The 143176-nt window shown below is 41.8% G+C and overlaps 11 protein-coding genes across 13 annotated transcripts in view; 6 read left to right on the top strand and 5 right to left on the bottom strand.

Annotated features, from left to right (window-relative positions):
• Positions 1-4066, bottom strand: part of yif1a (Yip1 interacting factor homolog A (S. cerevisiae)) — a 4933-nt gene extending 867 nt beyond the window's left edge. The window contains exons 1-8 of the mRNA XM_034092668.2: positions 3964-4066; positions 3508-3559; positions 2741-2985; positions 1857-1961; positions 966-1044; positions 825-882; positions 583-738; positions 348-441 (exon numbers count right to left, since the gene is read on the bottom strand). Of these exons, the coding sequence (XP_033948559.1) occupies positions 348-441; positions 583-738; positions 825-882; positions 966-1044; positions 1857-1961; positions 2741-2985; positions 3508-3538 (768 nt within the window). The 5' untranslated portion in view covers positions 3539-3559; positions 3964-4066. The remainder of the gene's footprint in view (positions 1-347; positions 442-582; positions 739-824; positions 883-965; positions 1045-1856; positions 1962-2740; positions 2986-3507; positions 3560-3963) is intronic.
• A 3456-nt stretch (positions 4067-7522) lies between these two features.
• On the top strand, positions 7523-11792 carry fosl1a (FOS like 1, AP-1 transcription factor subunit a). 2 transcript variants are annotated; one of them, XM_034092853.2, is made up of 4 exons: positions 7523-7919; positions 8709-8954; positions 10315-10422; positions 10542-11792. In XM_034092853.2, the coding sequence occupies exons 1-4, from the start codon at positions 7815-7817 to the stop codon at positions 11097-11099; spliced, it is 1017 nt and encodes a 338-aa protein (XP_033948744.1). In that variant the 5' UTR covers positions 7523-7814; the 3' UTR covers positions 11100-11792. The 2 variants fall into 2 exon arrangements, with proteins under 2 accessions (XP_033948744.1, XP_033948743.1); XM_034092852.2 differs by having other exon boundaries at positions 8706-8954.
• Positions 11793-12198: 406 nt separating this feature from the next.
• ccdc85b (coiled-coil domain containing 85B) lies at positions 12199-15342 on the bottom strand. The gene has a single exon (XM_034092854.2). The coding sequence runs from the start codon at positions 14550-14552 to the stop codon at positions 13950-13952; it is 603 nt and encodes a 200-aa protein (XP_033948745.1). The 5' UTR covers positions 14553-15342; the 3' UTR covers positions 12199-13949.
• A 2866-nt stretch (positions 15343-18208) lies between these two features.
• On the top strand, positions 18209-24835 carry fibpa (fibroblast growth factor (acidic) intracellular binding protein a). 2 transcript variants are annotated; one of them, XM_034092806.1, is made up of 11 exons: positions 18209-18573; positions 18685-18769; positions 19384-19582; positions 19793-19919; positions 21327-21427; positions 22722-22855; positions 23371-23479; positions 23589-23652; positions 23742-23828; positions 23954-24051; positions 24581-24835. In XM_034092806.1, exons 2-11 carry the CDS (start codon positions 18685-18687, stop codon positions 24648-24650), a joined length of 1074 nt encoding a protein of 357 aa, XP_033948697.1. In that variant the 5' UTR covers positions 18209-18573; the 3' UTR covers positions 24651-24835. The 2 variants fall into 2 exon arrangements, with proteins under 2 accessions (XP_033948697.1, XP_033948694.1); XM_034092803.1 differs by having other exon boundaries at positions 23359-23479.
• A 1789-nt stretch (positions 24836-26624) lies between these two features.
• Positions 26625-38614, top strand: efemp2a (EGF containing fibulin extracellular matrix protein 2a). Its single transcript, XM_034092802.2, has 11 exons — positions 26625-26795; positions 31208-31448; positions 32031-32079; positions 32585-32770; positions 33545-33667; positions 33816-33932; positions 34786-34905; positions 35530-35649; positions 36284-36410; positions 36890-37085; positions 37745-38614. The coding sequence occupies exons 2-11, from the start codon at positions 31347-31349 to the stop codon at positions 37916-37918; spliced, it is 1314 nt and encodes a 437-aa protein (XP_033948693.1). The 5' UTR covers positions 26625-26795; positions 31208-31346; the 3' UTR covers positions 37919-38614.
• A 23284-nt stretch (positions 38615-61898) lies between these two features.
• Positions 61899-67663, top strand: npas4a (neuronal PAS domain protein 4a). Its single transcript, XM_034093381.1, has 8 exons — positions 61899-62145; positions 62494-62654; positions 62747-62849; positions 62943-63252; positions 63376-63485; positions 63647-63782; positions 64115-65898; positions 66009-67663. The coding sequence occupies exons 1-8, from the start codon at positions 61971-61973 to the stop codon at positions 66035-66037; spliced, it is 2808 nt and encodes a 935-aa protein (XP_033949272.1). The 5' UTR covers positions 61899-61970; the 3' UTR covers positions 66038-67663.
• A 3329-nt stretch (positions 67664-70992) lies between these two features.
• mrpl11 (mitochondrial ribosomal protein L11) lies at positions 70993-116081 on the bottom strand. Its single transcript, XM_034092132.1, has 6 exons — positions 115974-116081; positions 98546-98722; positions 77457-77552; positions 73452-73545; positions 72933-73092; positions 70993-71219 (listed from the first exon to the last, which is right to left on the bottom strand). The coding sequence occupies exons 2-6, from the start codon at positions 98666-98668 to the stop codon at positions 71114-71116; spliced, it is 579 nt and encodes a 192-aa protein (XP_033948023.1). The 5' UTR covers positions 98669-98722; positions 115974-116081; the 3' UTR covers positions 70993-71113.
• tmem265 (transmembrane protein 265) lies at positions 83612-89293 on the top strand. The gene is given in 3 exon segments (XM_034092131.1): positions 83612-84644; positions 87303-88166; positions 88169-89293. Coding segments are annotated over 2 exon segments (1059 nt in total). The 5' UTR covers positions 83612-84644; positions 87303-87304; the 3' UTR covers positions 88366-89293.
• Positions 116082-117844: 1763 nt separating the features above from the next.
• LOC117453497 (uncharacterized) lies at positions 117845-123163 on the top strand. The gene is made up of 4 exons (XM_034092313.2): positions 117845-118103; positions 120266-120699; positions 121527-121606; positions 121718-123163. The coding sequence occupies exons 1-4, from the start codon at positions 117926-117928 to the stop codon at positions 122670-122672; spliced, it is 1647 nt and encodes a 548-aa protein (XP_033948204.1). The 5' UTR covers positions 117845-117925; the 3' UTR covers positions 122673-123163.
• Positions 123164-123294: 131 nt separating this feature from the next.
• Positions 123295-125199, bottom strand: LOC117453498 (uncharacterized). The gene is made up of 3 exons (XM_034092316.1): positions 124521-125199; positions 124261-124393; positions 123295-124091 (listed from the first exon to the last, which is right to left on the bottom strand). The coding sequence occupies exons 1-3, from the start codon at positions 125108-125110 to the stop codon at positions 123330-123332; spliced, it is 1485 nt and encodes a 494-aa protein (XP_033948207.1). The 5' UTR covers positions 125111-125199; the 3' UTR covers positions 123295-123329.
• An 869-nt stretch (positions 125200-126068) lies between these two features.
• On the bottom strand, positions 126069-140542 carry LOC117453717 (uncharacterized). The gene is made up of 16 exons (XM_034092665.2): positions 140163-140542; positions 139622-139733; positions 137696-137909; positions 135845-135987; positions 134828-134996; positions 134622-134674; positions 133637-133827; positions 133418-133528; positions 133166-133291; positions 132137-132235; positions 131894-132052; positions 129079-129721; positions 128316-128379; positions 128047-128225; positions 127879-127967; positions 126069-126730 (listed from the first exon to the last, which is right to left on the bottom strand). Exons 1-16 carry the CDS (start codon positions 140349-140351, stop codon positions 126632-126634), a joined length of 2640 nt encoding a protein of 879 aa, XP_033948556.1. The 5' UTR covers positions 140352-140542; the 3' UTR covers positions 126069-126631.
• Between the last annotated feature and the right edge of the window lie 2634 nt (positions 140543-143176).

Here is a 143176-nt window from a genome sequence, read left to right as displayed (position 1 = left end):
ATATTGTATTTGTATTTTTGTCTTGTTTTATTTTTATTTTAAACTTTTTTTCCCTTTGTTTTTTTTATTCCTGAGCTGCTGTAACAAGCTAACTTACACTGTTAGGCATCAAAAAGATTATGATTTTATAAAAATGCTAAACAATGAGTTATCACAGTGTATCTTTAACACATTAGTATATTTAATATTTTGATCATCAAAACCAGATACACAGGATTTGGTAAACGCTTTATCATGCATGTTCAGTTTAAAGTAATAAGCTGAAAGTATTCAAATGTATTTTGTTTTCTGATTAGGAAAAAAACCTTCTTCATTTAAGATTTGTAAATATAGTTGTTAATACTTACAAGGAAGAACATAAGGGCACAAGAGCACCAGGCAAGGGCCACATAGTAACCATCGCTGCCAAACAGTAAGCCACACAACACTGTGAAGATCATCCTAGAGGAGAAGCATTACAAAAAAGTGAGTTAATATGAATTATTACACAATAAGTTGGAGCTTTGGTAAAAAACTAACCCTTACACTTACTTGCTTTGTAAAATATAATCATAAGCATCTTAAATATAACACAATATTTACCCGACATATTTGTATCCACTGTAGGCGATGAGATCAAATGTTGACAGGTCGCTGTGCACCGTCAGCAGGTACAAACTCAACAGCATCACCAACACCTCGATGATGACCCACACGAGGGCGGTGCTGGCACACAGACCAAGAACCTCGGGACTGAACCTTCACACAGAGACAATCCTTATTACATTTTAAATACATATTTACTGTAAGTCATAAAGAAAATTAAATATGGAAAAATAACTTACCGTTTTTGAATGCCGAGGGCCATTCCAGCAAGTAAAATGTAGGTAATGAAAGCCATCGCTAAAAGACAAAAAGCACAGTTAATGCACAGGCATCAGAAAATCCTCTGTCACTGATATTTTTTGTATTTATAGAAAACGTACTTGGTATGTAGAGATCTGGTGCGTTCACATCCTGTCGTGGAGGCAGTGGCGTGTCCCGATGGTAACGCACTTCCCAATCCTAACAAGAACACAAATACAGAAGAGGCTGTCGTCAGTAAAGCTCTTTAATCTGAAGGGTCTACAAGATGGAAAAACTTAGTTTGTATTAAACAATAAAATGGAAACTAGAGAATAACTTTATGGAAGTTAATTCAAACAAGATTAAAGCTCAATGATACATTAGGGCTAACAGAAGTCCTAAAAGATCGATAAAAGCACACATTAAGTTAATACAGACTAAGAACACTTAACACTTAAAATATGCTCTTGAAAGAAAATATGGCATCTTAAAAATAATAGACATCTAAAACCAAATAATGAAGAAGAAGATAAGAAGGGAAACTGGAAATAGATATGTCCCATTTTTTATTTTATATTAACAGTTCACATGATACACAAGTATGTGTTATGGCCATCTTTAGGTATAATTTGACTTGAGCCATCTTTGTCTGGTAATTATTCTTGTCTGTACATATGTGTACGAATATGTATGGCCTTTTGTGACCCTTGCTTTACGAGGTCTGTGTAGTTCAGTCATTATCAGGGCACAGATTGTTTGGGACTTGATTAACAATCTCAATAAGTTCAAGTGTGTGGGAACTAACTGAGCTTAGTGCACTTTCCCACCCTGACAATCATGCCATCATGATGTATAAATGAAGCTGGAGTGGTGATTAAGTGGCTGATTATCTTGTTTGCATGGTTTCAATGAGATACAGTATGTGGGTGTAAATATGATACCAGGCAAAATTATCAAGCAGCTATGTACGATATTAAATGTTTTGTGTCGTCCTGAATGCTGTAGGACAAAGTCTGAATGGCTGTGATTACCTGATGTGTGTAGGGGAACATGAGGATCATAAGTTTCTTCAACACATATCTGGTGTCGACGGCAAAGAAGTATTTCAGCTTGTTCACAGACATGAACTTGCTGATCTGAAAGGCAAAGGAAGGGCAAACATTAACTTAGCAGATGAAGAGTGAAAGTCTGCCAAAGTTAATAAATACAGTTGCGTCATGGTATTCTTTAAAAAGGAGGCTTTCACCACACTTAGCACTGTGCAACACCCAGTCTATGTAGAGTTACTAATCCGGCAGATTAACATCAGTTTAATTAAACTGCTTTCCACATGCAATACATTTACTTTGTGAGGACCTACCCTTTTTCTTCGGTGAGTTAATTCACAGACAGTTTCTCTTTATTAAAAAGGCAAACCAGAAATGTGTCTGCTTTATTGAAAGACCTGTCCACTTACAATGACTCCCCTTAGTAATTATGTTTAAACCCAGTATTTCTGCACAGCTGCAAATAAAGACGAGGCTGCACTTATATTAATAGTGTTGTCATTTTTGGACAATTGATTCGAGCGGTTCAACCGTGTAAATGAAAGTACACATCAATGTGGTTCTATGTTGAATAACTTTAATTGACCAACTTGTTACCTTTTTGGACATAAATTAAATAAAATGGCACAAGAACACCTTCATGGAGGAAAACGTTGACTTTGCACCAGTTTAGACCTATTATTTGATCACATTATGTATTTGTGGTTCATCTACACCTGTATTAAAACTGTCAACTTGAGATTGAATCACCAAAGATATATTTTTGAGGTAGAAGTCTATTATTTATCAAATCTAGGACTTTACCTTATTTATAGGTTACTGGGTTAAAACCCCATACAAGTAGAAATCAATATCCTTGTTTTGCTCACCTCCTTGTTCACCATATCTTTTCCTGTGTTTGCTAAAGAGGAGCCGTACATCATTGCAGCGTTGGCCATCGGGTCAGCAAACATGTTGTTCGGCCCAGCGCCCCCTTGCATGTCATTTTGGGGTCCTGCCATATTGTACCCAGGAGTGTAGTATCCTTGACTGTTCATTGCTGGTGCTGCAGAGCTGGTGTCATCAAACAGCACAGAGTCTGCTGTGGGGGGGGGTGCACGAGCTCTCGGTTTAGCTGTGGAAAGGAAAAACACAACGGATTACAAAGAGGGTATTTAATAAGTATCAAACCGTGGTGATATTCATGTATTTACCAGCTTATTATCCACAATATCAACTATAACCTGAACTCAAATAGTTTAATTTGTTCATATAATCCATGAATATGAGTGATGAGCGAGATAATGAGAGAAGCTTCTGAAACAAATCCTATTCAAAAAGTTGTGATTTTCAGTTTCTGTACCTATTGTTTTATAATATTGTTGATTCAACTACATGTACAGTTTTAGAGGCTGTCATTGTGATGCTTGAATTGTAATGCATTGGACTGGTCTTTCTAATATATTTTCCAAACCACGTAGATCAATTAAGGTGAACTATAATAAACCTAAAGCAGGAAGAGATTAACTTAAGCTCAGTGTGTCTAGCTGTAGTTGGTAAGCAAATAGGAAGTAGACACCATGGACGGATATTTGTCAATTTTTTCACAAAAACGTTAACTCTTAGTAATACGGTGATTCATGAAGGTTCCACTTACTTGCTCGGTACCCCTGTTGTGGCAAGTCCATGTTGACGTTTGCTGACGTTAGCTTAAAATAAAAACATTCACACATTAGCTACATCTCAGCTAATTTAAGTCATTTTTGCCATCTTAGAGAAGCACTGTGATGTTATACCACAGCTTACATTAAAACACATTTAATTCAATACATGATACAAGTAAGATGTTAGCTTTGCTCACGTTAATACCAACAGCTAACCTAACAGTACGTGTACATTTATTCAATGGTAGCTAACAGTTAATGCTAACAGTTACTGCTAGCTACATAGCCAGGCAAGCTAAGTTAACAACATCATATTTTCAACCAACACTCGATGAAGCCACCCAGTTGGATTACACATATAACATCAGTATTTTAAAGGTACACACTGCGTGACTGATGGATACTGTTAACGATTATTAAGTAAATAGGAGCAGAAGAGCCCAGCTTACCTGCACAGCTAACGTTGTTAGCTAGCTACGTGGCTACAACCGGACTGATCCCACCCATCCACTGCGGTTGGCTGAATTCAGTGTGCCTGCGTGGCAGACAACCATGTAAGTATACAAGTACACAGCTGTCCAAATACACACAGCAGGTACTGCTAAGATTTCCTTGTGTAAATAATTTGTAATCTTACTATTTTCTTTCCCATTATCATCTGTTTGTTGGTTGCATTTAGAACTTTAGAGGGAAACTGATTTATTACATTCTCAGTAGTGGCAAATAACTTGTTCTTAATGAACTGTCAGTATTCCTGCAAATGTCTGTCGTTGGGCGGTGGTGGCCCAGTCCGTAGGGACTCGGCCAGGGAACCGGGAGGTTACCGGTTCGAGTCTCGGAATGACCAAGTGACTACCGAGGCGCCCCTGAGCAAGGTGCCTATACTGCTCCCCGAGCGCCGACCTAATGGCTGCTCACTGCTCCTAACACTAGGATGGGTCAAATGCTGAGATCTTTTGATTCTAATACTCTTACTTAGGTAACATTTTGAATTGTAACAAATTATTTCTAGCTGTGAGACTGTACAAGTATGTTTAATCCAGACCAGTCACCCTACTGTACACCCCTGAGCAAGACCATCACAACAGGCATGATGTAAAGGTCAGCATTCATAAGACATACTCATTTGGTTGCTATACAAACAGATGGTTGCAATCTACAACATTGTTATACTCATCGCAGGTTTATGCATCAAGTAAAGATAGATTACAAAAACGGTTGAAAGGTTTTAAAGTAAATGTACTAATTTTGAGATACTTGTAGTTTGATTATTTTCATTTTTAGCACCTTAATACAGTACCTCATTATTTGAACATTTAAAACAAGTTAATTAAACGTAAAAATACTAAACAGTAGTCAAATAATGCAGTTAAATTAACTCCATCTGGACCAGCCACAATTCCACTACTTTCATGTTGGCCACTTAAGAACAAGTTGTTGTATTTACTACTTAGTACATTTTACTGTGCATCTATACTTTTTTTCTATACAATACTATTTAAATGCCAAGCTGACAATATATAATATGTTATAAAATATTTCCCATACCCTTTTACAGTATTTTAATTACATTATTTAAATACAATTACCACTTTTATAGATTTGAATCAACATTTATTTTACTACCAGTAAACTTTACATACTTTGTTTAGGCATGTAACAATATGCACTGTATAGTCACAGCAAAACAATTAAGGTGTACATTTAACACCCACTAAACCAAATAAAAAAAGTGTGTGACATGAGGATGTTTAATGCGTTGATGCTTTGTGAGGCATGTTTGTGTGTGGGATGTGTGGGGGAGTTTTTTTAGGATGAGTGAATGGTATTGGAATCTAAACTTTATTTTTCCCCTCCAGAAAATGGTTAACTTTTGTAGGGAAAACATGGAGTGAACCAAAAAAAAACACTCATATGCTAACATGTAATATGCAAAATTCAAAATATTCTGATGCACAGACATTATCTAATAAAAAAAGAGATAAAGGAACAGCTGGTGGATGAATGACGCTGCAATCAGGAGAAAAAAGTTGACCGACATGTTGGGACTTGTCACAATTAGAGACACAGCCTGTTTGGCCTCATAGCATTCCTGAAGCTTTAGTCATCAGACTCTCCCCTTTACCCCATATCTCTTCCGATGATACCACCAACCACATTGACAATAAAACATCCTGTATATTTGTCCTCATTATCACAGGGTGAAATATTGTTGAAATGTGAAATTTAAAACTCGGCAATGAAATGGACCAATGAGCAACAGGCATGCTTTATTCAATGTAATGCTCGCGGCAGTTTCAGTTTAACTCCATTGTATCTATCCTCATTAATAAGTTATGAAGAGACAGAAGGCCACGATTCAACGTCTTAACTTCTCTGTAGATGAGGATTAGTAATATACAACATTTTTCTCCTTTTCCCACCTAAAAAAATGATCACAAACCGTCTTTGCAATTATCTTGAGTGACTCTTTTAAAAAAACTTTAATATTCCACACTTCTTATTCCTACAGTATATGAGTAGAATTAGGAGTAATGTGAGACACTGGTGTATCAGCAGTGAGGAGAACTCAGCCTTTGCCGGGAACTCTGTCCATGGGGACTGCAAGGTCAGCAGCTGCTGTGACAGCCTAAGCTTACTGAATCTACAGCATGCAGCTTTTGAATCTGGTCTATTTTGTGCTTGATAGTAAAACATCTGTTGAAACGGATGGTGAATGAATTGAGAAGCACTGTGGCGATGCACTGACTCATCTCCACAGGCATGCTTGTGTGTTGATGTGGTTTTTGTAGTGAAAGTGACTACCAAAGACCTAAGACCTCACCGCCATTAGGCTCATGCTTCTAGCGTTATCCCTACTTTATGATCCGTTTCATAACTGATCCTGGAGCAGATATGTAATCTTAAAGTTCATATTTAAGATAAAATGTTAGCATTTTTTTTCTTTCTGCTGTCTCATAATAAGAGTTTTAACTATTATGGAGGCGTGTGGCGCAGTGGACTAGTGCGTTGGTGTTCGGATCAGGGGGGCACAGGTTCAAACTCCCCTGCAGTCAGCATGTCGTTGTGTCCCTGGGCAAGACACTTCACCCCAAATTGCTCCTGTGGGGATTTCCCACAGTATTGAGTATGTAAGTCGCTTTGGATAAAAGTGTCTAACAAGTCACATGTAATTATCAGACCTGACAGTTATACAGTCGACAAATAGTGGAGTTAGCTCTTTGTTATGTAAAAGTATTTGTACTGGTATAACATATTAAAGTCCACAATTTCATGCTTACGTAAGTAATTGGTAAAGTCTGCTATTAACTAATTGGTTATTTAATTCATTTATTGTAGCATCATAATCAAGATATTTATAATTTCTGAAAACTATTTGAAAATGAAAACTTAGTCAGTCACTGCCTTTACACAGATACTAGTGATACGTTTGGGTTGACATGGCCGGAAAGCAATACAGTTTATTATATTTTAATGATTGATTGGTTGTAGTTTTTAGTGGTAATGTGATAGACGACAATATTTTCAGAATGACATGATGGAGGGAAGAATGTTATTTCAGTATAATTCAGAACACTTACTGCAACCTCAGTAACAATCATAAAGGTAATATACACCTCTCTCTGGAACATAATAATATTCCTAAATGTACAATTTCTGGCAGATCTGTACTTAAATGTATAGATGTAATAATAAAGTGACAGTGTTCAATTTTTTATATAACAATCCTTTTTATATCACCTTTTATTCAAATATTTAACGTTAGAGTAAATTAATTATTACGTAATCGACACTACTTCCACTGCTGTAGGAAATTGCAGTAGTATTTCAACCAATGCATCAGAAGTGGTTTCTGTAAGGAATCCCGCATGGAGGAAACTCTCACCATATATGGTAAATTACGTCACGGCACGTGGTTTGATTCGTGCGAGGTTCCAGACAGCACTATTTCCCGTAACTACGGAGGGGCGTGGTGAACATACAGTGCCGCTTTAAGAGTTTACAACCTCACAATCATTCCCAGACTTTTGGTTAAAAATATATGACTAACCCCGGGAGGACGTACTGAAAGTCGTTTTCAGAGGTTTTAAGGCGATTTGAAAAAAAGCAAGGTGATATTTTCTTCCTTGTTCCCCCTTGAAGACGTGCCTGTTTGGACTCTACCGATTTACCGCAATAAGGTGGGCTTGCCCAGAGTTTGAATTGACACACTAGAATCATCCCGAAAGTACTTTTCGTGAGAGGTAAAGGCTTTATATCCACAGCTGGGAGCTAGTTTTTTTTCATTTAAACAGAAAGGATGTATCAAAACTTTGGGAATCAAGGGAGAGGAAACCCGGCGTACACTGGCAGCTCCTCTGGGTCTCACTCCCAGGGAAGCACCAGCAACACACAGCAGGAGCAGGTTGGTGAACTTTCAATTAACTAGACCATAGGTTATCACAGAGTCAGGGGTCAAATCGGAAAAAAAGCAATATTAACTTTCTTGTAAAAGTAACAAAAAGTTGTTTAAATTGTAAATACCAAGCTACCATATATATATGTTTTGTGCAGTAGAATACAGGCATTATACCCAGTAGGAATAGGAATGTAACACTGCTGATTTTTCATTTTTATTTTGCTTGAGCATTTAAATTGTATTCTTTATTGTAGTTTACATCTATTCCACTATCTCAGAGGGGAAATGTTGTACTGGACATATGATAAAAAATGATATGATGCAGTACTACACTACTAACCCAGTATACAAACTAAGTTGGCTCGACGTTGACAATCTACAAGATACAAATAGATAGATAGATAGATATATAGATACTTTAAATATATACTCATTCAATGTGATTAAAACTGAATGATAGCCATTAGTACAATAACACTTTGGATTCTGCATAAGAATCCATTACATTTACTTTTTATTTTTATTTTTTGTTATACTTTTTAGAAGTTTTTTACTTATGTAATCATTTAAATTCAGAAATGTTATTTGTGAGATATTTCTACTTTAAAACTTCTTCCACCACTTATCATATTGGAATTAGTCAAACTCAATAGTAAGGATCTTAATTATTTACAACAATAATGGTTTACTTTAATTGTTTTGCGTTAAGACTTCAGAAACTCTGTGTTTTGTAATCGATCCCATCTTAAATTAACTTTATTAATGTTTGTCTTTTCAACCTATTTTACCCAGAAGTATACGATGGCCGGCAGCAGTCAGTTTGTACCAAGCCTCAATGCCATCACAACCAACCAGGACCTCCAGTGGTTGGTCCAGCCCTCAATCCTGCATCCGCCGGGCCCTTCAAGATCTCCAGTTCCTCCCTACCCATCCCTCTCCGGGGCACGGCCTCTGGCTCCACCACCCCATTTTCTCCGACCAGGTGTCATAAGAGCTGCTGCACACACTACTGCTTCGACAAGGCACAGGAATGACCAGCATGTAAGAAAGTACTTCTTAATGAATCTGAAACGTTATTAACATACAAACACCGATACAGACACTGGTTAGTGTGGATTGTGTGTGCTTCTACTGTTGAGAAATAGTGATAGGTATTAACTTAGATCTCTTGGGAGTCATATTTTCCCTATTGGGGGGGCAGACCATAAGGGGTGTGGAGGAGCAGAATCATTTGTGTAACTAGTGTGTAATACCCTCTATGTGTCATTTCCTTTTGACTTACACATCCGATAAATACATTTAGCAATAGAGTAAGGACAAGATTATGTAGAGAGGTTACTTAATATATATAAAAAAAAAAAGGATAATTTGTTCCCAGGAGGAAAACACACTGTTTATGTTCTTTGATGGTGTTTACTTTGACTCAATGTTGATTCAGTAAAATGATCACCTGTGACACACTGTTTGCAAAGATTAGTTTTTTGGCAGGAGAGCAATGTCAAGTATATAAAAAAACAAGATACCATAGATGTTAAAGTGACCCAGTTTTAACCTTTAGAGCCATCACCCTGTTCCGCAAAGTGTAGTTTCTGTAGTTTCCTCAGGCACATGTTGGCACACATCACAGTTTTTTTCTCCCTGGAGTTGTAATTCTATGGTACAGGAAGTAGACTTGTCATGTGACTCACAGGGGCAAGTCATGTTCAGTGACTCACACCTGAGTCACCGCTAGAGACTGAGCATGACTCATCACCAATGAAAGCCCGGGAAATATTGGATCAACAGCAATTATTCATGAGGGCGCTGGATGTAGTCAGAGTTTGGGTGTTACAAAAGGCACAAAAGCTCAGACATATCAAGAATCATTTAGCTGCCATGGCTGTGATGACTCAGAGCACGCACATGGTGGTAGTATTTCTCCTGTGTCATGTACTTTAACATGTCTGGCTTTACACTTCAAATGTTGTGTATGTTGCCCACAGCCAGAAGGTTTCACAATCAAATGTTAGACATTAAAGGGATTTAGAAAATATCGCTACTGCGTTAGGTTAACTTATGTTCTGTATTTTTAGGAAAGACACCCCTTTTGCAAATGGTGAAACATTTGAACTTCTGGATTTCACCATACACATTCCCAATTTCATAACCTACATCAACACAATTGATTTTTATTACAACGTTTCTGCAATGCAAATGAGACCTAATCTAATGTTTAGTTTTGGTATATTTAAAATACATCTACAGATGCGGATAGAGAACGTGTCCCAAGTAGTGTCTAACTAGTCTGAACATAGACTAGTTATGGAAGCAAAATAACTTTAGCCACTGAGTTGTGCATTAAAACAATGTTTTTGTCTGGGGTATCTTGTCTTAAACTTTATTGTTGTCTTTCTCATTAAAGCTATCCCAAGAAGAGATGGAGAGACGTAGAATAAGAAGGGAGCGGAATAAGATGGCAGCAGCAAAATGTCGCAATCGCCGTCGGGAGCTAACAGACACACTGCAAAATGTGAGTGCACATTGTAAAAATGTTATGACATTAATGCTTTAAATATAATGTATTGTCTCAAAGACACATGAGAGAAATTACTTATGTGTTTCTCTTGTTCTGCTTTCCCCCTGGTGTAGGAGACTGACATACTGGAAGATGAAAAGTCAAAGTTACAGAAGGAAATAGCACAATTAGAAAAGGAGAAGGACAAGCTTGAGCTGGTCCTGGAAGCTCACCGTCCCATTTGTAAAATAGAGGGATCGGATTCAGATTCGGAAACAAATCCATCCATTTCCGCTTTGGGAGGCATCAAACTGGAGCCACATGACTTCAGCAGACCCGGACCCTCAACCAGACAGCCAACAAAAGTAGAGAAGCCTAAACCGAGGATAACCATCCCAACCAAACGTGAAACAGCGGCTGCCTCGTCTGCTGCCTCTGAATCAGAGTCTCTCCACACTCCGGTTCTCGCATCCACTCCCTCCCTCACGCCCTTCACAGCTGGTATGATTTTCACCTACCCCTCTGCCTCTTTGGACACCAGCGCCTCCACCACGTCCCATGCTTCCTCCTATCACGGAAACATCCACCACTCTCAGGTCCCACAGCCCTGCGGGATAGCCCACCGCCGCAGCAGCAGCAGTGGAGACCAATCGGATCACTCCCTGCACTCCCCGACCATCCTCACGCTGTGATCAAAGCCCGCAGCACCCTGACAAAACACTAATGTGTGAGAGGAGGGATCTCTGGGGGTGTGAAATGAAAACGATGATTGTGTTCAGCATTTCAAAATGAGCTTCATGTCTTATTTCAGAAAGTAGATCTTTACTTGGATGATATGCCAATTAGAGGCCCGATTTTGATAAAAAATTTACAATTTTTTTGTATTGATACAAATATAGAGTCTTTTACCTTTCATTTTAAAAGCTATTATGTAGAGTGAACATGTTTGAAGTTTATTAGCAAAGCATTGCATGCAGAATTTATAATACAAGCTTTTCTAGAGAAATAACTATAACTCAAACTAGTAATATAATAATTGTGATATTACAGTAAATGTTGAATTTAATTCCCTTTTTACATTGTTACATCATGTTTTGTAACACTTTATAAACGTCCTCAGCTAGGGAAATAGACTACTTATAAACAAGGTTCCTTATTTTTGTACGAGTCCTCTAATAAATCCTAATATTGTCTATGCAAACCATTGACCACTAAGGCTGGGCCGTAGGAGTTAATATAGATTTTATAATCACATATTTATATTTCCAGAGTGTAATATATATATATTTGTAAATGTTTTTGTTGTCTCTGATCTGTTTGGTTTGGCAGTGCCTTACTTTTATTTTTCGCAACATACAGACAATAAAGAGCTAGCATGTGTACAATTTGTGATGGTGTTATTATTTACAACCAAACGAAGAATGTGAATATCCTGAGATTTTAAAAACAACCAATTCATCAAATTAAATTAAGAATGAAACATTTAAAGTGGAAAGAAGATTTGTACACTTTGTGAACACCAAGACACAGTTCAACCTAAACAGGAACAGCAACACTTTTGGACTTATGAGTATTTAATTCCTTTATAGTCAATTTAAAGAAGATCCTTCTGCATTTAACTTGAAATGAATTAGTAATGTTCGTTGGTTGAAGCTTTTCAAACGTGAGGGTTTGCAGCTGTCTTGGGGTAAGGAATGCTTGTCAGAATACAAATTATAATTGCAATTTTTCTTTCTCTTTTTTTGACTGTGTTTTGCATTTGACATGAAAATGCAAATGAGGGAAACAATATATGATGAAAACAATCACAACTCTTTTACTGACACTTGATAAAAGCATTAGCTGGCTGCAAATTACACTGAAAATGTGAACACTGTGTTCTGTTTCCCAAAATGAAGTGAATCTCATGCTAATACATACATGGCTCAGAGGGCATTGGATTGCTCTACTAAAATGGGGTGAGAGAGAAAAACGAGATGGAACGAGAGTCAGAGTAAGAGCACTATAAAGCATGAAGAAATCAGCATGTGCGCTGCCGTCAAAGGACTTTCGTGCATCACTAAGTGGCAGAAAGCATTACTGCCCTCTTCAGCCCTCCAGAATATGCAAATAGGGATCCAAAAATAAAACTGATGAACATCCATAAAGTCAGTATGTGTGACATGGCTGCTGGAACATCAATCACGCGCAGTCATTTAGACATGAAGGTCAAAACAAGTGCAGAAATCAATCCTTTGTTTCTGTGTCATGTGTACATGTGTAAATGCTTGTTTCTGCAAAGTCAAATGCACAAAGAAAGGTCAGAACAGCCGAAGTGTCATCATACCCACTGTATTTAAAGCTCTTCAATGCACTACGAGCATAGCCCACCAATAAAACAGCTAACGACAAAATTAATCTTTTCTAATCCATGTGCATTATCTATGATTTAACTGAAATCGGTTAGTTATGCAAGTTAATACAGATAAATCAAGATAAAGAAGGGTCAAAGTTAAGACTATCCATAATGTTACAGGGTAAATACAAATCATGAGATACAGAAGACAAAGCTGACTGTCGCCAACTTAAACAAACTCTGTGATATGCTAATTGAGCATCAAAAACAATGTAATAAAAAATGTAACACAAGTGGATTTAAACAGCTTGAATAGAATACAAATCCTTAAAAGTTGTAGACCTTCCAGTTTGATACAAAGAGTTTCCAGTTGGATTTTTAAAAAAGTGACAGAACTTGTTCGCTTCAGCTCTGAGTGAGGTCCAAGGACATCTATCATGTCTGATCCTAAACGTTATGACCCGTGTGCTGGCTCTGCCCAGGCTCTCGATCCTTATGCACAGCAGCCCCACCCACATGAAACCTGAAGGGCCTTCACATCAGACTGGTTAACAGGCCTGTACATTGTGACAATCATCATGCACATATGGCACTCCAATCCTGTCCTGAGGAAGAGAGTGCATCAAATATTACACATTATTGGGCATCTAGCAAAAGCAAATATCAAATAGTTTCTTTTTTTTCCTTTTATCACAACTCATCTTTTTCAGTGCTATTGAAATTCAGTGGACTAAATATGGCTCAAAACTGGATTGAAATGTCTCTTTAGATCAGTGATTTAAAGATCCATTGTAACGCTGTCCAGTGCAATAGAAAAAAGGCTTCTACCAGTGTAGGCTATTCCAGTGCATGAGATAATTGTATGTGACCCATTTTTTTGGTCCCATTTGTTTTTTTGTTTTTTTAGACAACAGACCACTGAAAAAGGAGAATTTCCCCAAAACAGAGGAGTCATTAGAAAAAAAATACTGTAAAATGTAGATACACTATCATCTGGAAAACATCTAGTCATTGTCTTTGTAAAGTCCTGAAATAGTTCATAGTGGTAGATTCTTTGTCAAGTGAAAACCTAGTGGCACACACGTCGTTGCAGCATTCAGAAAGCCCTAATGCTTGATTTGCACCAAATTGATTTGTATTGTCTGACAAAGCGTCTGTGTCTCCATTAATCACCCCTACGATTTCCTTATTTGACATGAACCTGGCGTCAGTCATCAGGAGAGCACACCAGGTGCAGCTGGTCCGGGCTCCCCACGCTGCCGGTGCTGGAGGACCCGTCCCCCAGGTCCCGGACCACCATGCAGGGCAGGTTGAGCTCACTGGACCCCCCGGGGCTGGAGTCACTCCTGCTGACACACTCCTCCTCCAGAACCAGGCACAGCTCCTTCAGGTCCAAATTCTCCTTCACCAGCCCGTCCTGCATACGCTCCAGGTCGGCCAGCTTTTTCAAGTAACCGCCCAGATCCTCCCGCATCACTTTGGCTGCGTGATGCCCGAACAGCTGCCATTCCCTGGACAGCTTCTTCACTTTGAGCCGGTCGTCGTCCAGGAAGCAGCACAGGTCCCGCAGCTCCACGTTTTCCTCCTGCAGGCGCTGATTGATGACTTTCAGTTCCCTGATTTCAATTAGGTGTCCCTGAAGCTGTTTGTTGACCTCTTTTATCAACCGTCCACGCTGAATGAGGGCTGATATTTTCTCCGTCTCCTCTTTACGCAGCCGGCTCACCAGCTCTTCTTTGGAGCACGCCAGCAAATCGTCGTCAGACATCTTTGACAGTTCTCTGTTTATTATCTCCCCTTCGCTACCCATTTTCTATTAAAAAAAAATCTACACCTAAATTGTAGGCTACCTGAGAATCTGTAGAAAGAGAGATGTAGCTGGGTGCTTCAATGCTCAACACAGAGCCATCACATCCTCCTCCTCTGCATATTTTCAAGATATATAGGCTATGCAATTACTAGAGCACCGGAGGCCAAATCATGGCACAAACATGTGATTTCTTTACTTAGATGGATTCCTTCAAGGCGCTGTGACTCCAGTCCTTATGTGTGCTGAACCCGGTGGCTGTTTTTCGTGGATGATGTCTTAATGAGGTCGTGGATGAAACCCCCATTAATGTCAATCTGTCATCCTCGCAACAGCAAGCTGTGTGCTCCAAAGGCCTCCAGGAACACAACTGTCCCGATTTTGCCTCCTTTCGCAGTACTTTGAAGGCAATAGCCGTCCGATGGGCTCTTGTGTGGGCCTGCTGAATGTAAAAAAGGCCCGGTTGATCCACGGAGGCTTAATCCAGCAGCCTCGGATGCACACCCTGCTGCAGATGTTGTGATTTTACGTCGCTGGCATCGTCTCAGCAGGCTGGGCTCTGTTCACCACGGCTGAATGAACTCCGTTCCCAGGTGGTGGTGTCGGTGCAGCAGCTTTTTCAAAAACAATTCATTCTTTAGATAAAAAAAACAAGCGAAAACTAAATAAACCAAAATCCAATCTCATCGTTTATCCGATCACGGTAAATGCATCATCGCTGCTCATCCTCTGGGGCTGGACTGTTACCACAACAATGTCCGCCTCCGCCACTTTCACAGCTCTGATTCCGCTAAGCAGGGTGTCAAACTCAAACATTACCGGAAGTCCGTCTTTAGCGGCTTCAAAATAAAAGCACGCGCATTTTAAATGATAATGAAGTAGCCTAAGTGAAAATGTTTTGAATAAACTGCAATTGAGTTGTATTGTTTGTTGTCATTTTTTGTTTGATGGTGTCTTACTTGGGGTCCAATGGAATAAGGTTCCTCAGTAACATTAATTTATTTAGAGTGATTTTGCCGGAAGCCGTTTGCCGTTTCATGACGACTGCTGCTTTGACACGTCATTTAGACAGTATCAGACATATTTGTGGTTTCCTCTGAGGTTTGCAGTGGCTATTCGCACACCTTCCTTTTGACATGGTAGTAAATGGCAACGTGTAGAATCGATCGTCTCAGTGATTTAGATGAACTGAATCTGACCCTCTCAGCAACATTATAGAAAAGCTCAATATATGAAGGGGAAGATGTGTGCATGTGCTCTCTCTGTGAGGAACTTGTGCGCCCCCATTTGGATTTAAAAACATACTTTCCCCTTGTTTATTCTATGAAACCAAAACAAGACGGATTAGCACATCACAAAGAAAATAAGTAACGGCATTTGTAATTCCACAACTGTTTTCTGATTATTTGAATAGACTCCTCCTTAAAAACTAGACATCTGACTATTGTTACTATCCCAAAACCCATGCACATGATAAAGGTCTATCATAAATATGCCCTACACACCCCTTTGCAGTTCCCAAGATGTACTGTACAGTGCAGTTGTATCAAGGGTGACTCTGGCTGTAGGCTCGTTTCTTTTCAAAGAACACATGCGGAAAGTGTGACTTCAGGCTTTTTTCCATGGGTTTATGCTGAGGCATTCAGCCACATCCTTCCGCCCTCTGTCCCACCTCCATTGTTTCACTGAGGCCATAACAATGTAGGGTGTTAACCGTGCAAGGGGGAGCTGGGGATGGAATCAGGGTGTCATGTGAGGTTAGAAATGAGAGTGTTGATGTGCAGCGAGGGATCCGACAAAAAGACATGTTGACTGAGTCGTTTTCCCTTCTGTTGTGATTTTTGAAGGACACATGCAGAAACACAGACAGGGAGGGTGAGGATAGGGATTTGCAAGGATTTATTTAGATTAATCGCCGGAGGAAAAGAGAGCAGATTGTGTACACGTAAGCAAACCACAGAGATGGTCACACAGAGTCCTTTCTCTGACCTGACACATTTAACATTAAGAGCACAAATAGAAAGGACAGACATGGTAATATGAGTCTTCAATCGTCCATTGTTTCTTCAAGCCATTTAAATCAATAGCATTTTTGTGTTGAATGAGGTTCTTGGGTGTATATTGTAAAGTGATAGGTCCCAATCATTGAGCCATAGCCTATAGAGTTTATTATCCCTATATGCATTCACCATAGCCTGCATGTAAAAAAAAGTAAAAAATATAGGCTATATAAAAATGAATACAAGTATAAAAAGATCATGCTTTCATCCTATTGGTGTTCAGACAAATTCATGTGGCGTATTTTTCCATGCACTGCCCTCTTCCCAAAATCGATTTTTATTTAATCGAAGCATACACAGCCCTGTTTATAACTGTTTTTTATTGATGATCAATCCTCAATTTTCTCTACGCTGCTCTATTTGGTCTGCGCCTGTGCAATGTTCATTGGTCAGAAAAGACGCCTTCACCTGAATTCATACGGTTACATATTTTACTCTGGTTTAAACCAAAACGACAAATACAAAAAAAAGAAATTGCCTAATATTATTGGATTATTTTTCGTAATAACAATTATTATTACTACGCATAGTTTAGGGATTATTAGTGGATTGAGCCACATTTTACCTATTCATAATTACAGAGGTCTGCGTTGGCTCTACTGTAACTAAAGCACTGGAACGCACAGAACCGTTGCTACACTACTGTTGCTGTAATAGAACGTTGGAACGTTCATTGTGTCATGGTAACGAGTAAGAAGCGTAAGAAGCGACAAAAAGTGGGAAACGCAGATACATTAGAACGTTGAAGCCAATTTCAGCTAACGGCTCTGACAGGGGAGGTTCGGCTATAACTGGATGCTGCTAGAGCAACAACTGTACCAACATGATCGTTTCAGAATAAAAGCATACAATTTTTACAGAACTTTTTACAACAAAGGGAAGTGGTAGCTAAGTACATTACTCAAGTGCTGTACTTAAGTACACTTTTGTGGGACGTGTACTTTATGCAGAGGTAGGAAGTAACTAAGTACATTAAGTACAGTACCTAAGTACAATTTTGAGATACTTGTACTTTACTTGACTGTGTCCAATGTTATGCTACTTCTACTCCACTACAATTCAGAGGTAAATCGTGTATGTTTACTAAACTAAATGTACCTTTAGTTACTTTGCAGATTTTGATTAATCATGTGAAATATAAAAAACACTTAAATAAGACTTTAGTTACACCTGAAGTAACATTCAAAGACAACCCTGCAGCATACAAAGTAATTCAAACAGCTGCACCTTTACAAGTTGTGATAAACGAAGGAATATGGGCTCAGAACAGTCTCATAATACACACATGCACACAGAAGGACAACAAGTTGATGCTAATACTTTTGTACTTTTACTTGAGTAACATTTTGATTGCAGTACTTTGCAGTACTTCTAACATAGTATTCATAACTACACTCAGGTACTTCTAATTTAAGATCTGAGTACTCGCCGATTACATCAGTTTTTTCAATTGGACAATTGTGTGTGTGTTTGCGCATTCAATTGCCCTTTTAATGTGTTTGAAGGAAACAACAACAACAACAACAACAACCATAATTGAAAACAGAGTATTAAACGTTTGAGAAATGTGTAGAGCCTTTACTGTGACGTAATAAAACCGGAAGTCTGTTTAGCCTGCCTGCTGTTGTTGACACTGAGCACCCATAGCTATATAATTTGGTTGATGTTCGTGTTTTAGACCACCTACGCTAATTAAATGTTTAAGTCGTCAAGTTAAGTTGGTCTTAATTTATCCTTTCGTTGTCTGGTTGTCAGTTTAGTCAGCGCTAACACTTGTAGCTTAGCGTCATAGCTAGCATCACTGGCTAACCTCTAAGGCAGGAAGTTAGCTCATTAAGACGATTAAGACGCCATGGAAAGAATATTTAAGTTCATCCATTCATAACATTCAACGGTATACTTCGCCTGTCAGCTTTTATTGTAGATGTTGCGCCGCGAACTGGTCGGAACAACACTCAAACAAGGTAAAGTGTGTGTTATTATGAGCTAATCTGGTTGTTGATGGCTACTTAAGCTAACAAATAATAATGGTCATCTCCTGATCTACTTGCTTTCTCTATTTTGCCTCTACACAGATGACGATGGAGCTGGATGTCTTCGTGGGTAACACCACTATCATGGATGAAGAGGTTTACCAGCTCTGGTTGGATGGATACACAGGTATGAGTGATAACACAGACTATGGGTCACAGTGTTCTTCAGTAGGCTGTGACACACACTGTTAAGTAGCTGTACTTAAACAGGGTCCAGGTTTGTTGGGGGTGCTATCTTACAAAGAGCCACACAATGTGTTTTTTTCTGCAGTCAAGCACATCATTCAAAATGCAGTTATTTCCAAATCTGGGGTCAGGACCACCCAAAGGTCACAAGATACATCGGAGGGGTCATAAGATTATAACAAATATTGGTAATAAAGAATACAACATATAACTGCCACTCAAATTATGTTATGATATTGAAATTGGAATATGACTCACACTCTTGGTGGGAATAGTCATTTTTGCATCAATATTATTTTTCTGCTATTTGGATACTCTCATATATTTCAATATGTTTCACAATATCTGTTAATAGACAGTGTTTCTTTGTAGAGTTAGCTGAAAATTGAGATCCTCATCTTGTGCTATTTACTAGTAGCCAATGTTATGCATAATGATGGAAAAACAATTCCAGGTGTTGCTGTATATTCAAACCACCAGTAGCTTTGTTAGCCGAGGTTATTGTACATGACTACAGCTTCAGTGGGATCATGAGGTGTCTGATCTATCCAACAGTGTTCGATGCAGTGAAGGTACGAATAGACGGAGGAGTGATGGAGGAGTGTGAGGCGAGTGCAGATGTTCTGCTGAGTGACACTATGGACCAGTACAGAACTTTCCAGATGTGTGAGCGTCTGCTGCACAGTCCATCTAAACTAGGCAACCAGCTGCTGTTTCAGATCCCCCCCCATCGACAAGCCATGCTCATCGAGAGGTGCAGTAATAATTTCTCATTCATTTCTTCTTCAATCATCAAATGTGTTCAGTGTCTTTTTCTATCCCTTCTTTTAGCCAGGTATTTTAATTTCTCAAGGCATATGTGTATTTGGTATTAAACGCAACTCATTTATCCCTTCTTCTTAACATAATAAAGGAAAATGTCATTTTTGAAGTTTCCTCGTATGACTCTGGTTTCCTTGAATAGATACTATACCTTCGATGATGCATTTGTCCGTGAGGTCCTGGGAAAAAAACTCTCCAAAGGAACCAAGAAAGACTTGGATGATATCAGTGCCAAGACAAGTGTGACACTGAAGAGCTGCAGACGACAGGTAAGAGCATCACAACCAGAGTTCCCGTTAGCCGGTAATTACCGGACTATGACCGGTAAAATATGCTGAAGACCGGCAAATCTAAATCTCTCCGGTCAAAGTGTCCGGTCAAAATTATTTCCGCGTAGCGCAATACCACATCAGTTGCGCATCTTGCACCACTTATGTGACAGATAAGAATAGTCAATTATAATGTCTAACACTTAATGTGGAGAAAGAGATGCCCTGTATGGGTTGATTGTGCGTTGATCTGTTGGTAATGCCTCAGGGTTCCGGTGGGCATGTAAACAAATGCATAATGCTGCGCTATACTTTGTGGCCTCACCCGGTTGCATAGCGACGCTTATTGTTTAGGTGTCTTTTGATAAGCAGGTAGTCATATCATTAGCTAGAACTAGCTGGATCTGATCGATATGGACATAAACGCGAGTGAAGTCTAATCTGACGGGAGACAGAGATCAGCTGCTGCTGACGAGTCGACACGCAGCTCTGCATAATCACATGCAACGGTGAGCGGAACAAAACACACACTTCAGGTTAGAATATCACACGTAACTATTTTAATTACCTCTCAAACTACCTAAACTAGTTATAGATATGTTTAGTTTTACTGTCTGGTCACTCATTACTGATCCGCGAGCTGCATGATAGTCTTTTCTGGTGGGCTGAGAACGAGAGAGCGCTCTGTTCTTCCCGTGTTATTGTACATTACTGTACACTTTTGAATAATGTAGTTAATCTACTATAATTAATTTGTTTAATATCGAATCATATCAATTTGTTTTAAAGCTCAATAAATAACAAAGAAGACCTTTGACCGGCACTTTTCACATTTTGTCCGGAAGATTTCAACTTTAACGGACATGTTGACCGGTGAACGGGAACTCTGATCACAACATCACAATGACTGTTCATCTGTTCATCTGTATCATACGAGTGCCCAGATTTTCAGCACTTTAAAAGCACCATATGTCATTTTCTGAAGCTTTTGGTAAAATTGATTACAAACATGTTTATTGACTGAAAATCTGAAGAGGTCTCCTGTCCTCCAAAATTAAAATACCTGGATATTAAAACAGATAAACTGTGATTTACATTCAAATAAACTGTTTCTCAGATGTTATTTGGCTGCTGGGAACATTTGCAGATCTTGCTTCTTTCTAAGGATCCATCTGGTTAAAAGCAATACCAAAAACCACGGTTGTTAAAAGTTGGCATAAAACCAAACCAAATGTAACAGACCTTGATCACCTTGATTCAAATGACTAGGATTGAAAATGGTTGGAAACATTTGGAATGTTGTTCCCAGTTCTTTGCCCTTTCTACTCTACTATTACTTTTTTACCGTGTTTTATACAAGTCAGGTTCTGATTTTATCAAATCTCCTGTGTCACTGTTTCATTTTAGTTTGACAACTTCAAACGTGTTTTCAAAGTTGTGGAAGAGCTGAAGGGACCCCTGGTGGAGAACATACGTCAGCACTTTCTTCTTTCTGACAAGCTTGCAAGGTAAAAAATGACTAAGAACGGAGCACAAATCTCACTGCCTCAGATTTATTCTTCAAAATCATTCTGTTGTAGTGTTTATGATAAATTACTGTATGAGTATTTAGGCTAACTCTTACAAAAAAGCACCTGAAAATGCATTATGGTTTAGTTAAAGTGGACCTATCATGCTATATTTGAAACATATTGTAGGGCCATACCTATATATATATTTTCAAAATACCAAACAGATCCTGCATTTGAGCCATGCCTCATTTCGCTCTATTTGCTCTTTCCAGCCCTGTTTTTGCATGGGGCTGATTCTGTGAGCTGCAACTGACCACGCCCCCCTGCAGGAGAGGGGAGTTGCCAGTTACTTTGGCATTAGGGCAGGGATATCTAGATACTTTCCAAGGTTTGACATAATGAATTGTGCTACTTGTAAAGCAAGCAACGATGTTTTCAAATCTGTAATCAAAAAGCTCCTCAAAAACGCTGTCGAAGCAGTTCCTGCCGTTGCTACGTTAGTTCAAACCGTAACAACGGACTATTTTTCTTAGCGGATGCATGTCAATTTAAATCAATACAACTATTTTTTAAATCATTAAAATCATTTTCTAAATCCATAAAAGCATTTAAATTAATATTGGGAGTCATGTCGTTACTTTGTCGAGAATGTGGCCATGTAATGAGCGGGATAATGTCATTATCTGATCAGCCTGTCGGTGTTCTTTTCCCCATAATGACCGCGTCGCTGCACATTATCCCTTACATATGATTATATAGAGTCATTATTCTTTTGTTTTAAAGCAGGAGGTGCAAAAGCTTGCCTCGGGGAGGGAGAAAAAGAGCCACAGCAGAGAATAAACAGAAGGGCAACCATGCAAGGGAAGTCTTCTTCGCTGCTTTTGTGACAGACTACAGCGCCACTTACAGGCCTGGCATATGTACTACAGCGTCTCCAGCGCTTTAGAGCAGCACTGGCCGGCCGTGGCCCAACCTCTCATTCCCCTGATAGGTGGAGAATTGACCAATAGCTGTAGCGCGACTTTACTGATGTCAGTAAAGTGTTCAAATCTGGATCAGTCTGTATCAGATCCGTTGCAGCCCCTTTTTTAGAGATTTGGATATGGAGAAAAAGAGAGAGGGTTGTGTTTTCTGACACTTGGTGAGTTCCCTGGGGACACCGGGGACACATATTCATGTATAAAAGACGTACAAAAGTGCATTTTGCATGATAGGTCCCCTTTAAACAAGGTTCTGACTGATAGTCTTGTTTATTTGTTAGCTCTTTTAACGCTTTCGTCATCTTTTTCAGGGATTATGCTGCCATCGTTTTCTTTGCTAACAATCGCTTTGAGACGGGGAAAAGAAAACTGCATTATCTCACGTTCCAGGACTTTGCGTTCTGTGCTGGGCAGCTTATCAGCAACTGGACCGTTGGGGCAGTTGGTGAGCCCTTTGTCTTGTTGCCTTTGGCCGTTTGCTGTAATTTTGATCTGGAATGTAAGGGACGTGTATAACATTAAAATCAGTTATGTAACATATATTTACTGATGTGTAAACGTCAAACTGAGACACATTAAGAGGATTAATATAAGTGGTTAATGCAAGGAAAAATAACAACTGTAAATTGAGCCAACATTTAAAACAGTCTGTATAAAAAATGTATATAAATTGCATATGAATAAGAGGTATACTGTTTATGTTGTTATGAATATGGGACACTTAGAGCAGAGCTTCCTCCAATGAGACACACTGACCACCAGAGGTCCTTCAGGTTTTAGAGATCCTCGTTAGGGTGAAGAGGCATTTACTTTTTGTAGTTACCAATTAGTACAATTAAACATTTGAATTGGGTTGGGCACAGTCTGATAATAATTGTGAGAAAAAGAAGCGATAAAAGTTGTAAGAAGAGGCATCCTTTGAACTGATTTTGCAGTGTTTGACTGGAGTTTCCTCTGTAGATAGCATGGTGGAAGACATGGATGTGGATCTGGATAAAGAGTTCTTACAAGATCTGAAAGAACTGAAGGTTTTAATCACTGACAAAGATCTGCTGGATCAACACAAAAGGTAACGGCAAAAACTGAACACTACATTTTCTTACTGGCTTTTAATTAAATAAATGTCCACACTCTCCAATTGACGATTTCTCTTTTTGCTTTCCCTCCTCTCTGGTCAGTTTGGTGTGTACAGCTCTCAGAGGGAAGACTAAAGCTTTTACTGAGATGGAGGCTAATTTCAAGGTGAGAAACATTACATCTGAAATGTAATCAGTCAGTAACTCCTACGATAAAAGTACGTTTTTGAAAGTCACTATTTTCTTCTTTTATAGAATATTTCCAGGGGACTTGTCAACATCGCCGCCAAGTTAACAAACACAAAAGATGTCAGAGATTTCTTCCTTGATCTTGTGGAGAAGGTGTGTACTTCTAAAAAAATGTAGTTTCTTTCTTTTTTCTGTGCGATCATTCAACCCATATTTCTGAGGCCAGTCTGCCTTTGAGACGGTGTGATGTAACGCCTCCACCCCTTCCCCCCCCACAGTTTATTGAGCCGTGTCGCTCAGACCGATGGACAGCTGCGGACGTCAGACTCTACCTCACTCACTACAACAACTCTGCACACTTACTCGACACATTCAAGTGAGTTCATGTGTTTTGATTTTGTTACTCTTATCAAGTAGAGCTCCAACTCTGCCGAGGTTCTAATTCCCATAGCGGCGACCCATGCTATAAATACAGTCAGCGTTTTTTAAAACCTCTTGGAGAAACCTCCCCAGTAACTGCATATTATACACACTCAGGCAGTCTTTAAAGCCGCCCAAGCTTAAGGTTGTATGTTAAACCCTCTCTAATATTGATGTCTCTGTTCTACCAGTGGGTGTCACCCTATCTCGCCCCTGATTTCTCAAACTGTAGTTACCTTGTTTCTCCTGCAAACACTCTGGAATGTGGTTAAGGGTTTACACAGCCCTGCACCACTGCTTAACAAAGAGATATTCATAAAAAGAGACATGGACCCCCCGCCCAACACTATTACACTGGAGTGGACAAAGATTGCTTCATTTACTTCACCCAGATTTCACAATTACAGTTTGCCATGAGACTTACAGTAGCTGTTTGCTCCATTTACTTACAGTTTGCTCTCTCTCTCTCTCCTTTCTGCCCTTAGACACCAGGTTGTGTGGGACAGATACATGGGCGTCATCAAAGGCTGTATCTTCAAAATGTATCACGACTGAAGCGTTTTCTTTGCGGCTCGCCACGCCACTTCTCCCTGCTCTTCCCCCTCGACAAAGCCGTCGTTCGTGCTGTTTCCATTTATTTTTGTCAGCGGTGATGAATCCTACTTCTCATGCCCCTTTATCCCCAAAGAGTGTCTGTACATTTGGTTTGTAAATAAACTTAACATATATATACATCAAAATGTCATACGGATTTGTTATAATTGAATGTTCCAGGGACAAGATTATCTGATTTTGTGATTGTTGGATGGAGATTAGAGACTAACAGAGAACGGGAAATCATATCTGTAGGAGCCAATTAATTGTGGGTATAAAGGTAGGAACCTATGTGTGTTGGTGAGGTTCCGCCGGAAGGCCCATACCGTTTTTGAACACACACGGAGAACACACTCACAAGGAGCACACACGGAGAACACACACACAAGGATCACACACGGAGAACACGCACACAAATACGGGATTAAAAACAAAGCAAAAGGTATTGTGTAAACCATAAATATCGTGTGGTGAATGAAACAAAGAAACCAGTAAAAAAGGGAAATAAATGGACTATTTCGAACTGGAAACGTTGGTTCTGACTTTTATTCGGCAGCAAACAAGGTGTGCGTAAATTACACCCACCAAGCGGATCCTCAGAGGCTTAAAGCGTTGGCTTAGCCTCTACAATAAAGTAAAGATGGCAGTTTTGTAAAGCCCTGCCTTTTTAGTCTAAGCTGTATTAATGTTTTATTTTTAAAATACGACTAGTAGAGTACACGTGTCATGGATGCAGACCTCTTCCCGTGCCTGTGTGTGGTCATGGAGGTAAGGGACTAACCAGGGGGGCACAGTTGGTCCAGCTAGGGGGTCTTCAGCGTGACTGTCAACATCCCCCTGTAATGACAGCTGCCATCAGTGCCACTACCCAGAAATACAGGGCAGATAAACAATCAGATGTCAGTAATGGTTTTTAACTAAATATTTACTTTTAAAACAGGAGAAACATATAAAATGACTACTATAATGTTCAAAATAGCATGACTGTGCACTCCAAATATACAAAGATTGAAGATGTATAGTTGTGAGCTGAAGTGCATGCTGTCATTTTGTAATCCGTGTCATATTCATCTCAATGTTTCCTCGAACTGCGATAGAGTAATATGACTGCTGCTCGTGTTCATTTCAATTGGCTTTAGGAAAGCTCCTGGGGAAATACAAGTGTGACCTTAAAGTCTGACTTTAAGTTGAGTCAGACTGAAACTCATAAAAACTCAAGTGGATTACGCCGCAGTTTAGCCAGTTTGTACCGCAACAGCCTGTTCTGTTCTGCCAAAGAAAATACTGCTCGAAATGAGTCAGTAACGCAAAAGTCATCTACAAACGGAGCAGAAGAGTTGGTCGCAAATAATCATCATATTCTATTTTCTACATGTTATCCCAGAAAGTGTCTCTAGTTTATTCTGAGAAATAAGCCGACACATTTTCGAATAAGTCTCCCCTCTCTTACTCTTCCACTCTCAAATTTTTTGTCCACATTCCATTAACTTCTCTCTCCCCGTCTATAAATATCCTGCATGTCAGATTGAGCTAGGGCTTTAGTTGCTTTATGGAAAAGAGAAAAGTAAAAACATGGGGGAGGTAAGTATAGATAGATGGGGGGTAAAAGGGAGGGAGGAAACATTGGGAGAGCTTGGGGCTTTTGCGGGGGTTCAGTTTAAATGAAACCAGGTGTGTTGTGGGACCAGGAAGAGGGGGCATTGGGTAAGAAGATGGGGGGGCATGTGTGTGAATCTGTGAGTTGTTGTTCCGCCTGCGATTTCGACGGATTTTGGCATTTGGTATTTTGGCCACAGACCAGGAATTTGCATCCTGGGGGGTCAGGGAGAGGGGGTTTGGAGAGTGGAGGATAGCTGTGCAGGGGGCCAGAGGGAGGGAGAGGGGGGGTTAGACTGGGCTGTCCCTCTCTCCTCCCTCTCTCTCTCTCTCTCCCTCCCTCTGCATGTGTTCAGCTGCTCCAGCTGTCTGTCTCCCCACTCACTCTCTCAGGGTCATGCAGGCAGGAGTTTAAGGGACCACTTCTCCACGGCAACTCATCGGGACGACCGCAGCCAGCAGCAGGACAATCACCAGAGAGGCAGACGACCCATCGGAAAACTATCATCTGTGAGTTTCCCTGTGTTTCTTTAACGTCCGACTAGAAGACATTTGTGTCTAAAGAGAGCCGGTGGACCATATTTTGCGAGAGTTTTAAGGAGAAGTAGCGGAGGTGACATGTAACTCCACTTTTCTGGTAGAGGCCAAACACGTCACAGCTACACTCAGCCAAGATAATGTGGCTCGCAGTCCGCCTCTTGGCTCTGGGTTTCAGACTGTAATAGGGGGGTAGACGGGAAGAGAGGTAATGACTCACAGGGAATGCATTGTTGGACATTATGTTGCAAAAGTGATTTCACTTCATCCCTCATATACAAGCCGGTGTCACAATCTCCTCTTAATGACTCAATGACTCACAATGAGAGAAGCTTCTAATGAACAAGAAGAGAAGAAACAGGTGGCAGCTACAGGAACGAATACAAAGAAAACACAAGACATAACAACTCGGAAATCTAAGACAGTGTGGGATGCTGCCTCACTAATGTTGCACAGTGTATTTAACATCTGTCCACTCCTAATAGCTAACATGTGACAGCTCTACTGTCATTGTAATGACTCAGGTGGGATTATAGAGGCAACAGGAAGGAGAGCAGAGTTCCCCTGAGAGCGGCCATCATCTCGTGCCACACTGTATGCACACACACATACATCACAGACGTTTCAAGCTCTTTACACAGGCAGACGGAGAAGAATCACCAGTGGGAGAACAGGACCGGCCCAGAGGGATTCATTACAGCTACAGTGTGTGAGCATCTCCTGCAGGCCACTATCCATCACTGACAGTCGACTCTCCGTGTGTGTGTGTGTGTGTGTGTGTGTGTGTGTGTGTGTGTGTGTGTGTGTGTGTGTGTGTGTGTGTGTGTGTGTGTGTGTGTGTGTGTGTGTGTGTGTGTGTGTGTGTGTGTGTGTGTGTGTGTGTGTGTGTGTGTGTGTGTGTGTGTGTGTGTGTGTGTGTGTGTGTGTGTGTGTGTGTGTGTGTGTGTGTGTGTGTGTGTGTGTGTGTGTGTGTGTGTTAACCCCCTGGGTGTGGATTTGCAGGTTCACTGCCACAGTGGTAACGGAGCGTGTTGGCCACCGTGTTTCCAGCAGCTCCACGCACAACCGAGCAGAACAACACAAAGCTAGCCATGTATACACTACAACACATGATGACCATTCACTGTGTGTGTGTATTTTTTCTTGTCCCCATGTGGTCACTTTTATAGGCCTCCGGACATCTTGCCTGTTAAATTGTGCTGACTGTGTGAATTTCGAAATGGGTCATCCTGCTGTTTGAGCCCCAAATGGTAGTTATAATAGACGTGTTGTTAAAAGTATACACAACAGGTGTTAGAGCAGTAATGTTTTAAAGTGTCTTCTAGGGCTACAACAAATAGTTAATTTATTTATTATCCATTACTTTGATAGTTATTTTTGAGAGTAATGGATTAATAGTTTGGTCTTTAAAATGTCCAAAGATATTTACAATGTCCAGTTTCTTAAAGTCTAGGCAATGTCTTTAAAAGTCTTGTTTTGCATGGCCAGCAATCCAAAACACAAAGACATATCATTTGATATATAGAACAAGAAAGAACAGAACATGTTCCTACAGTGTATGTGAAGCTGGATCCAGAGCCGCCCCTGAGTCAACTGACATTATTGATAATATTCACAAATTAATTTGCCAATGGATAAATTGTGAGATATTTTCCATGCAAACATGGCAGAAAATGCTGTTACCAGCCTCTCAAGTATTGAGATCTCCCCATTCACGGTTTGATATCATATCGCTGAATATCTGGGGTTCCTGAGTGACAAAACAAGACATTTAAAAACATAAGCTTGGACTTTGAGAAATGAGGATTGACATTTGAACCTATTTTCTCAATGTGTTGACTCAACGATCAATTAATTTATCCAGAAAGAATCATTGGTGATAATCGATAATGAAAACAATTGTTAGTTTTAGTCCTAACTGGAACAAAGAAACGTTTATCTTTTGCAAAATGACAGAAACAAAATAGTTGCTGATTATTTTCCGTATATAGTGATTACATGGTATCACAGTCGACCTGTTTCTCTCTACGTCAGTCAAATCCTAGACGATCAATTGCTGCACTTTTCACATTCTGCCATCGTCCTACACAGAGGAGAGATGAGCGGCTAGGGGAGCAGTGGCCGGAGGTTTGGCAGCAGCTATCCCCTATGTGAGCCATGGGGGGTTTCCCAGAACCCGATAGTCTGGGAAGCCCGGCCGAGGCAGGGCATCCCAGCTGGGACCAGGAGCCCACATCCTCGCCACTGGCATTCCAGTGGTCCACCGCCACTTGATCTCCAGTGCCATCAGGGCCACTCCCATGCATCCCTGCTGCCCACTCTCAGTAGCCAGCGGGTGACTGGACCCCAGACTGATGGTCAGTTTGTTTTTGGCTGGTTTTGCGTCACATTCTTGCTGGTTGTAGGTGTCCGCCTGGCCAATTCAGAGAGGTCACGTACTGCGGGCGTGTGATTGCCCGGTGGTTATGTGTTACCGCCTGTGTTTACAGGAGGAGGGGATGTTTTGCTGCCTTTTCTCAAAGGTCACAAATGGCCTGTGATGTCATCCTCACCCTGCGGCCTTTTGTTTGTCTCAACATGAAATGAGACCATAAGCTATGCCTGTAAATGTGAGTTTACACAAGAGCGTGCGTCTGTGCACGTAGACAGCCTGTGATTATAACCTGCTGGAGCTCACTGGCACTTTCTCAGAATCTTTTTTTCAATCCTTCAATTGACCTGTTTTTTTCAAACAGTTTTTGGGTCTGCGGGAGCTGGAATAGGTGATTTGTTTATGTTTAAAGTCTGTTTAAACACGTATAGCTTCTCTCCAGGAACTCAAACTGAAGGGTGTTTGTGTCTCTGCTGGGAGGAAAGCCCAGTCCATCTGAATACTTGGAATACTCAGCAAAGATAATACACTATAAATCAACCTCGAAAATACACAGCACTGTACATTACCTGTAGTGAAATACTCCGATCTTACACATAAGTAAAAGTAACAAAACTCTATTTCAATAAGGTCTGTATTAAAAATTCTAATTGAGTAAAGGTACATTTCTACCAGCAAGGTCAGAGTACACATTATGTGTAACAGACATTATTATTGTGGGGTCCTTAAGATGATCTCACAAGATGATATTATGTTATAACTTAAGTAAAGTTATAATCTTGTAAAACAAGATCAAAAATACTAAACTTCATGGGCTCTTATGTCAGTTAGTTGCAGGACAAAATACAACCCTATTATTCTTATTGGTGATGCCAGGGCCCTATACTGCATGTCATCCTCTCTTTCTGTTGTTAACTCTCTGAAATGTGGTGGAGTAGACGTAAATAACGCGACTAAAATAATAATAACGGATTACTGAACTGGCCTACTGTGCACCGGCCCAGGGGGCTCAACCGGTCAGGAGGCCCCTGGTTGAGTGCTTCTGTTTACAGTTACTGCTAAGATCTCTTGTTGAGGCACATCATTTTCAAAAGTGACTGAGAATTACTTAAAAGAGAAACAAACAACCTTTGTGGTCGCTACAAAAAAAGCAAAAAAATTACCACAGAGATACAAAAGGACCAAAAAGAGACAAAATAATCCGAGAAGATAAAACCTAAAAAAACAGACACAAAAAGACTACCAAGACACGCTCACTGCCTCCAGGAGATGCAAATAGTCCAATAAGAGACTTTAAATTGCCCCAAAAATAAAGATGCAAAAACTTTAAAATGCCAAAAGTCCCTTTACTTGTCCATGACTACTAGGGCCCCAAGGTATCATCATCTGTCCATACTTTCCAGACAGAGGCCCTCTCACATTGCAGAGACAAAACCCAGTATTAACAGAGGAGATTCTTTGTCACGGAGACAAAAAGAAATAAACGTTCAGTTCAGCAGACGGAAGCAGCTGGGCAGGAGATGATGTTATACAATATACGAATAATATGCAGGATTTATTTGCTGACACACAGTGATCTGAGCCCTGGAGGCAGCGCTCGGCGAGGCGATCATTCCAGCGTCTCAGTCTGCAGACACAGTGTCTTCTGTGAGCAGCTAAAATTAAAGTATTTCTGTAATGTTGATTTTGTTGTTTTCAGCAGAAGCACGGGGTACGTCACAATGTTTATGTTTTAAACTGGCAGAGTGATTCACGCCATTTATTCCAGCTGCGATCAAGGGGGAACTGTTTGGTTGGAACGCAGTGACCCAAGTCCAAGACGCCTACTGTTTGCTCTGATTGATTTCTTCAAATCTGGCTGCAGTTTGCTTTTTGCTTCGAGTTGATTTTGTCATTTCAGCTGTGGGAGCAACTCAAAGCACCTGTGAGTTTTGAGACTGAAACATTTTTGTGATTTCTGAGTTTCTAATGTATATTTTGTTTGTCTTTCCTTCTGTCTCCCTCTGAAATACAGGAACAACCTCTGGGCTGCCGCTCTCATCTCTAAAGCAGCACTGCCTGTGGGATAGCAGTGTGTGTGTGAGTGTGTGTGTGTTTGTGTGCATGTGTTACGTGTGTTCCCATCTGTCTCCCCCCCAAATTAGTGCATTAGTATGCAGGGTGCTTGTGTGTCAATCTCGTGCGTGTGCATATGTGTGTCAGTGCTCCTCCACAGTGCTATTTCACAGCCACCTACAGAAAGTGACACCTACACGGTAAGGATGGATACATCTTTCTCCTCTTTTCATCTCATATTCCTTTATATGATAAAGCACATGTTATTTTATGTGGAAATGTTGGCCTCAAGTTCTCTTTATTCTCTCTGAGCTCAATTTCTGATTCCCCCATCTTCTTCTTGTTTAATATTCCACAGCAGTTTCCCAACATTTTATAGTAGTCTTAGTTGGGGGTAAATGTAGCTTTAATTCCATGTTTTCTTCAGGCCTCACTGTTTCCTTTCATGCAGCTTACTGCAACATGTGTTTTCCAGAATGATAATGACCCTTTTTCCAAACATTGGCCTTGTTTTTGTGGTGACGTTTGGCTTTATTAAAGTAGTTTTAAATGTCAAAAATCCTTAAACTGTGGCAGCCTCCATGTGTATTTGGTCCAGCACTCCTACAAATACACAGGAAACAAGTTTTTCCTTCTTCTGTTCTGTTTTTTCTGTTAAGCCCCACTACTGGGGATTAATTATGTATTATAAATATACTATGCAAGTACTTGGCTCAGAGGGCCTGTTCACATCTTTCTTTCCATCATTTTCTCATACTCACTTTTCTCTGGTGCTCTCTCAGGAGTGCACAGATGGGTATCACTGGGACCTTCAGACGGAGCACTGCAAAGGTAAAGCACTTTTTAACCTGCATTCATTATTTATTCTTTTTTGAAAACATTGTTTTTTGTTATAGATTTTATTGAATTTTCCTGAATTTAACTTCCCTTTTAAAATGTCAAAGTTCTTTCTAATATAATGTTTTTTTATACATTATTAATTGGATTACATTTTCTGATTTTATTTTAGTCTAATTCCCATTTTAAGTGTATTTGATTTCTTTAAAATGGCATTTCATATACTACTTTTTTGGTGTAAACTATACTGTATTTCTTTTAAACACGATGATGCATGACTTGTCTGTTTCTATTTATATTGCTTAGTTGTTTTTGAGAATCGCTTTAAAACTTGGATTAGAACAAAGAACATTATTTAATCCATTTCATATATCACCTAATTCTTATGTACAGCACCAGATGTGATCATCCTGTTGCTCTTCCTGCCCTCTCTCATCTTTGATTTGTTCCTATCAACTTTGGTTAGAGCTTAAACTTTTGTCTCTGTGTCTCCCATCAGACATAAATGAGTGCGACACCATCCCAGATGCCTGCAAAGGGGGGATGAAGTGCTTCAACCACTACGGGGGCTACCTGTGCCTCCCCCGCTCTGCCTCCGTCATCCCGGCCCCAGAGCCCGCCATCACGCCCACCGAGAGCAACCCCTGCCCACTGGGTTACGAGGCGCAGGACGACAGCTGTGTGGGTGGGTGTCCGCTGTGAGGTGGGGGGGTTGGAGGTGGACGGGTGGCCACAGGATGACCATTAAGCATGTTTGTGTGTGTGATTGTATAAGTGTATTGTCAGTGGTCACAGACTGCGAGGGACAGGTGGCTGAGCAGGTGTTGGGACGGGGGGTCTGCATGTAGGTGCAAACTGTGTGGGTGTGGGCGAGTGTGAGTCCACAGGGGGCAGGCAGACAGACTGTAGGAATTTGGAGGATTTCACACGAGGACAGCTGCCGTGTTTTAAGAACCGGACTGGCAGTGAGACAGCTACTCAGGCTGGAGGACGGCGAGGTGTTCAGCTGGGACCGCAAACATGATTCAGCACGATGTGATATTCTCAGCTGTCGGGTGCAAATGAGGAGAACAGAGTCGCCATGTCTCTCAGTCATGATCAATGATGCTGGGTTTGCTCATAATAACACATCTATTTCTACATGTGTGTCCAAGGCTGCACATTAGGTTATTTTGTCTACAGATGAATCCATCTTCTAGATTAATTGATGAAGTGTTTGGTCGATGAAATATCAGCAAATTAAAACTGTCCAAGGCCTTTGTTTTTCCCATTCAAAACATAAAGACACTCATTTACAGTTGTTTTTATACAAAGTAAAGCAGGACAACTCCATATTCAAGTGGCCATTTTTGCATGAAGCATTACTCAAACGATTAATCGATTATCAAAATGGTTGCCAATTATTTTTCTGTTGACCAACCAATCGCTAAAGTCACAGCTCTGTGTGTCCCTGTTTCAGATATCAATGAGTGTGAGCGAGACGAACATGACTGCCAGCCCAGCCAGCAGTGCATCAACACACTGGGCGCCTTCACCTGTCAGTGCCCCGATGGCTACCGCAAGGTTGGAATAGAGTGCATTGGTGAGATCATTTATTTGTTATTACATTTAAAATAGTGTAGATAATGCATGTTTAAATTTGGCCTGGGGGAAGTTAGTTACATCTAAAAGAGTGACCTTAATAACCTGCTTTATCTGAGTGATCTCTTCTGTCTCTGTTTCTCTCTCAGACATCGATGAGTGCAGGTACAGGTACTGCCAACATCGCTGTGTTAATGTCCCCGGATCCTTCTCCTGTCAATGTGAACCGGGCTTCCAGCTGGCAGGAAACAACCGCTCCTGCATCGGTGAGTGATCAGCTAATGTCTCTGAAGTCAGGCAAAAGGACTCTGCGGTGTCCTGATAGCCCCCGTCTATTATGACCTTAGTAAGATTATCCTACTTATAACAGATTTGTACATATCGAAGTCTGTTAACAGGTCTTGGGGAGTGATACTGTGAAAATGTGAAAATACTTGCATCTATTGGCTACAGAGGGAGCTGTGTGAAATCTGATAGCTTGCCTCAAATGAGTCCGTGTCAGTTGGACTACAAGACTGAGAAAACAAAGTCATGGAGTTGTGTGGAGTTAGAGAGTGAGACCTCTCCTGCTACATTAGCCACTACTAGCCAAATACAACCACATTTCTGTCTGTGGTGGAGTTGTATTATGGGTAATGTTGGCGCTAAGAAGGAAGAATGTGTGGGATAGATAAAGAGGATGTATCTGGATCTTCTCCCTCTAGTTAGTTTCTTTACAAAAAAGTCTGATAATGTTGCAGTAGTTTAATGCTGAATCAATTGAGTACACTTTAAAGCATTTATCTGTAACATTACATGTCCATGACTCCATTTTAGGTTAAGATAAAAGAAAACATTATTAAGGGTTTAACTCTTAAAAATCAGTAAATCTGCTTCATCGTTTGAGGTTTGATCAATTCTGATTGACTTGAACAGTGAAAGATATCCTAGACTGTTATTTTATTCACCGAGTTAATGTTGTGTTAAGAAAACTAAACAGGTTTGTTGTGTTTATTTTGGACCCCGTTACTCACAGTAGAGCTGATTGAGAAATTATTTTATCTGGAGTGTTCTGGTTTTGTGTCTGTGTGCTCTTTGACTTTTAAGTGTATCAATCAAATCTATGTTCCCTCCCTTCAGATGTGAATGAATGTGAGATGGGAGCGCCCTGCTCTCAGAGGTGTTACAACACGTACGGCACCTTCCTGTGTCGCTGCGACCAGGGCTACGAGCTGGACGCCGACGGCCTGACTTGTAAAGGTAAGAGACACACAAGCAGAATGTCACTAAAACATTTACTGACATACTGTGCTGAACATTTTGAAGGTTTTAATGAGCGTTTTATTTGCATGCCTCTCACTACTTCTACTCCACTACATTTCAGCTTTAGTTTAAAAAAAACATGATTATTTTTAAACAGGAAACGTATAGAGTTTGACTACAGGAGCATGTTTAGGACAATTGTTTAATTACATTTTTATTATAACTTCTCAAACGAGAAGATTTGTGGATTTTTTGTCTTGCTCCATCCCAACCAAGTACAACAATAACACCCTACTTGTAGTTATATATTGAATCAAGCAATACAAATCTAGTGATATAATACATAAGTAATAACAATGACGGGGGACATTTTTCTGCCCCGAATATTACTACATCTTCCTGATTCAACTTATTATACTTTATATAGGCCTACTTATATACTTTAACTTAAGTGACATGACAGTTTTCATTTGAGTATCGGGTAAGTAAAGGGTCAGTTTACTGTAGTAAGGATTAATATAAGTTAGAATACAGACTTCCTAGTTTCAGTGATCCTAACCTGCTGGGTATTCTGTTTAATTGTGAACCATTAATAAAACCTCATTTTTTTTATCTCGACAGACATCAATGAGTGCGGCTTCTCCAGCTTCCTGTGCCAGTTTCAGTGTGTCAACGAGCCTGGGAAGTTCTCCTGTGTTTGTCCTGAGGGGTACCAGCTGCAGGGCACCAGACTCTGCCAGGGTGAGCCTCGCCTCCTCACACCTTGCTCTGTGCTTTCACTCACAAATGTCACCTCTTATTCATTCTCTAACAGCAGCTCTATTCTCATCCAGTGGGGAAAGTTAGTCAATACTAAACTACAATTTTGAAGTAATTGCTTTACTTTATTATGTCCAGCCCTCTACATCTCCAAGGGTACTTTCTACTCCACTACATTTATTTGACATCTTCAGTTACTAGTTACCTTTAAGATGACACATTGTTAAATACCAAACCAGAGTTTTTTCAACCTTTTTGGCCTCTGTTGTCACATTTCAGATGTTTAAGAGTTGTTAAGCTAAACCAAAATGTTCCCTCTAAACTTCTCAAATGATTTATTATCAATAATAATTCTATACCTAAAGAAAAATGTCTGACAACTTGATCTAATTATGACATTTAAAATCATATATCAGTCAGAGACCGAAACATAAAGTAGATTTTCTTCCAATACTTATGCTCTTTTACTTAAGTTAGCTTTTCCATGCAGAACTTTTACTTGTAACACATACACAAGGGTTTGACATTGCTGTATTAATATTTATTTAACTTCAGTAAAGGACTTGAATACTTATTTTAGTGAAGTTAAACCTCATCAGCTGTGTTTCTCCTGCAGATATAAATGAATGTGAAACAGGTGAACATCAGTGTACCGAAGCACAGACCTGTGTAAACATCCACGGACGGTACCAGTGTGTGGAGGAAAACCGCTGCCAAGAGCCTTACGTGCAGGTGTCTGAGAAGTGAGTGACACCTCGTGAAAGCTTACACAAACACAAACACACGTTCACACACCTTTTCCCAATTATTAAACTATGTGCTGGCCATCAGCTCATAATATAATCAGACCCTTTATTGAGTGTAGCTCACACTGCAAGATTAGCCCAATTACATTTTCCACATATGAGTCCAACGTTCAACCTTTTCTTCTGAACATGGTCCAGTGCAATAAGAAAACCATTACACTGTTACACTGTTGGATTGCTAACAGGTGTGGGTCATATTAACATATCCCAGATTATTTTAAAGTATAAAAAGTACTTTAGAAAAACATGAGGGGACAAATGGCTACTGTTCAATGTTTGTTTTGATTTAAGGAGACCTTTTTCTTTCAGTCACATCACTCCCTCTGCTGGCTGATATATGTATAATATTTTTTAACACCAATTATTACAGATGTTGATCTCAAAGTGAATTTACTGACTCTCCCGTGTGTGTCCAGCCGCTGTGTGTGTCCTGTCAGTAAGCCGGCCTGTCGAGATCTGCCCTTCTCCATCGTTCATCGCTACATGAGCATCACCTCGGAGCGCTCCGTCCCCTCAGACGTCTTCCAGATTCAGGCCACCAGCGTCTCCCCGGGGGCCTACAACACCTTCCGCATCCGGTCCGGAGACGAAAACGGAGACTTCTACATCAGGGTGAGAACCGCTACAGGGCTGGAGAAAGAGAGAGGATGACTGATGGTCATGTGTTCAAGTTAACTATTCAACTGCTGATAAACCTGTGATCAGAGTGGAGACTTTTGAGTTTAGAAGCAACGACTCTGAAAAAGCTCTTTAGTAAACAGCATCGACTTTCTATTAACCATTTGCCAGATAGTGGTGGACTCTGAATATGACGCAGAATGCATGTAAGTCGTCTGCTGGAGTTAAAATCCCAATGTCGCCTCCAAAGGGCGTTTCTCCCTTTCCAACTAAGGATGTTTTATAACCCCACTTCAATATACACAAACGAGAGTGATATCAATCTTCTCATCCAACTCCAAACTTCTTTGTGCACCAAAGCAAAAAACACATTTACAAAAAGTACTCTTTTAAGTAGAAATAATGTAGAAATGTACTCGCTTACAAATGGCATTTTAATGCTTCATCATTTGAGGTTTGATCGATTTTGATTGACAGGAACAGTGAAATAAATCCATGTTGATTCACCGGAGCCCGAGCCATTTTAAATGAGCACAGAGTTGATGTTGTGTAAAGCAAACTAAACTGGTTTGTTGTGTTCATTTTAGACCCCGTTACCCCCGTTAATGTAGAAATGTACTCACGTATATATATATATTTGTTTTCTTCTCCAGCAAATCAATAATATCAGTGCCATGCTGGTGCTGGCCCGCGCTGTGTCGGGGCCCAGAGAGTACACGTTGGACCTGGAGATGGTGTCCGTTAACCCCCTGAACAGTTACCAGAGCAACTACCAGACCAGCTCCGCCCTCAGACTCTCCATCTACGTCGGGCCGTACACCTTTTAAAGAAGAAGACGACGACGACGACGAGTGGAGGGACACAAAGTAAGATGGAGAGAGAGAGAGAGATGGAGAGAAACACAGATGCAATAAAAGGAAAATGAAGCTGTAAAACAAAAGTGGTCGACGCAGTTCAACCAGTCACTGTGATGTTACACTCTTTAGCTTTTTGTACTTTCAAAGAGAGCCACACATTTCCCATATTCATTGAGAACAGCATACAACTACGATGTAGCAGTAATATCCTGCAGCCTTAAAGTAATTAAGTCAAACCTGTCCCCTTGTGTCTTATGATGTTATGTTTTCTGTCTTTTTTTATTTAACACCTATCTGACAGCATCACTCTGTGGTGACAAGTTTGAAAAGGGATGTTATGTTCTTCACATCTGTTCAGGGTGTTAACTACTCTGTGTGGCATATTTCCCGCCTGCCTTCAGCTGGAGTGATTCACGCCCAGCGTCACTAGATTATTCTGTTTTCACCCGTTGACATGCTTATCTTTGGTTTTGCTCCGTTCGTCACTTTATTCTCGTCAGCGCTGTTTCCTGTTGACAGACGTGATTCAGTAACCACTCAGATCAGACCTCAGCTCCACTGTTCATTCCTCAAGCTCTCCATCACTGCCTTCTGTAGGTTTGTCACAATGCTGATCGTGTTTGTTTTTGTCTAAGATTTGAACCCAAATAAAACGATATACCTTTTCCTCTGTGTCCCAGTGAACATTATTACAATGCCATTTGTATTATTTCCCTCCAATGTAGGCAATGTATGGGCGAGGAGGAATCTTCTTGACAATGTAACCATGGGCAGTCTGGGACATTTTGATTATTCTAACATGCTATAAAAGAAAGATGTATCAGTCACTTTTCCATCTTCTATTGAGCAAGTGGATACAAAAGGTATTTCATTAACATATGTCTGTAGTGGCTCAGAAGAGAAAACAAAATGCTGCCTCCAGAAAGGCCCTTTATTTATGTTACCTGAAGGACACGGCTGACACACATACTGTAGTAAGGGCAGTGTTGGGAAAGTTCACTTTCTACATGAACTAGTTCAGTTCACAGTTCACACATTTTAAAATGAACTAGTTCAGTTCATAGTTCATAATTCAACATTTTGAACTAAAGTTCATGGTTTCAAAAATGAACTAATTTATAGTTCATAGTTATTTTTTCAATACGTTGCTGCGAGCTATTATTTGTCTCCTGTACGATGTTAATGGGCCATTTCAATGTTTACAATATCCTCAGAGGGCCGTACAAGTTATTGACCTCTGCTTAAAAAAACTAAAATCACAGCCCATTCATTTCATTCTGTGCAAAGAAAAAGCAACCTCTTAATCCAGATATCTCACCATGACTCGCGTATGCATGCACGTGCAGGGTGTGGCGTGACCACCAAAACAGAAAGATATGGACACAAGATGTGTGCAAATGTATTTAGTTTCCTATCCATGTGAACATGGTTTAAGTGGGGGGGGACCTAACCTCCTCTAGGGGGGTCCGGGGGGCATGCTCCCCTGGCAAGATTTGTTGCACTATGAGAGCAACATTAGGAGATCTATGGACACATCTCTCAACACCCAAACACAACTGTAAGCAGATTTTCTTTTAATTTATGGATATTTGACAAATCACTCCCCTTTCAAACTGTATTCTTCTTTATTAATAACTGTCATATAGTATTTTATACCTGTTTACTTTATTCTCTTGTTTTTTTTATAACTATAATGATCATATAAAGATGTGCCTGTACCTCACAGGTTGTAGACAAAGCTTCTTATATTTGTTAGCATAGCTAGCTAACCAGATGCTAATGATAACAACAAAGTTATTGACTGTATGACAGATGAGCAGATCGCCACTGGGCTTTCAACTAAAGACACAGACATGCAGAAACTGCGGCATGTGTATGGACTTATCGGTACTGCAATTTCTGAAGTGCTGGAGTGGCGTTCTGGTGCTCTCCGTCAGAACTGCACCCCTGTCAGTCGAGACATATACCACGTGATGACACGTTAGGCTCGTGTTGTGTTCAAGGACCCTGACCTTGGCCAGGAAAAACAGGCACTCGCTTGTTTAATTTGTTTGCGGTCTAGATTTCTTTCATTTTTTTATTTTTTGCGTGTGTTTATAAATTACCTCGAGGGCCGTACCAAATTGTCTCGCGGGCCGTATACGGGCGGAGGCCGGAGGTTCCCCACCACTGCCGTAGAGTCTCACTCTGAGCGAGTGCTGCTGCAGAGCTCTGCTCTCGGCTTCGTCCATACTAATTCATTCATTCATTCAATGCTCGCCGGTTCCGCGGTCTGATATATTTAGTATATTTATATTTTAGTGCGACAGCCAGGGGTGACAGGCGCGTACGCGTCACAGGCAGCTTGCTGTTGCCAGATTGGGTGGTTTTCCGCATTATTTTGAAGCCTGTTTACGGTGTGTTTTAACTGGGTTTTCGGCTGAAAGGCATATGAAATCTGGCACACTTTTGAACGCCGTTATAATACAGTGCTGAGAATGAACGCACTTTTGAACGCCGTTATACAGCGCTGAGAGAATGAACGCGTTCTCAATTACGTTAATCTAGCGGAAATACAGTACGTTCAGTTCACGTTCGCCCAAAATATGAACGCGTTCATGAACGATCGTTCATTGAACGCGTTCAGGTACATCACTGAGTAAGGGAGCGGTGAGGTATTCAGTTGGTTGCAAATTGCGACCTCTTTGATGCCACCAAAGTCATGCACACATGTCTTCCTGAGCTGATCGACAGGATGATACAGGAGTGTCAGTGGATGGGTCAGTAAAACGGGAACTGTATACAGAGAATATCTCCATACAGCAACTACAGCGTGTAAATAGTGTCCCAGCTCTGAAATATGCTGAAGTAGCACAGACCGTTCCTTGCACAACTTGGCATCTTGTGGTGATGAAAAACAAACATGACAGGGCTTGGTGAGGGTGATACAGAGGGCAGTAGGGTAGGGGGTGGGGTGTGTAGAGGTGTGTGTGTTCATATTAAGGGTGAGTAGTGATCCCCTGACATTTCCTGCTGGATAGAAAGAAAACTTACCCAACACTGGATTACACTGTAATAGAAGGGGTCGGGGGGGCATAAAGAGACGCAAACTGGCCACAATGATGTTTAAAACAACCATAAAGACACTCAACATGACCCTAGAAGGACGCAAAAAGACAACAAGGACACTCAAAATGACTGCTAAGGGACCCAAAACAACCACAAAAACACTTAAAAAGAGATGCAAAATGGCCATGAAGACACTCAAAAATAACCTCATGCAGAGTAGGCTATCTGACAATGCACTTTTGAACTACCTTTAGATCATATTTTTCCCAATCAAACAGCAGACACAGTGTGATCCAGCATTATATCTACACGGCATGCTTCACTATCCATAGTAGCATGGCCCACTGCCTTCATAGGCAGCTTTGAATGCATTTACCAACACTGGTTGTCTGGTTCCCTGACCTGATTCACTAAGCAAAATGACAATGTGAAGTAGTGTTGGTGCAGCCAAGTCTACAGGGTAACATTTGGTTAAGATGTGCCCACACCACTGAGAAGGCTCCACAGACTGCAGTGTGTCAGAAACACCCCCCTCTTTACCTGCACCCCCACACTCATCAGCACACAACAACATTGTGGTGATTTATGTCCATAAAAGTGAAGACAAAGAGACCACTGCCCCATTAAGATGTCTCCCTTTTATACTTTTAATCTAAACATTCCTGCACCAGGAAGGCAGATGAAGTCATGTCCACCCCCCAACATCCTTATATTAGAGGGGAAAGACAAAATGGCTGCAGTTTGAAGGAAACAGGAGTGAAGCTCTGTAGCCTCCCGTTCTATTTTTACCACTTTGTGTGTTAACTGATTCTCCTGACCACAAAAAAAATAAGGAAAAAGAGAGAGAGAGAGAGGGAGAAAAGGAGAGAGGGGAAAGCCCTTATTTCACAGTCCACTGCTGTTCGCTCCGCCCAGTCCTACACACACCACACACACCTCCCATCTGTCCTCACTGGGGGGTGATGACTCACACACAGCCTGTTTTATGTAACCAGACAGCAGCCACCAGGGGGCAGCAGACCACACATCTCCCAGCAGCAGGCCAGGAATACCATCCACCTGAGGAGAGTGTTGGTTTTATAACCTAATTGACTACTAAGCCTATATTTTCTCCAGTTTTGCATACACTTGTACACCTGTGGGAGGACAAAGTGAAGTCAATTTGATCTACTTTGAACAAATATGTACAATACAGCAAGTGTCCCAGCTCTGAGATATGCTGTAGCAGCACAGACCTTTCCTTGCACAACTTGGCATCTTGTGGAGATGAAGAACCAACATGACAGGGCCTGGTGAGTGTGATACAGAGGGCAGTAGGGTAGGAGGTGTGTGTGTGTGTGTGTGTGTGTGTGTGTGTGTGTGTGTGTGTGTGTGTGTGTGTGTGTGTGTGTGTGTGTGTGTGTGTGTGTGTGTGTGTGTGTGTGTGTGTGTGTGTGTGTGTGTGTGTGTGTGTGTGTGTGTGTGTGTGTGTGTGTGTGTGTGTGTGTGTGTGTGTTCAGAAGACACACAACACTTTTACAAAGGGGCTATGACTATGACTATGACGGGACACAAAACGACCTATCAGAAACTCAGAAGAGCAAGGATTAAAATAACCTCAAAGAGACATAAAATAACAACAAATGACTTAAAAGTTAAACAGACGCATCAGGACTGAAAAAAGAGCCCAAACAACGCGAAAGAGATGCAACATATTTGTACAAATAAAGCCTTTGTGCTGTATGTCTGTGTGTCTGTTTATGGGTTTGTTTGTGTCCCTGTGTCTGTGAGTGTGTGTTTGTGTAAGGTGTGTGGGTGTGTACATGGGAGAGCATGTGTTGGAGAGTGGCAGTGCCCACACAGACGAGTGGGAGGAGTGTTTTGGGAGCAGAGAGGAGTGCTGGAGCGCCCGATCATCTGCTGTTTTTGCCAACTTTTCTGGGATATGATCTCATTTCTGGGCAAGCTGCGCCCCGTGGGCCACAGTGGGTGATAGCATGGGACCGGAAGTGGCCACACTAAGGCCCATGTGAGGCCATAGGGCACCAGAACCACGGCACAAACATGGAGGACAGGTAAGACATGTTTCCATGTAATATACATCCTGTTCTGTCCCTCAGTTTAGTGCAATGACGGAGGAGCAATCTGTTCCCCAGGTCTTACGCTTTGATCTCCTCCTATTGCATTACAACAAGCTCTCCATGCCTCCCCCCTGCACTACACCACAATGCAGGTATTGTATTTATGAATGAAAGCGCGAGGTGGAGTGTCATTTCCCTCCACCCACACAGCCCCCGAGCTCTGAGATTAGTTCATTAACGAAAAGAGCGGGCAGTGGAATCTGTGCGACATCAAAAACAGGCTGCACAATGCCGAGAGGGCCGCTGGGTGATTAGGGAGTGTAAATGAGTGAGGGCATGAGGCAGGAAACGGCCCTCTCTTCTGGATATTTACATACAGCATATAGAGATATATGGTGAGGGGGATCAGAGGAGGAGGGCAATTAGACAAAAGGAAAACAATCACATCAGGGGCCTTTTTAAAAAACAAGACATTGCTCGTTTTACCGACATTTCATCCTCAATATTTTGAAGATATTGTTTCAAACTGTTTTTCCATAGAAACATCAATAATTATATAAAAAGTTTAATTCATTTTGATTGCAAATTGAGGTGGAGGTCCCTGCCTCCTGGCAGTAAGAATAGAATGATGATCGATATGTTTTCAGTTCAACACATCAGTCTTTCAAACTTAATTTCTGTATCTGATAAAACCATTATTGAAATCAATAGTTAATCAGAACACCAGACTGACTGAAACAACTCAAAAGAGAGCATACTAAAGACAAGTGGGTCCGAGTGTGTGGGAGAGAATCCCCCTCTGGAGGGAATGTTGGGATTGTATTCTTTGCAGACCATACACATGCAATAAAACCTATAAAACAAGTAAGGGAAAACCCCAAAAAGTACATTAGGGCCCCTTTAATTAAAAACAGTGGGTGACCAAACATGTGAGGTTTCATCCTCTGGGGAACATGAATATCTGGACAGAGTGTACGTCCCCCTTCTATAGTTATTGGTAACAAGTATTTCACCCTGGACGTTAGTGGTGGACCAACAACCTGACGCTTCCAATATAATAATAATAATAATAATAATAATGCATTACATTTTTTATTAGAGCGCTTTTACAGGTGCTCAAAGCGCTTTACAATTACACATTACACATATTAGACATGTAAGAGTCATTACTGCGGACATTACCCACAGGAGCAAATGCGGGTAAAGTGTCTTGCCCAAGGACACAACGGCCTGACGCAGTGGCGGCCGAGGCGGGATTCGAACTGGAGTTCACCAACGCCCCTTGATCTGATGACCAACGCGCCAAAACCGCCCCTAATATGGCCTAATATGGATCCTAATATGGCTAAGAAATGTACATTGTAATCTACTTGGACTCATTTGGCTGTCTAACAGGTTGAATACTTTTCCAAACATAATGTCTTTAGATGTTCTATTGTTTAGAAAGAAATCCTTTCGGATGTTCTTGTTATTGTTTCTAATATGAACACTCAGAGATATCACACAGGAGCTCTAATGTGATATGCTCAATAAATTCTCCCGCTGTAATTCAACAGGAGTCATTTCTTGTTAGCGCTGGGAATAATTAGCTTATCACTCCAGTCCAATTACAGGTTCAATTACTGGGCATGTTCATTACCTCGGGTCAGTGTAATCTTCTATAAACACACTGGGAATGTAGTGCCGTGAGCAGGATATTATGTCACATGTCAGTAATTACATATATAACTATGGTGTCTGCGAGGGGGGCGGCATGTGCTCTGAAAACAAAAACAGAGAGGCATCTTCACCTAACTTTGTCAAACAAACAAAAGTTAAGCCGAGCGACTGGACTACACGAGGGCCTTGGATGTGTTTATATAAGGCTCTAAGCTAAACCTTACCCAAGCCTACCCTACCTTCAATTTTCTTTACTCATTGCGTAAATGTGGTTACCAAGAAACGACGACGTGTTGCTATGGGTGTGTGGGTGTATAGCAGCAAAAGGGACCTAAGCTGAAAAGATATTCAGCCCTGAGAAAACATAACAGAAGTGAAGAAGTGAAAGGTATGTGAAGTGCAGGGGGCAGACGCTGGAGAGGAGCTTCTGAATCTCAAACACACCCATTGTGTGAACACTTTTTAGGCTGTGAGTTTGAGAGGACAAGAAGTATTCAATGTTTTCATTATTCTATACGTTAACTCTCTTGTTGTCAACACAACCTCCTGTATCCTCTCACATAAGTCAATTCGGATGCATTTCACTACAGTTTTATAACTTTTATCAAACAATAATAATAATGTGCCAACTGCTAGGACTGTCTTAGGGAAGACAGCTTTTCGATGCGCAGCTCCTCTGTCTTGGAATAGTCTGCAAATTAAATGGAAACTGAACAATCTGGTGCCACTAAATGTTTTTAAAGCTCGGTTGGATGCTACTCAATCGGAAGCTGTTGGTACCTGTTTAAGTGGATAATTTTGTAAATGATGCCGTATGATGTCCTTTTGTTGTTCTGTTTATGTTTTTATGTTTCATGTGGAACTACTTGAGCAGGTCTCCCTTGAAAAAGAGATCAATGATCTCAATGGGATTTATCTGTATAAATAAAGGTTTGAAATGAAATGAATAAAAAAGAGGTTTAAAAAGGAGTTTTGGCCATTGTTTACATTCCTCTTGATGCAAAGCGTTATTTGCTTGCAATGTTTTTCTCGCGAGTCTTTCAGTACATGAATCTCTAACTAAATGTACATTTATCTGTGAAGGGCTTTCTGGCAAACAAAATACAAACATTTTTTAACTGATATAACTTACAAAACACTTTTATATTATCTTATATAGTATAACATATATTCATATATCACCATGAATATTGATTTATAAACATGTCAGGAAGTTAAATCTTGTTTCTGTTATGAACAACTTAATAAACTGTTAGCAGACGTTATATTGTATTATCGGATATTCTATACCCAACTATAAATATGGGAGTTGTTTCATTTTGAATTGTTTGTGCAGTGAATATTATGACTATTTACAGTATTTAACTTTGTATTTGTGTTTATATACTTTCCTCTTTAAATACAGTACAGTATATCTATATCCATGCTGATAAGGAGTGTATTGCTGCCAAACCAAATTGACATGCAATGACAAAGTATTGTGTCTTATCATCTTATTGTTCTTCAGGTAACATTTTTATCTGCAATTATGTTGGAAAATGACGTATTAGGCCGTACATGATTTCCCTCTAAAATGAAAAGTAGGATTATGTAGCAGCAGCAAATAGAGAATACAAATGGTGCACAGGAACATGTACTTAGTTAAGACCACTCACATATGCCCAATAACTATTAATAACATTTCCTAAAATAGGTACAATCTCCCTTCCAATTAACAAAACAACAAACCTGAAATACCCACAAACATCAGCAACAGGAAAGTCAGAGAGCACGATATTTCCCAACCTGCTTTTTAGAGGCAATTCTAATGCTAATGAAAGCAATATCTAATAAAAGGAGGCTTTTCTAAACCCTGTCATGTGTTTTCCAGCTTGTTGACACCCTACAGGTCTTGTTCGTGTTATGTTGTGTGTTTTGACGAGCTATAGATAGAAATAATACTAAAATAAAAACGAGCCACAGTAATTGACCCCATCCATTCATGAATCAGCCCAGAAATATGAATCAGTTAAATATCCAGGACAATAAAGAGGGGATAATAATAGTTGTATAAGGGGAGTCATGTGATCTCTATCATAACGAAGGGTCAATAATACAGAAGTATTTTTGATTTATTCTGAGCGCGGACACAAGGGAAAAGAGTGCAAGGTACAAATATGGTTTAGTGGCTGATGTGAAGCCCATTCAGCACATCTGCTCCTCCCTCGCTCTCATCAACCCACTCTGCGTTTGTTATGCAACACCTCGCTCTCTGCTCATCTTCAGCGTATACGTCTGGGTGTTCAAATGAAGCCAAATGTGCGTCCAGGTATCAGGCCTGCCGTTTCTTTTGTCTCTGATCCGTCGTCCACCTTTTATCTGAAATCGCGGCTGAGAGTTAATCGAGGGGAGCGAGGCAAACAAAGAAGGAAACAAAAGGGGGGGGGAGAGAAACGGGGGAGAGGGAGTCTCAATGAAAGATCTGCTGCTCTGAGGTCTCTCGTGATGTAACACATCTACATCACGTCACCATGGCAACCCCGCATCAGCACCAAGTTACTGTGGGGAGAAAGAGTCTGTGTGTGTGCTGGTATGTTACAGTAGAGCCTCTGCATGTGCCCACAGCGAGGAGGCACACATGTGGGTAAACATGACTTCATAACAAGGACACACATTCTATGAAAATGTATAAAAATGAATGTGAAACGGTTGAAAAAAGACCTTTTGTATTCGATTGATTGGATGTATTCTGATGTTATCCTTGAGCACAGACACATGTTCAAGCCCACGTAATGTGGAATAAAGCTTCTATATAAGTGTTCTGGCTATTTATGAGTTATTGTCCCCATGTTCTCCTGCCAGTCTAAGTATAGTCCGAGAGACCTTGGGGAGACAGAATAGCTCTGAACACAACTCAGCAGCGCTTGTGAAAAACCTGTGCCCCCCCCCCCCCCCGCTCTGCACTGGCTGCTAAAAATAAACTGGATATTGAAAAGTGAAAGAGAGAAGGTGCAAGGCTACTGGCTCACAAAGCCACGGCGAGAGAAAATGAGGCAGGGAGCGATGGGTAAAGGCGGGAGGTGAGGAGCGGGAGTGTGGGTGGAGCTGTGTGTGTGTGTGTGTGTGTGTGTGTGTGTGTGTGTGTGTGTGTGTGTGTGTGTGTGTGTGTGTGTGTGTGTGTGTGTGTGTGTGTGTGTGTGTGTGTGTGTGTGTGTGTGTCGTTCACATTCACAGGTTCAGCTGTGTGTCGATGGACAGTAGAAGGAGCTACTGTGTGAGCAGGGCAGAAGATAACATGTTCAAGTGGCACACATATATTGTGAGCATTGTGTTTACACATATGGGAATTTATACTTCGATTTAGAGACACTATTTGAAGCCTTGGCTAACGAATCTTACATGTTCTACACCACATATCCTGGGTCGCTAGAGGGCTGGAGTCCGTCCCAGCATGCATTGGGTTCAAAAAGTAGGATTCAACTTGGACTTTTACAATTACATTGTTTAATGAACCCTAGTGGGACAACAAAGAGGAAGTCAACTGAACTGAACAAGTGGTCATAACATGCACTTTAGAGGTTTTAAGATCATTCAATGAAAAGCAAAAAACACAGAATCAATTTTCTTTACATTATTTAGTTTGCTAAATAATAGCAAGTTGTTCATTTTTCAATTGTTTGTTTTCAACGTTATGTTAACATCTCCTTTGGCTGCATACATTTTTTTAAATAAACTTAAGATATTGTGATGAGTTACTTTATTCTTTGTGGCATGTGTCCCCCTGCCCAATGTTTCATATAATAAGATTCAGAAAACTGAACTAGAGTTACACGTTTAACCCTGATATAGAGTATAAATGTAGACTTTGTTTAGATATCATGAGATTCTAGCTGATGGTGTATTGATGCATTTGGGTTGAGGAAAGTTTCAAAAGTGCTTCACAAAGACAACAATCAACCTGAACTCCAGGGGGTTAAGAGTGTGTACATGTAAGTAGTACATGTATGCAGTATCCAGCTATATATGGACTGTAGGCGACTCATGTTAGCTTTTAGTATGCGATGCTTCAGATATCACACAATAATGTCCCTCTCCCCTCTCCCCCACACCTCTCTGCTCCCTAAATGTCTCTCTCTTTCCTCCTCAACTCTCCTCTTTACTCCACATCCTCTCGTTCGCTCCCGCCTCAATGCAGGAGTGGGAGGTGTTGCTAGGCGACAGATTAGCTCCTTCCTTTCAAGAAGCAGAGCGCAGACCTTGACTCTATGGGTGTAAAAATAAACAGGGAAAAAAGACAGTCTTAGAGGAAAAAGGACAAGTATGTTTCACCTCTGCGAAAGATCCACACCCTGAAATTACTCCCCCACCCCTTCATTCCCCCCCATTAACTCCGAAGTAGTATTTCACTTACGATATTTATAGCCCCATTTGCTTTTGAGATCAACACAGTCCATTGCTCACCGTCAGTAAAAGTGTTGACATTTTATCTGTTCGAAACTTTCACAATTCACACTGCGATGATATTTCCTCCCTGTTCACTGTGATTGGATGACTAAGGTTGTGCAGGGACATGCTGCTCGTCCCTCATCCACAGGGACATGCTGCTCGTCCCTCATCCACAGGGACATGCTGCTCGTCCCTCATCCGCAGAGTCTGTCCCTGCCAACGGCCCAAAACTGTGAAATTCACACCTGTTGGCGACCATACGAGAGTGTGTGTGTGTGTGTGTGTGTGTGTGTGTGTGTGTGTGTGTGTGTGTGTGTGTGTGTGTGTGTGTGTGTGTGTGTGTGTGTGTGTGTGTGTGTGTGTGTGTGTGTGTGTGTGTGTGTGTGTGTGTGTGTGTGTGTGTGTGAGAACGCTCCTATACATCTGCTCAGAGTGTGTGTGGAGCACAGTGACAGAGAGGCAGTGTTGGTGAATGAGAGTTTAACAATGTGAATAACGAGTGAGTGCAGTAAGAGACTGAAATAGTGCATTTTAGAGGTTAAGCAAGGCAATATGTGCGGAAGTGAACGAGGGAGACAGAAGATTAACATATGAGAGAGTGAGTTACTGAAAGAGTGAAGGTATAGGATAACTGAATGGGTGAAGATGGGAGCGAGTGAGTGAAGGTGTGGATAACAGAGAGAGTGAAATGTGAGCAAGGTAATGTGAGTGAATACAAATAGCAATAAGTGGGTTGGAAGTGAATGGGTGAAGGTAGCAACTCAAATGTTTGTGAATGTCGACTAGAGAAAGATGATATTAGTGTGCGCAGGTGAAAGTGTGAGCGAGTGAATGATTAAAAAGTTAATTGTGTTTGTATCAAAAAGAGAAAGAGGAACTGGAATAAAGTTAGCAACACATCTTTGTGAATAGGTGAAGGTATGAATGAGCAAATGGATCCGTGTCTGAGCTAGTGAGCGAATGTGTGGATGAGGGGAAAAAGTTGTGAGAAGTCTGAGAGAATGATTGATAAGTTCAGATATCAGTGAGTGGAAGAACACATGTGAGCAAGTAAGAAGGTGAACATGAGTGAGTGAGAGTTGAATCAGCTTTAGTTGTACCCCGTATTAAGTGGTAATTTGAGCTAATATGCTAAGAGATGGTACCCATTAAACCTGCTTAAATAGGCCCTATTGTGCATAGAGGGGTTTTCCCTTTCCTGTGAGTGTTATAGGCTTTTGTTTGTTTGTTTGTTTGTTTGTTTGTTTGTTTATTTTATTTAAAGGACAGTGCACATTAATTCACATTGCTGTAAATGAGCCAGTATTAGCCAGCAGGCTAATTTTCAACTGTTGTCCTTGGCAAGATGTTAACTGACCACAACAAGACTAGAAAATAAAAACATAATTAAATAGAGTACAGCAGACAACATCAGTACACCAATAAATAAATAGCAGTACAACAATAAATAAATAGCAGTACAACAATAGAGAGGAACAAACAAACATGCAAACAGATGAAATATCATCATACCTTGATTCAGTTAAAAGTGTTCACATTTTTGATTGTTTAAAAGCCAGTTCTTATGATTGTGGTTAAATGTATGATAAGAGGTGTTATTCCTGATCTGTATTGGTATTGTGTTCCAGAGTGTAGGTGCCCTCACAGAGAAACAGTGTTTGCCAAAAGAACTGGACCTAAGAGGGACTACACAGTCCCCTCTTAGGGCAGACCTTGTGGTTCTGCTGTTTGAATTTTTCTGTTGTATAAAAGTGCAGAGTGGTGGGGGTGCCTTGCCGTTTAGAATTTTAAAAATGAGACATGCATCAGTGTGTTTTAATATATTTTCCCAACTGAGCAGGTTATGTTTGTCCAGGATTTTGCAATGGTGGTATAGCTTAGGTTTTTTGTCAAAAACTTTGAGAGCTTGCTTGTAAAGTGACAGGATAGGCCTTAATGTGGTGCTATTCGCCTGGGTCCAGCTGGTCATACAGTATGTTAGGTGGGGAAGGATCATGGAAGTCATATAGAGTTTTGCAACAGGTGTTGTCAAACAGTTCCTTATATATCTAAAATTTGCTAGATTGTATTTAGTTATTTGCATTACCTTTCTCACTTGTTTTTTGAAGGATAAAGTAGTGTCAAGGATAATGCCTAGATATTTGAAATGTGTAACTGTTTGAATGACCTCCCCAGACACATAGACCTTGGGTTCACAGTGTGATACAGTGTTGGTCTTGCTAAAAAACATACAGACTGTCTTCTTAACATTCAGATATAGCTGTGAGTCAGTAAGCCATTGATTTACATGAACCATTGCATCATTTAGTTTGGCCGCAGCTTGGGCCTTGGTTTTTGCATGGACATAAATGACAGTGTCATCAGCGTACATTTGCACCTTACATCCAGTGCACACTGAGGGCAAGTCATTTATATAAAGGCTGAATAGTATTGGGCCCAGGATAGATCCCTGGGGTACACCCAGTTCATTCCTCAGGGGTGGTGATGTCTCGCCACTTACCCTTACACACTGAACTCCAGTCTATTGCACTGGGTGAGAAATTAAAATAGGACATTTTGTGAATGAGTACTTGATGATTGACTGTATCAAAAGCTTTCTTAAGATCTAAGAAGATTGCTCCAACAATGCCTACTTTGTCCATTTTTGATTTAATATTTTCCACAAGGAAACAATTTGCGGTCTCAGTGGAATGATTGGCTCGGAAGCCAAATTGCATGGGGTGTAGTGTGAAAGGACTACTGTTAAGATGTCCAGTCAATTGCTCAGCTACACATTTCTCAGAGATCTTAGACATGACAGGTAAAATACTAATGGGCCTATAGTTGTTTGCATCAGTTGTGTCCCCGGATTTGTGGACTGGATTGTGCATGTGAACTGCATGAAACACCTCCATTGGACTCCTTTTTACTTCCTAGTGACATCACTATGTAACACTCGCTCTTCTATTGGCTAGCGCTCCAACACATTGTACGTGATAGGCTAAGAGGAAGGACCTCTCTAAGCGGTGGACTAATCACAACAGAGCCGACCAGCTGACCAATCAGAGCAGACTGGGTGTCCAGACTGGGTGTCTGTCTGGTTTCAGACAGAGGGTGAAAAGAGGTGCTGCAGCACAGGCAGTTTGAGAAAACAAATTATTATTTTGGTTTACAAAAAGATAATCCAGACATGCCTCTGTGAAAGAGTGAACAAAGAGTTACCGGGTAAAATAGAAGTGGCTCAGTGAGTGGAGAAATGAATGAGTGAGTGCTCTGCGTAATGTGCCTGGATAAGTGATTGTGCTAAAGAGAGTTAGAAGACTGAATGAGCCTCTACATGAATATTGAGACAACCAGGAGTTTCTGGCACAAAGACGGCCGTCTAATTGGATTCATTTGAGTCCATTTGCTGTCAGGGAGACGAGGCACTCATCCCTCAGACCCTCGCTCTTCATCCCTCCGCCTCTCCACAGCCATGTTCATCTGCATCCCACCTATGATACCAACACTACCCCGTCTCACAATGGCAGGGATTATCATGACAACCGCAACAATGGCAGCGAGAGAGTGTGTGGGACACCGGGACAGTTTAAGTACCTACGAGACTGCTGGATGGACAAAAACAAACAACTTTGAGTGTTTTTGTTCCCGAAGCTCCTGCATTCAGATGAGGGCTATCTGTGCCAGAGAAAGTCTGCCAGCGCTGTTTCAAAAAATAAATTAATAAATAGGCAATCTCTGAAAAAACAACATCTTGAAGAAAGTGTTGTGTGCTGCTTAGTCATAAATACGGAGAATAGGAGATTCAGGACACTCAGAGCTATGCTGTATTCAAACAGGGAATCTCCTGTTCCATAAAAACATGGATCTGCAAGATAATGCTCATATGACTTATTAGGTCTGAGTGAAGAGGATTTATGTTGCAGGGTTATACAATGAAACACTGCAATGCTTGGTTATTTCTATAAACACATTGCTGGGTTGATTTGGCTGGGTCATAATTATGGGTTATTTGGGTACTGTAAACACTGGTGGGTTGTTCATGCTGGGTCAAAGGGGTTATTAGGGCTTCAATTGCAGTTGAACACCTGCCTGGGTTATTTTTAACCCAGAGGTTGCTTTATTCATTTTCCCACTTCTGAATCATTCTGGAACCATCTTTTTGTCATTTCTCACAACACAAGGTATGTAACCTATATTTTATCACTATATTTTACCTATATTTATATAATTATACAATTCTGTAACTTGTTGAATCACTAGTAACTAAGTGGTTTTGAAAAACCACTAATCAGCCAGTGATTTCACAGAATCACCAGTGTTCTTGCACACTGTAAGACCGAACATTACAAGCTTCTGAAAGCAAATTGATTGTTTTAACTCAAACATTTAAAAAAGTTAATTCACCGCTAATTTTCTGATGACTATGAACTGATTTATTATTGTGTATACAGTGTTCAACCACTTATGGTCATATTGGTAATAGTACTCAAACATTTTTACTGAATCTGTCTGACGTCATCACGTATGTGCTCCGCCCCCGACGTGCCTAGATGTTCTATCACCCATGCCTTCACCCGATTCATCTGTTGAAGTCGCTCAGACTTTTAAGAATACTTTGCCCACCGTGCTCGTGATCCTTTTTTTGGCCGCACTACTCTGGTGAGTTACGTCTTGCCTTTGCACAGTATTTAAATGATGTGTTATTAATTTCTGCATCTAATGCACTTTGTGTCGCATGGTGTGTTAGTTTGATTTGAGCTCTTGTTAGCTAGCCGACATTTAATATCTGCCTCACTTGAAAAATGATTTAACTTACGTGTAAGACAGTATTTTTATATTGTTTTAAGTTATATCTCAAAGTGGAACGTTTGTGTTGCAATAGTTTTCTGGAAAAGTCGAACCTAAGATGGCGGCAGGCGGCGCGTTTTCTTTCTTCTTTTTTTACCCCATTTCTGGGCATGTTTTATTAATTTAGAGGATTTACGTTCATTTGATCCACTACAATGTACCATAACCGTGCATTCTGCATGTTTTTAAAAGCAAGCTAACTTGAAACCCTAGACTATTCATTTTACAAGGTAATTTATACCCACCAGCGTTTTCAAATACATGTAACTCAGCAAAGGTAATGATCGTGCAGTGATGATACTAATACTTCTAGAATCTGTGGAATCTCAGCTTTAATCTGATATCTTGTATGTGCAGTTACGATAAGTAGCCTATAATAAAGTATTTCTACCGTGAGTTCTGTGCGCTAATTTAGACGCTTCTTGTGAGACTTGTGTTTTGTTTCGGTAAAAATGGTTCATATCTTCAGTTAGCTGAGTTTCGTTAAGTGGGTATGACACATTAATAGGTTTTTAAATGTTAAGAAGCCCTGAAACAAAGTTTCGTGAACAAGAAGCCCTCGGTACCGGGGGCTGCCGGATTTAACAGATTAATAGTCTCGTGTTTCAAATGACCTTGCTTTTAAAAACATGCAGAACGCATGGTTATGGTACAACGTTAGTGGATTTAAATGAACGTAAATCCTCGTTTTATTAACTTATATGCCTCTAAATTAATAAAACATGCACAGACATGCATGCTGTAACAAAAAAGAAGAAAAGCGCGCCGCCTGCCGCCATTTTAGGTTCGAAAATAGTGTTTCTCATTTTGTGAAAACTTTGCAACCCAGCTAACCTTCAATGTTTTTTCACGGTACGTCCAGACAGCAGCTTTTCGAAAATCTTGGAGCTGGGCGTGTCTGACAGCTTGGGAATTTTTTGCGAGCAATGCGACCAACAACCAATCACAGGAATCTCCCGCCCCCGACATACAAAGCAAAAAACCCCGGGGATTTTATGCGAGCAATATATATATATATATAAACTCCCCAAACAGGCGAAAACCTACCAGTTTCACCCAGTGTCTCTGCCAGCTCCCTCCATGCCTGGTTCCTCCGGTTTGTATCCCGTTAATAGTTCTGGTCGTAAAGAACCGGGTGATTTGCTACCGTAATTTCTCGTTTGGTATATGAGGAAATGAACTGCGGTCTGGTTCTCCCTGCTTACACGCGGTTTGATTGGGTATCCAACTCCCCACACTGGCTGACGCATTCATCCTGCTTTTTGCACTGACCTTTGCCCTGCACCTGAGCTACCCAAAAGACTTGGCCAACACTTTCGACTTCACCCAGAAAGTGTTGATGGGCCTGGATGAGGGGAACTTGAAGCCCTTGAAGCCCAGGGTGTTGAGCCTGAAAAAGCTTTTGGCAGTTTAATCCTACCAACAAAGCACTTTAACAATCACAATCACACACACACACACACACACACACACACACACACACACACACACACACACACACACACACACACACACACACACACACACACACACACACACACACACACACACACACACACACACACACACACACACACACACACACACACACACACACACACACACACACACACACACACACTGTTCTCCTCTGTTTATATCCTGCTGCTTTACATCTGTGTTCTGTTGTGCTCATTGACAGATTTGTTACTGTTCAGCTTCGAGTTGGAGGACTGTTCGTAGATGTTGTTTTATACTTTTATATGTATTGGGTCTTTATGGTCCATGTGTTAAATTAATACGCAGAACTGTTCCTGAAAATTGTGTTCACTCTTAAGTGATGGTTAAAATACACAGATATTTCTCAAGGCCCTAGCACTGTTTTTAAGGTATTTTTATTTAAAAGAGTTAAATATATTGAATTTGTATTGTGCTAAAATGCATTGTTCTTTTATAGTGGAAAATGGAATGTTGTTCAAATGATCAATAAATGCATTTTTATATACGGTATATATTCATTACACTATTATAAATTATTATTATAATATTCTATTTAGCCCAACAATATAGTTAATTTCAATCACTAGCTTGGGTCAAATGAACAACCCAGCACATGGGTTAAAATGATCCAGCACATGGGTTAAGACAACCCGTGTTCTGTCCTATAGTGACTCAGCAGCTGGGTTATGATTGGGTTATTTTTTAACCCAGTAGTTTTAAGAGTGTATAATAGTTTGATCTATTTGTAGAACCTGGGGAATATTTCAATGTGTAGGAGATTAGTGTCAGCAGTTAAAGAGGACATTTTATACACATTTTCCGGTTATGTGTATGTTGTGCCTCTACTGTGACATGTTTAGATACTTTAAAGGTGGGGTAGGTAATTTTGGAGAAACCAGCTCGAGTGTGCTAGAATTTGAAAATACACAGCCGGAAAAAATCTGCCACTTACTTACAGAGCCCCTCCTCCAACACACACGAACGCGCACATGACCAATGAGGGCACGAGATAAGTTTGTGCCCAGATGGAAGGCTGACAGGCAGGTAGGCCATCCAGTTACTTTAGCCGGGCTGGCTCAGATGATTGGTCGTGCTTTTTACAGCGCTACGGCTTCCACAGATGACATTTTGTTATGGATTTTTTGTCAAAGCACTTAAGATATTCATTGCTATCGGGATGTTAAGAGCATGGAATATAACAAAAAGTGTATCTCGAGCCGGTTTCTCAAACTTACCTATCCCACCTTTAATGTTCAAAAATGTATTTGTTTTTCTCATCCTGTACTGCAGCACCTTTTTCCAGCCTCTTCTGCTGTTATGTTTATTTTCAGGTTTCGTAGTTGTTTTTCGTGGCTCTACTGTGACATGTTTACATGCTTTAATGTAAACAAATTATGAATATGTGGTTTATTAATAAAAAAAATGTAAATCATGAACAAACAGTGGCATTGTCATTTTAGTGTGAAGAGAATCTAAATAATTCACTGTCAAATTAATTTGTGGTTGATGGTGACGGCCTAGGTAAAACATGAGAACGTTTGCTCATTAGAAGAAATCTCTTTTATTGTTAAAGATGGTCATTAATTACTCTAATTATGAGCAAAATGAGACAAGGTCACAGTCTTGCTCGCAGGCTAGTTAATGATGCAGCAGACACAATGAGGTGTCCGCTCAATGTAATGGTTTTTTTTCTACATGAAACAAGAAAGCTTGAGTTGCTATGTTGATAATGACACCAAGATGCACAGGACCACACAGGACACAGCACAGCGTGTGCACAACCATTTGTAACTTTGTGGCAGCGAGAGAAACTCAAACGGCAAGATTTTGGGGAAAGAAACTTGACTTTTTCCTCCAAAACTACTGGTGATATTGCCATATTGCAATAAGGGATAGTTCCTGAGGAACAAGTCAATAAGTTGGGAGTTTAAAGCTTTAATGAATAGGAAGTTGTGTGGGTAGATATAATAAACAACTTTTTATAGTATCACGAATCAAACTTAATCCATCGTCATAACCTGCACAAACAAATCAATAAAACATGAAATCAGGCCATAACAATAAAGACTGAGACTTTCACAACTGCAGAGGATGTGGCTGTGTTTCCTAAACAAATGAGTGTCTATTGCCATTTTCCGCAGTGTTAAAGGGCCCTATACTATTCTTATTTTCAGATGTCGTAATTGTATTGTGTGCGTCTAATGTGACATGCATGACCATGCATGCACACAACCCTGTATAACAACCTACAGGAAAGGGAAGACCAATACAAACATAATAAGGCAGACCAATTTGAGTTTTAATGTATTTATAATATATCACACTTTTACTGCACTTTTACTGCCCTTGAAAACCCTTTATTAATAGTTTTCACCAGTGCATACACATCAGACACAGGGATGAAAGTAATCTCCAATCTTTACCAAGCTCTTCAAGATATTAAAAAGGAAAATACTTTCTATATAAAACACAAATGGGAAAACGAAACAAAAAAAAACATCCCTGACGAAGTTTGGACAAGCTACTGTACTTTTCAATGGAAGATCTCGAGCTCAGGCACCTACAGAATGTTTAGTTGGAAGATGCTGAGCAGGTATTTTTTCAGCCCTGCTCAGTCATCACATCAGCTAGGGCCCCCCAGCTGCTGGAGGAAATGTGGTTCTCAGTTAGCACATCACTACCATTTGTTTTGGACTTGCCCTTTAATAGTAACTTTTTGGCAAAAGATCCATGTAGAAATTGAAATAATACTACAGGAAAAAATCCCTTTAAACTGGGACGAATTTCTATTTGGGCTCGTACATTCAATCCCCTCAAATTTAAAAACAAAACAATTATTTGGAATTCTTACTGTTGCAGCAAAAAAAGCAATAACTAGAAAATGGCTCAAAGCAGACATCCCCTCTCTTGACAACTGGTACGACAAAATCCATGAAATCTATATCATGGAAAGAATCACATTCTCAATGAGGCTACAGGAAAACACATTTGAGGAAATATGGAAAAAGTGGAGAATTTACATATCCCAAAGACGACCATCCCTTGTTTGACTGTTCCTATACACCGATTGAATGTATATAGATGTGTATGTATGGACACATGTATGTGTGGGTGTATTGTATGCATATATGTATGTTGATATGAATGCATATGTACATGTGTAGACATTTGCTATTTCAAACAACCCCTGTGTACTTTTTCGTTTTTATTTTATTTTGACTAATTTTGTTTGCTATTTCATTTGTCACTGTCGGGTCTCTAAAAATAGATGATTTGAAAAACTGTACTTGTATTATAATGTGACTCCAAATAAATAAAGAATTGAAAAAAAAAAAAAAAAAAGAGAAGCATGACTCAACATTAGTCCTTTCATGGTTGGTTTAAAAACGAAAAAAACCTTTGTTTAAAAATGAATAACAAAGGTTTTGCACAACCTCTGTTCAATGATGGCTGTGCCTGTTGCTGTGGTGCTGGGTCGTGGATCCCGAGTCGTGCAGTGCCTGTCTCTGACACTCACCTTTTCTTTGATGGCACCCACAGTGTTGTTGACATCCACCTGGATTCATCTACTTATTAGACTCAAGCATTTTCAACAATTTGGACTACATGTTGTAAATATATGCCTTTTTAATTTACACACATGACATCTATTGCACGTCTGTCCTTCCTGGGAGAGAGGGATCCTCCTCTGTTGCTCTCCCTGAGGTTTCTTCAATTTCCCCCCGGGTTTCTTTGGAAGTTTTTACTTGTCCGATGTGACGGTCCAAAGACAGAGGGTGTGGTATTCATATTCTGTACAAACTGTAAAGTCCAAGGTATTGGGCTATATAAATACACTTTGAATGATTGATTGATTATGTATTGAACTGTCTTACTTAAATAATGAGTGTGACGCTGCATCCAAAACAAGCCAAAACATTTTCGTCCCCAATTCAGCAACAGCCTGGTGATGTATTTCTATCCGCTCTGAGGCGCTGCTCCAACATGTGATGTGCAGCACTGATCACCAAGGCTTAGGCTACGACTACAAGAGCTTAAATGAAGCTGTACACATTGAAAGTGACGACTAGAGGACCTTTTTTGTGAGTAAAAAAATAAGTGTCTTCTATCGCTGCAAGTCTACAGGACACTTCTACATTCTTCTCTGATCTTTTGGTCATAATCTGATACCCTTGGGGAACCAGCAATGGAAAAATAAACTCTAGAAGAGGAAGGAGAGATGGCTGAGTCATCCGATAAAAAATATGAGAGAAAAAAAAAAATCAAAGGAATGAAACAAGTAAAAGCTGAGGCAAGAAGCAGGATGATTCATCCGCGAGCTACTGTCTGCATATTGAAAACTGTTAGAGAAGGTAAACAGTGGGTCAACATAATCAATACTCTTTAAAAAAAATGGGCTTCGTCCTCTACATTCACCTTCATTTAGTTTTAGTATAAAACAGATCGGGTTCAACCCAAACACTTGATCACTGGAGGATACATTACATTGATCGAATTCCCAAAAGACTAACCCTAATCTTAAATCAAAGATAAAAACAGTGTGTGTGTGTGTGTGTGCGTGTGCGTGTGTGTGTGTGTGTGTGTGTGTGTGTGTGTGTGTGTGTGTGTGTGTGTGTGTGTGTGTGTGTGTGTGTTGTGTGTGTGTGTGTGTGTGTGTGTGTGTGTTGTGTGTGTGTGTGTGTGTGTGTGTGTGTGTGTGTGTGTCTGTTCGTCGCCTGAAGAACGTACTACAGATCTATTTTGGGGGGCTGCAAGTGAAATCTCCTCATCTATAAATAGGACGATGGGATACGGGGGCGCGCCTCGCAGTCCCGTGCGTCGGTCACCGGTAACATCTATTTTTAGAAACAGCACGGATTACCTCACGTGAGGCTGGTGACGGGTTTGCAGGTTGCGAGCGGCTGATATCTGCGCGCGGATCTATTTATTCATGAATGCCATTCGTTAAAAATACTTCACATTTCCTTGAGTTTTTGAACATCGTCCTTTAAGTTTAAACAGAGAAGAAATCGCTTTGTCACTAAAACGTCATTGTTAAACAGTTATAATCTATAATAGGAATAATATGACGTTGCTGGTGTTTGAAAGTCACATGGCGATCTGTTTGTGCCGTTTCATTCAGTATGTGCAGATGGTACTGCTCTGATGACTGCGAGTCCATGTTTTTATACTAATATGTTATCTAACTCACAATCTCCAAATGCACTCAGAAACGCCTGTTAATTGTCCTTTGGAGTGTGAAAAGGGTATATCGTCCATCACAAGGCAAAGGAGATGTGTCTTCCAAGTATTTAATAACCTGATTTACGTCACTAACGTCAGTCGAAGATCATATTAAACATAGAATGAAAACATGCAAGCCAATATTGAGAAAACAACGTTTACCAAATGCTAAATATTGCTTTGAAATCAAAATATGAGATTGCAGTGAAGGTATGGGAACATGCGCAGCAGCAAAACATTGAGGCGTATTTTGTGTAGGTGGGTGCATCCATTACTGTTTTCAGCAGCTCAGGAATCATCTCCATTCATAAAAGACGATAGAGATGCTGCGATGTAAAACACCATCAGCAGCCATGTCCTGTGTGGCGTTCACTGTCATCAATCTAACATGTTTATAATGTTGACATGTAATGCGGTTAAACTGAAATGAATGAATTGCACCGAACAAGCACCTGTCTTGTTTACCGACTAGTCCGGGGAAAACACGTATGAACAGTACCTCGATCCGGTGCCAGACATATCAACACAGATTCCTCTTTGGTATTCAACGCAGTCTCCCCGTCCTCCTCTCTTCCTCCCCTGCACCCCACTCCCCTCCTGCTCCTCCAATACACCGGAGTCCGGTGACTCCGTTTACGTTTTACTCTCGCTCCGCCCCTTACTCGGTTTTGTCCAAATCGGGCTTTTTGCGTCGCCGGAGCTCCCGATTTCAGACCTACGTCATCACCGAGTAGAGAGAAGAGCTGACGTAGGAGGAGAGTCACCGAGAGGAGAGGGCACACGGGAGGGAGGGGGGAGAGCCTCTCCATTGCTTACACTGATACGAGACATATCCATCCCCCTTGGCCCCCCTTTCCTCACCCCTCTCCCTCCGTTTTACGTCGGTGTTGGTGCGTTGGGAGCCCCCTACTCCAGCGGAGACCCAGACTATATAAGTCACCGGCGAGCAGAGTCCCTCAACCAGATTTACAGGTTCCGGACTTCCGAGAGACGGCTACCACAGCCTGCACTCCGAGAGGAGGGATAGACATAGCAGCCGGCCAGCATCCGAGCCGGGCGCTGTGGCGGAGCTAAAGCAGACGGAGAGAGGACGGGAGAAGGTTTTAAAACCTTTCTCTGGAAACAGAAACATAGCTGAGATGAAAGTCCAATAACAAATATTTTCCCCCACTTCTACAACCTGTCTCTTAACACATCACGGGGACAGGGCAGCCGAGGCACACCGACCACACTCCGCTCGCAACTCTCCTAACTCACACCTGGAGGAATTTGGACAGATCACCGCAACCACAGCCACAATGTACCGCTCAACCAAAGGAGCTTCTAAGGCTCGACGGGACCAGATCAACGCCGAGATCCGGAACCTGAAGGACTTGTTGCCCATATCTGAAGCCGATAAAGCACGGCTCTCATACCTGCACATCATGTCACTAGCCTCCATGTACACCAGGAAATCCGTCTTCTTCACTCAAGGTAAGAATAAAAAGACCTGTTGATGAATCTCATGTGCTGCATAGACAGACTCTCAGTGGTCGATCAACAAGTGTTTTAATGGCACCGCGGGCAAATTGGGATAGATCTCTCTTTAGGACAACCTCTAGATATTTGGGTCATTTATTAATCGATATAATCTCATAAAAGCGTTTAATAGCAGCTTGTCGTTGTCCGTGGTGCTGAAATTCATCAGCGCCATAAATGCGGCCGCGCCGCTGTCCATGGTGCTGAAACACTGCAGCTACTGTTGTGCTTCATTGCAGAGATCAGATATCATATTTACTCGGTGTGTTAACACATTTTTGTTCCGTGCCTTTTTACCTAAAGCGGGGACTGCTGCGAGTCTCGAGGAGTGCGCGAGGTTTCTCTCTTTCCACGAGCTGTCGGAGCTGACGCAGGCCCTGCCGGGGTTTCTGATGCTGGTGACCGGGGAAGGGAAGCTCCTGTACTTGTCAGACAGCGTCTCCGAGCACCTCGGACACTCCATGGTGAATCTTTTGAAATGATGCGTTGTTCAGTATAAGGGAATATTCTGGCTCTTCTTTGGGCTTCATAAATAACATGTCTGTGTGTTTTTCAGGTGGATCTTGTGGCACAGGGAGACAGTGTTTATGATATCATCGACGCCTCAGACCACTTCATCATGAGGAGCAACCTGTCAGTCTCCACCTCACTTGAGACCGGTAAGACAAACATACAAGAGATATTCATTGAATAATCAAATGCGTGTTTGGATATGATTTTGTTAAATAAAGCATTCCTTTTCTCCCCCACAGACCGTCTCTTCCGCTGCCGTTTCAACACCTCCAAGTCCGTGCGGAGGCAGAGCGCCGGGAACAAGCTGGTTCTGATCCGGGCTCGCTGTCTCTCCCCCCCCTCCGGAGCCCCTGCAGCCGGAACCTACTGGACCGCCAACACGGTGTGGGTGTGCTTCTGCTCCCCTCTGGAGCCCCACCCGAGCCGCTCCGGCCCCGGGGCAGACCCGGAGTCCACCTCCACCCCTCCCCCGGCGGACACCAACTTGTTCCTGCCCTGCTTCCACTCTGAGCACTCCCGGGACATGAGGCTGCAGACTGCCCAGCAAAGGTGAGCCCCCCCCCCCGAAACACACAGCAGCTCCACCTGTTGCTTCAATATTGACTGTAATCTGTTTATGAGTTGGGTAAACAATTATCCTGCTAACACGTCACCTCCCACTCTCTCCCACAGTGTGAGCGCCTTTCTCGGCTTTGATGTGACAGATTTGCGCTCCTGCTCCTGGTACAGCCTCCTCCACCCACAGGATCTGTCACATGCCTCCGCTCAGCACCGCAGCCTATGTAAGTGTACTCTTCTTCACGCATAGTTACAACCATGCATTGCCCACACAATTACACACACACATCGTGCCCACCGGCACATCCACGCAGTAAAAACATACTCTGATGATTAATAGGATTACGAGCCGATGCCAACTTGTGCTGTGTGTGTTGCTCCACAGTGAGAGAGGGAGGGGAGGGCAGAGCTGAGATGGTGGTGCGCGTGCAAGCCCAGGACCAGTCGTGGGTTTGGATCTACATGGTGCTTCAGCTGCAGCCCGGGGAAACCCCCATCAGCAGCAACAACTACATCATCAGGTATTTACTTTTTAAACCCCCAGTGGTGGAACTAGGTATTGTCCTTGAGTGCAATTTTGAGGTACTTGTTCTATCTAGAGTATTCCCTAATTCTACTTTATATATTTCTACTCCACATTTCAGAGACTTCTTGTATATAACTCCAGTACATCTATGTGACAGCTGTAGTTACTTTAAAGATCCTGCATAAACATACATCAACTTTGACCTAAGTAACACTTTGAAAGCAGGCCTTTTGGTTGTAACAGAATATTTCTACACTGTGGTATTGCTTGAACCAGCCGACACCTCCATCCTAACCCCTGTTCCTCCTCTGTTCCCTCCCCTCTCAGTGAGGCTGAGGCGTGGTCCGTGCGCCAGCAGCTCACCTCCGAGGCGACTCAGTTGACTCTGGTTCTGAGCAGCGGCACCTCTCAGCAGGAGGGTCTGAGCCTCCAGTCCCCAGAGACCCTGTCCAGCCCGGACCAGGTCTTCACCCCGGGCAGCAGCGGCCTCTCCGCCCAGTCCTTTGACTTCAGCACGGCCGGCTGCAGCGTGGGCTCCTCTGATGAGCGCGGGAGCTCTGCGGCAGAGGCCATGCAGGTGGAGGGAGACCCCCGCTCCAGTATCTCCTCTCTGGAGGAAGAAAGCTTCTTCAAGCAGCATCCCCCCGAAAGCCCCTCAGCTGCTTCCTCCCCCACCCCAGTCACTGTTGAAACGGTAGCAGACTTGGACTTTTTGACCCAGAACATCCTGCTGCCGCCCTCCTTCCAGCTGGACCCCGCTCTGCCAGCTCTCCCCCTGCCCCTCCCCCCTGTCTCCACCTCACAAGCTCAGCAGCAGACCAAAGAGTTTGTGTGCACACCGCCCTATACCCCCCACGTCGTTGGGTCCAACTTCCCCTTCGGTGAGCCCCTCTTCAGCTTTGAACCGGCTGGAACTACCACTCCTCCTCCTTCTACGACAACCGCCACCTCCACCACCTCCATGGCCCCGGCAGCTTCTTCCTCAGACCCCTCTACTACGGCCACAAGCCCCTCTCCCCCCACCTCCTTGTCCACCAAGCTCCCCCTCACCCTTTCCACCACGTCCACTGACTTCCTGTTCCCCATCGAGCACGGCAGCGGCTCTCTGTACGAAAAACTCCCCCCCACGCCCGACAGCCCCGGGGACGACGGCGACTGCACAGTGATGACCCTGCCCGAGGTTCGGGGTCCGCTGTATGTAGATGTTCCATTCGGGCCCCTCCAGTGTCCCCCAGAGGGCCTCCTCACCCCTGAGGCGTCTCCTGGTAAATACCCTTACCTCTCCTTCTTCTCCCTGGAGAGAGAGAGGGAGAAGGAGAGGGCAGAGATCTCCCTGTTAGCTCAGCACATCAGCTCCCTGGCAGAGGGCTTCTACCTGGATCCCCTCCTGTCCAAACTGTCTCCTCCCTCCATGTCACCCTCTTCCGCGCCTCCCTCCCCCTTCCTGTCACCCGCCGTAGAGACTGCTGATGATGTTGTTTCGGGTCACATGCTTAGGGAGTTTTATCCCATCAAAGCGTGGAGAGGCCTGGACATTCCCATGTTCCTCGACGATGACGAATCTCTGTTTGAAGAGAGCATCTTAGAAACCCTCTTCCAAGACACCTTCGTTCCCCCCCAGTCCCCCAGCCTCGCCTCCTCCCCCTCCCCTATGCTGAACCCCTGCAGCCCACTCTCTCCTCAGACCCCAGTGTGCTGGCGCCAACCCTCCCAGTTTGAGGGAGCGGGCCACTTCTGTAGCGTCCAATCGGCGCAATGTAACTCCGCGGCCGGGTGCGGCGCGGCTGCTGAGGCCCGGGCGATGGCGATGGCGGAGGGTGAGGGGCTGGCGGAGGAAGCAATGGAGATCGAGGTGGTGTCATCTCCTGTGTCTTCCTGCTCCTCCATCCCGGCGTCACCTCCCCTTATCCTCACGGCCTCCCCCAGACCAGCCTTCTCCACGCCCGTCGCCTCGCCTGCGCCCGCTGCGTCTTGCAATCAGTCCCTCCTGGAGGAACTGGCTGTCCTGGAACCCATGTTTGGGGCAGGTGCCTCGATCGCCCCTGGCTTAGGGCAACAACCTGAGTTGTATCAACTCCAATGTCACCCATCGCCACAGTGCTTCCACAAAGGTGAGAATCTGCTTGAGATGTATTTTGTATTTATCTTTAAATGAGGAACCCTTCCTGGATTATCACCACTAACGTCCTCTTTCTCTCTTTTCCCTCTTCTTGTCTTCCAGATGGGAGTGGAAGTGTTCCTCCGTTCTAAAATAAGTCTGTGACTTACTTCATTAAGTATGGCATATTGTCATATTTTGTGGAGCCCCTTTTACTGCAAAGTAAAAAATTATTAAGTGTATAAATATACATAATGTATATACAACTTAAGGACTTTAACTCCTACATGTCTCTTAAGAACAAAGATTGGCTTTATATTTTTGTTCAGTCATTAATCTGTGTACTTTTTCAAACGTGTGCAACATTTACGTGATGGTTCGACCACATGGACTCATAACTGACTGGGTTTTGAGTCCATGTGGCGTCTTCAGCTTCTCTGTGACACGGGCTTCAGATATGATCAGAAAGAGAAACCTCTCTGAACTTGTAAGCGCTGTTTAACTTCCAGATGCGCATTTGTATTCACTCGTAGTGAAAAATCTGTTGTGAACAAAAAAAAGAACATTTCTTGCTATTTCAATAGAGAGATGAATTATAGCACTTTTGCCTGACATGCAGCGATGCAAACTCAAATCTCAAATGTATTGGAAGTCAAATGTTTACAATTTTCCAACATCCACAGGATGACCACTATTTGTACATCAAAAGAAGGGCTCTTCAGCGCCAGTACAGCTCTGATTCGATAACCCTCTTCCCCTCAGCCTTAAAGGCAACATCGAAACTAACTCATTAACAGTTATTCAACTTTAAACCAGACATACTTTGAGCTTTGAGTTTGCGGCTTCAAACCTTTAACGTTTCCTATTTATCTCTCCATCTAAAATCTTGTGTATCATTGTGATGTGCAAACAAAAATGAAAAACATGTGTGGAGATCCTGGCATGTGAAGATCTCGAGGATGTTGAAGGTGTCCAGTGCTTTACGAGATATAACACTGAGCAAGAAATTGTCTGGAAGTTTCCCGGAGCTCTGATCATGCTACAAATCCACTGCTTCGTCGTACTGTACATTAGACTCTGAATGTGGGCTCTTCAGGTCCGCTGGCCTGAGGGCGGTCGGCTGGATATTGTTGCAGCATCAATATTTGCAATGCTGGCAGCTTATAGCGGCTCCTGTGCCTGACACGGCCCTGACCTGCTGGACTCTGAACTCTTTATCAAGTCCATTCAACATGGACATTTACATCGTTGCTCCACTGGAGTGAGGCACAATTGACTATGTGAATGAGCGATTCTTCTTTTTTGAGAGGGGTTAGAATACAAAAAGTTTTGTTTTAAAAAATGAAAATAGGGATGGGGTGCTATTTCTATTCAGTTACCAAGCGACACGGGTTGAGAATGGTACTATTCCCATGGTGTCGACATGCTCACGTAGAGTTGTCTACGGTCAAGTAAAGGATTGATTCCTACGTTCTAGCTATTCAAGGCTAAGTTAATATACATGTGTAAAATGACTATACTGTATGTGTGATATTTGAAAAAGACGTTATTGCATATGCATTATGTCTGTGGATATAGGCACATGTTCTTTTCAGAAAGGTTGTACACATTTGTACATTTGTATGAAACAGCTACTGTTCTGTATATAGAGAGAGATTTTTATTGCATAAGATGGAATATATTGTGAACATCTTACTTACTGCAGAATGGACATTGTGGACCAGTGTTCTATTGTGTTGCTTATAAGTGTATTTAATTGTCATACAAATGCATTTATATTAAAAGTGCTCTTAATGCGAATTATGCATTTGTGTCGTCATAGTCAAGCCCCTTGTTCCTCCCTCGGCCTCATCATCATCATCCCACCATCCCTGCCTCTTTTCCTCCCTCCTCCATTTCTTCCCCTGGAGCGAGTTTCGCTCAGCAACAGCACTGACGCACACACATGACGAGATAGAATGAGACACTATCTGACTCAGACTGACGCACAATCTGGGCATCGAGGTTTTTGCGTGCCAACGTTTGCACGCAGGCAGCCTCCCACTTATGATGATGCGCACACACACATAATAGTAGGCAATATGACCCCCCCCCTCCTTTCTGCCACCCCTCTTTACAAATCACAGTAGCCCACATTCACTCCATCGAGGTACCTGTGACTCCATCGGCGATGACGCGGTGCGAGACTCCATATATAGGCATTCCTGCTCCCGTCTATTCTCAGCATCCATTCAGAAGGATCAGAGAGGGGAGGGTTGGAGAGAGAGGGGAGACAAAGGAGGAGTGAGAGGAGGCTAAAATTAGAGGTACAGTAAAGATGACGCTGTCGCCACACGATGGAAAGGCGAAAGAAAATCAACATTTTAGGAAAAAATACAATAGATTTTTTGAGAATCCAGATAGATAAAACATAGATGATTGGTTTTATGGATCTTTTACTGTCAGGTCTTATCACCCGTGTCATAAAATAAGAATAACAATACACCTTATATTACTTCTTGTGATGAGAAAAGACTGTAAACATTATAGTGGTTTTCTGCACGGGAACATTTGGTACCATCACTCCTTGCTGCTGCTGCAGTGTCTGATGGAGTGAAGAGGAGCAGGAGGAGGAAGAGTTGCTCAGCGTACTGCTGCGCTCTTCTGGCAAAGACATGCACTGCAGCAGAGAGAAGAAAGTGTGTGTGTGTTGTGGAAGAGGCCATGTTAGAACACGGTTCTGAAGAGGGCAGGTGTGAAGGACATCCTAATAATATAACAGCTGTTATAAGTGACACTATTCGGAGCTTACATGAAGGTTAAGTACATGCCGGGTTCGGTGAGATGGTGGACATCTACTGTATGGCTGCAAGGAATGATTATTTCACTATCAATTCATCTGACGATTATTTCATACATTAATCCTATATTCTGTTTCTATTGTATTTTATTTACTTATTTTATCTGTTGTATTGTGTTGCATCGTTGGAGGAGCCTGTGACCTACAGTAAGATGTTCACTGCAGCTTTTCACACAGTACAATACAAGCCTTGAAACCTTGAGGTCTATACAAATGTCAGAAAAAAGTGCAAACTGTCCACCTCAGTGTCTCAAAGTCTTGTGTCTTTTCCAAAACCCAAAGATATCAAAGAATAGATATCCTTACCCGTGATGACAATATGTTATACAGTCAATAAAGGCAATTATCTTTACAGATCCCAGACTCAAAAGTGTCTGTAAGAATAAACTTCAAGCATTTAACAATGATGTTAAATGAGAACATCGCAAATCCCCACGTTTGAAAGGCTGGAAACAGGAAAAGGGTATTTTCTGTCTGTATCTATCAGACTGTTTAACTCCTCAAATGCTGGCAATTTGCTTTTTATTTTAATTTGTATGTTTATATAGTTATTGTGTCTTTTATATTATATAGTACATTATATTTTATTTCACTTATCTTGTATTTTATTCATTGGGACAATTGTGACAAAAAACTGTTTCCCCCCCTGGGATTATTGAAGTATTTCTGATTCAGAAAAAAACAAAGAAAAGCGTGGAATCTCCACGATCTTTGCAAAAATGACCTACATTTTGTATTATTTGTCAAAATAGTTGGTGCCTATTTTTCTGTCAGTTGATTAATCGCTGCAGCTCTTATGAGAACAGTCAATTATGAATGGAGAGGTCCTCATGTCCAGAGTGGCCTGTCAGTCACCTGTTCCATCTTTGAAATTTCCTCAGACGCCATTTCCTTGCAGCGCTGTGGACGAGGAATAATATCGCAAAGGATGAAATGTCTGCTTTTATCCTATAACTTTAGAATCTGGTCTTTATGCGAATACACACCCATCGACAGGACAAAGGTGGGAATCGAACCTCCAACCTTGTGATGTAGAGATGAATGTTTACTGCCTGGGAAACGGCAGACGTTGATCCTGGATGATTCCCAGACCCAGCTGAACTTTAGGGGTTTGCGAGGGAACAATCACAGCAAACAATTTCAATCTAAACATGGACTAGCCATTTCCTTAGTTTATATTATTTTATCTTTTTAGAGCCTGAGATTCTGTGGTGTGTATTATTTATTATAATGCGTTACTCCTGCAGGTCGAGGTGCTGACTGAAGCAAACCGTTTTTAGACCTTGCTGGTTGGGAGCGTCACAGCTTGGTTATTGTGCCTTTAACATTGAAGTATCAGTTTATATGACAAATAGTTTGTTTAAAAACGTTTATTTATATTTGCCTTTTTTGGAATAAACTATCTTACTTTTCAATCACATCTGGACATTTCTATAAGTTTTCTCTCAAACTACAAGCGTCTATTCCTCGGTCAGCCCCACGAGCGAATCACAAACAAAGGACACAAAACAAATGGATATCGTTTGTCACTACAGACGTACAGATTTAAGACCGATCCGAAAAATCTTAAACGTAACCCTTGATGTCGGTATTTTGCATATCAATACAGGCAAATGCATTTTTCTTTATTTAAATACCAACATAATAGTGACAAGAAAAAGATCCCAGACTCAAAAGTGTCTGTAAGATTTGGCTTCCAGCATTTAACAATGGTGTTAAACAGGAAATCGTCACGTTTGAAAGGCTGGTATTTTGGTTCATTAATGGCGTAAATGGCTTAATTGAGTTTAAAAATGGTCTTGTTGTCTTATTGGTTATTTATTATTTCAGCATTGGTTTGATGTTTATTCATTTACATCAAACCAAACTCCTTTTGTGTTTAAAGCAAACGTTCATTAAGTCATATATAAAACTAATGTAGCCAGCACGAGACTCGCCCCGCCCTCACAGTCCACGCGAGTTCTGAAATAGTTCATGTGAGGAACCGTTCAGATCAGATTCATGAGGCGTGTGAACTCTAGAACATCTGCACGACCCGACAGGATGCCAACCCGCTTGGAGGAGAGTTAATAAGAGATCACAACATCTAAGAGACTAAACATACAAATGCTTCTAAGACAGATTCATTATCTCGGCTCAAGGTCATAAACATATCCAAAATGTGAGCAGATGTGTCAAAATGAATCTGGCGTTAAATATTTTCATTCATTTAGGAACCAAACAAGAACTATCTAAATATCAGATGTGAATAAGGCCAGAGAAAAGGAATCACTTAACAACGTACTGTTTATTCAGACACACAACATGAACAGTGCTTTTGTATGAATGCACGTATAGAGTCAATACAAATAGGAATGGGGGAGGGGCATGTTAAAAATGGCGCAGGTCTTTATTTCTTTTTGCCCAGCGCAACTTCATCGGCGGCGGCTGCTGCGTCCGCCTTCAACTTCTCCTCCCTCTGCTCCAAGAAGAGTTTGTACTCATCGGCTGAGAGGCTGGAGAGGAGGGGGAGGAAGGGAGAGAGGGAGAGAAAAAAGAAGAACATTATATCCCCCAAACTTACTGCTACAGGAAAATCTTCTGTTCAAAGGTTTGAAGACAAATGGCGACGGGTGGTGTTCCCTGAACCCCGACATCATTTTGTAGACAAGTGATTTCAAATGTAATACAACTGGACGCACACGGTTGTCAAACACCACCAGTGGAGATGGGAATGTTAAATAAGGAACATTCCTATTTGTGTTAGCTGTAAATCATTCAGCTTTGTGCAACATTAACTTCCCCCCCCCGCCCCGGAAACAAAGAGCAACGATCTTGTTTCGGGACTCGCCACAGCGCAGCAGAACAGCCAGGGACAGATCCATTGTTAAACAGGCAGCCATTCCTCCTCTGACAGCACTCTCAATAAATCATCATGCACTGCCGCCTCAAGACATGTTGGGGTTTAAGTAAGGAGAGAAAGGGACTCTGGGAAAAGTAGAATATCATTAAGGGAAGAAGAACCAGAGGGGCTGTGGGGGTGCGATTGTGCAGGAAGACTGAACTGAAGCAGGCCCTGCTGTGCGGCTGATGAATGATACATATCTAAACGTTTGAAGCCGAACAGGTGGACGATAAGAGGGGCGTTCACATCTCTGATATCTTTCTGAAGCTCATTGCAGTCAGTCGGAAAGCCACATTACTGATTTGACAGCATCTACAAATAGTCCAGGTCAATTGTTTTTGAAGTAAGTATATGTTAAAACGTACTTTAGATTCTGTATACAGTACATGACATTATGCAACATTATACTGTAATTGCGGGGGTTGTTGTTGTTGTTGTTGTTGTCAGGTCACATGTTGTTTTGTATGAGTGGGGTTGCACTATATAACACAGTATAATGTTATTTAGCAACACAAACTAAACCCTGAGCCACAGATAGATGAATACGGTCAGGGTCTTATTAAGAAACAATGAGCCCCGTGCTCGGATGCATGAATATGTCCCCGTTGTACTCCGCATTAATCACGTGTTAACCGTGAACACCTTTCCTGAGTCTTCAAGTCTTTATTACATTGTTTAACTCCCAGAGTGCTTATTTTCTTACGTTCAGGTTTCTTTACGTAGATATATGTGTGTACATATTGAATAGGACTTCGTATGGATAGATGCTCAAGGTTTAAGGCATATAGATTCTTCACATGTTCCCTCGTTAAGATGAAGGGTCCACTTTTCTTCCAGGAGCCTTTGTGTCATGCTTGAGTTCATCTAAGCACACTATAAAGAGCATAATAAAAAGGAACAAGGACCTTCTAGAGATCAAATGTGATGGGACGTCACAAATCCTGACCTTTTGACTTTATAACAATAAATGATTTTGCTGCAGGGCTATTGTTTTAATTGCATTTTATACTCTACTATCACAATGTTATTTTGGCCACTGTGGTCTCTGTACTGCGCTCTCCTCTGACCTCTAGTGGCTGTAAGGGGGCGTAGCAGCATCTACAGATGAGACAACACCTGCTGCTTCTGCTCATCTCTGCAGGAATGTGTGTGGCATTTTATTTCTGCATGTGTCTTTGTTTATTTGAAGAACTTCATCTAAAACAATAGCCAACATGCTCTTGGACTGAAGTCAAGGCCTCAGACAGCCCTACTCACCTAACCCCGAAACCCTTAAATCAGCTAATATTATAAAAAAAGGCCCCAACACAGAACGAGGACTCACTCGTTGACGATCTGGATGCCCAGCGAACGAGCCGAGCCGATGATGCGCTTGACGACCGTCTGTAGGGAGGTGTTCCTCAGTTTGAAGCAATCATCCTCTGCCTTGACCTGAGCAATCTCGTACACCGCCCTCACCGACACCATCCCCGCTGTCTCGTGGCCTTCACACACAAACACACACGCACAGAAGAGAGGATTCAGCGTTTGAATAAAGAACACGGTACGTTTCAATAAACGTACCAAAACGTTTTGGCACAGATAAGGTGTGGGGGGGGTGATATTAGGAGGGAACAGCTGAAATGAGGCTGGAGACAAAAAAAGCACAAAACTTAGGGATCCATAACTCTCTTTTCCTCACACACCACCTTTGCTGCCTCCTTCCTCTGCAGCAGTTCCCCCGCATGTCATGAATATAACATCAATCACAGGAAAGCTGAAAACCGAGCCCAGGGAAGAGACGGGTGTCCGTTACAGGATGGGCGGGGGGGAGTGAGTGGATCAGTCAGGCAGAGAAACTCACCCGTCTGTCCGGCGCCTTTCTCAATCCCCGCAGCCTGCTTCAGGAAGTACGACACCGTGGGCCTGCCGATCCGAAGCTCATACGTTCGGTCAGGCTGTGGAGAAACAATAGGAATTACTATTTTGTTAGCTTTAATCGGCTCTTAGTATGTAGTAAATAGTGTACATTTGACGCTTCAGATTTAAATGGTTCACTGTCAAGATGTATATACGTTACTTTTTTGTTTGTTTTTTCTATTTTGAGATGTGTATATTTTCTTTGCATGCTGCTGTGACGATGAATAAAGTATATCTCATCTTAAAACCTTTGTGGTGAAACAGGCTTTATACTCCCATGAAACGAGGGTCCCACATGTTGCAGAATACACACAGTTTGAGCCCCTACTGGTTCTGTGAGGACAGTTTCATTTCATCAAACTGTAAAGGCTGAATATACTAAATGCATTTGTGTTTGGAAAATGATTTAACAATATTGTATTTAAATGATAAAGTAAAGTATCCTCTTTATAATCAGGAACAAAAGCGTCCTTGGTGTTTAATGGTAGCTTCGGGTCGGACCAAATGTACTGTATCTTTATTTATGACTCTTGGTATCTACTGACATGAATAAAAACCGAGTAGAAGCACAAACTGAAGCTGGGACCGATGAATTCTTCCACCAACATTCAGAGCACATCGCTTTGTTAAAGTGCACAAAGTTAAAAATCCTTCATTATTGATGCTACATGATTAAAGCGAAGACAAACGTGTTTGTATCGACCGCTCTCCAGACGCTGCAGTCGTCAGTATTCATGTTCCCATGATTGAGGGGTACCTGCTTTTTCTTTCATCTCTCTCAGAATAAAGCTTCCTTCATTTCACACTCTGAGCCTGATTCCGCACCGTGTTCATTGCAATATGTATTGAACAGAAACATCCTCAGTTTTCTCTCAAGAATATGAAAAGTGTTGGTTACTGTTCCGCCTATAAACCAATTCATCTTTTTGTTTCAGGGCTGTACTCGTTGCCTGCTTTTATTGATTCAGTTCAAAAACACCTCTCAAAGATGACGTGGTGAATGTGTGAGCAAGCGATTGTCCACTTCCAGTTGATACGGACCAATATCAGCATTTACTTGTAATCTTGTTGACAGATGTTTTGGTCACTACTCGGCTCCTCAGAGAATCCTTTGACTCTTCCAGATGTGACGCTATGTTCCCCCGCTAGTCGAGCTGGAAGGTTTGGTTTCGCAGCTGAGCCGATGCTGATGAAAGCATTGAAGAAGAACCAACACGGAGAGATTATTTGCCGTTAAAGCAAAAAGGAGATCCAAGGAGAACTGCAGAGATGGTTGATCATTCTGCAGCTTTAAAGATGATGAAATGAAGTTACCACGCATTCAGAATCACTAAGTGAACCCTAACCTGTTTGCGTGAGGTCTTAATGTTAGTTTATCTGCCCCCCCCCCCGTGTGTTTAACTGTGAGCTGCTGCACATTTGCTCTCCAGCCTCACTGACTCGCCCCTTCCATCCTCCCCTCAGGACCAAAATAAAAAAACCTCTCTAGCATCAGCGAGTTATTCTGATCGCTTCTTAATGTGGTCCCTTCTCTGGCCGAAGACCTTTCGTCTCTAGAATCTGACAAACCGATCCAATCGATAAATCATCTGAGGGAAGTTTGCTCTTGATCATCTGTTATCCGCCACATAGATAAATAAATAACAATACAAAACAGAGGGCAATAGCTGCAGGCTGAAACCAGAGGAGAGCACAGAGCAGGTGATTTGTCATAAGACTCGTCTTCTCTCACGGTGACCTTTCGACAAAGGAAACTACTTTGTTATCCATCCATGCAAAAGCTGTTGGTTGTAAAGGTCTGATGAAGCAATGTTGTTTTCTCCTCCATTAAAAAGATCTAAAGACTAATATGTACCGCCTCTTCTGACTCTTAGCAAAATGGAAAAAAACCACAACAGAAAAAGACAGAAATAGAGAGCGGGGGAGGGATGGAGCAGAAACAGTTATGGAGCAGCAAAGGTTTTATAGATCATTAAAAAAAAGGGGAAGGAAGGGAAAGAAAACGGATTTAAACTCATAGGCGTCGTCTTATTTTCTGTCAGAGCTGATCTACAGTATTCACACTGTTACCTGTGCGCTGCGGTGACAGGACACAGGGGATTTAAATGTAAGCTATAATGATGTTTGGTACTGATACTGTTGGGATGCATCCTTGAACTGTTGATTTAGATATCTGTTTTGGTTTGATATGGCAGGGTGGCTTTTTGTTGTTGTACGTGAATAGTTATGCATTTTGTATCTTTTTGTATTTTGTGAGTTGACAATAAAAAGTAGAAATAGACGGTTGTTTGCCAAGAAATAGTTGCATGTTAGCAAGCTGACATTAGCATTCAGTCACTGATAACGGAGCGGCAACAGAAACCCTCAGTGACCCCTGCAGGGACTAAAGCCATCCTTAGAGGCGCACGGGAAATGCAAAGAGATGTGCCGTTGCTTTGCAGCAAACATTTGTTATAATTGATGGTTTTTGTTTGTACATGTTTTTTTGTTGCCGGATTCGAACGTCGCACTGGCTCTTGCCTTAAATGTCAAATCATGTTATTTAAATGTTTCGCCAAAACATCATCATTATATAAAATCGAAATAACCTGTCGATACAACAAATGAACTGTGTAGTTTATCCTCGATTAGACTGTTTTTTATTTTCCGTCTTCAATCCTTGTTAATGTTTTTGTGAAAGCCAGTCTGAACTAGGGCTGCTCAATTCATCGTATTTTAATCGCAATTACGATTATGGCTTGCAACGATTACGAAAACAACGTAATCGAAATAAAACGATTATTTTTTGATTGGTTTTTCAGTTGAATTATGCTTAAGGTTCAGGGTACTCAACTGTTAAAAACACACTGTTCACATTTTTTTTCTCCAATAAATGTATGTTTTCAAAGTAAACGGATAATCGTTTTTTATAATCCTGATATCAATTATTGACCCAAATAATCGAGATTATGATTTTTGCCATAATGGAGCAGCCCTAGTCTGAACATGCATGTGCAGGTCCACGTTTACCTCGCTTCCCCTGGTCACCTTGATACAAGCCTTGATCCTGTGCATGTTGCTCTCTAAATGTCTGCCAGAGAGCTCTCAGGCTCGAGAGTCAGACAGCGCTAAACTCTCACACACTTTACAGGATCCTCTGAGTCTGTGAGTGGGGATATTTGGATCGGGCCTTAGACTTTTAACACGTCTGCTTGTGTTTTCATTAAGAACAAAAGACACAATGTGAATAAGTGAGGTGCGAGCCGCTTCCCCTTGATGCTTATCTCAATGCTAAGTTCACTGCTCTCGGCTCAAGCCCCTCACCACACAGAGCTAGGAAGCAGTGGATTCTCCCAAAAGGTTCTTTAAGGTTCCTTTAAAGTGGGATGACTGTAGGATGTGCTACAGACAAGCCTGAGGTGAACGTTGAGTTACTTTGGTCTCAGAGTCTGCCACAGTCTGCACGCACAGGTTAAAGCTCACACAGTGGCGGCCCACCAGTGAGTCCTCCAGCAGATGGCAGTGACGCTCAGCAGCGCCACGTGTGATCACAGAGTTCTTGCTGCATATTGCAAGTCAAAAATGAATTCACGCCTTTTTAAAGGATTAGGCTCCCCCCCCTTCCATCACAACACCTCATTACAACCCACAGTTATTACTGATTTGAAACAACACACAGAGTGGTGTGAGGGAGGGGGGGAGGGGCGTGACGAGTCAAACAATATGTAGTTGTGTCAAATTAAAATCTACAAGCTCGTAACACATCCACGTTTCCTCCATGCACTTAATGCCTCTTGACTCCAAGTCCCTCTGGGCTTTGCTTCATTAATGAATGCAAATGGAAGGGCTTACTTCGGAGGGAGAGTATGCATAATGGAAGTGCTCCGGTAATGCTATGCAGCTATTGGAATTAAACACAATCGTGGGAGGGGGGGGTGCAAAGGGTCACGGGTGGGTTCGAGAGACTCACCTTCACCTTGATCCTGATGGGGAGCGGGAGGCCCTCCTTCATCTCCTTGGTTCTCTCATTGAACTCCTTGCAGAACTGCCCAATGGGGATTCCTCTCTGCATGGGAGAAATAAACAAAGACAGAAATGATGGAGGATCGCTTTCAAATGTATGAGAAGCCTGAGCTTGCAAACCGTCAGCTGAACGTCACTCATGTCACTCTGTGCTGCAGGCACACAGATGCCTGTGCTGCTGTCAGTCACTCCATCACCAGACTTCACAGAGGTCTGACTATTTGCACTCACGAGCGGTTCCGCCACCGCCATGTGACAGTATGTATTTATACATGTGTGTGCAGGGAGTGTGTGGGTGTTTATGTGTTTGGGGGAGACATTTTCACACTTATATTCACTCTGGGATGCATCTCTCCGTGTAGATGCAGCCTCCCTGTTGTTTGTGTATGTGTCTGTCACTCGAGCGATGACTGAATGCATGTTGGTGCCCAGAGCCAAAGCAATGCGAGTGATGAATGAGCCTCACAGTTTCCTGCTCGGGCCAACCGGAGCGAAAGCAAAATAGATGGGTGACATTAAGTCAACACTCGGCCAACACTCGGCCAACAGTGCACCATTCCTCTTTGGAGCTGAATTCAGAGGCAAAGACTAATAAAGAATCTAATTATTACTGCAGGAATTTATACTGACCTTCAGCCGCCATCCTCCCCAAAGGCAACACACTGATTGAAATGTTCATTGCAGAAATGAGAGGACGGTATTTTATTCAGTTTAATGGACTTGCAGGCTTCCATTACTCCATGACAAAGCAGAGCCCATTTCTCACATTCTCATAATGGATCTGATGAAAAGTCGGCCATCCTGAGACACTCTGCGATGAAAGCAGGCGGAAGACATTTATGAATTTAACGGAGCGGAAGGTTCTCTGAACATCATCTCCACTAAAGGCCTCAAAAGGCACCTGGTGAATGCTAATCCTACACGACGCCGTTTGGGTCTGAAACACCGCTCATCGCCCACCGGCGTCTCGATGCATCTGCTAGCACAGTAACAAGAAGCAGATTGAAATGTAACACATCACACGAGGCGAGGCAGGCTATTGTTTCAGAGCTGACGGGCGCTATTTGAATTACAATATGCTACTAATGAAATGAAATGCAGCGGTGTCCCCAGGGACCTCACTAGGCGCTACCTCCAGCCCCCGTGCGTATTATTAGGAATCCCATGTCAACCCACTACCTTCTAACAGCGCCCTTCCCTCCCCGCGCCTCCCATAAAACAACACAGCAAGGGTAAACAAACTGGGAGGGAGAACTGAAGGAAAGTCTAATTAAATATGGATTAGAATAAAAGCTGCGATGTTGCATACGAGTCAGATCAGACCCCCAGGCCTTTCCTCACACATTCAGCTCTCACTCCTTCCCCTCTTGTCGGATAACGATCTCTCCCAGCGACTCCGATGGCCCTTTCATGCCACACAATACCATGACAGAGTCTCCCCTGACCAGCCGGAGATAATGCCTGATGCTTCTGAAATGTGCTTAAGCACGAAGACATTATGCAGGCAGAGGAGCGGCTGTTCTAAAGATAGACCGAGGCAAAGACTTCACACGGCCTCCCTGACCAGAAAGTCCTCCACTGCTACGAAAAGAAAACGCTAGAGCAAATATTTAAAAGAAAGCTAAAGAGTGGCAAATAAGAGGATGTGACACGACCCTCTGGGGGATAACACAGTGTGCCCTGAGCTACGCATACAAGGCAGTATCCACCAGAGACAGGTGATCACTTTGTAATTAAGCTGTTCCACACGAGTCCGAGCATGTCATCGTCTGAAGATAGCAGGCTGAAGAAGTCTCATTTTGGCCCCGGGCTATTTGATAGTAAAACTGCGGTAATGACTTTGATTGAAGCATGCTGGCTTTAGCAATCACAGCTTAAGTGTGGCAGGGGGGTAGATTCCCACGAAAGCATGGTCCAACTTCGCATGACATTTATCAGAGAGAGAGAACAGCAGCCGTTATGCCCCGGCCAAATCTCCAACCCCGCTCACTGCATCCGAGCATCTAATCATCCTGGAGTCCGAGCGGCTGGATAAATCCCCCGTCTACCACCATGACTGATTCCACCCCAGTACAAAATGGCTGCAGCCCATCACACGAGGCCTTCCACGCCGGTTGTGGGCGAGGACATTCAGCCGCACAGCTTCAAAGACTTCTGATATCCTTGGAAACGGGATTAAACGCTAATCTACCAAGATTTTTCCCGCCGTCACATCCAGCTACGACAGTGGTCCCCAATTGCTAAATGATCCATTCAAGATGAGCGAGGCAGAGTCTTATTACTCGTAATTATGAGAGCAATTAGGAGTTTGCAATTAAAAATCTTGGAAGTGTCCATTTCAATTGACCCTTCCACCATATCCTCGGCAGTCTTCTTTGACACTCCTTCCGTGTTAATGTGATTGGCCTTTCAGCTTCACTAACTCTTTTTAACAAGATGTAGCACTGGCAGGATGGCGTGTGTGTGGGGGGGGAGGAGAGACAGGGCTGGGGGGGAGGAGAGACAGGGCTGAGAAAAAGAGAGACAGCTGTGGTATATTAAAGATGTGAGAATGTGGCCAGCAGTCGTCGTGGTCAATATTTAAACGATGAGAAGAGGTTCGTTTAACTGAGGTGAACAGCGGGAGAAGAGAGGAGCAAAGTGAGAGGCTGCAGGAGGTCCTCATGAATATGGGTGAGTGTGTTTTGTATGTTTATGTATGAACACTTCGGCCTCATTTGGGTCTGACAGGACTACCCGCTGAAGAGTGGATACGTGTGCATATTAAGCTGCCAGGGACTGCTGACGGGGAGGAAGTGTTTGCTGTGTGCGGTCACAGGTGGCTCTGCCTCTGAGAAAACACAAGGGGGGAAATGGAGAGAAAGAGAAAGTGAAGGAGGAGATGAGAAAGAGAGGGTGAGCAGGTCAAGAGGAGTATTGTGCTTATGGAAGCGTGGCAAACATGGAGATAAAAAGGACCCAGACTCGAGAGAAGGCCTTGGGGCAGGACGCAGGATTAATTGCCCCAGGCACACAAGGCCACCTGATAAATTGCCGCGGGCCATCGACACAGCGGAGGGTCTGCGATACGGTGACGGAGGAGTTGCCGTGGAGAGAGGCTGGTGGGAGGTTAATTAAACTCTTCAGTGTGAAACACTCCCATTCATTACCTTGTTCATTGCCTTGTTCGTTTAATCGGCTTCGCTGTTGGCATTTTATCACATTGTGCGTCATACAGCTGATTAGATTTCATGTTGAAAACCCTCAGCGGCAGAGGGGCCAACCGAGAGGCTGAGCTGCTCAGATTAGGTCTAACAGACACGAATGCACACAGCAAAACTAAATTAATTGAGTTCATGCTGGAAATGCATTTTACCTGATTTTCTACCCTGGAAACAATGGATTGGTCTTAAGAGTGGAAACGATGTTCACCCACAGTCTCAGTCTCCAGTGAACTGTGCTGAGGACAAAGTACCCTGTGAGTAAGAGCCGAGGATCCGTGCTCACACGAGCATGAGAGGAGACCTGATCTTTATAAGCACCAACACAAGCCAAACACTTCATAGCCGTGCTTACTGATCTCTGCTTAATAAAAGGCAGCCTTCACTTTTTCCACCTGGCACCGGGAGAGGAGTGTTCCGTTTGAGGGCATGGTGAACGCAAGCAAGCGTGCGAAGGGTGGAACAAAATGGATTGCATCACGACAAAACATCACATTTTCAACTCCATTAGGTCCCTCTCACGGTCCTGACAGTGTTGTGCTTTTTGCCACTTCAGATGATTAATCACGTGTGGAGGCTGCAGCAGAAACACCGGAGCCTGCTGAGGTTCCACGCTGGAGATGTCTGAACAAAATCACAAGACACGCTGATAGTGGAGGGGAGGCAGACAAAGGAAGAGAGGCAGGGGTTGGAATAAAGTCAGGCTGCAACAACAACAGCGAGCGACGGTTTGACAAAGCCGGTGTGTTTATGGAGTAAGCCGAGGGATAATAGTACATTTTGCACAATAAAAGGTTTCATTCAAAGGGGAGCTCCACTGATCCTCCACATCAAAGTCTGTTTCCAGGTCTGAGGGAGGACTACAGCATGTGCACAAAGTTGTGTAAAGCCTTCTGTGGCTCCAGAGGGAGCTCCACGAAATCCGATAAATTACCTCTAGTAGGGCTGTCACAATATCCTGACGATTGTTGCGGCAAAAGATTATTCAGAATACTAATATTTTGGAAATAACTAGAAAAGCAGCAAATATCATTTCAGAAATATTCCTCTTCAAAATGTGTTTACTGTGCGTTTGGTCGCATTGCACTCAAAATACAAGTGTATGCAGTTTGAGAGAGTTTCTTACGATCTGTTTACATTTCACACATTTATTATTACAAAATACAGTCATTTACTTTATTCCACCGTACAGTATTACATTTCAGTGTTTCCCACAGAATTTGATTCTATTTGTGGGGGCACCGCAACCCCCCCGGCAAGAAAAGGCCCCATAACCTATTCGGGTGGCCCGCGCACCCACCCCCCCTCAAATAAGAAAATACATGCGAGTTCATGGCTACTGTAGACAACGGTCTTGTTGCTCTGTGTTGCGTGCGGAGTTGAGGATCTGTGCGGTTTATTCTCCCAAAAATATAATTTACGATGTAGGCATTGAGCAGACGCCTTATTCCAAAGCGACTTACAATGACCGATTACAGGGACATTCTCCCTGGAGTAACCGAGTGCTAAGTGCCTTACTCAAGGGCACACTAGTAGTGGTGTTGCAGGCAGGATTTGAACTCGCAACCCTTCCGATCATCAGCCCACCTCACTATCCATTAGACCACCAAAAAAAAATTAGATCCATCTGTGGCGGACGAATACATCAAAATAATTCACTGTATGGGAAACACTGTATTTTAAATTCAGTTGTTTTACCGCATTTAACTTGCACCATCCCTTGCATTACTTCTATCTCTTCTTGCACTATTTCATTTTTTATTTTTTTTATGTCTTAGCTATTGTGTGTTGCAGTGTAGGAGCCTCAGACTCTCCATTGTCAATTCCACACACTGCATAATATAACAATACATTCCTTTGATATCATATCAGAAACAAAAGCGTGCATTTATTACATGCTGAATAAATGACACAATATTATCTTATGTGTATTATTCATATGATATGAATACTGTTTATTGTTAATACCGTCAAGACACCCCGACTGAGATCCCAGGCAACAACTGTCAAGTTGCATCGTGGGTATTATAGCTGCCAGATTTTGGACAAGGAAGATAAATGCTTGTAATAAAAAAGGACAACATCTCCAATCCTCCTGCAGCTTTTACTGTCCATCATGAGTGGGCCATGCTACAGGGGAGCTCTTCACTCATGTCTTGCACTCCGAGAGGACACGTGTAGAAAAAGCCAAAAGGCACAAGGTGGAGCATGACTCAGTGCTCACGCCTTTAGCATTCTTGGACAGTCTCTAAGCCCCATGTGTCCTTCCAAACTTCCCCAATCATGTCTGAAGCAAAAAGTGATGAGTGCACAGTCCTGTGGCCAGCCGGCCCGCCTGGCTGCCCCTCGCCCTCCTCTGCTATTCCACCGCTCTCTCTGAAAGTAAGCCAGTGTGCAGAATGACCTTCAACCACACCCACGGGGAGGAAAAACAAAAAAAAGGAAAGAGGGGGTGGGTGGTGTATAGTAGCAGGATGGAGGAGAGATTGGTGTAAACATGAGGAGAGGGTGCAGCGAAAAGGAAAGATGGGTTGAAGGACAAAAAAAAAAAGCTTGCTTAAGTGAGGAAAATGGAAAAATATCTCTTCTCTTGGAAGCCAATGGAGCGCAGAGCTGAATCTGACAAGAAAGATGACTCTCCATCCCCTTTCTCACCAGTCTGATTAAACCTCTCACTCTAAAATGAAGCGGGCACACTGAAGGAGGGAGCGGAGGACTTGGACCTTTGCTAAAGTGCACATTGGAATACCTTCAGATACACCTGAAAGAACAAGACCTTAAGGAAGTGGTGTTGCTATAAGACATTTTCCTAAAAAACACATCCACGGCAGACAAAGGAACCAAAATGAAATGTTTTAATGAGGAAAGCAGCAAGCTCTTTCTATAAAAAATAGACTGGATCTGTCGCATACATTCCAAATCCTTCAGTAAGCCTGACATAGCGAGTTAATCTACAACAGAGGAATGATATCCTTGTGTGACTAAGACTGTAAGTAGACAGAAGGAGGACTAATTAAAGTTGTAACATCTAACCTTCGGAGCTCTGAGTGTGTCTACAGGCTAAAAGTGGCTTTCGCTCCTCCACTCTTTTTTTCAGAAAGGGGTAAATAAGGTGTGTTGCCTGCACTCTAAACAATGCAACTATTCTTCTGCAAGTACACAGTCATCATGATTACCTTAACCAATGAGTAGGCTATACTGTAACTGGGTGCTCTCAAATATTCATAGCATCTTCCAGTTTAACTTCCACAGCTGCTCCTGGAGGAGAGGAGGAGAAACTGAGGAGGGTGGGAGGTCTGGAGTGGAGCACGTAGCCTGCTTACAAATGAACACCACAACCGAAGTCGGACAGCGTGAGTGAGTTTCTCGCCGCCGTCCTCCTCTCGCTGTTGCACCGCCTCGCAAAGCCATCTTCTCGGCCAGCGGTCTTCACTTTAACGATCCCACGGTGCCCCTGAATGCCGCTGCCCCACTTCTGAGCGACTTCCCCCGGCTGCTGCGCACAGCCGGAGCCCGACGGAGCCGCAGCAGCCGGAGCCCGGAGAGACACACCGACACTGCGGGAGGTGACAGATCCGGAGCGGCGCCTCTGCAACAAACCACGCAGCCATCGACCACGCAGACATCGGCCATGCCAGATCTGCACGGAGGGGGAAATCTTGATAAGTATGAGCCGGGTTTTTTTTTTGTTCCTGCAAACTCGGGTGTGCTTGGCGTGGCAGTGGCGATGACTTCCTCCTCTAACAAGCCTCGAGATTAGCCTTCTCCTGGAGTCTAAACAAACACCCGGACTGTAAGAAGAGGACTTTATCACCAAGATCATCAGCGACAATAAAATATACTTTATTAGTCACACACTGCGCTTCTACTTGGGAGGAAAACGCCGTAAATCAAGCCAGGAAGATCCAAACCCAAGTGGAAGACGAATGGTTTGGGTAACTATAGATTCACTTTACTAGCAGCCATGCACGGATAAGCACCTGCTGTTAATAGGGCAGTTATGAAACAGGTGTTGCAGAGAAGCGGTTTCACATTGATTGCTACATTTCCGGAGGATACAAGGCGTCGCACTGCATGCTGGGGCAGCTATTGATAATCATATTTTGAAGAGAAAAAAAAACAAGCGTGATAACTCTGTAAAAAAAAGAAATAACACAAAGCCCCTCGGGCAGTACTCGGGCTGCTACCTCACAAATCAACAGATGTTTCAGTCACGTGGCTCTAAGTCTGGAGAGGGGATTTATTCAGCAGGGCATTATCAGGGATTGCACACTGCCTGGCTTTCTATTAATTAATTAGTTTGCACACAATGGCATAGATGTTGTCCCGATGCCCTCGGTGCTCCACCTGTGATAACTGGGGGAGGATTTGCTCTTTGATGTGATTTGGAGCTCTTTCAGGGCTGTTTGTGGAGATAAACTGTGGCTGTACACAAATTAATCTTTGCTCTACAGATTTCTGTCCACACGGAAATCACCCAATACAAAAACAAGTGGCAACCCCACCCCCTGCTTTATCTCTGTCCGTGTGTGATGCAGAGAACTTGGGAGCTTTATCTTTTGGCAGATAAGGCAGACACATGGTGCAGATGGAGAGAGAGAGCCATGTGCATCTGTGGCACACAAGCTTAGAGACCACAAGTGCAAACAAATGGGGGGGAAATGGATTTGCAGTACAAATCAGAACACATACAAAATGAATACACCTTTCACCTGCACACCATTACTCATGCTTACAGCCAAATGGGTTGCCTCATCTTGTCAACAGCAGTGTCATTTTCCAGACAGGGATATGATGAATTTGGTCATTATTGATGAGCGTGGACACACGGGCTGTCATCCCGGTCCCTCAGTCAGAGTGGAATAAATTACCCAGCGTTGACAGGGAGTCAAAACACAACCAGAGGCTGACGGGGAGATTTTCTCCGGGGTGAAATGTAAGGCTCAGGTGGAGTATCTTGAGAGAAATGACCTCGAGTAATAGCCAGCTGCCACAGAGGGTGTAAACTTCTCCACCAGCTGCAGATTCACAATAAATAAAGGACACATTTAAAATCTGATATCCTCTCAATCTGCTTGGGGAAAATCACTCCGTTTTGGGGGGAATGATAATCAAGTTGCAGTAAGCGGTGGGACAAAAGGATGCAGACAACCGGATAATACGAATGTTGGCAGGATCCACGCCTGTCCTCCCACAATGCCTCGCAGCAGATTAATCAGCCGAGATCATTTCTTTCCTCTTCGCTTTGATTCATTTGTTTCAGGACCAACTTTAATGTCTGTGACATTTCAATAGCCTTGGTGATGAATACATTTGGATTCATCCATGCCACGCTGGTGCATGAACTGCGTGTCTTCACATAAGTGGGTGGAAGTCACTTTCTATCTGCATCTGAATATTTTCCTCTTCATCACTTTCACCCCTTCTCACCCTGAGCTTATTTATGAACTATTACCATCACGCCGTAACGCTTTATTAGGCATGTAGACAGCCAAGAGGCCTATTAATCTTTCACTCGCAGTTGTATGCTCCTTCTCCATCCCCCCCACACCGAATAGACAATCTCAACCCTCTTTTTCCCCAGAGGAGTTCCTCTTCTTCAATGATTCAGACAGCGGCAAGGATATGGCAGAGCTCCCGTTAGTCTTACAGAGAGGGAAGTGATGTGTCTTCCATCGGCAACATATCAATACACACTTTTCACTGGCAGACTTTTCTCAGAGGTCGCAATCATGCTGACAATCTCTTGCTCGATCACCCCGAACTGTTGCCATTACGACACATCTGAGCTGATAGTGATTTTATATTATAATGCCATCGATCCAGTCGAGAGGTTGACACCCCTGAGTGGCGCTGAGCAGATAACAGACAGTCCACTGGTCGGTGCTGTGATTTCCAGCTAAACAGGATAAAGAGAGGTCGGTTCGATTACGCTGTAAAGTCAATGCTCATTTCTCACGATTTGTCAATACTGAGGTTTGTACTGACTGATGTATGAGCTGCAACAAAAAAAAAAATCCAAATTAGCATTGCCAGCATGCTCTCGCCCAACCGTACAGTGTGCACAAAGACACGAGTCGACCGCCTACCAAACAAATAGCAAGTTATCAATATTCATCTGAGATGAGAGGGGAATCTGCGATGATTAAAGACTGCAGAATGGTATGTGAATAAACATGGCAAACAATGGAGGAAAAGAAAAGGCTTTGACAGAGCACCTAGCCTCAACGAAATGGATTAATAATGAATAAGAGGAGTACAAAAAAAAAAGCACAAAATAACAACAATACACAGAAAAGTCACGGCTGAGGACTAGGAAGGGTTTTATGGAAAATAAAGACTATTGAGCCGCAGAGTTTCAAAAAAGCACAATTTAGCTTCTCAGCTTGAGCAGCCAGGATAGATGTAGCTTTGGACAAAGATGAAGGGAGCTCACTGCTTACTGGGCGCCGATATCTTTAACCATAGCAACAGGCATCAAACTATTTTACATTGTCGTTTTGAGCACAGTGTGTGGAGCGATGTGAGCAGAGTTTGAATTCTGCCCATGTTTCAGATTTACCACCGATCATATATCTGTATCTCTCTTTCAGGCATGGTGCCCACGCCCCAGGTGTGCGTATCAACCCTGGTCACAGTGAGCACGATGGCAGTGGTGGACCTCTACCTGCTGGAGCAGAGCATGCTGGGAGCTCGTGGTTCTCCAGGGCCGAGTGTGTGGCAGTGTGCCGTGGTGTTGCTAGGCGATCTGGGCTTCCTGCTCGCGCTGCGCTTCGTGTCGGCCGGCGTGATGTCGGAGGCGAGGTCGCCACGCCGCGGCTTTGCCAACGCGCTCTGGTTCCTCTTCCTGTCGCTGCTGCAGCTCAAGCTCTTCTTCATCTGCCATAACTACAGGCAGGAGCGCCGCCCCCCCGACCCGCTGGCCAGGAAGACGCTGACGCTGCTGCTGTCCATCTGCCTGCCCTCGCTGTTCCTCATCCTGACGGGGGCCGACCACATGACCCCGCAGCGCAGGAAGCAGGAGGTGCGGAGCAGGCTCCTCTGGGTGGTGGTGGACCTGCTAGATGTGTTGGACCTGCAGGCCGGGCTGTGGGAGGCCCAAGGGGGGGCGGCGGGGTCGGGGGGGGTCATCGAGCAGAAGCTGCCCATCTGGGCCGAGGGCCTGGTCTTCTTCTACTGCTACACCCTCCTGCTGCTGCTGCCCTGTGTGGCCCTCACCGAGCTGGGGGCCACGGGCCTGCCGGGACAGAGGGGGCCCCGTAAGGAGGCTCTGTACCCGTGGCTCAGCTTGGTCACCATCAACATCTTCACCCTGGCCCTGAGGGGCACCGGCATGCTGTGGTACCGGGACCCCCGCGTGTCCACCGTGTTCCTGGGGAAGAACCTGCTGGCTCTGGCTGTGAAGCTGAGCTCCGCCTGGGAGAAACACAAGCAGGAGCGCGGAGCTGCCAGGGCGGGGCCGTGGCCGGAGCAGAACCAGGAGACCCCACCCTGCCGAGCCAGGGCTCAGAGCAGGGAGAGGACCCGGCACAGGGGAAAGCCCCCCCCTCTCATTATCACACACTGTCTCGCTCCCAAAGCCACAATCTCTCTCATGCCAGCCTGGAGCCCGCAGAGACGCCCTTAGGACCCTCTTTCATCTCCCATGAACTCTAGAGAGGATCTGAACATACACGCATGCACACAAAATGTGATCACACTCGGACTTAAACTCGGACCAGCAGGGCGAGTATCACAACCAAGCAGATACATCGTTTTGAGTTTCAGTGCAACATTGATGGGTGTAATGCCGAGCTGTGGAAATGCATTTGACAAGCTTGGATTTCTGCACATTTTGTTGTGCTAATAATAACTCAAAATGCATTGCTGGGATTTGTGGGAGTGTGTTTTTTTTAATTGAACACTGTGAACACATTTCAGCCTGTAAAGAATATTCCAGAAATATTTGTTGAAGCCTCTTCCCTTCTTTAATCATGGCACAGCTGCCCAAACTGCCACACATGTGTTGAATGTGATGAGAAACTGTATATGGAGTATATACAGTTTCTGCTGACCACATGAACCCGCAGCGCAGGAAGCAGGAGGTGCGGAGCCGGCTCCTGCGGGTGGTGGTGAGAAACTGTATATGGAGTACATACAGTTTCTCATCTGTGATCTGTTCTACGAGTTGAAATCATGTTGCTTATCAGAAAAATGTGATCTTTCTTCCATTAGATGCCAGAATAGAGACTGTGACCTTTAGTCTACATTTCTCTCTCTGCCCCTTTGCAGAGACCTTTCTCAGAGAAGACAGACGACTGATGATTTACTCTTCCTTTAGCACCACAGAGCCAGGATTCAAAGCCCATCTGCCTGTAAAACTCACACTTCACACGTTGCTACAGTATTTCAATGTCGAATCCAGAGCATGCAAACCTTTTCGGCTTGTAGCCTCGTGAATCATCGTCTATTCACAGGGGATGTTCCCTTCTTGCATTTTTCCTATTTGGATATATTTTAAAGCCCTAAAGGGGTGAAGTTTTAAACATTTTCACAATGAAAAAGCAAAAGGTAAGAGAGCAAAATAAAATATGAAAAATATGAATGTTTTCTCCTCATATGTCTTTAATACACTCATGACCACTCAGATTTAACTTGTAGCAACTGGGAGGGTCCCGACACAACAGAGGCGTCACTGTGCCACAGCTTCGCTCAGACAAAAAGGAAACACCGGCTGATCACTTTCTTTTCTGACCAGGCTGACCGAGTGTCATCCTGCAGACCCTGTGGTTGACCATGACCGACAAACTGGTACTATGACATCTTTGTTAGATTTAAAATGTAGAATTTTAGCTAATGATTTTCTAGATACATAAGGTACCTATTTTCTGTTAATACTAATACTCTCCTGCGGCAATTCTAACAACACAATGTGCATAACTCAAGATGCCAAATGTTTATAAAGACAGTTTCCATAAATAAAACCTTTCAATCGGAGGGCTTAAAGATGGAAATTGTGCGTCATCTTAATCCTACTCCAACACAAACTACGGTCTATTTTACAACAGTGCTTACAGAGACGGAATACCAATGTAAGTAATCCCTTTACTGATTCAGATCACATTTAAAATGTATGTGTTGCTGTCGTCTGTACTTGTTTCTAAGTCTCTTTCAGGCATTTCAAAAAGAAAGAAAAAGCTGCCTGTCCCAAGCATAAATCGCTTTTCTTCCACTTTAGTTTAACTTGCATTTGAATTATGGATGGAGCGCTTCATTCTCTAATGTGTTTTCACGTGGGTGTTGTACAACATGGGCGTCATGGGATTAAGGGTCAGAGCAGCAGGTGTTGCCGATGTACCGTTCAGTCAAGTGCCTTGTTCCCTCATGGAGCTGCAGCCTCTGAGGCCAGCAGGCGTACGCACGCATTATGTGAACCATGTGGGACTTGGACATATGCACACTGTGAAGTTATTCCACAGCTGTCCGTCGGTTACACCTCCGGGACAGAGTGTAAACTAATAAAGTGTTTCATACTCGCATAGTGTTGACAGTTCATTGGCCATCATGTAGCAGCCTTATTGGCAGTCTGTCTCCCACATAGGGTCCACATTATTCATAGCCAGGAGGCCCTAGGGACAAATAACGCTTCATATGTTCAAAAAATGCCACTATATTAAAGTCAATGGGCCTGTGCAGTCACAGAACATGGCATGTTTTTTTCTATGCTGGAAGGGGTTGCATTCAAGCTAGAAAAGCAGGCTCGTTGCTTCTCAGTGTGGCACGCGAACAAAAGGCCGTCATTTATCACAAATTATTGCCGGCGGCCCCATCAGTTAGGATCCTCTCGCAGTAATCCTTGAGTGTGCTGTCGTGTTGTCTGCCTTTAATGTTTGAAAGAGATGGGGTGTGCCTGTCAAGAGTTGTAGTAAGTTGTGTGATGTTTTTCAGAGTGCTCACAGAAGCACCCGCTGCCCTTTCCTCTTGGCTTTAATGATCCTATTAATTCAAATTGAGGCTATTTATCAAACGCAAGTTGCTATTCGCAGTGCTTTATGCATGATTCACAGGCTATATTTAAAGGATGTATTAAGACTAATGTACACACAATAAATTCATTTCAGCGGGGGAATTTCCCTGCGGTTCATAGACTTTTAAGGAAAAACCATGGGATATCCAGAGTAGTAGACGGCATCAGCCTCCCCTCTTTCTTTCATCTCTGCCTCCCTCGCTCTCTCTACATTTCAAACATACGCAGCGCTGGATGCACTCCCTGTTGGGCAACTACTCATATTTCTTACTAAACTAAAAGCAGCTGACTGCATAGGCGGCAGCCCCGGAGACGGCAAATGACTACCTCCTTGATTTGTTACACCTGTTAAGCTTGGGATACAACGCTCAGCTCCCACCTACTCTCATAACCTGCTGCAGAAGAAGAGCTGATTTCTTCTTCTTTTGCAGCTCCCTATTCTCTCACTCCATTCGTCTGTGCTAATTTCACTCCAGCATGTAATTATTCCCCTGCTCAGTTTCCCCTATTTTGTCTTCCGTTCCTTCTTTTATTTCTCTCGTTTGTTTAAATTTGCCCGCAGCCGACAGGCAGCCTACCCTCTCTGCACTTCTCCTGTCAAGGGTGGTTAGTCAGAGAAGAAGAAAGTAAAAAAAAGAAAAGCAGGGCGCAGAGGCGGCTACGATTAAAGGGCCGGAGACACTACTGCCAACAGCAGAGTGGCGTAGCGACTGCCATTTATTTACCGTTACAGAGAGCTTGATGGAGCACTGGAGCCCAGACGAGACAAACGCGCACAACATGCCGCCTTGGACAACATGCAGCCTTGACAACATGCCGCCTTGACAACAATGACATCCCACGCAGTTCAAAGGAGACAACTTTAGACAAACATATGGCTTTGTTTTGCTCCGTCGAGCACTTGGATACAACCCATCCCACCTCATTACCCCCGACACAGCGACAGCTACAGCCTACGAGCTCACACCTTCACTTACTCTGGCCGAAAGAGCCAACATTTAACAGACAGACGTCTAAATCATTCATCAGAGCACACGCTTTTGGGCAGAACTTCAAAGTTTATTACCCGAGAATGAAATGATGCAAAAGATTCGGAGGCTCTTACGATATGCAGTGCAAACTGGAGACAAAGGCATAATAAAGTCTCAGGTGTTGGGGGTGACCTCAGGCTGAAACAGGGGACACGTGAGTTGACCTGACGATCCAATACATGTTATCGAGAACTAGGGATGACAGATTAGAGTTAGGATGTATCTGGTTGACAGATGATTTAAAACGCCGACTAATTGGATTATGGTTTAATTGTTAAAGTCAAATCCAAGCTCCTTAAACGCAATAATTCCCCACTTTTATTTGATATCATTGTAAAAGACACGTGTTCAGAAGATATGTGTAGTTTTAACAGCGAGTCTTTAAACTGAACTGACTGCACTAAATCCTCGTTGTCACCGACAGAATCAGTGGCTTTTAGCAGTGAAGCTCCACTTACCCATGATTCAGAGCGCGGCTGGGATTCACATTAATGCCTCTCTGAAAGTCTATTTAAATACAGAGATATGACTTCATCCGCTATCTTCAGTTAGGATCTTCTTTTTAGAGGCAGCTTCCTGTGTCCTGGAATAACTGCACCTTTTCCTATCCAGTCTACGGTGTTACTGTTGAGAGAACTGCTTCATGAGGGACACGTAGGTAATCTACAGCGAGGTGTGAATTACATCTGAACATAACCATTGATGAACAGCTCGTGTCAGATTTATGTGAAGACCATTTGTCAGATATTTTAATGCCCTGTAAAAACTGGATCACCATAATTTCCTCCATCAACCGTACTTTACTACAAGAGAAAACAACATATAATCCAAACCTGAATTTTCATAGATGTGATTTAGATCTAGATGTGGAAGAGATGTCGTCTTCTTCTGGCACTTGCCTGGTTTGTAAAAAGGCTGTTTTAGTACGAATTCGTAACACGTTGACCAAAGAGTTTCCCATTAGATCACAAGCTTCTCTTACTGGGTATTTCCACTAGTCAGCAGATCTTCAATTTATTCCAAAATTAAATATATGGAGATTGTTTTATGTAGCTAGGAAATGCATGGCCGGAACATGGTAATCTGATTCCCCTCGCCTCATGCAGGACTATTATTTGGTTAATTAATTAATTAGGCTCCAAAGACATTATTTCACACAAAAATGTCAGAATAGGCTGTTTGGTTCACACACAAAGATTTCCTGCGTTTCTCTGGAGGTCTTTGGTTGTTGGAAAGCAAGACGTTTAGAGATGTCACCTTGGCTTTGAAATAATAGATTGATCTAGAAATAAATAATAAAAGCTAATCTCTAGCAGCCCTATTATATTCGAATAAAAGGACACAATACCTTTCGGAAAAATTGGCATACTTATCAAGTAATCAATCCAAAATAATCAATTCAAATTCAAATAAATAAATATAATCACAAGTTGAAGTAAAAAGGGACAAATCTTTTTATCTTTCTTTTATATATCTTGTTATACTTTATCTAAAGGGTAAAAAGTACATCTCTGACATCAAGGTGATGTGATCAAGGCTTCTTTGAAGAAAATGTGTCAATGGAGTCTCCCTTTATGTTCCCCTCGATACACTGGCTTTTATTCTTTATATTCAACGTGGCTTTAAATGTGAAGGACAGCAAGTAGGCTCTTAAATGGTGTTTTACAATTTCAAAAGGAAAATATCATGACATTTGAAATGATATATATGAGATAACCCATTATGAATGCATTAGTACTTGTGTAGGCTGTTTTGAATGAACTGAGTTTGACAGCTGTGTGATCTGAATAAGGAAGGATGCACAGGAGGCTGATCCAGGATCTCCAAAGTGTAGGAACAAGAAACGACGAAGAAGGAAAACCTAATAACACTGAACGTACTACTACTGATCTGAAGGCCGTCAGAATCGATGTTGAATGTTTCCTAGCATCAAAACATACTTTAAAAAAAATCAAATGTAAGTTATGTAGAACAGGTCCACCCCAGAATAATATTACATAAGACTAGAAAAAAAACAAAATGTGTAGGTTAAAGACAACATGAGAAATTGTTTAAAAAATAAACAAAACGAAATGTTGTCTCAAAGAAAACTCCAAATGTGACAAATCAATGATTTAACGCACTTGAAACAGAATATCCGTAGAGGACACGGCGAGCAACAACTATTCAAAGGTGAACTTGAGGAACAAAAACAGGCGGTAAAGATCACACCGCATACTTGTCGAGGATATGAAAGAAACCACTATTCCTATTCTTGCCTGTTATCTTGAGCTGTCCCATAAATCAGACAATGCAACATTATCATTCCAACTAGGGCATCTTTAAGAGAGCGAAACCATGTAAGTTGGGTTGAAAACACCCGTAGATATCACTCACACCCACTGACGCCGACATTTCAGCACTCTGTCACTGTGTTGTATGTGATGCGAGAGAAAGGGAGAATTGTTCAAAAATGTATGAATTCTACTTTATATGTTGGAGTTTATATGTATGTCCATTGGGAGTGGCATTACAATTATTCCCTCCGTCTGTCAAGTAGTGTGCATGTGCTATAACAAAACATGTTGCCAATGTTAAAGGTGAACCATATTCTTTATTATGCAAAAAGCTTGTTTTTGAGACATTTCTATTATTTGTTCATGTTTGGAGTCAGGAGTAGGACAAACTGAAAAACTAAATGACCTCCAGGGTTGGCAGTTGAGGGGCAGTGAGAGAACTCGCACTCAGATCTCAGTTTCCAGAGGATGAGAGGGAACGTTTGTGTCTCCAGTGAAGCTGGGGGGAAAGCAGATTTAGCTGAGCCTCAAATGTGATCAGCACAAATCTTAAAATCAATTATACATCCAACTGGTGAACAGTGCAGGGACGGTGAAATGGGGTGATTACGGTCCCTTCACTTGGCAGCAGTTAAAACTCCGGCTGCTGTATTTTTCAGAGAGAATGAGAGATGGTGAAATGGGATTAGATGAAAGCACAGATCCTCACCTCCATTACTGGAGAAAAGTGGATGTTTTCCAACTGTAAGAATCATTACTGGAACTACTCGTTGCATTTTTCATTAAAAGGTGAGGTCACTGTCAAACATCATTTCAAAGGATATGACTTCTGTGTGCCTGCAGGACTCTAGAGAATAAGATATCAGCCTGTGTTTACACTCTGTTTAACTAATACATGAGTTCATTGATGTTTTTGTTCACTCGCAGTGGTGGAATATAACTCATTTCATTTACTCAAGTACTGTGTTGGAGGTCAAATTCGAGGTAATTGTATTGTATTGTATTTTCGCTCTAGGGCACTTTCACTTCTACACTAATAATAATAATAATATATATACATGATACTTGTATAGCGCTTTTCTAGACACTCAAGGACGCTTTGACAGAGAATAAAAATAACAAGAAAAATACAAAAAGAGATGCATTCAAAGTGGTTAAATGCAGTGTTGAACAAGTGGGTTTCTACACTAGATGTGTGATAGACTGAAAGATGAACGTTCCTTTGTGTGTTGAGAAACTTAAGCTGAATAAACTATTTACAAATGCCTGGAAAAAGATGCGAGGATCTCAGAGGGCAGCTACACTGAACACAAGTTGATTTGATTGAATTATGCATAGCTGTAAATGTAACAACCCAACACTAATAAATGAGTTCAAATGCTCATCCTTAAACATCCAGCAGTAAAATGCAACGTGCCCTTTAATGACGCAGTGATACTAACCCGACAACATCATATATAATATTAAAACACTGACGGGGAACAGTTTACTGCACTTTAACTACATCATGCCGATTATACTCACATACTTTCACTTTCAAGTAAGATGTTTTAATTGTATTGGAGTATTTCTGCAGTGTGGTATTAGTACTTTTACTGAAGTGAAAGATCAGAGTATTTCCACTACCACTGTTCGAAGGAGCGGAAACTTATTTTAAAAGAGGGAATATGTTAGTTAACAGTTGTCTATTTACAGATTCAGCAGTTACCCAGCAACATTACCACTAATTTAAAGAAGAAGAAGATATATTTTATTCATCCCTTGCAGGGAAAACATTTCCCCACTCTGTTGTGTTTGCACACATTACACCCAGGGGAGGATATACATGCAGAAACACAGAGGATATACATGCACACACACAACCTCATGCAGATAGGAGAGGTGGCAGAGCAGAGAGGCTGCCAGGTACCCGGCGCCAAGGGAGCAGTTTCGAGGTTAGGTGCCTTGCTCAAGGGCACCTCGGCAGTGGCCTTGGAGGTGAACTGGCACCTCTCCAGCTACCAGCTCACTCCATATTATGTGTTGTGGTCCGATCGAGACGTGAACCAGCGACCCTTCGGTTCCAAGACCAAGTCCCTACAGACTGAGCCACTGCCGCCTCTAAAATGGACCCTTACATAATAATAATAATAATAATAATAATAATGCATTACATTTTTTATTAGAGCGCTTTTACAGGTGCTCAAAGCGCTTTACCATTACACATTACACATATTAGACATGTAAGAGTCATTACTGTGGACATTACTATAATAATAGTATAATTAATATAATAAGATACAAGTATAATGCTCCACTATGTTAAGCATAGTGTCCCTAACGTTATTGTCCCATGTTCCTGAGAAGGTAGTGTACAGCGGGTACAAAATAAAAAAAGCCCCCAGGTAGAGCGCCGGCTGCTGAAGCAAGTTTTTCGTAAAAGGCCAAACCGAGGTACTACAGTCATATTCTAGTCTGACGTCATTTGAGCCCAGAAATACTTCCTCCCATTGACTAAGGCCGTTTCTCAATGTCGAGTACACCTGCTGCAGAGCCACTATTTCAAGTATACTACGTCATCGAGTGGCGCCGAAGGACTGTGTAAATGCATGTTAAATGCCAAACATTCTGCGCCACTCGATGACGTAGTATACTTGAAATAGTGGCTCTGCAGCAGGTATACTCGACATTGAGAAATGGCCTAAGATTGGGAAAGAGATGTCTGTAAATCAGCGTACAATCATTTTTGAGCTAAATAAACTACCCAGCGCAAACTCTTTTGTTTGTAGCCTTTATTTAACCAGGGGAAAGCCCCTTGAGATAAAAGATCTCTTTTTCAAGGGTGACCTGCAGGACATTAGTTACACTTTAGTTTTAAAGCCCTTATTTAAATCATTAGGGTCTTAAAGTTGTAAAATGCACTAAAGCCCGAATCCAGGGTTATTTTCACACTCCGTTCATCTTAGTGAGCTGAGACGCTGAGACGCTGAGATGCTGAGACGCTGAGGATCGGAGGCGGGATGACCCCGGGGGAACTCTATGAGGAGTGATGGGGCACCGCCTCCGACGCTGTATCCAGTTATACATCCAAAAGTTGTGGGCAGAGAAATCTAAAGTATTAGTTTAAAGACAATGAAATGCTTTGTAGAGTTCAGAGTTGAGTTATAGTTATCTAGAGCAAAAGAATAATCCAAAAAGTAATCAGCAAATTAATCATGAAAGAAAAGGTTAATTGAAGCCTAAATATGTGAATATAATAATACGAATAATATCAAATCGTATGTGTGGGAGTCAATACAGAGAACATTCAAACAGAAATGGGTTTAAGACTAATTATAACTGCAGTATTTCGGAGAACTAAATAACTCCCAGTCTGGGAGCAATTAATTTACTTTATGTAATAGTTGAGCTGGTGACGGCAGCGTATGTCATTTTGAACAAAGAAAACATAAAGTACCCACACTGTAACATCGGAAAAGAAAAATATGATGTTTTCACATCATCTAACTCCTTTCTGACATCCAACACTTGCTTTTTCCTGACATTGTTAATAGTGTGTAGCTCTTTCTGCCAGATTTGTTCATTTTTCCATCCCATTCTCCGAGCGTTGTCGTTAAGTCACGGAGATGGATGAACTGTGAGAATTGATCTCGTCTCAAAGCGTGCAACAGCAGTCAAGGCTGATGAGCACTGTCCATTAAAGAGCCTCACTGGATCATTTGTATGTACAGAACGAGACAGATGCTTGCTTTCAGTCAGTCTCACGAAGGACTATCAAAGTTAAACCGCTGAACCACCATAACAGCGGGAGCAGGTTGTGTGTTTATGCTGTAAAATAATATAAAAGTTTTACAGCACAGCTTTAAAATAGATAGAAATACAGATGAGGTTAATCAACACAGCATCAGCATTTTCATAGTTAAGCAACAAAAGGAAGGATAGCCTTAGTTATTTTGAAACAATCCGTCTTTCTCCATTGCTCAACGCGTGAGGTCTGCGTATACATATATATATATATATATATAGTAGGAATGGGCACATTGGTAGTGGTGCATCCCTGAGCAAAGAAAACCTCAGCTGTCTCTCCGGAGCAAGTGCGGCAGAAGTATACAAGAATTTAAGACAAAACCTTCACAGGTTTAGTGCCGTTTCATCGACTGGCTTGTAAAGCGTGAGGCTAATGTAAACGGACAGCTGCTGAGGATGGAGGCGTTCGTGTCTTTGGCCTGGAAACTGTGAGAACATAGCTGCAGCCTGAAGCAGAGAGCGGCCCCCACCTGCACCATGGAGCTGTGCGAGCAGAATAAGAATGGAATATGAATAGTGGTATGAGGGGAGATGGATGTGGTGCTGAGGTGTTACAATGAGTTGACTGAGAGAGAGGAGAGAGAGGGAACTATGTGATGGGCAAAGTGAAAATAGGATCAGGTTGTGTGACGGTTAATGAGACCTGTTTACGGAAAGTCAGCTGACAAAATGAAGCCCTGCTACTGCAATTTAATGAATGACTGGGAGCGAACAGATAGAACGGGAAGTGATTTTACCTGTCCGAGGACGGGGCCGAGTGGGGGTCCAGGGGCCGCTTGTCCTGACCTCACGATAGCCCGGATTAAACTGCCTGCATCCACTTTCTTCACAGCCTTAGCTGTCTTAGAGATCTTTGACATCCTGCTGTCTCAAAATCCTTAAATCTGCTTCCAAGTCAACTGAGAATCCATCCACTGAGAACACAGGAGAAAAACATCAAATTAGCTTTCATGAATAACACAACCGAAACAAATCATTTACACGCCAGGCTCATTAAAACATCATACACTCAAGTCGATACTGATGCCCGCAGGCAAAACTTGTGCCTTTCTATTCAGCAGCAGGCGAGTAATTAAAAAAATCGTTGCCTTCGATCGACTCAGCGAGAGCCCCTTTCCTGGAGGTGTTTGCAGTGTGGATCAGCGGCCGAGTGCTGAAGAGCCTGAGAACTGGCAGGATTTAAACTTCTTTCCCAAAAGTCATGGGGTGCATGCCAAAAAGCCTCCATCCCATCACCTCAGTTCCAAATATGTCACCACTGAAGTACCCGTGCTGCAGCAGAGGCTCCTCTGCATCAGTAGAGGTCAAGAGTAGAGGGCAGAGGAGAGATAAGTAACAATAGTAAAACCGGGAGGGGGGGTGCGAGTGGCATGCCCATGCATGAACGCTAAGAGGGGTCAGCTTTTTCATTCCACCTTTAAATGCATTTGCCAAATTAGGAGTCAATTAGTGCAGAGGGGAGCCTGGCCACAACTCCTGGCTTCTCTCTAGGGACACATAAAAGCTAGCCCATAATCTTCTGCTGGAATAAAAGTGATACGGACAGGGCGATTTAAAAAAAAAGAAGGAAAAAAGATCAATGCTTGGAGCCAAGGGACAAATACAAGTTTTAAGGTTGAGCCTTGTGATGCAGGGGATCCCGGCATTCAATAAAAATAAGTACTGGAGGAGAGGAGAGAAGAGCAGCCATGATTCATTGTAGTCAACGGAGGGTATCCAATTAGATCAACAGAGGAGACACAACCCAAAAGATATATGGGAACACACGCTGCTTTGGAGCAACAAATGGGGAGAAACTGCTCCGAAGAAAAGTTGAGTCTATCGTGGCTGCTGATTATCCAGCAGCCGTTAAAGTGCAACCTCCATGAGGCGATATTTAGGGCATTAGAGCATTACCCATTCTGCGGAAAGAGTCCCAAATAGAATCCATTTTGAATTCTCTCAATAGCTGTCTTCAGTGCAATGCAAGTGTCTTAAAGAGCCTGTGACACCATCCCAACAACTGTTGTGCAATGACATATTGGGCTACTAGTAATCTCGAACCGTCAGTTTAAAAAAGAAAAAGCGATACCGTTCCGTTAAATATCAATAATTTCGAACATCGCGGGGAAATTCCTTCGACTCATTTTGAAGTTTTGGGGGAAGCCGGAAGTGACGTCAATGCGGGAACGCTTCGAGAGCCAAACACGGACAAAGTGTGTTGTCATGCGTAGAAATGGTGAATTAGGATTAGGCACGTTAATAACGTTTTAATGAAGTTGACTACAGTATATTCATATTTGTCAGTGCTTTCATGTCAATTTGGCGACATAAACATAAATGATCGTGGTGAAGAAGATGATGATTACATTAGGATTAAAAATCGGGAGTGAGAGCTGCTGAATTTCCTCCCGTCGGATGTGATATAAAAACAAATATTTTTGTGGTTGTAAACTCAAGTGGATGAAACTACATTTATTAGTGCTTTCATGTCAATTCGGCGAACATATGATACATTAAATGATCGTGAGGATGATGATTAAAAATCGTTTGTTTGAGCCGGTCTGCATTTCCTGATGAGAAAACAAACCGATGCTTTTTGTAGTTGTACACCAACGTGGATTAAACGTGTGTTTTTTTTACCACAATGTTGGGGAAATTAATGGATAAAATGCACGGATTATTATTATTATTCCCACTCCGATCGGGACACTAGGTCCACCGTTTCCCCGCAGCGAGGCTCCCCCCGTTGACAGTTTACGTGGGCTGGGTGCAGTGGCGGACTGGCCATCGGGACGAATCCCGATGGGCCGGTACCGAAGTGGGCCGGTCGGATAAGTCACCAGCACATCCCCCATAGGCGGCACGTGAGGCTCAGGTTTGAGAAGGCTAAATAACTTCTTTTACTTGACGCTGCCCGCCTCCGGCGTCTATAGAAAATAGATGAACTCAGTGTGCGGAGTTTAAATCTCTCAAGTCATATTACAGGATAAAGGAAATACAGTTTAAACTGCCGTATGCAGAGAAGACGCCGACGTGTCGCACTTATCATTCATATTACATCATCAATCAGTCGATCATATAATATCATAATATATCATATATTTCCTTATCTGAGTCAGCTTCTCCAGCCTCATCTGGCCGTGCAACACTCACAGTGTCACAGACTGGATGCAGAAGTATTATTTAACACATTATGTTGACGAAACACTCGAGACACATGTAATTAAAGTCAGATCCACTCGTGTCTTAGTGAACGCGCTCTCAGCTGGAGAGAGAAACCCTGGCTGAAGTCGAATAGTCCATTTAGCTTAGGAACCTTCCTAAAGGAGTGAAATGACCCGGAAGTCCCTCAGTGGCAGCCATGATAAGTGCCGTTCGAATTCTCTAGAATGATGAGAATGAAAGGAAAGGAGGTTTCAAACTTCCTTTATAACCTCCTTTAGCTTAGGAACCACTGGATCTCCCTTGACGAGAGGAGAGGAGAAAATGCTGCCCCACAATGCATTGCAGCCGCAGCATTTGCCGTCACTCAACAGTCGGCCGTTCACGGAAACAACCGATTATGAGAAATGATATCATGAAAGTTACGGTGCTTATTAAGCATTTTAAAACGTATGTGGTAAGTTGCCAAAGTGCTTTGTTTTGAACGTTCATCAGTATTATAATCAAAAAGAGAAATATGAACGTTAGTTTTTACTGAAATTATCAAATAAAGTCAACATTTCACTGAGCTGTGTAGGGTTTGTTCAACTTTTAAAAGATGTTTGAATGGTGATATACACAGTGATAGATGTTAAGGACTAACGTTTATAATAAATACATTTGTATTGATTTTAAGATCTTTTCATAGTTCATACAATCTTTGGGATCATTTGTATTAATGTGGACCGGAGGGAGAGGGAGACGAGCAGAAGTTTCACTTTCCTTTTTTATTTAAATTCCAACTTTGGTCATGAAGAATATGTGTCTCTGTTGTCCACGTTCATAAAGCAAAGCAGCAGCATCAGAGCACGGAGCAGAGTCTCTAGATGAGTCCCTCGTTCTTATTAAACATCCATGTTGTAGTCCGCTGTATAGAAAACTGTGGTTTCCATAGTTTCCCCACAGCAGCAGACGCACACAATGACGTCCGCTGGCGCATCATAAACACGTCGGAGAGTGAAAGTGCATTCGGATTCTCTAAAGTACCGCAGTCTCTTCTCCTAAGTCCTTTTGAATTCTCCTATCCACTATCCCTTAACCCCGTGACGTTTCACTCAGAGGTCAAGGAATAGACGATAGGGTTAGAATTTAGGAGCTGATCTTTGGACTATCCGACTGCAGCCCCTGGCTTGATTTACCGAGTTGATAACCAGCGTCGTCGGACCGCTTAGCGAGATCTCGTGTGTTAGTTTGTTGTTGTTAGTTTGTTACTCAAACATATCCAGGGTCTGTTTAACTGGCTTCGTAGTACAGGGCACAGGTGGCTAGCAGCGCTAATGTCAAAGACACAGACATTATACATTATATTTGTATTTTACCAGGATGCAGTGACACACATATTTACATTTACTATATACAGCACCTGCCGCCCCTGACATCCCCACTCCCCCCGTTGACAATTTACTAGCGGTACCGAAGTGGGCCGGTCGAGAGTCCCGGGATGATTTGTAGTCCCATTCCACCACTGGCTACATGACCATATGATCGCCCATATTGACGCACCTCATTCCTAAACTTCTAACAGATACAACATAAACCGATCCTTCAGCCTCATATGAGCTTTCAGACACGTTCAACATGAACCTGTCATCGCTGTCTGAGCTTGCTGCTGTGTGCGCCGTCGTGCGTTTACATCTGACTGTATATATATAAAGGTTTACATGCAGATGCTGGGATCCTGGACGGTGCAGCTGGAGCGCTGTGCCCGCAATGACGTCACCCATCATTTGGCGGGACTTGAAGAATCCGCGAGAAGATCCAGAAAATTGTCAACATTGAAGGCAGATTAATGGTTATCAAAGTACAAATATCCAAAATCAGTTTAGTAACGGTTTTCAAGGGGACAATATGTACTCAAATTGATGGGTTTGGATGATGGGGGAAAACCGTGTCACAGGCTCTTTAAACTTCTGCATTTCAGAGGTCAATTTCAGCTACTCACCTATTGTGTTAAGGTACTTCATTGCAGAAAATCTGAGTAGCAGTTCAGATCCATTTTGGAGCTAATTAGAAAATGCAGAGACCAATATGCATTCAATCTGAAGGGAGAAAAGCCACTCCTGTGTCAGGAAAGACTCACGAATGCTAAAATGGCAAGCTGCAGAGAAATGACTTAAACAGCACTTTGAGGGGGCTGCAAAGAAAATCAATCAATGAAACGGCGTACTGTACGTCCAGAGAGATGAGGCTTAACTGGAGTTTTGTGAATGCGAGAGAAAAACAATTAGAGCTAGCATCAAATGTAGAGTTTAATTTCTATTTGGGGCAAAGGGAATAACAGTTCTGCGATCGGGGAAATGACAACGTCATGCTTTAATGCACCGCAACTCCAATCTCTGTTGGAGTACGAATAATAAAACCACAGTTCCCTTGCCAAATGAGATCACTCCTCACAATACCAAGCGGTGAATGCAGAAGAAGAATTGACCCACATAAGGCACCACAACTGCACAGAGCGCACCTTTCCCACAGCTGAATTGACTTTAGATTCAAGGCATGGAGGCGTTCACTGTGCAGCGGCAGCACACATAGTTCAAGGCAGTACAATAAGCCCCAATCAGAGCGGGGGTCGCACTTTCCTTTGCATAATCAAATCAACGCCGCAGTCATTTGCAAAGAAGAGACACAATTCTGAGCTGCTCTTTAGGCAGAATATTACATTCATACAGCAATTACTGGCAACAGTGTTGTCGATAACACGGAGTACGCAGAAAGAGCAATTTGTTGTGGAGCGTAAAAGCACTTTGTTGAAACATGCTTGATAAATGACATGCCACGAAGCCAGCGTTTAAATGATCATCTAATGAGGAAGCTGAGGGGAGCGATAGGAGAGCAAAGAAACCCGTTGGCTCATTCTCCAAACGCTGCTATCCCTATAGTGACATTCTAAGTTAAATGTTTGTCATTATTCCATTAGGATCTGGCATCAAGTCTATGGTTTTCAACTCATGTCGTTTTGGTTGATAAATCAACCCCTAAATCCAGACTCAAAATCCTAGCAGTTTCTCGGCTGTCTGTCAAGGAATCATTCCCCCCCGCTGCCTGTCAGACAGACGACCTGGGATGGAGACACAACATCTCTGAGAGGTAAACATGTCAATAACACCGAGCACACGGGGGGGGGGGGGGGGGGGGGGGGGGGGGCTGGTGAAGAATAGGGTCATTATAAAGTGCAGGTCTACATAAACTGTTGTGGGAAGATAATCTGAAATTAGACTCTCCGTGTAAAAACTCATTCCATCTTTTATCATCTATTCATTATAAAGTGTGTTCAGATTTCCACACAGCTGTAAACAGCAGCTCCGGTGGTGCGTTTCAGAATAATTAAAACTGACTGCACTTCAAGGAAAAAGCGGTCTTTGATTAAAGAAATTAATCAGTTTGCTATTAAAAAGGTGTGTTTAATTGCAGAGATAAAGCACACCGCTGTTCTTAGTTTAGGCTATTAGAGTATCTTTCATCTTCATTAAGGAACAGATCAAACGGAAGCCAGCATCAATGCATCCTCTAAATCTGTTCTTTATTTACAGCTCAAGGTTAAAGAGTTTCAATACAATTCTGGTCAAATAAAGGAAATGATCTCTTTTAGTTATCGTAGGAGAATGCCCTCCATATAAATGATACCTGCAGTGCATCTGCCGTGAGGAGATCAAGTCTTCTTCTTCTCTTTGTGTCGTGGGATCCGGCTTTGTACCTGAAACATGTGGCTCAATAATCTCTGTTACACTTCATCTGTTTTCTCCTCTTCATATCTCGGCTGAATTGAAAAGAGAATCAGTGGAGAAGATGAAGTCAAATATGTTCTGATAACACAGAACCGGTGCTGCCACATGGACTAAAGAATCAAAGATTGTTATCTTTTCAGATTAAATCTCTGACAAAGATTTATTTGAGGGTATTAAAAAAACCTGAAACGGTGTGCTTCAGTAGAAGCTTCCCTCCACATGTATAACCATCAGAGCACCTTTATGTTTCCCTGCAGCTTCCCCCACGTCCATCCTAAACTATCTTTGTAGGGTCGGGGGGAGGGCGTGCCCACCAGACCAAAGATAGTAATGCTGACTTGTGTTTGCCAAGGTTTGACATAGGGCTGAACGATTAATCGCGATTTGAAATGATGCGATTATGGTGAAACAAACCGCCTGAGTCAGGTTAGTAATGCTCCATCACATGTTTCTATTACAGGGTGGATCTTAAACGGAAGTGTCATGTAAGTTTAGTTCTTCCACTCGTAGCTCGGGCAGCGAGGGTGCTAGAGACCGGAGCACGTTGATGCGACCTTCCTAGCCGGGGATATGGCCGCATTTTACAATAAACTTCCGTTGGGTCGCTTAAAAACAAATATCGCAAATCGAATCGCAATATCTGTCAGAAAAATCGCAATTAGATTATTTCCCCAAATGGTGCAGCCCTAGTTTAACACCAACATCTGGTACTTTTCATAATTTGGTTTAAGAATAAATATGTAAAGAAAGTAAAACTATTGCCCATGGGAAACTCGGACGCACGGAGCCTGGCAGCTAGCATGGCTGCAAACTCTTATCACACATGTTGATAGGGAAGAGCAATATGACAATGCATACCATGAGAAGGGTTGATTCATTGAGGAATCATTGGATCTAAAAACATTCAGAAAATATAAACAAATCTCACTCAAAAAAGTCAAATAAGATGCCTTTCAAATTGAGTCTTGTTTTATCAGTTCAAAACCCAAAGATATTATTAGTTTAGTTGTTGTGATAAAAACAGAAAAAAGGAGGAAATCACAAACAAAGTTCGTTTAAATCGATACAATGATTATAAAAATATGTTTTTGTTGATGGCCTAATGGATTTGTCCACTAGCTCATGTAAAAATGTGTCTTTCATTTTGTGTATATATATATATTTGCACACATTTTTGTTTACATTTGTTTTTATATTCGGGATTGTGGGAAACGGTATTTCGATCTCTGTCTGAACACACAAACTGCAAGATTGACAATAAAGTTGACTTTGACAATGTATTGTCAGACATCGGGGATTTAGTCCTGCTGTTTATTTGTGGCTGTACGAGGCCTTGCTTTGAGTCAAAGACGGACAGTAGGGAGGGGACATGAGAAGGAGTGGTTATAAAATACAGGTTGAACATCTGTCCCAAACACTACGCCACCATGGAGCTCTGTGGTACAGGATTTTATCACCAACCACTATTTTTTTGCTTTCACATCCCTCCCTTCCATTTGCTATGATCTGCTTCACTGTTCCCCATGTGTTGCGATAACATGGTGTTCACAGCCGGCTGATCCAGCCCTGGGATTTAAGCTGATATTACGCATTTACAGAAGCTTCTATCTGCGGCTGTGTTTAAAACGTGTGATCCATTACTTGATACATATGTCTGGTCCTCAGGGTGTAATCTGTGATAAGACCTAACATATTCTCTCTTGGAACTCATCACTCAAGAAACCCATTCTGTCTCCATCTCTTCAAAGAGATTAAAACCTGTCGGATTTCCAAACAGAAACCACCATTAGTATTCTTAGAAATTATAGGCAGAGGGACAGCTTTCAATGTAATCTTCCACACTAAGACTCTGACAATCAGTTACAATCATCTCTAAGCGTGGCAGCATTCACTTTTACATTTGATGCACATGGACATTTTCAATTAGAGATTAACTCACAATAATTAAGCACTCACACGAGTGACTGCTAAAGTGGCTTATGTCCCACCACAGGAAGCTGCCACCAAAGAAGATGCAAAACAAACAGGAAGAAAAGCCCTGAAGACAAGCTGAAGACGCCGGGTACTAATAGAAAAAGAGAACTGGCATATTTGAAATTATCAAAGCAATTTCATGTTTCTGCTCATCTGTGCAGGAAAGTTTGAACCCCATTAGTGCAACATTTAACGACGGGCGTCCTTGAATACATAAGTTGAACAAATCTCTGTTAACGGCAAAACAAACGCAGGAAAGACCTTCGGCGGCAGCAGGGGAACTCTGAGCTGCAGCATTTGTTTAGATGGCACCACGTTGTGAATAAAGAGCGGCAGATTAACGGTAATAATGAGACTAATGCAGTGACCAAACAGAACAAATTCACTGGGCGGCGATCGTTCGCTGCGCCACACGGGACGCTCTGGATAAGATTAAGAGATCAGGTATAAAGTTATAGAGTCATATGCCAATGCTGCTCCGCTGCATCAGTATTCAGCTCACCTAACGCAGGCCCTGGAGCTATTGATTGCTGAATGCCAAGTGCTAAAGGCCGGTCAAATAAAACGAAGAACTCAAGACGAGTCTGAATGATCCCACAAGACTGAGAGCGGGGAACTCGTGGCCTGATTTAACCGAGAGCTGAACCTGCAGGTCTCGTCTCTCCGCGCCAACAAATTTTCAGAAATAAAAAACCCGTGATTTCCACTCAGGAATAAACTCATTTGAAATCCGATCGTCTATTCTACCAGATTTAATTAGTTTGAAATGGCATAGTGAGGCAGGAAATGCTTCACATCACATTTGCAGGGAGCAATTATCTATTTTGATTAATATTTTTTAATTTAGCTGATATTATCACTGTGGAGATAGACTTTTAATTTGTGCTAAAATATTAATGAAATCTGGAGGGTGAACATTTTGACTGTTAAGCATGTTATATGGTCCAACACATCATTACACAATGCGTCGTTTCAGTCTCATTCTGACGGGTTTTATGATCATTTGAAACGAGAGCTGTAAAAAATATTGAGCATCACATTATTGTGTGAATCTATTATGAAAACAGTTTACATTGAAGGAGTTTTTACTCAGGCTCACGTTGAATGTTACAGTGACTGCACTTACACAAATGAGTAGCAGGCCATCAACAGCCTCAGACTATTTGAAGTGTAATAGAAAAATCAAATGTTCCTTTTTGAGGGGAAGTATTCTTTCTTTTTTTTATCACAAAAAAAATCTCTGCGCAGAGCCCTGACCACACCTCTGTTATAAAGTAGCACCAAGTGTGAGCCAATCATATGGCTGTCATGTTTGCTCTGTATATACAATGGGCTCCGCAGTGCATTATAAGCACTTCACTTATCTCTCAGCTGTCAAGCAGTTGACGTGCAGAAACACATCAGTTAATAAGGGGCAGCTGCTTTCGTGCTGACTGCTGAACACATTCCCATCACTGCAGCCTGGACTCAAACCAGCACCTTGTACATGAATAGTGATGACTCCCAGTCTAAACTCTCTGAATGCATTATCTCTGCTTCCCTGTGATCACATCCCAGGGAGGCCGTTTTCTTCCCAGACTCCCCTGAATTACATCCCCCCCCCCCCTCCCCACCCACATCATGTTGGAATGGATGAGACAGACTGTGTAACAAACCTCTTCCTGCAATTGGAATACATTTAAAAAAGCAAACAACCACAACACTAACGCATCAGCAGCATATGGTACCTGACAAACATTTAAAAAATAGTGAAAACCACTCAGTTGACAGGATTGTCTGGAATATTGTGCCATCAGCCAACATGTTTTACTTGTTGTGGCTATACAGCCCGGTAGCTATCCGTTTTTCTTTTTAGCATAAAGCACAGGAAAACCAAAGACTGGTTTGGTATGTCGAAAACAGGCTAAAGTTACATCAGTTGCTACCCCATTACTGCGATCTTCAGATTCACAAAAGGACACGGTACATTGGAAGTCTGTATACATGATTTATATATGCTTAAAAAAAGGAGCTAGAAAGTAAAAAGCTTTGCTCACAACTAGGGTTGCAAAATTCCGGGAATGTTCAAAGATGGAGACTTTCCACGGGAATCAACGGGAATTTATGGGAATAAACTGGGCATTTTCTAAATTGAAGGTTGGCTCTTCATAGGGGACTTAAATATAGTTGGGGAAAGTATATTTTAGCATAATCTTGACTAAAACAAACAGATGCCATTCAAGTACACTTGAATATCCATGCCATTCCTCAATCACATGCACATAGCACACTGCTTACTGCATGGCTATTGAGACCACACCCCCTACAAGCACTGTGCATTCCTCCATCACATGCACAGATGATTTCTAGAAGACTGGATCACACTTTTGAGCCCAAAGCAGAAGACAAATGAAGCCACACATTTGAGCCTGTGAATGGCTTCACAAAGTGAAGTAAGTTTTGATGATATCATGGGGTAATATATTTATTTAATGTTTAAATTGCAAATATCACATACAAATGTATTCATCTAGTACAGTGTTTCTCAAACTTTTTCATACCAAGGACCACTTAAAGGTGGGGTAGATAATTTTGGAGAAACCAGTTTGAGTGCGCTAGAATTTGAAAATACACAGCCGGAAAAAATCTGCCACTTCCTTACAGAGCCCCTCCTCCAACACACAGGAACGCGCACATGACCAATGAGGGCACGAGATAAGTTTGTGCCCCGATGGAAGGCTGACAGGCAGGTAGGCCATCCAGTTATTTTAGCTGGGCCGGCTAAAATGACTGGTTGTGCTTTTTACAGCACTACGGCTTCCACAGATGACCTTTTCTTCTGGATTTTTTTGTCAAAGCACTTCATTGCGGGATGTTAAGGTTTAAGAGCATTCCATGGAATATAACAAAAAGTGTATCTCGAGCTGGTTTCTCAAACGTACTACTACTACCCCACCTTTAACCAATAAAAAAAACACTCACGGACCACCTAACTCCCCAAATATCCCAAAACACATTGTTCCACCCCTTTGCGACCCTACTCATAACATCATTACACTTCTTTATGTTGCGGCTTACATTCAGCTGCAGCACCAACAAGCGATGGGAAGACAGGTGCACACACTGCAAGCCAACTGTGACTGCAGCCGGGATGTGACAGTAAACCACACACACACACACACACACACACACACACACACACACACACACACACACACACACACACACACACACACACACACACACACACACACACACACACACACACACACACACACACACACACACACACACACACACACACACACACACACACACACACACACACACACACACACACACACACACACACACAGGGCTGAGAATCCTGCTGCAGCTGGACCTCATCTTAAGAACAGTGGGGAGGTATAATTGATTATAACAGTGTGGGTGGATGGTTGGTGAACTGGAAGATGGACTTTAAAATGAAGAGGACCTTGAATAAACATGAAGCCTCCAGCTACAAGGAGCCTGGACTAAGCTGAAGGATGAGCTTGATTTTGCAGCAAAGGATGTGCAGTTAAGACTCAGCTCTTTTAACACCTAGCTAGAGCAGGACATCTCTTTACTCTGATCTACTCTCAGACATTTACACATTTACAATCAGGTGTATTCAATGCAAACAGGTGGCTTCCAACTAATTTAGTAGAGGGTACATACAGATAAATGCAAACATGTAAGTCCAATTTCACATACTGCAATCCGTATCTGCATGTGGGAGTCAATTGTTTAAAATTGTAATATTAATCTAAGCTACTGCAACTTCAGAAAACAATCTAATTCTGTAAATCCTACTTGCATGTCTTGGCGTCTTGAAAAATTATTACATTTACATAAGGCAATTAATTAATTGAACGCCTTGTAAAACGTTTTAAGGATCTGCAGGAAACCTTAAAATTGCTTTATATATATTATACACACACATATATATATATATATATATATATATATTAGGGATGTCAAGTTAACGCGTTAATAACGCAAACATTTTTTAACGCCACTAATTATTTTAACGCGATTAACGCATGTGTATTTTTTGTCCTCGGCCGCCCCGTAGTTTCAGAGCGCATCGAGTTTAAAATACCATCTACAAGCTGATGCTGACAGCCCCGCTCCTGCCGCCCGCTTGTGGCAGACCACACTTCCACGCTCACCGGCAGGCACCGACTGGCCATCGGGGGGAGGACCGGGAGGGTGTGTGTATGTGTGGCCCGAGAGAAAGACCTTACGTGTATTGTTGTTGTTGTTAGCATCTGGTGCTAGCTAGCTGCGCTAACGGATATAAGGAGCTGTTTAAATTAAAACAGAGGAGCGACATTTCGCCGACAACTGCGCCGAGCCAACAACTGCGCCGAGCCGACAACTGCGCCGAGCACAGGAAGCCAGACAGTGGGACATTGCACGAAAAGTCAGCACACTCAGCACGGATAGTGCGCGCAACATGATTGCAGCGTCCAGGCAGCTGCTCCATCACACACACACACACACACACACACACACACACACACACACACACACACACACACACACACACACACACACACACACACACACACACACACACACACACACACACACACACACACACACACACACACACACACACACACACACACACACACACACACACACACACACACACACACACACACACACACACACACACACACACACACACACACACACACACACACACACACACACACACACACACACACACACACACACACACACGAGAGGTTCCAGATTGAATTGAGGCGAATATTTGTAATGTTCAGAGGTTGTTGTGTTTAATATTCATGAGAATATTTGTCATTGTTCAAATGATAAACATTTGCATAAAGCATATTTGATAAGAGTATTAAAAACTTGAAATATATTCCTCTAAGGTACATTTAGAACAGATAGAAAATGTGCGATTAATTTGAGATTAATCGCGATTAACTATGGCTAATCATGCGATTAAATATTTTAATCGACTGACAGCCCTAATATATATTAGGGCTTAACGATATACCGTGTCATGGCGATAACAGCGATATGCGCATGCGCGATATTCACACCGCAGGGACGTGCGGTTTTATTCATTTTTGTTTTAAATGCTAACGCACTTTAGCACAGAATTCAAAATAAAGATATCCTGATTACTTATCGAAACTGCACATACAATATATCCGATTAAAGCTGAGACTCCACAGATTATTTAAGTATAGTATCTAAGCGATCCGATCTCGCGACAGGGGAAGCAAACACAGACATCACAACACGTACCTTTACGGAGCTTTTATGGGAGATTGTCTCACCGTAGCTGTCAATCTGATCAAAAGACGTGTTCAATGGCATTAAAAACGAGAAAAAACGCGGCTGAATCGGTTGATCCATAGGTTGATAATGTATCTGTGGCTTTGAAGCAATTGTTTATAATCCATGATTCCATTGTTATGTAAAAATCGGAGCACAAAGGTTAGCTGCTAATGGTAGCCACCAGAGTGTATGCAGCTTCCGGTTTTGGCTACGCGTCACTCTCGCTCCTTATTTGGTAATGTGTGTATTAGACTGCCGCATAGCCAAGACCGGAAGCAGCAGCCACTCTGGTGGCTACCATTAGCAGCTAACTTTTGCTCTGTGATTTTTACATAAGAATGGAATTATGGATTATAAATGTAATAATTTTTTTATACAGAGACGTTAAAAACCTATGGATTAACTGATTTGTTCTCGTTTTAATGCCATTGAACACGTCTTTTGATCAGATTCACAGCTACGGTGAGACGATCTCCCCTAGAAGCTCCGTAAAGGTACGTGTTGTGATGTCTGTGTTTGCTTCCCCTGTCGCGAGTTCGGATGACTCAGTGATGATACTATATACCTAAATAATCGATGGAACCTCAGCTTTAATCGGATATCTTGTATGTGCAGCTACGATAAGTAATAAGGGTACTTTTATCTTGAGTTCTGTGCCAAATTCCGTTAGAATTTTTCGCTCAGTGGTCATTTAGATGCTTCTTATGAGACTTGTGTTTTGTTTTGGTAAAAATTGTTTGTATCGTCAGCAGGGTTGGGAGGGTTACTTTGTAAATGTAATCAGTTACTGATTACTGATTACATGGCTCTGAAAGTAATCCGAATACAGTTACGTGTCTTTAAAAAGTAACGTAATCAGATTACTTTTGGATTACTTTCTTTTTCCATCACAGATGGGTATGTTTTGGTGAACAGGAGACACAAAAAGCAAAAGGAAACTGAACGTGTTTTTACTGTTTTAATGGCTTATCAAGAGCACAACTGAAACATCACATCTGAAACGATTTAACAACATAATACACTTTTTGGAGATGCAGCTTGGGATGTGAGGAGTGAGGGACACGGCTTAGAACGGGCGTGTCGCCTTCTGTCCTGCCAGTGTTGGCAGGACATGAATTAAAATGTCGAACTCGGACTTCATTTTAAGGACATTTCGGCCAGGCGTGTAGAGCTATATTTGTTTAAGCACCGGATTGGCAAAACAGGAGAGTGTGTGCACCAGTCTGCCTTGATCTATGTATTCATGTCCGTGACTCTAACGGTATTTGCTGCCCACAGCTGTTTTATAGAAGGAACACCTCCTTCACTTCATGAAATCTCTGCAGCACCAGGAGGCAGCGGGAGGGTTAACTCAGCCTCTGAGAAGACGAGCTCGCAGTGCCTTTCACGCACTGCCTTTCACGCACCGCCTTCACATTAGTAAGGCTAAAGAGCGACCGCAGGCTGATGTGTTTTAACCACACATACACACGCGATTTAAACGCAGACTTGTGTTCCTCCATGTTTCGTTGTTATTGTTTTACTGAGCGAGCGGACCCGCGATTTTTTTTCAAACGCTTTTTTGGCCCATCTGCGGCGGTAATAGGTTTTGTGCGCTGTGATGATTCGGCTGTACCTTTAGTAATGAATATTAAATGTTGTGAGGAAATCTTTACACCAATAATTCCAATAAGTAATCCAAAATGTATTCACTAAAGGTTTACGAAAGTAACTGTAATCAGATTACTCGTTTTTCAAATGTAACGCGAGCTGAATACAGTTACTTGATTTTTGTATTCTGATTACGTAACGCCGTTACATGTATTCCGTTACAACCCAACCCTGATCGTCAGTTAGCTGAGATTATTTCCGTTAATCTGGTATAACACATTAATAGGTTCTTAAATATTAAGATCCCCTGACACAGTGTCGTGAAAAAAAAGTAAAGTACCCGCCAGGACCTTGGGGCTTAACATGTTAAAAAAAACGCAATATATATCGCCCTAATATATATATATATATATATATATATATATATATATATATACACACACACACACACACACACAGTATATATTTGTTTTACTATTCTTCAATTCTTTATAAAGTATAAATATACTACCAATATATCCCTGAGCCAAGATCACTTTCCATTGGAGTACTCAGGGTCATAACAAATGAACAAACACTGACGGATGCCAAGAGGATAAAAGGTGATGACCACACTTTAATAATATATCATCTTATCTTCTGTGGAAAAGTACAGTCTTGTTCAAACGGGTCATTAATAAGTCTTTCTGAGTCTTTCATGGTTTAAGTGTATGATACCTGACGCTACATTAGGTTCTGGATGACCTAGGGGACTACGAACCACCGGACACAAAACAGCAGTACTATCGCCACTCAAATCCTCTCTTTCCTTTTCTTACTATTTGTTGACATCCATAATTCATCTCTTTCGGGTTTTTTGTTGGTTACAAAAACAACCCAAGCACCAAGATCTTAGGCAGAGCCCAAATACTGCTCTCTTAATCTTATTCACTTCATCCAATTCACACATTAATCATAGGCTATCTGCTACACATAAATCATTGTGCAATCACATAAACTATAGCTAACCCTGTGAATAGGAGATGCGTGTAAATATATGAATATAGGCATCCGTCCACAACAGCATACTCATTAACTACAGATTTGATTTTGTATAGGTATGTATGCAACATAAAAAAAGGTGTGTTTGTGAAAGTCACTTTAGGCCATCCCGCACAATAGGATACTCTATTTTATAAATACTGTATGGGATGTCTCTGCTCTGTCTCTATTTCATATAAGGGGCCCTTGGCTTTAAACATGTTAAAGACCCCTGCATCATTGTTTAATGTTGGTGCATTTAGGCAAATTAATTCTTAACTCTAGAAATACCTGGTTATGCTGTCAGGTTACTAAAAGTACTTCCTGCCAATTAGAGATTTTTCAGTAATCATTATGAATCGACCCATAACACACATCTAACAACGTTAGGAGAGAGTCGTTTATCAGATAATCATATTTGAGGCCCAGCATGAAGTGAAGAAATAATCTAGTCAAAACTTAAAGGGGCCCTATGATGCTTTTTAGGGTTTTCCCTTCCCTGCAGTCTGTTATGAAGGTTTCTGTGTTAATTGTAATATTATAGGAACGAACAACACCGATTTGAAGCTTAGGTCGTCAAGAGGCAGAATAAAATAGCAAAGCAAAACAGTAAAATGTATTAACAATTCCACATCAAGCAAACACATCAGTCAAATATAATATATGGAGAAGCTCTTGTTTCTCTAGAGTACACTTTTGGTATTGAAGATCGTAAGTACTTCTTTATAACATTACATCTTAATGTTATGAAAACAGAAACAATGTAAGCAAAGGGTCCTTGGTGTATGTTTATCCGCCTCTTCAAGTATGTATTTGTGTTCATCTAATTCCATTGAGTGGCCTGGGAACACATGCAACTCAACCCCACCACTGAGCAACACGATTTTGATTTAAATATTGCTAAATATGCGTGAAAAGACATGTTTTTATCCAAGTAAGCCTCACTTACAAACAAAATCAGAAACACGAAGACGTGTTTAAGGGGGAAAACTGTTTAACCTTAGATAAAATATGTTGTGCTCATAATAGATCCTTTTTGCTCATAGTAAGATCCTGGTTTCAGAAATAGCAATTTATTTCAAATGCATAACAGAAGCTCATGACAAACAGATCAATGAGTTCGTGTTCAATCTAAAACGACGATGTGTGAACTTTAAAACACAAAAGCCAAACGCTAAGCTGCTACACTTTGAGTCCAGCAGTAACATTGAACATTAAGCAGCTACACACACCTGTCTCTTAGTTCATACACACTCCGGGTATCATAAAACACAGCTTTAAACATCAATAACGAGTCAGATAAACCAGTGTCGAGCTCTAAAGATAGACAGAAGCCGCATAGTTGTCGTACCTATCACTTGTCCTGTAACTTCACGCTGTTAGCAGCATCCTTCAGGGCGCAGACATCTTGGATTTCTAAAGGCAGCGGCCGGTTTCCTGCCGCAGAGAAAATGATGTCCCCTGCAGGAGAGGAGGAGGAACTGCAGCCTCCAGGAGCACAGCGAGGACTCGGTGAGGGGGGACCATGGATGTATAATAGGGGACAGGATCATAGATATATATAGATATATATATATATATATATATAGATATAGATATATATCTATCTATATATATATATATATATATATATAGACAGGATGACCTTCAACTGGCATGTACTGGCATTTTATAGGCTAGTTGCACGAGTTGCACGGGATGACGTATTTCCATTTCCGGTTCATTATCCAATCTTTATTTCAGACTCAAGGTCCATATCACAAAAAGACAAAACACTCATCAATAAATAAGATAAAAAGCTAAACACAAAACAGATAAAAACAAACAGATAACAACATAAAATCAGTCCAATCACAGCGAGCAAACACATGCTCACCGTCTGTAGAGGCTGTTGCGCCAATGTCTCCAAATCATGGAAGAGAACCGGGTAGAACTCTTCAGAGGGTTAATTAAAATCGAGATAACATTATTGTCCGAGTCTTCCAGGCGACACATGAATCTGTACATTAACTTTCTTAAAAGTGCTTGACAAGTAGGTACCCCCAAGTTAACAAACAGCTGGCTGGCACTGTGACATTGTGGTACCCTCAGCAGCAACCGTAAAGCATCGTTGTATGCAACTTTTAATTTTTGCATGCTTCTAGCCTTGTAGTTACTCCACAGGTGAGCCGTGTACAATGGTGTACAGAAAGCTTTAAAAAGTGATACCTTGACATCTACAGAGCACTTGTGAAACTTCCGCATTAATATGTTTGCCTGGGCGTACAGTTTGCAGCGTTGTCTATGGGTGTCTTTGTCATCTGTGAGATCATCAGAAATATAATGACCAAGGTACTTAATCTCACTGCACACAAGAAGAATGTTGCTACTGAGAATACAATTAGGAAATACAGCCTTTGTATCCTCTTTACTTCTCACAATCATGATGCTACTCTTCTTGGCGTTATACTTAATATTAAAATCAATGCCATACTGGGAACAAGTCCTCAGAAGCTGTTGTAAGCCAGCACTGCATGGGGAGAAGATGATTAAATCATCTGCGTACATAAGGTGGTTGACAACAGTAGCTCCGATGACACAGCCAGTTTTACACAAATTCAGTTTCCCAGACAGATCATCTATGTACAGATTAAACAACAAAGGAGATAAAATCCCACCTTGCTTGACTCCATTACCAACATAAAAATGTTCAGACACAGTATTGCCCCACTTCACCTGCATAGTCTGATGTGCATAGTGTACCAAAAGGCTAAGATCCTTATTATGTACTTGGGTACCCCACTCTGGCACATTTTGTCAAATAATTTGTAATTATTCAGTCTATCAAATGCCTTGGAAGCATCAATAAAACACAGAAACATGGTGGAATTATGGCTTCTGTATTTTGCTATAATGTCTTTTAAAGCAAAAATACACATATCATTCATTGTGTGGTTGTAAACTTCCGGTCTACGGTAGAGGGAAGAGCGATAGATAGCGTATAGATCATAGATATATATATATATATATATATATATATATATATATATCTATGGTATAGTTAGCGATATAGCAAATGACAGCTTTGTTTCCCCCCAAATTCATTTTTGCCCGGAAGTGACGGGTGAAGTGTGTTACCCTCATCTATTGATTGATTTTTTTTATGCTACTTGCCTATCGTCCTGAGGATGGCGCTAATTTAAACGGAAGTCATCTTGAATTTTACGGATGGTTTCTGTGCGTTTGAGTGAAACGTGCTTTGTACGACGTCGAGGAGAAGTTAAATACAACATATCTTGATCTAACATTACGTTAGTCCTCAAAATGTCTAACACCAAACTGCTGCATTTACGGAGTTTTTTAACTGAACGCTTAACTACCGCGGCCGTGGAGATATTTGGAGAAATAGAAACTATTGTGGAGTCTTACTACGAGGAAAACAAGCGCCTGCGGAATGTGCTGCACATGGTGCTCAACCCAGAGATAAAGCTATCGAAAATAGGTTTGTCAATTTTGGTTACCGCAAACATTTTAACTGCCTAGATATGTGAAGATATGAGATATGAGATAAGAGATAAGACTGGTTAACTATAGCACGTGACGTAAACAATCTAAACATTCGTTTAGGGACATTTTATACACGTGAAAGTGATGCCTCCACAGCAGTCTGTAGCTATTATACCACAGTTGTTGTTTTTGTATACTTATACTCAAGCACTTTACCCTAAATGTAACCAAACTCTTCTTATACCACTACTGCAAGGCAAGTTTGATATAGCCCCTGGTTATCCAACTGTTATGTTGTGTCCATGACATGGAAGCTATTGAAAAGAGACTACTTAATACAAATTGAAAAAAATTGCATACAAATATACAATTTAAAAAGAAACACTCAAATCCAATAAAAGAGGTGTGTCTATTTTGTCCAGTGTTATCTGGTATAGATTTGGGAGTCACTGACACATGACATGGAAGCTAATTTGACTATTTAACAAAAAAAAACTTAATTTTCATTACATTATTTCTAACAATATAAGGTGGACTAAAACCAAATATAAAGTGTGTTGTTCTTGTCCAGTGTATGAATACAATGCTGCATTGATTTTGAGTCATTGGGTCATGTCATTTTTTATAAATATAATTATTTAAAAAATCTTAAATTATAGAAGCACTAACATCCAATTAAAAGAGATGAGTGTTTTTAAATCATATCTGGTAATTATTTGGAGACACTAGGTCACATGAGTTATGAAGAATATAAATACAACATTCAGTAAGACTGTTATTAAAAACACTGCATTAGAAGAGTGCTTGCTTCTCTCTCTAACTTTCTCTTTAATCCAAACCCCTGAAGCAAAACCTCCAGAGTTAAGGTGTGTGGCATCAGTTACTGTGGCAATGTTGTCAGGTAAACGAGTGAAAAGGAGCACACCCCACAGGAAATGAAAACTACCAAAACGTCACAAAAACAACTAAATCCTCTCAAGGGAATATCCACACATGGGTGTAGTAAACATCTGATCATGATTAGACAAAGAATAGAGATTATAGACAATTGAGAGGCGAAGTCCCCCCCCTTCCGGGGTACCTCCATGGGACCTTATTTCGGAAAAATTATGTATTGAAGTCAATGAAGAGAGAAAGATTATCTTTCGATCCCGTTTGAATTGTGCCACGAATTACACATATGATGTTTGTCAATTTAAAAGATAATTTTGCAAGTCAAAAAAAAAAGGTGTCGTAAAACTGTGAAGTAACACTTTTTTTTGTGTGAAACCGCTCAATGAACTACCTCTCCCGTCTCGCACCACACTCACGTCACGTTGGCACATTTCACTTCTTTCTTTCAGAATAGAATATAGAATCAGAGGGATGAAACCCCTCTTTAATGGTCACACATGCTAACCCATCCTAGTACCAGGAGTCTAGTACTAGGAGCAGTGGGTAGCTGCTGTACAGCGCCCGGGAAGCAATGGGAGTGAGGGGCGGTTGTCTGGTGCCTTGCTCAAGGGCACCACGGCAGGGCCCAGGAGGTGGACTCCAAGTAGCAGTCCACACTCCATATTTAGGTCTGTTCAGTGTTCAGGGACTTGAACCGGCGACCCTACAGCTCCCAGTCCAAGCCCCTACTGACTGAGCCATTCAGAATGAGCTGAAAAGTATTAAAAGAGGTGAAAATCACTACAAGTCTGGGCATGTTGAGAGCTGTACATACACAAAAGGGGAGTTAGTCGGTTCCGTAAGAGCCAGCATGCGGGACCGGGATTCTGGGATTTGTAGTCTTTCTAGTATTTTTCATAGTCTTATATTTCAACAGTTTTACGACAAACTGTGACTTTTTTGACATGGAAATTATTTTTTAAGATTGACAAACATATGTGTAATTCGTGGCACAATTCAAACGAGATCGAAAGATAATCTTTCTCTCCCCATTGACTTCAATACATACATTTTCCGAAATAAGGTCCCATGGGGGAAGTAGATAGGCGGGACTTCACCTCTCTATTGGTCTACATTTTTCATCTGTCTTGTAACTTTTCCGGTGTGTAAAAATAAAGACTGCTTCCGGAGGCGGGAACTGTGGCTATATAGGTTTTATACTCAAATTGAAGCAAAATATGTATTGGTATTAAATATTGTGTTTCCCCTTTCCCCCCACAATAGATGTTGGCCAATACTCTGGAGCCACACAGGTCAGAGAGCAGCCCTGTGAGCTGAGATCCAGGCTGGAACAGGAAATACTAGAACAGTTGCCCAAAAAACCTAAAGAAGAGCCAATTGAATATGACATAAGTCAGGTATCAGAACAACAGCAAGGACTGGGGGAAGTGGATAACTGTATAAGCTCAGATTGTGTAAAATATGAAACAGAAGAAGAAGACATATGCATGCCCTGTATCACTGATCCATTCCACATAAAGGTGATTGAGTTCAGACCGGACTCATCAGGCACTCTCGAGCCTAGACAGGAGGAGAAATGCTCCCTGTCGGTCTCAGATGCGATCACAGATAACCCACAGCTACACAAAAGTGAACAAAGCGCAAGTCAAAGTCTGGAACTTCACAAATCTGACAAATTGTCAACAACAAATTTAACGGTAAGCTTGTTTTGATGCCTTAGATGTTATTGTTTATGATTGTCATAATGTTTTTTCAATGTGATTGAGCATGGGTTACTTTTTGGAAGATTCTTTCTGTGTAGATTTTAAAATGTGTTTAAAAACTGCCACCGTCTTTTAACTCTAAAAAACTGTACGTTAGGGTACAAAAAAATAACCTGAACCCAAACCTTAGATTTGGCTCAATCAAGCCCTACTTATTAACTCGGTAAACTTTTATTTTCCATCTCGTTCCTAGTAATATTGACTGCCGAAACCATCCACACTCTTACTGAAACAAATAAGACTGCCACGACATGATGGATATATATCGTAGTTTCTTTATTACATTACATTTAGCTGACGCTTTTATCCAAAACGACTTACAATAAGTGCATTCGACCAAGAAGATACAAACTTGAAGAAAACGGAATCATATAAGTACATCAGTTTCATAGAGCCAAAACATTTCAAGTGCTACTCAGCTGGCTTTAGATAAGCCAAACTTGTGACTTTTCGAATCCAAAATAGGTCATTTGTGCGATTCATGTAGATCTGCAATACAAATATTTTTGGGGTATGGGGGGGGCCTGGGACCCGGAGTAATCTGCGGCCGCAAGCTGTTATGTGCCATCATGACACGCATGGTGTTCTTTTTTTATATATTATAATAAAGCGCGAGCTGTGTGCTCGAGTCTTCCTGCCTGTCGGCTCTGCTCATGGATGTATAGAGAGGCGAAGTCCCGCCCATCTACTTCCGACCCATGCGACCTTATTTCGAAAAAACCATTTCAATTAATTTGACAATTCTTTTGTGTAATTAATAGGGTGCGAATCCAGGCAGAGGGAGTGACATGGTGTTCATTTCCACTAAGCCAAAGCAGTTTACAGTTGCTGACGGTGTAAGGTAATATCTATTGTCCTAAGTAATTGTATGTAGCCTGCTACAACTTTGTGATTGTTGTCTGAGTGTAAAATTGTTCTTAAAGTCCTAATTATCATATAAACATGTTCAAAGGAGTACACGTTACAAGGCCGTGCGGGGGGAGCTGCCAGACCCAGATGTCCTCAAAGTCAGCGAGGCATACAAGGACTTCTCAGCAGACATCGCACCACTGATCACCACCATGGCTATAAGTGTGGACGTGCCACTGGTTAACTCCACCTTTGGAAAAGTTCAGGAAGGTAGCCCTATCTCATACCAGCATCCACTACCTCTTAGCCGGGTTATAGTGCGTCACCCAGATGCCCCTCCACCACCACCTCTACCTGTGGATGGCTATAGGCTGGAGCCTACCACCTGTGAGTTTGTGTGCAGTCACCAACAGCACCTCCATCTACTGTCACTTGCGACAACATTGCTCATGGCAAGGAAAATCGAGGTGGCCACAAGGGAGCAGAGCGACAGTGTGGAATGGCACCGTGTTAGGAGGCCAAGAATAACTTCTTCCCGTTTCAGGGAAGTATGCCATGTTCGAGGTCAGAGTTCGGCTGAAAACTTGGCACAACGGATTCGGAAGGGAGTGGCACAAACGGCGTCAATGAAGAGGGGACTGGCACTGGAACCGGTTGCCATCCAGGAATACTGCCGGATTAAAAACACCAATTACTGGCCGTGTGGGTTTGTCATTCACCCAGATGCCCCCTGGTTAGGGTCATCTCCTGACGGTCTGGTGTTTGACCCAACTGAGAGCCCACCTTTTGGACTTGTAGAAATAAAATGCCAAAATGCGAGAAGTTATGTGGACTGTAGCTACTTAAAAATGCAAAGTGGCACATTAAAACTGAAGCAGTCTCATAGCTACTATTGGCAGGTGCAAGGCCAGCTCCTACTCACAGGGATGGAGTGGTGCGATTTCGTAGTTTTTGCAGAGGAGGATATCCTTATACAACGTATCTACAGAGACTGCGAGGTGGCTACAACCATTAGGGAGAAGGGAGATTATTTTTATTTTTATTTTTACATGGACTGATATGCACTACACTACATCATCACACTATACATTACTGATCTAACATGAATATTTTCCTGTATATAGTTCTTTCAATTGCTAAAACCAGAACCAAGTGTGTTCTGTAAGTCCTAGGACCTTTTTGGTCCTTTACTCAAAAGGACCAATGTGAGGAAGAAAGGGGTGTTTATTGGCAGACATTTAATGTCATATGGAGTATGATCACCTAAAACAAATGGCTCACTACTCAATAGTTATCCATTAACAAAAGTTGTGGATGCTAACTAACTTATCTTGCATTGATATAACACTCTTTCAGAGGAAATATTGGAAATGCACATATTATATATATTTTTTGCATCTACTTTCTGGATATTGTACATCTGTTCATCTGTTATATTAACTAGCATTACTTAAATATGCAGAGACTAATTGAAATGTTTAAATATGTATTTCCCCCCCCCTGATATAACATCAACCTATGTTTTGTAAAAGTTTATTAAATTAAATCTGTAAAATGTTATCAGTGGATTTATTATATTATGTATTGTCCTATGTTATTTTGGTGTGCGTTTGTTTTGAGGATATAATTCATTAGTACCTAAACATAGTATGGTATAACTGCTTTTTGTAATGACCACAATGAAATACACAATTGGTTTGGGAGCAAGAAATGTTTTAATCGCTGTTGCCCAGGCTTGCCCATGCTTTCACCAGTGGTCCGTTCTGGTAGTTGACCAGGAAGCAAGCCACATTGAAAAGCTCCTCAATGCTTCCACACACAGACAGTGGTATGGCTTTGTCAAAGAGTTTGTTCTCTTTTACCCTTCTGATGCACCTCTCCACATGGACCCTCAGACGTGCAATGGATTGAGTCTGCCTGACATCCTCACCGCTCATTTGGGGTTTTTTTGACAGAAAGGCAGGCCGGTAAACTTTGCACTGAACCAGATTTTCCACAAGGAACCCTTTGTCGACCATTATTGCCATGTCTGGTGTGAGCAGGCTCACGATGCCAGACAGCTTGAAGATCTCCCGGTCACTCATAGATCCAGCATACAAGCCAGACACAAATGTAATGGCACCATGGGGTGCCATGCCGATCATGGCCTTGAATGTAGCATGTGACTTGTACGTTGAAAACACCTCACTCTGCAGCAGGAGAGATGATGGAGTCTGGCAGAATACTTCGGTGCAGTCAAGCACCACTTGTGTGTCAGGGAAAGCTGAAAACTCTGGTGGAAGGTGAGCTCTGACAACTTCGCGTGGGATCCACAGACGTTTGCTTCCAAGCAGTTGGTATAGGAAGTGTGTCCAGGTGGAAATAATTCTGCTGACTGTGGTGCGGTGAATGCCAAACCGTTCTGCTAGATCCCTCAGATGTAGGCCCACTGACAGGTGCATGAGGAACAGCAGCAGCTCATCTATGGGAGGAAGTGTCTGTGAAAACAAATAAGTGTTAGGCATACTGTAGATGCTGTTATAGGGGAGACTGGGTACAGTTGTAAAACTTTTTCCTGGTGTGTGGTGATGCACTTGTTAAACGGTGGTATAGCTGTGCGCAGCGTGCATAATTATTACTATACATCCATGCTTGTATGCTGCATACCGTTGTTGTTGTTGTTGGTTGAGAGAAATCCCAGCTGCTGGCAGAGTTGGCGTTGGTGATCCGCACCATCTTGGTGTTGGCTGCTGGCTCCACCAATTTCCAAAAGGCAAGGAAATGCTTGTATGTGGCAAATCTAAGAATGTAATAATGTTCATGTTAGACATTGTTTTGTTTCTTAAATTAGCTTCCCCAAATTAAACGTGTTTTTCAAACTAGTAACCATAACAACATCCTGATAGCCTTATAATTTATAAACCAACCTGGTGTAGAAACGAATGTCCTCGTCCGACCCTGCCAGGCGTTGTATCCCGAAACGAGATCGCAGTTGCAACACTTCCAGCTGGAGTTGGCGCTCCCTAACCTGCATTTTCAAGGCTTCGTTCTCGTCGGCCATCACTGCCGTCGCTGGATTTAAAGAATAGTTATGATCCGGCGGCGCAAATGTTTCCACCTCGTACTCAGCTGTCAAGTCCGGGGTGGGACTCTCTGCCCTCGGCCGACCCTCCCAAACATTACGTCTTGGTGTAGGTAGCTCGTAGTTATTCCATGCAAAGAGAACAGGTATAGCTCCTTTCTGTACTCTGTTCAGTCCTCCAGCTGTGACCAATAAGTCTCCTAGTCGAAAATGCCTACTACACACACAGGTATTTTTTGTGGGGCTGAAATTGTCTCTACGGACCTTGATCAGCCACTGAGCCTTTACCTCAGCCTCAATAGGAAATGAATGAAAACTTATCTCCCGATTATAACGGGACGAATTTGTACAAAGGGGCACACAGCAATGTACTGCCGACTTTCTTACCCGCTGGAAGGTCAATCGCCTTTCTTTAACCTTTCCAAATCCGCTCATTCTTGCTCTTGGTGTCTATGTCAAAACAAACGGTCAAAACTCTGTATTCAACCATGGATGTATTGTTTTCACACATTCACACCGGAAGTACTCGCCCTCACTACCCCCACCCGCCGGAAGTTGATAGACGCCATCTTGTACCCGTTCTTATTATACATTCATGCCTGGATCATGTGTGCAAATAAAAAGGGTTATTTTTGTTATTTCACAGTGAAAAAGATTCGGTCACCTATTTTTTATTTATTTATAAGTACATAGTGGTGTATCTAAAGGGTGAAAAACAGAACCTAATAAACAAGGAATTTTCAGGTTTTCTTTATGTGATATCTGCAGTAGGCCTATATAACTGAACATTTTCTATTATGTGTGTGTGTGTATATATATATATATCATAAAAGTTAAATCTTTCAGTTAATCCCAGTGTTCCCAGAGTAAAAAAGTGTAGTATAACAATATTTTAAAAAGTATAAAGAAAACAGGACATGTGTACAAAAAGAACCTAAAAAAAGGGTAGGCTACTTCAGAGTTTCAATACAATTCAATTTTTCTTTTTAAAGGGTATATGTATAGCAAAGAAACTACTCTTTCACTGTTAATTAAATGTGTGCTAGTGTTCAAAAAAAGAAGAAATATATTTTGTCTTTTAAATAGTATATGATTTATTAAAAAGAAAATATATTGCGTTGCTTAATGGTGAATATGAAATTAATAATTAAAAAACATTTAAACCGGTATTTTAGGGTGCATCTATTACATTACAGGACATTTATGGTACTTAACGTGAACCAACAGTAAAAATAAATGGGCATTTTTTTTTTTTTTAAAGTAATGATAGTTATTCTACCTTATAATTGCTTCAGAGAAAATAAGCAGTTGGCATCAGCAACCAAATTACATTTTACGTGATTTACTGCTATATTTACAACCTTAACTTAATGAACAGACACAAAGCAGGACATTTAACGAGAAAATCTTTATTAAAATATTTCATTTGAAATAGTGTTTCACATCAGTTTTTTTGTTAGTGGCACTGTCCACTGACAGATAAAGGTAATTGTGGCATCTTCTATTATATAAAACTGAATCAGAAAACAAACACTCTCACCAAAAAACAAGTGCTCAAAGTGACACAAAATACTTTCTAATATGTAATTCAACTTTAACTCTGAAGGGTGTAATTGTTACTTTCTCCTGTGAGTTTTACAATAAAAGCAAAATGTGTAAAGCTTGATCCCATAAAGAATGTCTCTGATTTCACAAAGATTAAAGTCAGGGTTAATTACTTACAAAATGATACTGTTAAAAAATAAAAACCAAAAGAATAAACACAAAACTGTTCACAGTACATTCGAGGTAAAAACGGCAGAGAAGAATGTTCGACATCGATACAGAAATGGTCACAGATATTCAGGGGCATTTATGTTAAATAAATAATTAGATATTCTAAAAAAAATTGCCATTGAGGATTCACATTAGATATTCTAAAAAAAATTGCCATTAAAAACATTGAGGATTCACAGATCAGCTGGGGGAGTTGGTCACTTTCTGGAGGGCAGCGGCGCTCACATTTAGGGAATGCTCGTTGGGAAAAAATTCCCTTATCAGGTATGACAGGAGCATCTGTTATGAAAGATAATGCAACAAAATCAGAACAACATTTTTATAAATTAAACCAAAAAAACTGATAAATTAGAAAGTGTTCGGAAGTGAAGTCAGTACATTTACTCAAGTAATGTACCCATGTACAGTGTTTAGGCAAGGCAAGGCCATTTTATTTATATAGCACCTTTCAGCACGTGACAATTCAAAGTGCTTTACAAAATGAAAATGAAAGACATTTAAGAATAAATACAGCATAAACACATTATTAAATGGCATTTAAAAACAGGCATAAAAAAAGCAAAGATAATGAAATAAATAAACACAGCAGGTACAGAATACATGAATAAAAGGCATACTGCAGTGTGAGTATGAACAGCTCTATTACAAGCAGCGGCAAATAGATATGTTTTTAGTCTGGATTTGAAAATAGGAAGTGTTTCAGCGGACGTGCATGCGGTCGGGCAGTTTGTTCCAGATTGTCGGGGCATAATAGCTAAATGCTGCTTTTCCATGTTTAGTTCTTATTCTTGGAACAGAGAGCAGACACGACCCAGAGGACCTCAGACTCCCTGATGGTTCATAGTTATGCAGGAGACCGTTTATATACCTCGGTCCTAAGCCATTTAGTGATTTAAAAACTAGCAATAGTATTTTAAAATCAATTATTTGCCCGACTGAAAGCCAGTGTAAAGATTTCAGAACCGGACTGATGTCATCCACTCTTTTAATGTCAGTGAGGACTCGAGCAGCAGCGTTCTGAATCAGCTGCAGCTTTCTGATGGATTTTTTTGTGAGCCGTGTGAAGAGCAGTAATCGAGTCTACTGAAGATAAAAGCATGGACAAGTTTTTCTAAATCCTGTTGTGACATTAGTTTTTTAATCCAAGATATGTTCTTCAGGTGATAGTATGCAGACCTAATGACTGCTGTGATGTGAAAATTCAGGTCTGAGTCCATCACTACACCTAGATTTTTAGCTTTATGAGTTACTTTGTAGTCTGCCGACTTTTTAGGTGCTTGTATTTTCATTAACTGCTAGTTTATACTTGTACTACACTACATTTAATTAGTAATGGAGTATTTTTACGCTGTAGTATTTTCCAACTTTCAACTTGAATAAATGATCTGAATAATTTATTGACAGAAAGTACATGATGAGATACTCACATATACCAGCGTTTGGTTTCCCTCTCTGTCCTGGAAAAGATTAAAAACAGCCTCCATGTCCATCTTCTTCAAGATTAGATAGTTTGAATCTACAACAAGAACATGAAAAGAGATTATAGATGCGCTAAAAATAACTGTGTACTTGCTTCTGATGGAGGTGTCACCTACATCTGGCGTTGATCAGGCGGTGCGCCCGCTCCCTCGTCTCGCTCTTCTCCTCCTCGCTGCGAGCATGATGAGGTGCTGCAGGTTTGATTTCTGGCCACTGTTTGTTCCGCAGAGTGTCGATATAAGCCGCCATCTGCATTTCTGTTGGGTTCATCTTGTCCAGGAAAGAGTTCACTTTCCTGAAGGAGAAAACAACCAGAAGTCACTCGAGGATCCACACGCTCTAATCAAAACTCTGTAAAAAAGATTCATCACTAAAACGCACTTACTTTTTCAAGATCGGCGTAAAAGGTTTCAAAATGGCATCAAATATGTTTACGAGGATGGAGTTTCCTGTTGAAACAGACAGTGTTAAAGCTTAGTTTGTAAAATTGGATTTATGGAGAGAATTGACTTGATCAAAGGCAGGAGCAGCAAGTCAGTAATAATATAGATTAATATGGGTTTGTCATGACTAGACATTTTTTTTAAAGCGGTTCAGACTACTACATTTGTCCTTACTATCTTCCAGCCTGTATGATTAAGTATCTACATTTCAGGACATGAAGTCACCAAACTTTTCTTTTCATCACATCAATATTTGATTATGGCTCTCTTCTGAAGCTACAAACTGCCAACACTTGATTGTTCTAGCTTGTCACTGCACACAAATGCACCACCCTGTTTCTAATACCAGTGCATGCTTTCACATCAAGATACCACATGATGGTTGATAAAAACAAACCACATTGCAAAGGATTAGCTTTGTCAGGCGAGTGCCAGGTCTCTACAGGTTTGAAGACTTTAGGAAAAATGCATTAATCAATTTAAAGGTTGCAGTAGGCCCTATGTTAAAAAAGAAGAATGGCCCTTGTAAAATCCTGCAGGCCTTAAAGGGATAGTACATATATTGTGTATGGCTCGCCGAAAGTTAGGAGAAACAACATCCACAGCAGTACATTACTTTACTTCTTTGCAGTATAATGCGACCATGGACAAGAACCTCAACACATCTTAACCATCTTTTGAATGCCTTAAATAGTTTAAACAAACCAGATATTTCCTTCAGCAGATCAAATATGGCTTTGGTCGCTTCCAGCTGCTCCAAGTTGTTGACTTGGCTCTTCTGACCCTGGAGGTCCTCCCCCCGTGGAGAACTGACCTGGTCCTTCACTTTAGCCTTATGCGCTGCACCTGCCATCCTAAAACATGATTTCTCCCTTTTATGTGACTTTGCACTGAAAAGAAGCCGGGATGGTCCATCGGGGCTGTCCCCCTGCATGCCTCCATTTTGGCTGCAGTGAGGCAAGGAGAAGGAGTCAGGCGGGTCTGTGTCACTGCTGTTTTTTGTCGAGTTAAGAGACTCTTGTGACCTGGATCGACTCAGACCTTTAAACATGAGTTTAAAGTGAGAGGTTAAAAGGTTATCCGACTCCTCCGTTTTGTCTTGGGTACTGTTTTCGTTTGAAGAGTCACAGTTAGAAGCAGACCGCAGCTCAATTTCTGTTTCTTCTTCTTCCTCCGGCGTTTCAGAAGGAGAGTCATATGAGATAACAATAGCAGGGATTGAAGCATCAGGAACATCACTGCCCTTCTCAGTAGAGGCAGCAGCGGTTTCTGAAGGCAGAGCTGTTGATTCTGGATGCAGAAACGGTGTTATGATGTCTTTGGGGGCTTCTGTCTGTGGGCTGGAGCTCTGCAGAGAAAACAAAGCAATCAGCTTGTGACAGCAGACCCTGAGGCACCAGCCTCACAGAGCGGCTAACACCAGCAGGGAACTAATCCATCAATATATCTGTTCAGCAAGACTCCACTCCACGGTATAACACATGTAGTTGGATTTACAAGGAATGCAACACAGCAGAGTGATATCAACTAGACTATATTTTAACTAAAAAGCTTGTGTTTAAAACAAGAGATGCTTAATCATTTAAAAGCTATCAGTGTTGAGCATGGGTGCCAGTTCTCATGAAAGATGCTGTAAGGTTACATTGTTGGAAATGCAGGGTCTATGTTATTCCAGCTTGAGGCATAACAGGGGTTAAAAGTCAGAATATCCTCACCCCCAGTTCAATCTCTGATTGCTTTTGTTTTATTCATGATGTCATTGATTATAATAAAGAAACTGCCAAGTCTGAAAACACTGAGTAAGGAACATGAGCTGTCAGAAAATCTGACCGTTTATAATACCCCCGTAGCAATAAGAATTAGTCACCATCACAGGTCTTACGTAAGAACCACAACACCGTGGATGTATCAATACACAGCCCAGTTAGGCTAGTTAGGATTCTTAAAATGTAAGTGAGATAGAGGATCGATGAGTCAGGCTGACAAAACTAACATAAACACCTATGAATTAACTGATAATCATATAAACAAACTCTCTGCTCCTGCACCTCCTCATCCCCACATACTGTAGATGTCAAAAGGTTTCATGCTTTTTGGGCGTTTGTGCTTCAAAATGGTAAAAAGAGTATGGCTTAATTGGGGCGCTGTCCATAGTACCGAAACGAGCGGGCAGCAAAGATCACCAAACAGACGGACAGAAATCGTCACGTCACGGTTTCTTACTGCTCGCATTTGATGGTTATAAATAGAACTTTCCCCTCATTGTAGAAATCCACAGAGAAGGGAAATGGGAGCGAGGTGAAGGAAAAAAACTAAAAACTACTAACGAGTGAGAGAAGGGGTAGGACTCGGAGTGATTCTTTTTTTGTTTTAAAAACAATCTTTATTCAAAAATGTATTTAAACTCTCAACATTATTGTCATGTCAATTCATCAAATGCATCATTAAAGTCTTCTCCAACGATCGAAAATATATTGCATCCTTGTAGCGCCACTGTGTGAGAAAACCATCAATGTTGTCCATTACTTCGTAAAACCTAAAAATCAACCCAGACTTTTACTAAAGCCTGAAGACGGGAAATACTTCCTGCCCGGTGCTGATTCTCCCCTCTGTTCTTCCTGCTGCTGTAGACACACATTTCATTTCAAGGAGCTGACACTTTAGAGGCCTCAAGAACAGCTGATTCTTTGGGCCTCCACTTGCCAATTTAGAGAATTCAACTCAAATGATCTTTTTGAAAATATAAATAAATAATAACGCTTTGTTTGTTATGATGTTAAGTTTAATTTCAGCTAGCTCCAGACACTTTGTATTCATGCATTCCCTGACTCTCCCTCTGACCTGCTGGGAATCCCCAAGGAGAATCCCATACACACACACTTTCTTATCAACGAAAAATATCTTTTTTTAAAGGCAAATTAGTTACCGATAAAGCCAATGTCTAAAACCAATATCTCGCAACCCCCTAGGGCTCCTGACCTGTAGGTTGAGAACTACTGTAACAGGTGATGAGAAGATTATTGCAGGTTAACAAGGTCATTTTGCTAACAGTCGGGATGGCATACCCCCTCATATAGCCGACTGATTCTGTGTGTGCAAACAACCATGGGAAATAGGTCAACACGGCACAAGGTCTGTAAACTGTGCAGGATGTTTCCATTGGAGAGTTTGTGTTGTGATTTTACGACTCATCTCTTTGTTCTCTCTCCTGGGAGTTTTTTTAATCCACGTCTGATCATCTCACAGAGTTATTTTATCTGCAGAGACTGAAGCCCTCTGCCTGCATTTCCCCTTTTCTTTCATTCTGATTTGTTCGGGATTTGACCGGGCGCCAACCTCTATAAAAACGTAGCGCCGAGGTGCCAGATCGTAGCAAGAGAGAGTAAATCTGGTGTTGGTTTCACAGGCTGTGGAGCAGCGTAACCCCTGTTGAGCCGGGGACAACTTTTTTGTTGACAGGCCACACTCATCGTGCCTCTATGATGTAGACTTAAAGAAAAGCAAATGTGTAAAACTTTACCTCCTCTTCCTCCTGACCTGGAGTCAGGAAGTAAGCCAGGCCGCTCAGGAGGCCCCACACGCCTCCGTAATGTTCCTCCTCGTTCAGCAGCTTGTCGAGTGGGCACAGGAACTGAAAAACCGGTTGAGTTTGGCCGATCAGATTAGCAGAAACTAACGCCTGGAAAATAAATGAAGAAACTGTTGAGTCATGATTATGATGGTGTTTATCTGCCAGCACATCTAAGTTTGATGTTTTCTATACCTGCAGAAAGTGCTCCACTGATACTCTGGCTTCTTCTTTGACCTCAGCGTTGACCTCCCACTTCTGCAGCAGCAGGATCGTGGGCAGGCTGGTCGAGTCCTAAAGAAAAAGAAAGGGGAAAAATATAATTTTATGACAAGACAGCCTCAAGACTGAACAGTGTTTGGTCAACCCCGCTGTTTTTTATATCTGGCAAAAGAATAAAACTGTATCCCTCATGACAGCCCGCTCAATAAGCTGACTTTCAGGGAAAAGTTGTGGTTTGCTTTCACAACAATGCTTCCCCCTCTGGCTCATGCTAGACAGTAAGTGGTCAAAACAACTCTTATCTGAAGTCAAAAGGAAAAACGTCCTGACAACCAGAAGTTCTTCTTTTATGAGTGGGGTCTAGGGGGGATTTATATACGGTGGGAGGAGGGTTGAGAGTGTGGAGAAGGAGTTGGGAGGAGGGTGAATCATTCGAAGAGATTTAAGTTATTATACATTCATGATTTAACTGTAACTCACTGTGGAAACTACAGAGAGCATCTGCATGGAGACGACAGGGCCTCACAGGAGGCCAAGCAAAAAGAATATACTGCAGTACATTTGGTATTTAGCAGCCCCTCACAATGTGTACATTTCACTGTTGATAGGCATAGTCTACAGCAACTTCAATATAGAAATGTAAAGCCGGAAAAATGTGAAAGTCTCCATGTTGTCTTTGGAAAGAAGAAGTGACAAAAGAGGATGGAGACAATTACAAAAAAAATGCTGAACAAGACGTTTCTAGGCAACAAAATGTAACTCATCACTATCATGTCGCCCTGCTAGCCATTAGAGAGGATACACTTGTTGCAAGTTTTAATGTACTTCTGCATTGGCTTCAGGTTCGGAGGAATGCCGATTTCAGGTGGTTATACAGAAACAACAGAATTATGAATATTATATTCAATTTCTGCCAATAGATTCCCCTAAATACTACACATTTGGACTTTTAAACTGATAATATATAGAATAATGGCAAAAAAACGTTTCATCGCCTTTTACCTGCCATCTGTTGCGGAAGTATATGACATCCATGTATGTCTTCTTGATGTCCCACTGCAGGTTCTCCGGGCTGCCCTTCTCCTCCAGGTGAAAGGTGAAGATTAGCTCCTCGCCATCCCACTCAGCCTATAACACAGTCAACTGCTGCTCAAACATTAACATACCATCCAAGGACAAAGTTTTAAAGAGCCTCAGCCGACAGATAACGAGCCTCCGGGACATCCCTTACTGTCACGGATATTTACAACTCACATGAGGGATGCTGACAGCCCAGCTGCCAGCGCGCCACATCTCATACGACAACCTGAATTCCATCATGTCCTCTTGGACGCTCGTCAAGTAGTTCTCCAGATCACTGTCCTCCTTACACAACAAAATAATAATGAATAATACATTTTAAAAAATCACAGTGAATCTGTCATGTTTCACAACTAATCCTCTTCAGTTTGAGGCGAGGTGCGGCAGCCTCACCCTGTCAGAGTCGTGCAGGCTGTGGAGCGAGCCCTCTCTGCTGTCACATTCGTCCTCGTTGGACGCGTCTCCCTGGATCGCCATGACCCTCAGCATCAGGTCTTGCTCCATCTTCTTCATCTTCTTTTTTTTGGCCTTCTTACATTTTACCTTGTCCACAAATTTCGACCATCCTTCTTTTAACTTGTTGGCTGAAAATGACAACAACCACATGTAAAAATTCAGAGATGATTCCACAACTTGTTACTGCCTCATAGCTCTTTTCTTTATTGTGTAAATTACAGCACTGAACAAACAGTGTCCCTTTCTGATGAACTGATTCATGGAGAGAATACAAATGCATTCCATCTCAACCTTGATCATCACAACAATCTGCATATTGTTTTTCTCTTGGACATCACTATAGAAATCTAGTGAGAAACTATTCACCATTATCATTAGGCATGTAAGTATAATTAGTTAATTCTTATTATCCATGTGATGGACTAATAATGAATAGATATCGCATGAGATCTAGGTACGACTTACACATTACTACGAATGATGTTTATGATGCGATCACTATAGAAAATGCATACGTTTGTCACATCACAGGGTTCCTTATTGTCATGGCATAATCGCTTCGTATTAAGCCTTCATTACGGTTTGATTGTTTACAATACAAAGAAAGGAGGGGCACAGACATCAGCTGTCTGTGTACTTAGCTGTCTGTACCAACACACAGAACAAAGAAACAGGGATTCATTAGACATGTAAAGAAAATGACACTGTCATGTAGCTGACAACACATTGCTGTACACAAAACGGTTTGTACAAAATGTTATGCAAGCAGAGGCCTCTCCTCAAAACAACCACAAACTACTCTTCCTGCCTAATATGAATTGTTTTATACTCAAAGCTTTAAAAGGTTAGAATAACATCCTCGAGTGTCAAAGAGCTTTGAATTAAACAGGCTTTTGAATAACAACAACTCCAATCACAACACCTTTTCTTTTGGTCTTGATCCTGCTGGATGAAATCCCTGCTCCCTCCAAGCTCCTGGAAATAAATAAATAAGAAAACAGACACCAAACTAAATCAGGTCAGTTCCAATTGAAAAAACACAGAAGGTGTCTCATGCAGCCTTTGAGGCTCACTGTGACGTGTGACTAGGTCAAGCCAGCGGGGGGGGGGAAGATGACAGCCACTCACGCTTCACCGCCCTCGGCCTCTCCCTCCTGCGAAGCCAGAGAGTTTTGATCCGGGTCGGACCCACACAGCTCCTCCTCGGAGCCTTTGGGAGTCACGCGGTCCAGCTGGTTCACCACCAGTTGGTTCAGGTTGTCGGGGTCCGACAGCCATGTCACCAGCAGGCCCAGCCCTGAAGAGAACAGAAAACAAGCCACCAAGCTCAGTTTGCATGACATTAGCATAAACACGCTAATATCATGAGGCACGAATTTCACTTTTCACAAAAGCAGTTTAGTGAAATGAGTCATGTTTATGGCTTTTCCTCTTCTTGACACAGCTGCACAGTCAGTAATATAGCTAAAAGAGCTTTACAATTATTTTACAAAATATGCTAATTTGCCTTCATGTTATGAGTTGGCAGCAGTCAGTTATTTTAGCATCAAATCTGACTGGAAACAACTAGCTTGTCTCCACCTACCAGCTCATCTAAAGTGTACCAATGTACATGCAGTACTGTTGTTTGTTTATTCTGTATAAGAAAGCTAACATTTGTATTTACAGGAATGTCTAAATATGAATTTCAATTTGGCAAATGAGTTCTGACTGTGAAATCAAAGCTCTGGATCATTTGCCAAATGTTCTGAATTAGTGTGAACACTCAAATATTGAGTTCATATCAAAACTATTTAGTTAGAAATAATCTGTTTCCAGCTGCCAAGATATCCATTTCATATTTTGAATACAGCTGTCAAAATCACTCATTGTAACTGAGCTACACGCATAATGACAAAACCTACTGCACTGCAGATTTGCAACACGATAAGACATGTTATCTATTCTAAAAAGGATTAGACAGAACCCTAAAGGAAATTGGCACATCACTGCGGAAGTGTGCCTTCCTTTTTCATGCTCCAAGCTGTACTATGCCACTGACGATAAGGGATTACACACACATCACACTTGTAAAAGAAGCTCTGGTGAGCTGTGTCCTTATGTAAGAGTGTATTCCTGCAGAGAGATAGTTTGATGGTTCCTTACCCTTTAAGGCAACAATCTCATTTAAGGCACAGCGGTTGACTTCATGGCCCCAGAGAAGTTTTGGGAAAAGGTTACGTACTAGAGCATCAGAAAACTCCCTGAGGACTGCGATCTCCTCTGCTCTGGAGCTGAACAAGAGTTCCCTGAAACAGAGAGCAAGGGTGATTATTACAGGAAGTACTAGAAATGACTGTTGATGTTTCATCTTGATCTGATGCTTGATCCAATAATAAAAGGGGCCCTATAATGCATATATTTGTATTTCGTACCTCTACAGTGACATGTCTCCATGCTTTAATGTTAAAAGCTCTTTATTTTTCTCATACTGCCTGTGCTGCAGCACCTCTTTTCACCCTCTGTCTGAAACCAGAGCCCAGTCTGATCTGATTGGTTAGCTAGCCGGCTCTGTTGTGATTGGCCAACCTGTTTTCGCTGTCTACCTTTCTCTTTTTTGAGCACGCCATTTGAAATGACTCCGAGTCTTTCTCTCTTCTTGTCTCGTCTCTGGGTGTGTGTTTGAATCCATCGTGCTGACTCACTGACTGCACCGATTTGATTGGCTGAGTAGCGTCACCTCCTTAAAACAACAACTTTTTAAAAGCTTTTTATCTTTTAAACATTTTTAACATTTTCAAAATCGTGGATAAATCCTTATATGCTCCCGGCAACACACTGAACGTCAACTTCGCCTCCTTATTACACTCACCCCTACTTTAGTGGGAACAATGAGTCTGCGTCTTTAATGCGCACAGGCGGATGATGCAATGTAGACAGGAATAGATCATCCTCTGGCTGCAGCCTTGACCGGTACTTGCTTTTGATCAAAGTAAGTATTATTACAATTAAAATAAGGACGGTGCCTGCCGTCAACGGCCCGCTGACGACCAGCCGTTCTGTGATTCTCCAGAACACACAGATGGCCAGTCCGCCCCTGCCAGGACCGGTCCATGAAAATCCTAGCTTCAAATAATCAAGGTCATACTTCCTCCATTTTCTGCCAGACGCTGTCTCCTCTCTCACTTTAGGTAGGCTAACTTCACAAAAAATGTACCGCTCCATGTTGCCGCTCGCATAAAGCTGGCTGAAGTTAATTAGCTAGATTTCACTGTTTCTCGTTATTTTTTTCTCACGCTGCGCCCCCCCTGAAGCTCTCTGGCGCCCCCCGCGGTGCTCCGCAAACACACGGAGCTCAGGCAGTGAGTGTGTGTGTGCTCAGGCTGAGCTCCGCGGTGTCTCGCTATCTCGCAGACCCCACGCAGCAACCAGGAAACAACACCAGTAATCCAGCTCACACTGTCCACTCCTCGAGCTTCAAAGGGCGGAGCAGCGAGGACCGCAACGTCCCGCCAACACGGCACCCAGACCCCATGCAGCATTCTCATCTGTTTGTCATTACTGTTGTCATTTTCTGGTTGCTAACAAACGTTATTGTAACACACAATCACTGTTGTTTCGCTGTAACGGTGGTGGACTCATCAGAACAGAGTGGGCGAGCTGACCAATCAGAGCACAGTGGGCTCACAGGGAGGGGGGGGCAGGAGCTCCAACAAGCCGGGTAGGACAGAGAGTGAATACACATACTATACAGAGAAGCTGTATGAGAAACCAATGTGAGTTTGGAACATTGAACAATGTAAATCTATTCTAGTAGAACTCAACAATGGAATTATGATCAGTAGAAATGGCCATGACATGGGACCTTTAAAGCAACTTTCAGGATGTCACTGTAGGTATGATCTTGTAAAAGTAAGGTAAATAATTCACAAGTGATAAAACTGTGGAGATTTATAAAGTTAAGAAACATAACTGAGTAACAGAAGCAGCATGAATCAGAGAGAGAGTAGGCGTCACCTGTCAGCCTGCTTGGCATTATGTAAGTGCTGGGTCAGAATATGAACAGAGCCCACGACCGCCTGGCAGACATCAAAGTCTTTGGCTCTGTCAATTATCCGGTCTATTACAAAGTCGAACTCTCCGCTGAGCACCTGGTGCAGAGGCTGCTGCTCGCGCGGCTCAGTAACGCTGTACCAAGGCAGGACCAGCTGGGCGTAGGCACACTCGAACACTGAGGACAGCAGTCACAAAGAGAAAATTCACTTTCACACCAAACTCCCACGCTCTTCTTCTGAACATCAAACTCGAGGACTGCAGCAAAATTCATTTCATTTTTCATTTGTTCCAATTATGGTAATGCGAGCTCCGGAAAGAAGAAAAGAGAATTCACATTCAGAACACAACATTTTTTACATACGCAATTAGGGCTGCAAGTAACAAATGCATTCAATATTAATCGATCTGCCTAGTATTATCTACATTAATAGTTAAGTCTATAAATTGTCATAAAATAGCAAAAAAACGCCATCCGGGTTTGTCAAATTCCAAAGAGGTGTCTTTAAATGTCATGTTTTGTCAGGCTATAACCTAAAGATGTTCCGTTTAATATGATATATAACACAGAAAAGATAAAATCTCCTAAAGTGAGAGGCTGAAATTGCATGAAGAATTACTCTCGGGATTATAAGATTATCAAAATAACAACAGGGAAGAGTGGGAAGGAAAATATTGCCTTCACTAACTAACTAAATAAATAAACAACAGAATGCAATGGCATGTCAATGTTAACGCATTTAAAGCTTTTATAGTGAAATTCAAGCTCTGTTTTTTTAACTTCAAAACTCATCAGAGATATCCGTGACAGTAAATCCTTCTGAACTTGATAAAGACGGGTCCTTCTGGAGAGCATTTTTTATTTATAGCAACATAACGTTATTTATATATAAATCCTATAGAGAAAAAACAAGAACCAGCTGAAAGTGCTGATGTGGGGCTTTAACACAGCATCTCATTTATGTCGATACACCATAATAAATATTTTAAACTATGAATTATTAATATTTTCAGCAATTTACAGGCATTTCAATAAAAAAGGGCACGGAAACAGCTTGAAATAAAATCACTTTACATGTAAATAGACCCTATTGTAGTTTTATATCTCACATTTGTCAGCTGTGTATTAATAGTGGGACCCAAACTATTTTAAAATACTTTGAGACGTTAGGAATATATGTACATTTCTAAAGGAGGCTGTGTATTTTTAAACATAATGAGTTGCTGACAGCTTTACTTTTTAAATTGTGTTAACATGAATAGCCACATTTGTGAAAATAAACAACAATCACCTTGGAACCCTGATTGAATATGACTGACATTCAGTGTTTAGGACTGGGAAAGTGCTTTTAAGGCCAAATCATTGCAAAAAGCTTAATTTTACTTCCATTCCATTGACTTTCAATGGATTTTCAAACTCTGACTGTAGCTTTGAGAAATGTGACTGGAGAGGACATGAACTGTGTTTAAAGAATCTGAGCGCCAGCTATGCTATACATCTTAATTTCTAACCATGAACCAATTTAATAAACACTGCACAAAAAGGAAAGCGGAAACTGCTGATATTGAAGAACCACACATCTAATTTCCTGTGTAGCACATTGCAGCCTTATCCATTATATACTGTACTGGGAGGGTGTGTTTTTCATCCTTTACATTCTTTTCTTAAAGCCCCTCCTCACTCCATGTAACATGAGCTCCAGCTGCAGCCGTGTCTATGCAAAACTGTCCTTTACAGAAGTGAAATGTGCTGACAAAACACCCTGGGGTCAAGAGCAGAACCTTGATTTACTTTTGCTTTCACATTTTTATAAAACGTTTACCAGAACTGTACAGTAAAAAGATTTAAACCCCCTAAAAAAACATATTCCACGGTTAGACATGCCTTACCTTGCTGTAGAGACGTCTTCACATGTGGATACTGAGACTCCAGAGGTTCAGCATGCTCGCTGCTTTTTGCAAAGTCACATAAATCACCAAGCAACGGACCCTCAGCAGCTTCCTTGAAATAAAACAAAACCACGACTCATAAACTACGATATGAAAAGATAAAGAGTAAAAACTGTAGCATCAGTATGTGCTGAACTCCATGTGACATGTGTGATGAGTGAAAACAAGTTCTCCAGGCCTCAGTAGGAAACATGCACGTCAGGCTATGATTGCAAATACTTCAACACATAGTTGATTTGACTGATATGACAAGTGTAAATACTTGACTTTAAGAGATGTGACTGACTAACACACATTTAATACTAATATTAACAGCCTTATCTCACTTATTACAGGATATACAACGGTTAAAAGTGCCATCATCATGTGATGTAGGCTACTAATGCATCTCACGCTCACATATTTAATATTTGACTCAGTTTCGATCATACAACCATTTACCGCAATAAAAGTTGTTGCCAAAATAAATTTGATTTAATACCTGGAGTGGATGTTCCAGTGTCTCTTCATCAGTCTGAGTGCTGTACTCTCTTCCACTGTTTTCGAAGAAAAGTGAAGAAGAAAAACAAAAGAAGATACACAAAATGTACTGAGTCACCGAGCGAACGCAGTCTGAAAAATACCACACCAAGCCCAGAGTTATGGCGATGGAGAAGCGCCATAAATACATGTTCTTCTCCTACAGGAGGCTCTTTCTGATGGTCGCTCTCACTCAGAGCCGATGTGCCGTGAACATAGCCGGAGCCGGTGTGTTCCCCCCAGGTTCTCCCACATCTTTAAACACCGAGAGCTGCACGGTGTTTCCTTGAAACAAACACGAAGTGAAACCGCGGAGAAAAGGGGAACTTTATCAAACTGGTTAACGCGGAGCTGTGATTGGCTGCAGGAAGTCCCCGCGTGCCTGTTGTTGATTATAACCGGATGCCATCGAATCAGAATACCTTTATTAGTCCCACAGAGGGGACATTTGCAACGACAGGTCTCTGAAGACAGCAGGGAGGGACATTAGGGTACTTTAGACTTCTACTAAACTGAGAAAAATCTACCTTTTACTTTGTTCGCTATGTAGGAGCTTAAGCTATTTTAAAGATAGAGATTATTATTAGAAATATAAATAAACTATTACATTATGTTGTATTAAGACAAATGTGAGTAACTGAAATGATTCCCACCTTCTACCTTTACCATCTGTAACAAATGATGAACACATAATGCATCACTCATTATAAAACAAATACATCGTACACACTTTTCTGAAATGAATCATCTTCATGCTGATTACTTTTGGGAGAATCAATCAAATATGATGGTAATACGTTTTGACTTGATTTAAATTGATGACTTTTTACCTTTATCATATTATTTCTACTGTGGTATTGCTACACAATATTGTTATGATGATGTTTATCTTCCTTTTTACAATTTCTTACAGTAAATAAGTGTGAAAAATCCACTTCTAACTTTTTATAGTAGTTGTAATTCTCAATATATTTATTTATAAGCACCAAAAACACCCATGCAACTCATGGGAGCCTGCCTGCAGACCTCCACTCTCAGGACACCCCCACTGTCAGTACAGGAAGTGACGATTCTGACGCGTTTTTTTCCCGCCCACCGAAGGACTCGTTTGATGGAAGTTTTCAAATCACGGAGGTGATGAGTGGCGGACTCAACACCTCCGTGATTTGAAAACTTCCACCGTGCACTTTGGGTCGGCCTTGGTCAAGCCCTTTTGACCCCCCAGCCTGGTTCTCGTAAAAGTGTTTCGCTCAAATGACACCATGGAGGAATGTAACGGGAGTTGACAGGGGACTCTGCCCGCCTCACGAGTGCCTATTTTCGGACACTTTTTTTCACATTTCCCCGGTTTTATTATTTTTTTGGCTATTTCACCCGGTTTCTACCGGGGACATTGCCCGGTCTCGGGTGTCCCCCCACGGCCTGTGTTCAGCCCCCCCCCCCCACACACTCATCCCTATATTAACGGATTTTGACCATTTTTGTTGCATTTTTCTCCTCTCCTCTCACTGATCGAATGGCAAACGCGACCCACTGTCGGAGGGCCTCCGCGCCGGCCGATATGAAGCGTGACCAAGACGCACCGTCCAGGGGTCCCACGGGTCCCGCAGCGGGGTGGAGGTTCCCAGCTGGAACCTCCCCACCTCCGCCGCGGTGCACCCGGCAAACACGGTTGTTTCTCGAACCTTCCACTGTTGTCTAGCGGGTGTAACTAAAATACAAGATGTCGTATTTATATATATAAATAAATATATATCTATAGCCTATAGATATATATATATATATATATATATAGATAATAAGTGTCAGTGCTATTTTATGTTGTTTTAGAGTGCATTTCCTGTTCGGAAAGTGGTGCTGTACTGAGAGTAAACAATACAAGGTGTCCCTACTTTTATATATATATATATATATATATATACTTTATGTATATAATAAGTGTCAGTACGATTTTATTTTGTATTTGCGTGCATTTCCTGTTCGGAAAGTGGCGCTGCGGCTGTACTGATAGTAACTACAATACAAGGTGTCCATATCTATCTATATACATATCATATGTATATAATAAGTGTCACGATCCGATTTTATTTTGTATTTGCGTGCATTTCCTGTTTGGAAAGTGGCACTGTACTGATAGTGGTGATTTTATTTTTGGAATCCTTAGCGTGCACTTCCTGTACTGACAGTGGAGGTCATAGATATATGGGTCATTTTTTTTATAGGGTGCCTTTGGTGTCCCCAGTACAAAATATGTTGTTTTTTGTCTAAATCTGGACAAATACTAATTACATTTAGTTTTTAATGTGTGTTCAATTGTTAATTTATTATTAATACAATGATATGCACAAGTTTTTTTATTTTATTTTAAAAGCTTTGGTTAAAGGGATATCGAGGAGTTTTTCCATGTCCCCACTGCTGGTCATTCAACTTAGATCTAAAATATAGCTATTAAAAACAAATTAATTTATAAATATGTTATTATTATTTTATTTAACTAGTCAAAATCTATGTAATCAAATGATGTTTTTATTCAAATTGTAAAAAAATAAAGTAAAAAAATAAGGTTTAATGTTCGTCCCCGCTGGTCGCTGTCCACCCTGTTGAGCTGTGTATCTGTCCCTTTAATCAGTGACATCACACCTATGAACTTAGATGACACCAGAGGTGGGAAATTCAACTGAGGTTAGCTGTGTGGGTTTCTACTGCTCTTACAACTGATTTGGATGTTTCTGTCAATTTTGTTTGATGTGTTTGAACATAACATGTCCAACCTGTTAGGCCTAAGTATGAAGGATATTAATCGAAATCTATTATTTTAAAAAGTTTCTTTAAAAAGTGATTGATTCCTCATAAAGTATCCAAGGTCATGCTAGCAAATATGCTAACACAGGCAGGGTAAAGGCTAACTTTAGCTCAAAATGTCCACCCTGTTAGTGTCCACCCTATTAGGCTTATTCAACTAACAGGGTGGACAAC

The sequence above is a fragment of the Pseudochaenichthys georgianus genome, chromosome 10 (assembly GCF_902827115.2).
Source record: "Pseudochaenichthys georgianus chromosome 10, fPseGeo1.2, whole genome shotgun sequence".
Lineage (NCBI taxonomy): Eukaryota > Metazoa > Chordata > Actinopteri > Perciformes > Channichthyidae > Pseudochaenichthys > Pseudochaenichthys georgianus.
The sequence above is the reverse complement of the archived record's forward strand: the minus strand, read 5'-3'. Positions and strand labels throughout refer to the sequence as shown.

Coding starts and splice junctions, on each gene's coding strand:
- fosl1a (XM_034092852.2), top strand. CDS start 7,815: ATGTATCAAAACTTTGGGAATCAAGGGAGAGGAAACCCGGCGTACACT. Junction 7,920..8,705: donor GCAACACACAGCAGGAGCAG/GTTGGTGAACTT, acceptor TATTTTACCCAG/AAGTATACGATGGCCGGCAG. Junction 8,955..10,314: donor GGCACAGGAATGACCAGCAT/GTAAGAAAGTAC, acceptor TTCTCATTAAAG/CTATCCCAAGAAGAGATGGA.
- ccdc85b (XM_034092854.2), bottom strand. CDS start 14,552: ATGGGTAGCGAAGGGGAGATAATAAACAGAGAACTGTCAAAGATGTCT.
- fibpa (XM_034092803.1), top strand. CDS start 18,685: ATGACGATGGAGCTGGATGTCTTCGTGGGTAACACCACTATCATGGAT. Junction 19,583..19,792: donor CAAGCCATGCTCATCGAGAG/GTGCAGTAATAA, acceptor TTCCTTGAATAG/ATACTATACCTTCGATGATG. Junction 24,052..24,580: donor CACTTACTCGACACATTCAA/GTGAGTTCATGT, acceptor TTCTGCCCTTAG/ACACCAGGTTGTGTGGGACA.
- efemp2a (XM_034092802.2), top strand. CDS start 31,347: ATGCAGGGTGCTTGTGTGTCAATCTCGTGCGTGTGCATATGTGTGTCA. Junction 32,080..32,584: donor TCAGACGGAGCACTGCAAAG/GTAAAGCACTTT, acceptor GTCTCCCATCAG/ACATAAATGAGTGCGACACC. Junction 32,771..33,544: donor GCAGGACGACAGCTGTGTGG/GTGGGTGTCCGC, acceptor TCCCTGTTTCAG/ATATCAATGAGTGTGAGCGA.
- npas4a (XM_034093381.1), top strand. CDS start 61,971: ATGTACCGCTCAACCAAAGGAGCTTCTAAGGCTCGACGGGACCAGATC. Junction 63,253..63,375: donor CTGCAGACTGCCCAGCAAAG/GTGAGCCCCCCC, acceptor TCTCTCCCACAG/TGTGAGCGCCTTTCTCGGCT. Junction 63,486..63,646: donor CGCTCAGCACCGCAGCCTAT/GTAAGTGTACTC, acceptor GTTGCTCCACAG/TGAGAGAGGGAGGGGAGGGC.
- mrpl11 (XM_034092132.1), bottom strand. CDS start 98,668: ATGTCAAAGATCTCTAAGACAGCTAAGGCTGTGAAGAAAGTGGATGCA. Junction 77,553..98,545: donor TCGGCCCCGTCCTCGGACAG/GTAAAATCACTT, acceptor TCTCCCATGCAG/AGAGGAATCCCCATTGGGCA. Junction 71,220..72,932: donor GGCATCCAGATCGTCAACGA/GTGAGTCCTCGT, acceptor CCTCCTCTCCAG/CCTCTCAGCCGATGAGTACA.
- LOC117453497 (XM_034092313.2), top strand. CDS start 117,926: ATGTCTAACACCAAACTGCTGCATTTACGGAGTTTTTTAACTGAACGC. Junction 118,104..120,265: donor GATAAAGCTATCGAAAATAG/GTTTGTCAATTT, acceptor CCCCCACAATAG/ATGTTGGCCAATACTCTGGA. Junction 121,607..121,717: donor ACAGTTGCTGACGGTGTAAG/GTAATATCTATT, acceptor ACATGTTCAAAG/GAGTACACGTTACAAGGCCG.
- LOC117453498 (XM_034092316.1), bottom strand. CDS start 125,110: ATGAGCGGATTTGGAAAGGTTAAAGAAAGGCGATTGACCTTCCAGCGG. Junction 124,394..124,520: donor GACATTCGTTTCTACACCAG/GTTGGTTTATAA, acceptor TTACATTCTTAG/ATTTGCCACATACAAGCATT. Junction 124,092..124,260: donor AACCAACAACAACAACAACG/GTATGCAGCATA, acceptor TTGTTTTCACAG/ACACTTCCTCCCATAGATGA.
- LOC117453717 (XM_034092665.2), bottom strand. CDS start 140,351: ATGTATTTATGGCGCTTCTCCATCGCCATAACTCTGGGCTTGGTGTGG. Junction 139,734..140,162: donor CACTGGAACATCCACTCCAG/GTATTAAATCAA, acceptor TTTTATTTCAAG/GAAGCTGCTGAGGGTCCGTT. Junction 137,910..139,621: donor GAAGACGTCTCTACAGCAAG/GTAAGGCATGTC, acceptor TGCTGTCCTCAG/TGTTCGAGTGTGCCTACGCC.